We start from the raw sequence: 142,173 nt of genomic DNA on the forward strand, positions 1-142,173 counted from the left end.
AGAATCATAGATAACGACCATATCTATCAGACTGCTGAATCTGGATCAGATCATATAATTTGTATAGCCAAAAGGAACAAATCAATTTGCACTGGCTACGCAGCGCGCGACGTCACGCTCAGACTGATTTTCTGTCTCTCTCGCACGCACTCTTTGTCGTGTCGTTTAATATTAGCTGCGTCTGCCGGAGGAGAGGCATACTGACTTAGTATCGGGTATAACTGTAGAGTTGCGGGCTCCGCAGCAACTCACAACGTTCCCCCTCGTTATACCCGATACTCAAAATGAGTATTGGGGTATATTAGATTTGTGGTAAAAGTGGATGTGTGTAACGTCCAGAAGGAATCGTTTCCGACCCCATAAAGCATATATATTCTTGATCAGCATCAATAGCCGAGTCGAGTTGAGCCCTGTCTGTCTGTCCGTCTGTCCGTCCGTCCGTCCGTCCGTCCGTCCGTCCGTCCGTCCGTCCGTCCCCTTCAGCGCCTAGTGCTCAAAGACTATAAGAGCTAGAGCAACGATGTTTTGGATCCAGACTTCTGTGATATTTCACTGCTGCAAAAATATTTCAAAACTTCGCCCCGCCCACTTCCGCCCCCACAAAGAACGAAAATCTGTGGCATCCACATTTTTAAGGATACGATAAAACCAAAAACGCAGAATCGGTGAGGATGACCATATCTTCTACAGTGCAAAATCTGAACCAGATCGAATAATGATTATAGCCAGAATCAAGAAAACAATTTCATTCTTTCTCGCTCTGTCTCTCTCTAACACACAGGTTTCATGGTCGGTTTTGTCAATTGCAAAATATGAGTTCAAGGATCTCAGAACCTATAAGAGCCAGAGCAACCAAATTTGGTATCCACACTCCTGTGATATCGGACCTTGACCGTTTCGTGTCCAAATTTCGCCACACCCCCTTCCGCCCCCGCAAAGGACGAAAATCTGGGGCATCCACAAATCTCAGAGACTATTAAGGCTAGAGTAACCAAATTTGGTATCCGCACTTCTGTTAGATCTCACTATAAAACGTATATCTCAGAATTTCGCCCCACCCTTTTCCGCCCCCACAAAGGACGAAAATCTGTTGCATCCACAATATTGCACATTCGAGAAAACTAAAAACGCAGAATCATAGATAATGACCATATCTATCGGATTGCTGAATCTGGATCAGATCAGATAATTTTTATAGCCAAAAGGAACAAATCAATTTGCAGTGGCTACGCAGCCCCCGACGTCACGCGCAGACTGATTTTCTGTCTCTCTCGCACGCACTCCTTGTCGTGTCGTTTAATATTAGCGGCGTCTGCCGGAGGAGAGCCATACTGACTTAGTATCGGGTATAACTGTAGAGTTGCGGTCTCCGCAGCAACTCACAACGTTCCCCCTCGATTTTTTTTAATGTAGTTTAACTAAAGAAGACTTTATTTTGTAAAATTGAAGAGTATATTTTGTTGTTTCTGCTGTTTGCCGCTTGTTTGTGTGCTCGAGTGGTGTGTAAATGAGTTTACTTTATGCATAGTAGGTATAAGATACAATTACAATATCAATATCATACGTTTTACATGGTGTTCGTTATTATTCGTTATGTTTAGGTTCAAATACTCGTACACTTTTGCTTAGTTTCATATATTCTGTTTGTTTAAGCGATATTTAAGTATTTTTTAAGTACAATTTTAAGGGGTGTGGCAAATTCCTCTTCGTCGTCGTCGTCAAGTTGGTTCGGTCTGAATAAGTGTATTTATATATATATCGGTAGAATACTGCAATAATAACTGCTTTATGTACTTGTATAGTAGGTAGAAAACAAATGCAACGCGTTCGGAGTGCGACTGCTGTGCGGAAAAGCCTTGTGGGGCGGCTGTCGGCCCAACAATAGATATATTTCTGTATGCACTTCTATAGTAGTCTATATATTTAAAAGTATGTATGTATATTTATGGGTTACGCTATGTTTATCATTCGCGATCAGTTAAGTTTTTGTTTGTTCTCGAGATTAGCGCTTAAGTATATCGGGTGGCTGATGGCGGAAGGTGGATGGGGGGATGGAGGATTGAGAGGGGTAAATAGAAGGAGACATTCCCCTGGGTTGACTTAGAACAGACCCTTCTTTTTCTTCTCCTTCTTACCGTCCACGTTGTCGGTGCTGCTGTTGGCGCCCAGGCTGCGCCGCTTCATCTCCTCGAGCGTCACATGATTGATGTCCTCCCACTCCTTCTTCTCGCGCTCGAACTCACGCCGCTTCTCTTCCAGCTCCCTGATCTGCAGCTCGAGGGCCTTCTTGCGCTCCTCGTGGCGGCGGGCCAGCTCCAGTTCGGAGTCCTTGAGCTTCTGCATCTTCTCCTTGACCTTCATGTCGAACACCTGCTCCATTTCGGCCTCCATCTTCTTCATCTTCTGCTCGTGCTCGCGCTTCTCCTCCTCCATCTGGGTGAGGGGGTTCTTGTTCGAGAGCCGCGCCTTGCCATCGACCAGGCCCAGCTCGGACAGCTTGCGGCAGCGATAGTTCTCGTAGTGCACGTTGTTCGTCACGTCCTTGAGGTCCTGCAGATTCGTCCGGATCACCATGTTCCTCAGGGCAATGAAGTCGCAGTGTGTAAGATTATCCACCTCCACCAGGCCCCAGGGGTACCGCCGACCGCGCACCTTCTTCCCGTCCTGCTCGATAATGGTGTTGGCTCCGACAACGGCGAATGGCACACGGCTACGCAGGTTCTGCGTGGTCTTCGACTCCTCGGCCGCATCCTCGATCGTGGCGGGGAAGTCGTAGATCTTAATCTTATGCTGAGCAATCTCGTTGAGTATCTGCTTCTTGAACGGATGCACCTCGTCCGGCGTCATGGTGTCGGCCTTGGCAATGACCGGCACCAGGTTAACCTTGTCCGACAGGCTCTGCATGCAGGCAATGTCCAGTGGCAAGAGGCCGTGGCCCGATGGCGCTATGAAGTAGAGGCAGCAGTGCACCCGGTTGTCGGAAATGGTCTTGCGATACACCCGCGACTCGGCCGTCAGGTACTCCTCGTACTTGCTGTCCACGTACTCGAGAATGGGCAGCCAGCAGTTGCTGTTGTCCACGGCATCGCCGAACCCGGGTGTGTCCACTACGGTCAGCGTCAGGTTGACGCCGTTCTCCTTGAGCATCACTTTGGTGGCCTCCACGGCCACCGTTTTCTTCTTGCGCAGCGAGGGCCCCGGATACTGCTCGGCATTGTAGATGGCGGACAGAAACATGGAGTTGATGAGCGTCGACTTGCCCAATCCACTGGCGCCCACCACCATCAGGGTGAACTCAAAGCCACGCTTCACCGCCTTGCGGTACACCTGGTTGGGAAGATTGGCAAAGCCCACATAGCCGGCGATCTCCATGGGCTTCTGGCGCACTGGCAGCGGCGGCTTGGCTGGCTTCTGGACCTCCTTCTCCTGCAGATCGTGAGTCAGTTTGTTGGAATCACCATTGGAGGGCGCTCCAGCCGATGAGAATGTGGACTCGCCCAGCTTGCTGGCGACTATCGATGGCACACTCGGGGGCTGCACTGCCGGCCGACCGACGGAGGATTCACTGCTGCCATTGCTGGTAACGGAGGCAGCCTGCTTGTCGCGCAGCGCCAATTGTGCCAGGGTGCTGGGCAGGGCAGAGATAGCCCCGCCGCCGCCGACGCTGCCGCCGCCATTGAGCGCGTTTGAGCGAGGACTATTCATTTGAATGGCCGCCAAGGGCTACACTTTTTCTTGACTTTGCCTAACTGATTTTGTCTTTCTTTTGCTTTCGATTTGCGTGCCGCACTCGGGGTAACTCTTGTGTATTTTTTGTGTCAACAACAGTTCTTATTCGCAACGCTTTTTCTACCGTTGGTCACGCCTACGCTTTTAAACTTTTTTTTGCTTTTATTTTTTTTGCATTTTCTGTGTCAGTATGACCATCACTCGGCAGCCAGCAAAATATTTCTCCGCGAGCGGGCGAGAGAGCGAGAGAACAACAACAAAACGCCGCACATTTCTAGTGTGACAGTGGTAAAATACTGAATGTGGCTCTCTCGCGTCCGGAAAATACCGAAAGATGCTACTGCGCATGAGTAATGCAAAGACACCGACACACGCATACACATTTATCAATGCACATGCACACAACCATCGCTTGTTCTTATCATTTTGAATGCTTAAAAATAGGAAAAGAAATGCGTTTATACATATGGCTGTGAATGGGGGCACTTATGTGGGCCTCCCTGTCTTATATACAGCTGCAACACAGAAATTATCTGTTTTCGATGACTTTGACTTTTCGCAGCTGTGTTGTTTCGTTGCTGTTTTTTTTGCATGTTGCGCATGAGCGTATAAAAGAAAGAAAGAGAGAGAGTTGTTGTTTTTGTGCTGATTATCTCTCTGCCGTTCTCCGTCTCTCTCTCTAGCAGTGGCGATAATTCCGTTTATTTTCGGTTTTATTTAAATTTCCTCTGGGGATTGCCTGAAATTTTCGAAACTTACGCCGCTTGTGGGCGATTGTGCTGCTCCTCGTGAGCTGTATGTGTGGGAATTAAGGACATTAGCGTGCATCACAATTGGGATGGATAATAATTGCCTCCTGTCTTCCCAGATGATGGCCCGCGCCCCGCGCTCTTCATGCTCGAGTGTCCTCCGTCAGAAGTTCCCACACACGCCTCGCGTCGTCCTGTCCCCCCACCCTATCCCTATCGGACCGAACCGCTTGCAAGCCGATACACATGCACACAGCCGCAGACAAAGCCCGTTGATTGTGCACACTGCACTGAGGGCGCGTGTGTGTGCGTGTATAATTTTAATTCTCATGCACTCTATGGAATAGAAGGACAAACGGTGACAGGCACAGTCGGGCGGGCAGTAGGGAAGGGGGCCGTGCCCACCAACAACAACCACCACCAACCACCACCAAAGCCATGGGTCCTGCGTCCTACTCCGCCTCCTCCTACCGCAAGGCCTGGTGGATGATGGTGGCGTGGTATGGTGGAGGGTTCGGTTCCTTCCTTCCTTGCTTGCTTGCTCACTTCCCCCTTTTGCACGTGGATTTCCATGTGCCGTCTGTTCCGACTTCAAAGGTGATCGTGAGAACATTTTTTCTCACATTATTCGACTTCGACTCTGGTCCTAGTTTTAATTTTAGCTCCGTTCGGAGTTTTTATTCATTTATGAATTGATATGACGCCCAGTTGTTGGTCTCTGTTCGTGTGTGTCGCCTGATTTCCCCCGGGGTCTGACTGTACTTATCGTAAGGTAGGAGCAGTTACAGTGGCTTTGGCCCACGGGGAATCGAATCAGTGGCAACCGCAAATCTTTACAGCAAAATGATCGCACTTAATCCCCCGGCAACCCTTCATCCAGCAGCAGCAGCAGCAGCTGCCTCGCATCAGGCACGCTTCATCCAAAATCCATGCCGCGTCTGCCTCTAGGAATCGTCGCATCTTCTCTGCGATGATGTAAGATGTTTGGCAGCGGCAAAAGAAAAACCAAACCCCGCTTGTCCCCTAGAAAGTCAGTTTTCTTAGCGCCGTCCATTGTCCGTACTCCGGACTGTAATTCCATTGTTATCATAGACGGGTCTGAGGAGGGAGACGAGCAGCTGTGCAGCGAATATGTGGCACGAGAGCAGGAGCCACATATGCAGTGCAAATGTTGGAGATGATCGGCAAAACTGACCGTTACCATGACTTACGGAACGGAACGCCCATTAATGAGATCATTGGTCTTCAGGGATATCACAGGATCCCCAATGCTGGTTAGGTAGCTCTGTATTCTTGAGTAAAATAGAATTTATATCAAAAATCTTAAGCCCATTTAAACCAAGAGGTCAATAGGTAGTCCCCACTCCTCTGCTTTGAGAGGAGAGTATATTTCCGTATAAAAAAAGAAAACACTCCCGCATTTATTCCCCCTTTTTTCTGGCATCTGTCAGGAAAAAACTTTCCCAGTTATTAGCCCAACTCCATGCTGGCCATTTATCAAATTCATAAAAATAAAATCTACCACAAAAAATAATCAAATATTGTTGTCCCCGGGTCGCTGTCACGACGTCTAATGCCCCGCAGACCGCACACTTCACTCAGGTTTCCCCCACGAATGCAAGTCGCGACTAAGCGCCATAAAAATCAACAAGAAATTCATTTAAATCAACATATACATATCTTGGCCAGGCAGCATCGCATCCGACACCAACCCCACTTCAGATCGTCGGAGTAAAGCGGCTCGGATCAGATCAGTTCACACATTTGCTACCGTTTCATATTTTTCATGCTCATTATTTTGGGTACTGAATGGACTGGATGAGGGCGGATGATGGGGAGGCGGGGGCGTTGCATCTACGAGAGCAGCACACACCACACCCCAAGTAATAACTGCAGTTCCCACAGCACAGAAAGGTCTCTTCTCTCCCTCCCCATGTGCTCCACCTTCGGAGTTGATTAAAAAAGGGGAAGTAGATCGTCACTGATCGACAGATCGAAGCTCCGACCGGCTGTACAATAAAAATTAAAGTATTTTAATGTGTAAATAGTGCGTTGGGAACGCATCCAAACTGAGGGATGGAAGCCCCGAAAAAGAAAAAGAAACCGAAATGAAGATCAAGACGCAGACGGATATGGAGCCAAAGGCTGAGACAGAAGGAGATACAGATACAAATACACTCTGCTTGGCGATCATCAGCGATCGTGCCACACTAAATGGCATTTACATTGATCCCTTGCCAAGGAATACTCTTAAAGGAGAACGAAACAAAAAAGGAAGCCAAAGCAACTGTTTTGGGGCTGATATTGAACTTTGATTTCTACCTCTGCTCCTCCCTATAGAATTTCTGCTTTGGTGTCTGTCTGGTTTCCCAAGAAGGCAGCAGAGTGTGTGATCGGAGGGGACTCTCCGCTGCCTCCACTGCCTCCGCTGCACGTTTTGCCAGACGATTGATCCACATCACACATCCACATGTGTCTGATGAGCTTGAGGTTTCTTCATTTTTTTCCTTCAATATTTTGCCGTTCTGTTGATCATGATTTTTATTGGGTTTTCGTGGGAACTTTTTGGCCCGAAAGTAATCACTGTTATATGGAATGATCACGGGATCTGAATAGTTGAGACTGTCAACCGAAAAACCACAAAAAGTTTACGACTAAAACCAGCATTTATTCAATTCATGAAAGCTGACACTCTATATGAACGCTGGAAATGATCGTAAGTGATGTGATGTGATGGATGGATGGGCTCGGATGGCACATGGGTGATCACCCCAGTAGCCCAGTCCATGCTGGGATCTCTGCTCGAGCCAAATGCGTGGCAGCTGAGTGAGATGTTGCTTTGCATAACCAGAGTTGCCAGTCGGCGCAATACATTTACGACCTACGATCCGGCCTCCCCACCACAGTCCCAATCTAAGTCCCAATCCAGAGGTAGATTCGCCAGCTGTCAGCTGACGCATGGCCCCGTGGTTATTGTCAACTCCTTTGGCCTTAATCCTCCCAACATTGTAAAGTAATAAATTTGGCTTGAGGACGCAAATCTGCACGAACCAAGAACAGTGATCGGTCATAAAAACTGGCCAAATCAGGTAAGCTTCGGTAATGATTGACCCCGTACCCAAACCGGACCCCTAGCCCTAGCCCAGAGCAACCCCCTTGCAAGATTATATGATGCGGCTAGGAGCAGGCAGAAAGACCTTCGTCTTCCAAGGGGGTTGGGTTGTCGTTGACTCGGGGGTTGCGCGAGACAGCTGCGCCCTGTCTCCAGGAGCGCAGAAGACAACACCGAACAATTGCCCAGGAGTTCCATCCTTAATGAATTGCAAATCATTGAACGGGCATTGATTAAGTTTGCTTTATCCCCTCCAAGGGTGAGATTCGAGTGCACAAATATTTTCAAATATTTGCCAGCTGGCCGCCTCTACCTTAATGACTTGGCTTTGGTCTGAATGTTGTGTTGGACTTGGGATCGTTTATTTGGTTAAGCTAAGATCTTGGGTAATCCCCCGATCCTAGCCTCGCCATAATTTGACTCGAAAATTCTCATTTCAACTCACAGAATACCACATATACATGTACATATATATGTAAAGTCGCGGAACCAGTGCTCAACGTTTCGACTGGTTCTCCACTCAACTCAATTCAATTCTTCTCACTCACTCGCCGCTCGAGTGAAATGCCGACTGCACTGGAATTTCTGTCTGCATAACCACCCCAAAATACAGAGAACACGAGTGGGAACCGGTTCGGGTACCAGCGCTCGCACTCGCGCTCTTCTTTCGCCTCTGCTGAACGTCCGTTCAGGTAATCAGACGTCGTTCGGCTCAGGTCGGGACTCGTTTCGTATTTGTTCAGCGCCTCGATCGGTCGAGGACTATGTGGCCTTTGAGCCGAAACAAAACCGAGTACAGTGGTTGAGTGGATTTGACAGAACGGCCGCCCGAATGTATCGCACAGTACAAAACCGGCAGCCGTGATCGGTCGAGGATCATTATCCTTTTTTCGTCTCGTGTGCGCGGTTCTCTGCCGCTCGCCCTCTCCGCATGAAACAAAACGCGAAGATTTGTTAAGTTTTTGTTTTGTCGCCGACAATCGCAAAAAGTACGTGCAATAATTGTTGAAACTCAATTCGTACTTGAACCAAAGTTTTAGTGTTGTGAAAAGAAAAACGAAGCAAAAACCAAAAAAAAAAGTGTTCAGCTTTTGGATTACCACAATATCTTGGATATACCAAAAATAAATTGAAAACAAGATCAAAATGGATTACAAACACGATCTCAATTCGGACGACGACTTCGACTGCTCGAATGGATATAGCGACAGCTATGGCAGCAACGGACGTATGTCCAATCCCAATGGATTATCTAAGGCCGAGCTGAGAAAGGTGAGTGAGTGAGATGGAGTGCAATTTGAGAAGAAAAAATGATTTAAAGGACCTAAATTTCAGTTCAGTAATGCAATTTCCTTTCAACCATTTTACAGACCAACAAACCCATTATGGAGAAACGTCGCAGGGCTCGCATTAATCATTGCCTGAACGAGCTGAAATCCCTCATACTGGAGGCCATGAAGAAAGACGTAAGTATTACCCGTTAAATCGACTTGACCCAAAGAGAAATGAACAAAGGGCTGAGGCAGTGATTTAGAAACTAGGGCCCACCGATCAATATCAGTTCACTTTCCCAATAAATTATGTCCGGGCCCACATAAAAAAAACCCCCTTGAGACACACACACACTCAAGTGTCCGGCGGCGGCAAGAGCACAAAAGGATCACACAAAAAATGGGATAAAACGAACTCCTTCAAGAGGCAGAGTCAACAATCTAATTGAGTATTACATTTTATTGATGATCATTACAAGAGAGAGCCGACGGAGTAGGAGTCCGTCGGGAGACCAAAAAGTGTTAACAAGTCGAGGAATTACGCTGAAATCGATAGACGGACAGACAGACAGACCGAGACCAGTTTCTTTAGGGGATCCTGCTGTGTGAGAAGAAAAAGAAAATAAAACAAAATTCGCCGCCGCAGAATTCTGCGCAGGAGTGCGATGGAGGGAGGCCAACCGGGGCGATGACGACGAAAATGAGGTCCAAAAAATCAAATAAGAAAGACATTGAAGGGAATGGAAAAAGAGCAAAAGTAAACAAAAGATTCAGACAAGTCCAGCCAGTTGGTGGGAGCGGGAAAGGGGGCCCCCAGGGGGAGAGGAGCACGAAAGAAGCGGGCGACCTGCGTGGGAAACTTTTGCTAAAATATGCAGTCCCCAGAGCGCGAGAAAGAGACAGCCGGGCAGGCAGGCAGACAGGGAGGGCCAGCAGAGCGAAAGGGAAAGGGCCAGAGAATGGGAGAAGACCAGAGAACGAATATTGTTCTTTTACCCTTTCTAAAGGTACTCCAAAGCAGGGAAGAAATTGAATTTAATGTGTTCAGCATATATGTATTCTTGATCCAAGTCTATCCGTTTGTCCGTTTCGAAACCCTCAATATCGGGGCTCTATATTTTGTAGAATATCTATAGGCCCTCTGAGCAAGGGTATCAAATGCCTCGGCTATCGAAGCTGGCTGTTCCTTTCTTGTTGCTGTTGTATCTCACCTTGGTCGTGTGATATTTGCAGAGTGGTCCGGCCCAAAGTTGGGCGGCGGGGCCAGGGCCGGGGCAGAGATTACACACGAATAGTTGGACATATGAGGCACGAAACGTGCTCCTTAACTTCACTTTTTCCCAGGCATTGAACATGTTATAGGGACTGCAGCAGCGAATGTGGGATCTCATCTCCGGCAAAACAATTAGCCTGACGGCAGCGGCAGCGTCGGCGGCTTCTGCTTTGGCTTAGACCCACTCCACACCACCCCACCCCACTACACACCCATCCTTTTGCTTTAATTTCAACATTCAACTCATCATTATCTTGGCCTTTTTCTCCTCCCGTTTCAGCCGGCACGCCATACCAAACTGGAGAAGGCCGACATACTCGAGATGACGGTGAAGCATTTACAGTCTGTGCAGCGCCAGCAGCTGAACGTGGCCATCCAGACGGACCCCGGAGTGGTGCAGAAGTTCAAGACGGGCTTCGTCGAGTGCGCCGAGGAGGTGAATCGCTACGTCAGCCAGCTGGACGTGGACACGGGTGTGCGCCAGCGGCTGAATGCCCATCTGAACAACTGTGCCAACAGTCTGGAGCAGATTGGCTCGATGAGCAACTTCAGCAGCGGATATCGGGGACAAATGCCCGCCGGACTGTTCCCAGCCGCCGTGGGTGGCGTTGCCGCCGCCGCCGCTCCCCTGTTCCCCTCTCTGCCGCAGGACTTGAACAACAACAGTCGGACGGAGACCACTCCGCCATCCATACAAATGGGTGGCCTCCAGCTGATCCCCTCACGCTTGCCATCCGGGGAGTTTGCCCTGATCATGCCCAATACGGCGGGAGCGACGGCTCCACCAGCGGGACCATTTGTCTGGCCAGTCACAGCGGCCACGGCGGGAGGACCGGCCAGCGCCGCCTTGGCCAACATTGCGAATCCCACCCATCTCAGCGACTACGCACAGAGCTTCCGACTGAGCGCCTTCAGCAAGCCTCCCAGTGCGGGTGCACCCACTGGCCAGATCCCAAGCCACACACAGATCCCGGCTCAGACACAGCTGCCGGTGAAGAACAGCAGCAACACTCCCACCAGCAGTCCCCCCCTGAGTCCCATCTCGTCGATGTCCAGCCATGGCGACGAGTCCCGGGCCGCCTCGCCGACCGTCGATGTGCTGGAGAAGCACAGTTTCGCCGGAGTTTTCTCCACGCCGCCGCCGACCAGCGCCGAGACATCGTTCAACACGAGCGGATCGCTCAATCTGAGCGCCGGCAGCCACGACAGCAGCGGATGCTCGCGCTCCCTGGTCCACTTGCAGCAGCAGCAAGTGAGCTCCACCAGCGGACCAGCGAAGCGGGAACGGGAGGCAGAGGCGGAGGCGGAGGCGGAGCCGGAGGCCGATTCTAGTGACTGTTCGTTGGACGAACCCTCGTCTAAGAAGTTCCTGGCCGCGGCCATCGACAAGTCCAGTTCCGCCTGGAGGCCCTGGTAGATCGATCTATCGATCGTAATCGTAATCCCACATCTGAGGAGTCAGATATGGATGACCGATGATGTATGAGAAGTAGAATGATGACGACAAAGTTTTATGTTAAGTTTACCCTCAAATTGTTATTTCATCGCAATTATTCGAAAATCCAACCAACAACAACAAATACTTTAGAACCCATTAAGTTTCTATACGATACGATATCTATAAATACTATATATATGTATGGTTTTTCCATGTTCTATGTTTTGCTTTCTTTATTTTAAGTTCAGCTGTGATTTTATATATTTTTTGTGTAATTCTCATTTAAGAATTTGTATATTAAACACTTGTACTATTATGTAGTTCATTGACTAAAGATGTTTTTGTCATTTCTCTTCCTATTAAAATGATCATTTAACGGATGTTTTAGTTAAGTTATGTAGATTTCCTTGTACTATAGTGTTTCTCACGTTTCAATTATAGTATTTTATTATAAAGTTTTTTAAGCATAATTTGTAGTAGACCCGACAACGTAGATGACGGAAAATGAGTGAAAATAAATGATAAATGCTCAAAAACATGCAAAAATCGGATCACATTTCTTAAAATTATCACCATACCCATTGATATTCGATCTTTCTAGCATTATTACTGTGAGATGGGAACTTGAAATGCATTTTATTTGAACAATTCCTGACCTATGTGGATCTTGAACCCTACTAGAAAACGGAAGTTGCATTCGCACTATCTATGCTGAGGAAATAACCCTTATCAACTAGACAGATAAGCCGCCCATTACAGGGTCCCCCAAGCAATCTGTCAGTATATAAGGAGAAGGCACTCGTTCAGCGTGCTAAACGCGAAAAGTTATTGCAGACCAGAGCACGCAGTGATCCTCAGGCGTGTGTTGAAGCTATAGTAAAGTTTTTCGAATAAATATACAGATTTTCGCCATGCAGTACAGACATTTCACATGGCGAACGGTTCTAATTGTGGCTATCTTGCCGCTGGTCTGCTTGGCAAGTGATTCGGACGATCGGTGGCACACATATCGGGCCTCGCCGAGGCTGACCGGACCCGTAAGCTCCTGCACGATCCGCAGGATGCGACACTGAATTCCTTGGATGAGGCTTGGATGAGAAGATCTCAACGATCTACATGCATGCCCTGGTCGCTGGCACACACACACCCGAATTGGAGGCGCCTCTGCGAGCCCTCGAAATGGAACTGTTCGATCTGCTCGATCAGCTGTACAAGCAGCATCGCCTCAAGGACTACATGCAGTACGAGGCGGAAGTGACGCGACAAATGATTATCTACAACATGCTCAAGCGATTGTTCGGCTATACCCAGGACAATAGGGGAGCTGAAGGCCGCTGAGCAATAGAAAGAAGGGGAGAGGGGAAATGAAAGTGATTGAATAAAGTTGCCAGCTATAAACTGATTAACATTCCCATTGGCCGTTTCCCCTTTCGGATTTTATGGCCGGTCAAAGTGGATGCGTTCCCGACCCCATAATGTATGTATATATAATATCAATCATATCAGCATCAATATAATTACAAAGAAAATAAAAGTATCAATGGAATGAACAACATAATTTGTTTCGTCTCTTTTCTCACTTACCCATAAACTTGCTTCGCTTCTGATGAAGAGAGTCACCGTCTGACGAGCTACGAAGTTACGAAGTTAAATGATTTCCAATAAGAGCACAATTTTAGGCATTCATTTATTAATATGGGATGAGGCACAAGAGGGCGGAAGTTCGTGTAGCCACTCTAATCAAGAGAAAGTCAGATCAGCACTATTGGGAATGCCCCTCACCCCATTATGAACTTCACTTGGAACGAGAGCACTCATTCCCTTTTGATTCTCTTCTTCACTGCACTATTACATCATGGAGTGGGAAAGGGACAAAACTTGACGAATTTTCAAGCACGAACACACACACTGTTCGGGCCAGCCGCTGAAGAATAACCGTAACTTTAACATTATTATTGTATGAGCAGAGAGAGCCGCCTATGTTGTAAAACGTTGACGTTCTGCAGAGCTGCTACGCTCTCCCGCTAAAGGGGCTCTCTGCCGCCGCCACTTCGGCAACTACTTTGATCTGCTGCCGCCACTTCGGCAATCACTTTGATCTAACGCCGTCGTCTATAGTTTAGTTCTATGCTAACTCCTCTGCGCATTGGTTGCATATCGATCTCGCATAAGGTTTATCTGGCAATAGCAAGCAATCGGCTTCCGCTAAGCCACCAAGATTAAATGCGAATTATAAAGTTTAACCCGAAATCTCTTTTCATTTTTGAAACACATAGGTGCCAAAAAAGCTTGGCATCTCAAAAATTGGTGACCCCCCGACGTGATATAAAACCATTGCTTAATCGCGTTCCGTTAAAACACTTATTATTTATACAATATTTTGTTGTTGGGTAGTTTAACTACCAACAAATACATTTGGGTGCACGTTGAAAAACAGTTTAAAGTGCAAATTCAGTGAGAGTGCGGCTTGAATATTTATAGACAAATTCCGGTACTTTAAGCGTCGAATCTCTCATTCTCTGCGCAGCTGCAGCCGCGGTTCTTGACTTTTCGTGTCTTGCATTCTCGCTCTCGCGTCTATACATCGCCGCTTAAGTGGTATTTCATTTTCCGTTGTTGTGTCGAATTGCACAACGGTTAACATGGACAACGATCCGAATACAGGCGTGGGCGGAAATATTGTGGTGGCTGATTCCAGACTGAGTCTGTATAAGCGTAAAAGTCACTCATTATATGATCGATTGCACAGGCTTGGCGAATCCTTCGCGGGGAATAAAATCGATAAGCTGACCGCCGCGGAAGTCGAAGTGCGCCTTGATATGTTGGCAGAAATTCGAGAGGAATTTAATAAGGCCCATAATGAGTTGGAGGCTCTCGATCCAAACGAGATTGGGAGTGAGCTGCGCGAAATCTTCGATACTCTTTTCACATCGTTGAAAGCTGAGTTGCTGGCTGCTGTTGAAGCAAGCCAGTCACACGCCGCTGCCCATTCTACGACTCTGCCAAGCCATTCCGGACATAGTACCATCATCATGGCTCACAAGCAGCGACTTCCTGAGCTGAAGGTGCCTAAGTTTTCTAGTGGATACGTCGAGTTCTCGGATTTTATGGCAATGTTCAAATCGGTGATTGAAGCGGATGCGGATCTCAGTGACATCGAGAAATTCCAGAACCTTCGCTCTTGCCTCGCTGATGCGGCTTTGGATTCGGTTCGATCGTTAGAGCTCTCCAGTGCCAATTATCGTGCGGCTCTGGATATACTTAATAAACGCTTTAATAACAAAAGACTTGTTTTCCAGGCACACATAAAGAAGATTCTTGGGCTAAAGAGGGTAGACTCGCCTTCTGCTAAAAGGCTTCGGGAGTTTTCGGATGCAGTCAATTTACACATGCGAGCGTTGCAGACATTGGGAACTGCTGAGGAGATTTCAGGATTCATGGTCATCAACATGCTGCTGCAGAAGTTGGATTCGAAGACGCAAACCAAATGGGAGGAGCACACATCGTCGGATGCTATACCTACCGCAGAGGAATTCTTCGAATTCTTGCAGCAACGCTGCCAGAAAATGTAGCGGTTGGAATATGCTACAGCGACACACGCTACTAGCGATCAGGTGGGAAAAAACCATTCCTATACGCAGGTTAAGAAAACGTTTGTAGCTTCCAACTCTTCCGCCGACCCGTCTGTATGCGTCTTTTGCCACTCAGCGGGCCATGGAATATACTCGTGCAAGATATTCGGAAATCTCTCACCGTTGCTGCGCCACAAAGAAGTGAAGAAGCTTTCCCTATGCTTCAATTGCCTAAAGCCGGGGCACCGGACCCGCGCATGCAATAGTGGAAAATGTCGAGTATGCGGCGGTAGGCATCATAGTTTGTTGCACTTCGATAGTATACAGCCCACAACACAAGGCTGCCCAGGTATTACTCCTCCCGATCTGGCCGTTCAACCGGACACTCTTTCCGTTGCTCAAAATTCTGCTAGCAGCTCGTCTCTACCTTCGTCTACCTCTCTTGCTGCCCAAGGTCTTCACTCTGATGTCGTGCTTCTGGCTACAGCCGTGGTTCTCGTAAAGAATCGGTCTGGCGTTTTAGTTCCTTGTCGTGCCATCTTAGATTCAGGATCGCAGCTGCATCTCGTCACATCCAGGTTCGCCCAGCAGCTTCAGCTTAGGAGAACTCAATCGTCTGCACTTGTGTCTGGGCTGGGCGATCCCAGCGTTTCTACTGAGGGATCCACCATAAGCATTTGTATGCATTCTCGCACCTCTGCTTACACAACTACACTTACTGCTCTCATCGCCCCCACGATTACCGATTCTCAACCAAGTATGACAGTAAATGTATCCGATTGGCGTATTCCGTCTAACATTCAGCTCGCTGATCCTGCATTTTTCAATCCTCAACGGGTTGATCTTCTCATTGGTGCGAGCGTTTTTTATGATCTCCTCTGCGTAGGGCAAATAAAACTCACCGATGGACTGCCTCTTCTGCAGAAGACCCGGCTTGGGTGGATCGTATCTGGCGGTGGACAGAAGGTATCAAGCTCGGCGCTTTTGGCTACGCACAATTGTCCAGATTCGATAGCTGAGATGGAAGCAAGGTTGGATAAAACTCTTCGTATGTTTTGGGAAGTCGAGAATTGTGTGGAGGCTGGGTTGAATACCAAAGAAGAAGACGATTGTGAAGCACATTTCGTAAGCCACTTTTCAAGGTTGCCATCCGGGGAGTATGCAGTTCGTCTGCCGCTAAATAACAATACTGATCGTTTAGGAGAATCTTATGCTCAGGCTTATCGACGGTTCATCAGTCTGGAGCGAAAACTGGAGCGTAATCCTACACTCAAGGAGCGGTATTCCGCCTTTATGAGGGAGTACATTGATTTGCATCATATGCACCAAGTCAACCCTGATTCCCGTAGTCTCTGCAAATATTTCTTGCCTCATCACTGTGTCCTAAAGGAGGACAGTACGACGACAAAACTCCGTGTCGTTTTCGACGGATCCGCAGCTACATCAACTGGATATTCTCTAAATGATGTGATGATGACAGGCCCTGTTATTCAGCCTGCATTGTTTAACATATTGATTCGCTTTCGAACATATCCAGTCGCTCTCACTGGGGACATTTGTAAAATGTACCGCTGCGTACGAGTGTCTCCACCCGACAATTTGTGCATCCTATCCCTATCCTATCCTATGCAGCGCACATTCGCCTACATGCATAAATTTATACATCGTCTTAGGCATCCAGGACTCACCGTTTCTGATATTCGGCAAGGAACGCATCTTCTAATTCGACACATTCAGCTGGCAAATTTGTGGATGGACATAAAGGAGATTCGGCGCAATGGTCAAGTCATGAAATCCAGTTCTATTAGTTCGCTCAACCCGTTCATCGATCATTCTGGACTACTTAGAGTTGGAGGTCGTCTTGGCAACTCATCGCTAGGATTTGACGCTCAGCACCCGCTCATTCTGCCAAAGGGACATTCCATTACCTTTGCGCTGATAAGATATTATCATGAAAGAAACCTCCATGCCGGACCTCGCGCCTTGCTATCCAAAATTCGGCTGGAATATTGGCCCATTGGAGGTGTTAAGGCAGTGTCAAGGGTCGTCAGCAGATGTGTGAGATGCTTCAGGACTAGGCCGCGCATGGTCGAACACATCATGGGAGACCTACCTAAGGAACGTTTGGAAGGATCTCGAGCTTTTGAAGTCACTGGAGTAGATTACTGTGGACCTTTTTTCTACCGATCAGAAATCCGCACGAGGCCTCCGATCAAGTGCCACATTAGCGTATTCATCTGTTTCACTTCTAAGGCTATACACATGGAGCTCGTAAAGGATTTGACCACCGCATCGTTTCTAGGCGCACTAAAGCGTTTTACTTCCACTCGAGGAAGGCCAAGTCAAATTTGGTCGGACAATGCGACAAACTTCGTTGGGGCCAAGAACGAGCTTCTGGAGCTAAAGAAGCTTTGTCTGAGCGAACCGCATATGAAGGAGGTCCACGAGTCCTGCTTGGCTGACTCGATCGACTGGCGTTTCATCCCACCTCGCTCTCCGCATTTTGGCGGGTTGTGGGAAGCGGCCGTGAAGACCGCAAAATATCACCTGTACCGCTCAGTTGGACCATCTGTGGCTAGCTTCGACGAGCTGCGCACTCTGATCTGTCAGATCACTGCAATTGTTAACTCTCGCCCTTTGCTCTCGCTTTCAGAAAATTCTGATGATTTAGACGTTTTGACTCCTGCTCATCTGCTTTTAGGCGGCCCCCATGAGCAAATCCTCGAGCCTGACCTAACGAAGCTGAACTACAATCGTCTGGATGGCTGGCAGCGGGTCACCCAACTACAGCAAATATTTTGGAGCCGTTGGCGCGAAGAGTATCTCACTCTTTTGCAAGAGCGCGCAAAACATCTGCAAGAACGACCTCGTTCTGGTGAAGGACGAAAATCTTCCTCCAATGCGTTGGCCACTGGCTAGAGTGGTCGATGTCGTTTTGGGCAAGGACGGAGTGTGTCGCGTCGCTGACCTGAAGACATCCTCAGGAAACATCAGGAGGGCCGTCACTCGGCTATGTTTGCTGCCCCTTAAGGAATCTGTTGAGAGACTAGCTCCCAACGGGGGGAGTATGTTCGGGCCAGCCGCTGAAGAATAACCGTAACTTTAACATTATTATTGTATGAGCAGAGAGAGCCGCCTATGTTGTAAAACGTTGACGTTCTGCAGAGCTGCTGCGCTCTCCCGCTAAAGGGGCTCCCTGCCGCCGCCACTTCGGCAACTACTTTGATCTGCTGCCGCGACTTCGGCAATCACTTTGATCTAACGCCGTCGTCTATAGTTTAGTTCTATGCTAACCCCTCTGCGCATTGGTTGCATATCGATCTCGCATAAGGTTTATCTGGGAATAGCAAGCAATCGGCTTCCGCTAAGCCAGCAAGATTAAATACGAATTATAAAGTTTAACCCGAAATCTCTTTTCATTTTTGAAACACATAGGTGCCAAAAAAGCTTGGCATCTCAAACACACACAAATAGCTGGAAGTCACGTGATCACACGAAAAATCAGCGACAGCGGAACAAAACAAAACATATATCACACATTGATGCACTTTTCCTTAGACGAGCTGCGCCTCGTCCTTTCGTCGTAACTTCGGAGTCGTCGAATGTACAACATATACCGATACTCATACCAAAAGCAAAAACAATTGTGATCAGCAATATCTCTCTTAACAAATAATCCCAAATATTTAATGTTTTCATGTCTCAATGTCTCATGCAGATAAGCTGGAAGCTGTAGCTTATATTAATATTTGAATACCCGCTACACAAAGCGTATCGGGGGTGTAATGGATTTGTGGTGAAAGTGGATGTGTGGTACCAGAAGGAAGCGTTTCCAGCCCCATAAAGCATCAGCATCCATATCATAGTCTACCGGAGGAGTATAAATGTAGAGGTGCTGCCGTAGCAGCAACTCAGAAAAATTTGATTTCACTTCCGTAATAGCTTCCGCAACAGCCTGATACAATCCTGCGGCTGCCTTGCGTGTGGCTGTCGAACGTCGCATCGCCAGTTAAGCGGCGGGACGCCCCCACCTTCCCGCGATGTTCGGATTCGGATTCCGGATCCCTAGCTGCTTCACAGCCCTTCCCACACTGTCATATCCGAGCCGAGGCTCTGCTGTTACCCGATCCATGCTGTGAGAAAAACAACAACACCTACGCGCAGAGAGTGAGAGAAAGAGAGAAACGAAATTATGATAATTTTCATTTCCTTTTTACGCTATTATCCTTTTGCATTTCCAGATACCGTTGCACTTGTTTCGTGTATGTTTCCCACACATCCTTGAGATCCTTTATCTTTGCTTGTTTGCTTTGTGGTTGTTAGCAGGTCGGTCTCGTCTGCCCCCGCTCCTCCCGACCCGTCTCGTCTCGCCTGTTTGCATTCCACTTGTCTCTACGGATCCCTCGATTTCTTCTCTTTGTGTGCGCTGTGATTTGAAGCTGGGATTGGGATTGGGATGGGGGGATATCTTGGTGGGATATCCATGAATGTGCTCCTGTGTATCTGTGTGTGAGGGAGTGTCCCTGTGTGGCTATCACTCTTATTTCTACATTTGATTTCGTTCTGTTCTGTGGAACCACTGTGGGAATCTGAATTTACTTGAATTTTTGTATAAATTCGTTTAAATATCCCGAGCTCCCGAGGCGAAAACTGGTCTTCCATTATCCTCAGATAATATCTTAGCGCCTACCTTTATCCTTTGTTTCTGGTTTCCCAACAACATGTTTAATTGTCATTTACCAAATTAACTTGCGAAAAATTCTTAAACCCGGGACATTGTTGGCGAAGATTTTCCCACAGCCAAATGCCTGGGGCCACAATAGAGTTATCCTCGCAAACAACAAAGTCATGCGGTGCTTAGCTGGAACTCTCCCTCACACAAAAGCACACGCACTTTGAATACGCATAGTATCTCAGCATCATGGAATACATTCACTCGTCTGATGGGTCTCGAAGATGTGGAAAAGTATTTACTTTATTTTTCCCAGGGATCCCACAGGTAGACACACCGAAGCGGAAGTAAACCACGCGTCACTCACACTCCTCGAGCTCCTTGAAAGGGAAATGAAATCGAAATACTTTCCCAGGCTGGGAAAACTCTTTGCCTCCAAATTATTGCAATTTTCTGTTGAATATTTATTTGTTTTTACAATGGTTTTCCAGTGTGCACTTTTTTCGTGCGCATAGTAAATCGCCTCGCACTTTGCTTACGATAATACATACATATATTTAATTGTATATTTATTAAATTTTTACATTGTATAATTGTTAAAATTTGGCGTTTTTCTGAGCATTAATCTATACAGGAAATCTCGGTACGGTACGGTACGGTTCGGTTCGGTTTGCTTTCGGCTTGAGTTGGATTGATTTGATTCGATTTGAAAGATGAGTGCGATGAGACGAATTCGTTTCACAATTGTTCGTTTCGTATCGTATCGTTTTGTTTAATTTCGTTCACTAATTGGCAAGGGGGATGGGATTCAGTGAGGGCTTCTTCTTCTTCCTTCGAATTGGTTGTTAATTTGTTCTTGTTAAACGTTAACTAGGCTGCTTGTTGGGCAATTAATGTATAAAATATGTACAAAGCTCTCGACAGATCGGGAGCTTCAGATCCACAAAACGTTTCAGATACATACATACACAATACAATAAAATACAATATATAAAATTCAATTATCAAAAGGCAAAAGTTCATTGCTTGTTAGACTTGTTATCGAATGACAAGAAGTATTCAGGGTTAAGGTATAATAAGGTCATCGTTGGGGCTGCAAGGCTGCCTGAGTAAGAGCTCCTTGGATGCGGGGCCCACAGGTAAGCCCACAAATTGAAGGAATAGAATACACGAGACTCAAAATAAAAACAAGAATTACAATAAACAAAAAATACAAATTAAAAAGGAAAAAGGAAATAAATGTACACAAAATGTTTACAAAAAAATTCGTTATATGGCTACGCTATCAGTCCATGGTTCGAGTTCAAATCGGTATTGAGTGTTTGGAGTTTGGGATGTGTCTAGAATTGAGTGCGCCTAGCGCAGCTTTCGATCGGAATCATCGATGGTCAATCATCAGAGTATGTCCGGTGTGTGTGTCTCGTCGTGCGTGTGTTGCAGCAGTCCCTTGCGCTCATCCGGACCCGTACTGTGCGCTATTTCCATGCTCGCCGGCTCCGCAATGGCGTCCGCATACATCGATTCGTATACGGGATTGGCAAAGTTCCCCTGCAAAAGAGAGATTTAAGTGAATTTATAGACACACCTACTGCACAGATAGTGTACGCACCTTATCATCTTCGGTGGAGAATGTGGGTGGCTCATCGGCATCCCCGCGATACATGGCATTGGTGAGCATTATCTCCACGTTGTCCGTCAGACGAGCATGCGAGAATGGCTGCGCTATGCGATGTTTCCTGCAACAAAGAAAATGCATTAGATCACGACGCCGAGTGGGAAGGAGAGGAAAACTCACTTGAGGAAATAGATAGCACCAGCGAAGAGGGCCACCACCAGCAGAGTCACAGACAAGATGACCGCCAACATGGAGAGCACGCTGCCCGAATGCGTGAGTTCCTGGTCGCCTTTCAAGGCACCTTCCGCACTGTCCGTCAGACATGGCACCACCTTCTGGGCCCCGCAGAGGCACTCATTGATGGAGCTACCTGGACGGCAGACGTTGCACTCTCCGCCGACGTAGTGCGGCGGCAGTTCGCAGGCATTTCCCTGCCACTCGCCAATGCAGCTGCAGTGGGACGTACTCGTCCAGGTGGCAGACGCCCCCGTTGGCACAGTACCGTATGCAAGGATTGTCCTCCAGCACGAACATAGTACAGAAGTCTCCGTTCCTCTGATCCGTGCAGTTGCACATGGCCACGCCCTTGATGACGTGACAGGTGCCGGCGTTCTGGCAAATGATGCCCGTGCAGGGATTCCTGACGGGCACCTGCGATGCCTCGCAGAATCGCGGTGGATCGGAGGTCAAGCAGATATCCATCTCACAGCGCCTGCCATAGTAGCGTGAGGGGCAGATGCAGTTCAAGTAACGGCCACGCTCCGAGCAGGTTCCTCCGTTTTGGCAGTAGTCCCGACACGAGCTGGACTCACAGTGCTCGCCGTAGAAGCCACTGGGACACTTGCACTGCCGCTGGCCCTTCGACCCAATCACGCAGGAGCCTCCGTTCTTGCAGAAGTCGGCGCATTCGTTGATCTCGCACCGCTTGCCCGTGTAGCCGTAGGGACACTCGCATTGCGACGTTCCGGTCAGCGTCTCGCGGCAGACGCCTCCGTTCTCGCACGTGAGATTCAGGCAATGCTCGCACTGCTCGCCCACAAACATGTCCGGGCAGCTGCACTTCATGCCCTCCGTTTCGGAGATGAGGCAGGAGCCGCCGTTGTGGCAGCGGCTCTGGCAGGCCGGCAACGAGGTCTCGCAACGGTCGCCCGACCAGCCGGGCGTGCAGGTGCACTTCAGTGGCGGCGCATCCAGCGATCCCGGCAGCTGTGGTGCCACCGTACACAGGCCATAGTTGAGGCAGTGGCCGGAGCAGCGATAGTGCTCGCACAGTTCGCCCTCGAACTGTGGCTGGCAGAAGCATTTGGGCACGTGGTTCACGATCTGGCAGGAGCCCAGATTGCACTGCAACGGACAATAGTCGGGCACATCGGCGTGGGCCTTGCACAGTGCCTCGTCGGTCATCACATAGCCCTCGGCGCACTTGCAGCTGTAGCCCCTGGCCGATTCGGAGGAGAGAATGCAGAGGGCCTTGTAGGCCTTGCAGGGATCCTTGAGGCAGGGATTGCTTACTGGAGGAAGGACAACAGATGGCTGTGAAGAATGATCTGATAAATACTGAAGGATATCCACTCACTGTTTCGGTTCTGTTTCATGGGATGCAGGATGCCAATGTCCGAGGAGCGATAGCCCTTCAGCAGGTAGGTGCCATTGTCGTTGCCGAACTTGTTCATCTTGATGATGCTCTGGTCGTACAGCTTAATGTACAGATAGTCCTCAAACACATCGATCTTCTGCGGCTTCTCGCGAATGCCGAAGCGTCGCACAACATTGCGGTCCTTGCCATTGAGGCGGCACGTCTCGATGGTGCCCTTGCGATAGTCCGCCCAGTACAAGCGACCCGTGGGATAGTCCATCGACAGGCTGATGGGCCAACCCACATCCCGCTCCACCAGACTCTTCTTGTTGTTGCCGTCCAGGGAGGCCACCAGAATGCCATTCTCCAGCGTCGACCAGATCATAATGCGCGATTCGGGCTCCAGGACAATGTCCGTGGGATTCGTGCCGGTTGACACCAGGGAGATATACTTTTTGCCCTCAATATCGGTGGCAAGGATCTTATTGTGCCGCGAACCGATTATGTACACACGCTGGGTGATCCAGTCCACGGCCAGAGACTTGGGATCGTCCAGTTCTGGGATCTGTAAAGCAAAAAGGGTTTAAAACAAAGAACGTGCTCCATGCGTATCCGCGCTTACATTAAATGCAGTCAACTCTTTGAGATCACGAGGCACACGCACTCCGGCCGCCTCCACATGGGGCGTGGCAATCTTCATGGTGTGCACCTTGCCATGGTGCGAGTCGATCCAGAAGAGCAACATGTCCTTGGGCCTGATGAGGATGTCAAAGACATCGATCTACAGGCTGTCCGTCTGGAAGAAGCCCACCACAGTGGTGCCCTTCTGCTTGGAGGCGAGCAGCAGTATCTGATCTGGTCCGGATGCCAGGCAGGTGGCGTTCTTCTCCGCCCTCTTGTGGTACCTCTCCGCACACTTGCAGTTGAAGTGGCCCGCCTTCTTCTCGATGCAAATCTGAGAGCAGGTGCCAAAGCCACAGACCGGTGGCTGGCAATTTTTCTCGTCGGAGCCGTCGATGCAGTTGTACTGGCCGTCGCAGCGGAAGATCATCGATATGCAATCGTCGTTCTCGCACTGGAACTGATTGTGCCGGCACTTGGGCAGCGCCGCACACACCTGATCCGACTCGTCATCGTTGGTGCCGCAATCGTTGACGCCGTCGCAGAGGGCCGAGTTCCGTATGCAGATCAGGTTGTTGCACTTGAAGGCGTTCGTGTGGCAGTGGACGTGCGCACAGGTGGCATAGCTCTCGTCGCTGCCGTCCGGGCAATCGTCCCAGCCATCGCACTTCCAGCGCGACATGATGCATTTGCCGTTGCCGCAGCTAAAGTGATCCGCCGGACAGGTGCAGTTCACCTCATCGGAGCCATCGGGGCAGTCGTCATCGCCGTCGCACTGATATTGGCTGAAAGGGGATGGAAGGGGCATGAAAGGAGGATACATTTCGGAATCTAAGTGCTACCCACTTGTTGATGCACGTGTTGAAGGCCGCACACTTGAACTGATTCGACTTGCAGGTGATGTTGCAGTTGATCTCGTCGCTGCTGTCGTCGCAGTGGATCTCCCCATCGCAGCGGTAGTTGTGCTTGATGCACTTCCCGGTGCCGCAGCGGAACTCGCTCTCCGAGCAGTTCCTCATCTGGCAGTTGAGCTCATCGCTGCCGTCACCGCAATCGTTCTCGTAGTCGCAGCGCCAGCGTCCGGGAATGCACTTGGAGTTGTTGCACTTGAAGTACGTGGGATCGCAGGTGGCCTTCGAGGTGAAACAGCTGGCTGGCTCGTCCTCGCCATTCGGGCAGTCGTGCTCGTCGTCACAGCGCCAGGCCAAAGGAATACAGCGACCCGAATCGCATCTAATCAAAGGATTGAGTTCTTGCAGTCAGCAAAGGGACATTTGGGAGGCTACTGTGGAATACTCACTGGAAATCGTTGGGTCCGCAGGAGACATCGTCGCAGTTGGCTTCATCGGACTTGTCCGGACAATCGATGTCGCCATCGCACACCCACACGTAGGTCATGCAGCGATTGTTGTCGCACTGGAACTCATCCTTCTTGCAGACCAGCGGTGTGCATCCGGCCTCATCCTCGCCGCCAGGACAATTCCTGACCCCATCGCAGCGCTTCACATTGTCCACGCAGAAGGCACTGGAGTTGGCGGTGGCGCCGCACTTGAGGTGCGTGTCGAAGCAGGTGAACTTGTCGCAGTTCAGCTCGTCCGAGCTGTCGCCACACTGGTTGACACCGTCGCAGATGTGGGCCGGATGGATGCACTTCTTGTTGGCGCACTGATACTGGCCCGGCTCGCAGTGGAAGGGCGGACAGGTGTCCGGCTCGTCGCTGCCATCGCCGCAGTCGTCCTGGGTGTCGCAGCGCCAGTAGATCGGAATGCACTTGTACGTGTTGACACACTCAAAGTGGGCGGCCGTGCAGTTGGCCCGGCAGGTGCGTCCGTCGTCGGCCAGTATGAAGTTGGTGGGGCAGATGCACTTGTAGTAGGGCGCCTCCGGGGAGAGAACGCACAGCGTCGAGCAGTTGGCCGAGAGGCAGGGATTGCCACTGACCGGCTGCTGCTGGCGGTACGGATGGAAGACGCGCAGATCCATCGGCCGGTGGATGGTGGTGAGCAGCGTGGAGCAGTTCTGGCCGCTGTACATGTGGCAGTACTCGATGGACTTGGTCTCCCAGTCGGACCAGTAGATACGCTCCTCCCACACGGCAATGGCGAAGATGTGGTGCAGATTGAGGCCCGGATTGAGGCTCCTGGCCATCAGCAGGCGCGTGTGATTGCCATCCAGATCGCTCACCGAAATGGTATCCTCTCGGGCATCGCCCCAGAAGAGCTGCTGCGTCTCAAAGCTGATGGTCAGGGCATTGGGCCAGCCGAGATTCTTGCGGATGATCATCCGCGGATTGGAGCCATCCATGCCGGCCTTGCCGATGTGCGGTTTGTCGCACCAGTCCGACCAGCAGATGTGCCTCTGGTACGGGTCCAGGGCAATGCCTCGCGGCTCCCGCAGATACTCGCTGATCAGCACCTTGCGATACTTTCCATCCAACTGCGACACCTCGATGGTGTCCAGACCCTTGTCGCACCAGTAGAGATTCTTGGCCACCCAGTCGACGGCCACGCCGTCGGGATTCTTGAGCATCGTCTGATGCAGCGTCTGCGTCCTGTTCTCCGCCGGACAGTGGCGCTTGATGGTGCCCACGGTGCTGGTCACGTCCGACCAGTACAGGCACTGGCTGTCCCAGTCAAAGTCCAGCGCCACCGCATTGGACAGCTCGTTGGTCAGTATGGTGCCGTTGCCCTCCATGTTCACCTGTCGCATGTAGTAGCGATTGGAGAAGATCAGCTCCATGGACACATTGCTGGTGGCCTTGCACGTGTGATGGTCGACCAGGGCATAGCCCTTGGCGCAGATGCACTTGTAGGAGCCGTACGTGTTGACGCACGTCTGGGAGCAGGGCTGCTGCTCGTGACACTCGTCGATGTCCGTGCAGAGGTGCGGACTCTTGGGCAGCAGCTTGTACCCGGGCCGGCAGAGGCACTCGTAGCCCACCACCTTGTCGACGCACTCGTGCTCGCAGATGTCCGGTATGAGGCACTTGTTCACGTTGCACAGCTCCTCGTCCGAGAAGTCGGCGCAGTCGTTGCGCCTGTTACACAGCAGATCCGCGCTGATGCACGCCCCGTTCTTGCAGCGGAAGTCGTCGGTGCCGTTGCAGCCGCGCGTGTGCGCGCACAGGCTGGCCATCTCGTCGGACCCGTCGCCGCAGTCCATCTTCCCGTCGCACGTCTGATTCTTCAGTATGCAGTGCCCGTCCTGGCACTGATGCATCTGCGTGCCGCCCCTCACAGCCCTCGTACTCGTCATCGCCGCCCGGGCAGTCCTCGTCGCCGTCGCAAACGTACTGCGAATCGATGCAGTTACCTGCCGGATGGGAAGATCGATAAGTAAATCGGATTTCAGAAGCGGAAAAGGTTCCCGAAACGGGGCATGTACTTACCGCTGGTGCAGAGATGGGCCGGTGGTGGACAGTCGGGAATATGGGCGATTCCGCCGCACTGGGGCCCCTCATCCTCGCCCCCCTGGCCATCGCTGCCGATGGGGCAGTCGCGTTCGCCATCGCACACCCACTTTTGGGTGATGCAGCGGCCGGAGCTCTTGCACTGGAACAAATGGGGACGACACGCCCGACTGGAGCACTGCGGGCCCTCGTCGGCATTGTCCTCGCAGTCGCTCTTGCCGTCGCACTGCCAGCTGGCCGGAATGCAGCCATTGTCGCAGGCAAACTGATTGCCATCGCAGGCCCGGCGGCAGCCCAGCTCGTCGCTGCCATCGGGACAGTCCTTCTCGCCATCGCAGCGCCAGGAGCCGGCTATGCAATTGCCACTGGCACAATGGAACTGATCCTCGTCGCAGCTGGTGCGATTACTGCAGTCCAGCTCGTCGGTCCCGTCCGGGCAGTCGGAATCGCCGTCGCACCGCCAGCTGGGCATAATGCAGATCGTGCTGTTCTCGCAGTGCTCGAAGGCCATGTCCCCGCTCTCGCAAGGCCGCGGCGGGCAGGACTTCTCGTCGCTAAAGTCGCGGCAGTCCTTCATGTTGTCGCAGAGGAACTTGTTCGAGATGCACTCCACGCTGGCGCAGCGGAACTTGTCCGGCTGGCAGGAGCAGAGCATGGCGGACTCGTCGCTGCCGTCGCCGCACTGCTGGATGCCGTCGCAGGTGTGCTCGTGGGCGATGCACCGATGGTTCTGGCACATGAAGTGCATGACCGGGCACTGCCAGAAGATGCAGTAGCTCCGCAGCTCGTCCGATCCGTCCAGGCAGTGGGTCACATTGTGGCACGTCAGCTCCATGGGTATGCATTCGCCGGAGCGACAGGTGAACTGCGACTTGCCGCAGTTGGTATTGACGGGCGCAATGCAGCGACGTCCGTCGGCCGCGAGGACTCCCTGGGTGCAGTGGCAGCTGGCCAGGCCGCTCTTGTTCAGAATGCACACATCCTCGCACTGGCCGTTGAGGATCTTGCAGCGATTGGCCTCACAGTTGATGCTGCTGTTCTGCACCGCAATGATGCCCATGGGTCGGGTGACGTGCTCCCGGAGGAAGAGGACATCGGTGCCGGTGTACTTGTTGGCCCGCACCACCGCATGCAGCACCCAGTCCGTCCAGAAGAGCAGGTCCCCGTAGACGGCCATGGCGAAGGCGTGCTTGGGCGTCGAGTGGGCGAGCACCACGCGAATCCTGCCGTCGTAGTTGGTGCACTCGATCTTGTCCAGCCGCGCATCGGCCCAGTAGAGCTTCTGCTCCTCGAGGTCCAGGGTCAGGGCATTCGACATCTTGATGTCGCTGCGGATGATCTTCTCGGTGCCATAGCCAGTCAGGTAGGCCCGCTGTATGCTGGGCGACTCCTCGTTCCAGCTCGTCCAATAGATCATCCCCAGGCAGGGCTCCACGGTGATGCCGCGCGGCTTGTCCTTCGGCTGCAGACTCAGCACGGTCTTCACGTGCAGCAGATTCTGCTCCGAGTGCTGCGAGAGATGGATCAGCTCGAGGCTGCGCACTGCCGCATCATTGTTGGAGGTCCAGAAGAGCTGTTCGTTCACAATGTCGTAGGCCAGACCCTCCACGCGGCCCTGCTGGGCCACCAGCACCCGCTGGCCGCTGCCATGGAAGTGCACCTGATTGATGGTGCTCAGCTGCACGTCCGAGTAGTAGACCAACTGCTCCTCGTAGTTGTACGTAATGGCGATCACGTTGCGCATCATGCTGGTGTTCGAGATGAGCTGTACGGGCCAGTTCTTGTTCGCGTGCTCCGTCATGTGGATGCTCTCGATGTTGCTGCGGTAGCTGAAGAGCAAAAAGTTCTCGTACGGCTCGCAGCTCAGTCCGTCCGCTGCCAGGTGGCTCTGCGCACAGGCACACACCACATTGGTGCCGTTGTACAGGCACAGCTGCTCGCATCTTCCGTTGCTCTGCTCGCACGGGTTGTTCCCCTTTTGGATGCGCTTCGAGTAGATCTTCAGGTCGCGGATGGCGTCCTGCTTCGTCTGGAGGACGAGCTTCGACTGCGTAAGATTGGACAGCGGAGCCACCTTGATGGCTCCCTCGTTGTACTTGTTCTCCGCCCAATAGAGATAGTCCCCCATCTTGGCCAGGGCCACCGGATTGTTGAGCGTCTCGTTGAGCAGCTGCTGGCGCAGATTGCCATCGTAGTCGACCTTCATGAGGGCATCCGGATGCTGTTCGCACCAGTAGACCTTGGTGGGCTCAATGTCCAGGACGAGGCTGCCCACCGCCCAATTGGTGCGCGTCTGGTTGACCAGGACGAACGGCTGACTGCCGTCGAGGCCCACACGGCCGATGTGCTGCTGTGTCACATAGAAGAGCAGTCCCTGCAGCGGATCCACGGCCAGGACAGTGGGCTTCTCCACATTGGAGACCACCACATACCGATGGCTGCCATCTAGGCGCGACACCTCGATCAGATTCCACTTCGTATCGCTCCAGTAGATGTTCCCCGCCACCCAGTCGATGGCAATGCCTCCGAGCCAGTCCTGTTGCTTGTAGCCCGCCAGATTGATGGCCTCCAGAATGGTCTCCCTCTGGGTTCCGTCGCGCCTCACCCGCGAAATTCTGCCCACTTCGTTGTCGCCCCAATAGAGCATATCCGTAGCCGCATGGTAGTCGATGAAGCTCGCCGAGCTGACCCGAGAGATGGGCACCAAAGCCTACAAAAAGAACGCAAAGGATTAGCTTCTGTTTGTGTGTATCCAAAGATCGAGTCCCCTACCGATTGCGGTGGAGTGGGCTGATCCGCTGGATCGACAATTTCCACGCCTTGCAGCACATCAATCGAGTAGAAGATGAACTCTGCCCGCGGTATGCAGCGTGTGGGGTTGTGCGGCTCCACATCATAGCCGAGGGCACAGCGTCACACGTGCTCCGTGGGGGAGATGGCCAGGCACAAATGCTCACAGCCGGCACAGGTGTTGGTGCCCGTCTGGGCATCCGCATAGAACATCTTCATGCTCTGAATGCTCTCTGGAAGAAAACAGTCACGAAGTTATGGATGGAGGAGAAGTAGTACTCCTGGTGTACTCCTTACTTGTTTTGACCCTCAGGAAGGACATGTTGGAGCAGGCCTCCTTCTCGCGTAGTACAGTCGCTGCGCATCAAAGTCCATGGTGAGGCTCTGCAGGGTATGCTCGTGCTCGTAGATCAGCAGTCGTCCCGACCCATCCAGATTCGATTGCTCCAACTGCCACAGGCTGGCATCCGGTGCCGAGTGAATCCAATACATTTTGCCACTGCGCGAGAGAGGGAGAGAGAGACTCTTAGAAGGGGTGCTTCCAGGCAGGCGAGTGGTTTGCTTCACTTACTTGGCCGGATCCAGGGCTATGCTGTCCATATTATGGGCTATGCACCATATTGAGATCCTCGTGAATGTGGCTCACGTATTCACCCTTCAGGTTGCTCGCCAGAATATTGCAACGGATCTGGCCCGAGGAGAAGTACATGTGGCGGGCAATCCAATCGATGGCGAAGCCATACGGCTTCTCGATGTTCGTATTGATGATGGGCTCGATGAGGCCATTGGATATGCCAGCGCTGGATATCTCGTTCTGCTGAATGTCCGACCAGAAGATGCAGCCTTCATCCACCAGGAAATCAATGCGTTGCGGTGCCACCAACTGCGGATAGAGATAGATAGAGAGGTAGAGATATCTCGATTATTTGTGGGAGAGTACAGTACTCACCCTCGGGGATTGTCGGATGGTGGGGATCGTATGGTGATTCGGCTGATGAAGATCAATGCCACGTATCTCATCGACCATCACAAAGAGTAGCACCTGCTCGTTGGGCACACAGTTGCGCTCATCGCTTGGATCCAGCCGCATCACATGCGGACACTCGCACTTGAAGGTCCCCCGCCCGCTGAGCAGGCACAGATGCGAGCAGCCGCCGTTGTTGTCGCCGCAGGGATTCCGTTCCCAGGGCTGGCGACTGGAGTGGAGCACCTGTATGCCGAACGGCTGGGATTGGGGGCGCTGCAGCACCTGGACATCGCTGCCGTTCCACTTGTTGGCTCGAATGACAGACATCGTCCGCCAGTCCGTCCAATACACATAATTTTCGAACACCGAGATGGCAAACGGATGGGAGAGTATGTCCGCCTGGCGGAGCACCACATGGTGCTCGGAGCCATCGTACTTGATGCTGCTGATCGACTTGGACTTGGCATCCACCCAGTAGACACGTTTCTGGGTAAAGTCCAGGGTCAGGCCGTTCGGCCAGCCGGTGCTCAGCTGCCAGCTGGTGGAGATGATGCGCCGGTCCTCGCCGGCCATGGAGGCCCGCCCGATCCGCGGCGAGTTGTCATCCCAGTCGGTCCAGAAGAACAGACCCTCGCGTAGGTCCAGCGCTATGGCTCGAGGGCTCTCCATGCTGCCCGCAATGAGGGTGCGTCGGAAGCTGCCGTTCAGTTTGGCCACCTCGATCTGGTCGAGGTTCGAGTCGATCCAGTAGAGATTCTTGCCCACCCAGTCGACGGCCAGGCCCTCGGTCGTGGAGAGGCCAGAATGGATGACGGCCTCCACACTGCGCAGGCTCTCGTCCACCAGTTCTCCCCTGTAGATCTTGTCGTCGATCACATCCGTCCAGTAGACCTCCATGCTGGACTCGTTGCTGTACAGAAAGTCCAGGGCAATGATGTTCCTCAGCGACGTGTAGAACGTGCCCACCGCCATTGTCTTCAGGTTGATGCCCTTGATGTCCTGCCGATTGGTGAATATCACGTACGGTTCGTCGGGTGCGGTGCTCTTGCACGTGAATTTGTCGTAGGCGAGGTCGAATCCTGTAACGGTTGCGGTTGGACAATACCGATGCAAAATAGGTTATCGCTATGGTGCTCGGATATCGCATGCAATAACCTTGGGCCAATTATCGCTGCAGGGCATAGTATAGTTGGGGTGGGTGCAAGCAAGCTCGAGGTAGGGAACAGCTGAGCTGAGCTGCCGTAAGTGCTGTGCAGCGCATCGCAACGGAGCTTTCGAAGCCGAGCTTTAAGATCGGTAAGCTCTTATTTAAGCAGTGCAAAAGCACCAGAACGTTCTCTTTCGAAAATTTGAATCTGTGCAGCCGGTGGCTATCTCCGCGTCGGTAGCAAATATATAACTAAATCGACCACGTGTAAGCCCAAAAGAAAAGAAAAGTAACCCAAATAAGTGCCACAAAGACAAACCGAAAAGAAATAAAACGGAACGGGGAAAATCCCACACGGTGGGCGCGCCGAAAAAATCGGTCGAAAATTAATAATCGTGCGCCGAGAAAACTGGCAAGAAACTACCCTGGCGAAAAGTGCATATTTGCCTCGCCTCGCCAGCAAGTGTTGTTCTTGTTGCAAACCCGTGCGTCCCGCAGCTCTGCCAGGAGAACCCAACGCTCGTGTCTCCGTGGAAAAGTCCGAAAAACTGGTATGTTACAGTGCCCTGTAGGGAAAAGTTAGATTTTTTTCTTAGCCCTCGTGGTTTTGGTTCTGTTTCGCCCATAGGGCCCTGGCCCCGAGCGGTAGCCACCCGGCTCTCCCCAAAGTTCTGCCCCACCCACACCAAACTCCCACCCTTGACGGGAGTACTCTTCGGAGTCGACCTTGGTGTGGGGCGGAGATTTTTTGTCCCTTTTGGAGTCGTTGAAGCATCCACCTGCCCGGCGACATAACCTCCACCGGCCATCACCCTGGCGCCATATCTAACGTACGCGCATAGAGGGCATAGAGGGCATAGAGATCACCCCCCCCTATGCGCCGCTAACTCGCTGTCTGCGACGGCCTAGAAGACGCCGCCACGGATCCGGACCCAGATTTCGTAGCATAGTGTAGTTTTAATTGTAATTTTTTTTGGTTCCTTCTGAGCACTTATATGACTATGTAACTTTCCTTAACTCTGCGTCACAGTCCTACCTCGATAGGCGGGAATGTGAAAGTTCTCAAAGCGGAATTTATTTTTTCGGGTTGGGGACCGAAAAACTTAATCATAAAGTAACAGACTACAAAAAACAAAAAAAAAAACAAAAACAAAAAACCTTTTTCATACCCCCCCTATTTACCAATCCCCCTCCGCCCTGGGCACACATTAACATGGTTTCCACAGCTCCACAACGAAAGGCGCCTTTCAGCGAGGGACCACTGTATTAAAGCCGTAAGTGACCCAATTTCAATTTTCTCCTTTGCGCCTGTCTTTGTCAAAACCTAAAACGCATGAGCAGCGTCCAGCCGCTGCTGATAAGAGAGCGCAACGCTTGCGTTCCACACGCTCGAAGCTTTTCGGTCTCTTCGGTGCCATTCTGCTAAGCTTGCCTTGCTCGCATTCCCTGCATTCTTTTAATGCATGGAAACGTAGCCAAGCTATACACTAACCAACATAGAAAAAAACATCTCCTCAACCCAGAAAAAAAAAATAAAATAAATTTATAATGTTTAATTAAATTTCGTTTTGGCTCACCATTGCTGATCGCTGGTATGACCCCCGCTGCTGTTGAAAATTTTTTTTGATTTTTATTTTTTTTCCTTTATACATACCTAGTTTACTTATTTCGAATATCCTATATTATATTCCTATCTTTTCTATTTATACTCCACCGTTTATATATACCTATATCTATAAAATTTTTTTTTCTCCTTAGGGATTAAGCCTCCTATTTTTTTTTCATTTCACTCAAATTTTTCTTAGTTGCCTGCTGATTGTAGTTTAATACTTGTGTTATTTTTGGAAGTGAAACTTGGTTTGCTAGGTTTTGATTGAAGCAACATGTTTATGATGAAGTACAACGAAATATATTGAATGTTATTAGCAATGAACATGGAGTAGACTTATAATTTCCAAGGGACAGGGTGACGTAATGGGGTAGGGTAAGAATTTTAGGGATTTCCAGAACCTTCGCACCACTGGAAATCATGGAAGGGTGGGTATAGAATCGTGTGGGTCGACTTCCATCGCAAGACCTCACGCCCGCGAGAGTTTGGAACACGCCGACGAAAGCCACTAGTACTTTTCGGGTAAGCCCTATGATTGTGCCATTTAATGTCCGTTATGCTCGGAATAGGCATAGTGTTGTTTTCGGAGTTCGCTCCCGGTAGAGTCACGGGATTCTAAAAAATTTAAAGTTTATGTAGTAGGAGTCGAGACGCGGTCAAACGAACCCCCCAAGTTACCGAATGAGCACGGAACCAAAGAATCCCCCCCGGCCGTGACCTCGACATCCCCTCCAATCCATCCCCTACTCACGGATAGAAATATATCGTGGAAATGTTACAAAATTTTTTGGCGCCCAACGTGGGGCAGGTTTTTTTTTCAATGCTAGCTACTGTCTACCCCCAGTTGGCCGCGAGGGTGTAACGTTGTTACATAAATTTTTTGGCGCCCAACGTGGGCCCCTAGCCAAAGTTATAGTGACAGTAAAAAGTATTGGTAACTTTAGCAACAAAATCAGCTATTGGCTCGTCCCACCTATTGCTCGTTTGTATTCATATGCTTAATGCTGACTTTAGTTTTCTCTAAACGATCTGGTCATTGCTCCGATACAATTTCAGAATATTGCGGATTCTGCTTGGATCCTAATACTGGTTGTTCCTCTGAGTTTTAGGGGGAGGTCGTCGAGTCTACGACGAAGGGAAGCTTAAGTGATCATCCGGAATTGAGAAAGTAGTTCCCATGTTGACGCATCCTGTCGGGCTAGTCAAACTTGTTGTCTGGAATGTGTATATATGCTGCTTGCGTATTCATACCGAACAAGCGAGATTGGTTTAGGTCGCGTCCTCCAAGCTACAGTTAATTCAGCGGATATTAGTTTCAATAGATTGAATTGTGAGGTTGATTCGGATTTGGTATTGTTACTCTTTGCGCATAGCATACGGTTGCATACAATTGCAGAATATTGCATATTTGGTTTCGGCCGGATATCAGTACTGATTGTCCCTGTACGGGTGATGGAAGCACAGAGATGGCGGTCCCAGATTTGGTCTTCACTCATACCCTTACCATTGGCGGGTATTATTCCAGCGGCAGCGGTGGCTGCATATGGTTGTCTGGAACTAGCGCGTATGCTGCTTGCGTATCCTTGCCGAATCATATGTGGACACTTAAACCAGTGCACTGATACTAAGACAATGCAAATTAGAAACCATAGCCCAAACAAAATCAATTCTTTTGTCGCTGTTCCAAAGATTCGCCATTCCTATCCCTATCTTATTATGTCACCCATTAAATGTCACCCTAGGAAAAATTTGGTAGAATATAGAAAAAAAAAAAAAGAAAATAAAAAAAAAACTTAATAAAAATGCCGCTGCGACATAGTCCTCAGCAAAACAATCCGCTGAGTTCGGAAAACTTTTGCGGCATTTGTTGCTCCGAAATGTCCAATACTCAGCCGTGTTTTTGTACTCCGTGCAATCACGTTTTCCATAAAGCATGTCTGGAAGAATGGTTCCCTCATCACGATGATTGTCCGAACTGTAGCCGAGTATGTACGTTATCTCAAGCAAAACTAGTTGTTGGCAATTGTTCTCCAAACAAGCCGCAGCCGGAACCAACAGAATTACCCGGTCCCTCGGGAATTACTACTCGAAGTCTTGCCAAAGCTTTGGAGGTCGTACAGACCCCGGCAAATGGACATTGTCAGCCAGAGACGGGAAAGATATCCGAGGGAAATGGCAAGAATACCCAATTGAGCCAACTTCCAACTGTAGGTTCAGTCCCGGGAGAACGAACCAATAGGCCAACTCGTTCCAAAAGAACTCGAGCACCAGCCAAAAAGCAGGTCCCGAAGTTCCCGCCAGGTCGATCTTCCGGACCGGAAGTAGTGTGTTGGTCGGGATTGGATGCTAGCCGTAGCTCCAATCAGACTGAAGCTCCGTCAGCTAATGTCGCCACTCACTCTAGCCCTTGGGAAGCACCCAACGCACGGACAGCCCCTCTAAGCCAGGGGTTGGACTTGGATGTCCTCCAACAGATAATTGAGCGCACTGTGGCCAGAGCCATATCCACTTTGCAGATTCAGCCGCCAGCGAGTCCGCAGGAAGGGTATGCGAGGCCAAATATCCCAACACCAGTTTCATGTATAAACAGCATGACTAGCCTGCGAACGGCCAAGACGGCCAACATTATGCAAAAGTGGAATGTTCCTTTTGATGGTTCTACCGAAGGTTTAGGGGTAGAAGAATTCATTTACCGAGTCAAAACATTAACCGATGAAACCTTGGATAGCGATTTTCTCGGCCTTTGCAAACATTTGCACATCTTGCTGGTTGGCAAAGCGCGCGATTGGTATTGGAGATACCACAAGCAGGTAGATCGCATCGTTTGGACAGAATTTTGTGCAGCTCTTAGACAACAATATAAAGACTATCGTTCGGAGTTTATGAGCAAGGAATCGATTCGAGCTCGAAAGCAACACGTCGGAGAACCCTTCGTCGCTTTTCACGACGCCGTGGCTGGTCTTATAGATAAATTTGGCATTAAAATGGCGGAAGAGGAATTAATAGAAATATTAAAAGCAAATTTGCTTCCCGAAACCCGTCACAAAATCTTATATCAGTCCATTAGCTCAGTTGGTCAATTGAGAAGATTAGTACAGATGCATGAAAATCTAGTGCAGGAGTTACAGAAATCTGACAAGTCTCGGCCACCGGTCGGCCGTCGTTCGATACATAGTCTGGAGGAATCGCGCCCTGAAAGCGATCAAGAAGAGTATGAGGATATCAGCGTAGAGGCCATTCAAAGTTCGACGGCTAAGCGTTCTTGTTGGAATTGTGAGGAGCTTGGACATGTGTGGGAAAATTGTATGGCAGATAGGCGGATATTTTGTTACGGCTGTGGAGCTCCGAATGTCTATAAGCCGCAGTGCCAAACATGCATTCGTAGAGCTTCGGAAAACCGTCAGAAGGGTGCATCCAACAACAGCCGGATGCCCCCAAAAAACCACCATTAATCTTGCCCGTTGACTTAGAGCGAGACAAGAAGAGTTTGGCTTCTTGTTGTGAGAAAAGAAAGGAAACGAATACGATCGTAAAGAGAAGTTGTCGGTTTTTACCCTATCCCGAACGGATTCATAAATATTTAGAGGTTCGAAACAGAATTTTTAATGAAAAACCACATGAAGCCCCAAAACGAATCCAGCGTTTAAGAAAATATTATGATAAGGTCAAAAATAACCGTAGACTGTTAGTTTCCGCTATTATTAATAGTCCCAAGGATATGCGCAGTTATGCCGAAGTATCCTTTCTGGGTCGAACAGAACAGGGGCTGTTAGACACCGGCGCAAGTATCAGCTGTATAGGTGCTGAAGTAGCTCAGACTGATTTTTCATCCTTTTCTGAATATAAAGTAATAAAAGCCACTGCAAAAACTGCAGATGGCCAAAGTCAACAGATACTGGGGGTATTAAATGTCATCAGGCGTTATCGAACTATCGAGAAACCCATGAGGTTTTATATAAAATTCCATCCCTGACACAAAATCTAATCCTAGGTCACGATTTTTGGAGATCCTTTTCGCTGGCCCCAGACATCATTGCAGCTGTCGAGATAAGTTCGAAAGACGATGAGGCAGCCGAACCAGATCCCTTACGGTATCCTTTAACTAGGCAGCAAAACCAACAACTCGAGGTAGTTAAACAGTTATTTCCCAACGCGACGGAGGGACTAGGGCGTACGGCCTTGCTTAAGCATCATATCGATGTAGGTCAGGCCGCCCCCGTAAAACAACGCTTTTACCCGGTTAGCCCAGCGGTGGAAAAGTTGCTTTATGCTGAGGTAGATCGCATGCTCCAACTAGGCGTTATCGAACCGTCATCCAGTGCTTGGAGTTCGCCAATGCGACTGGTTCTCAAGCCCAACAAAGTCCGTCTGTGTCTCGATGCTCGAAGACTGAATGAAGTCACCCGTAAGGATGCCTACCCATTACCAAGTATCGATGGTATTTTTGCCCGGTTGCCCAAGGCAAATATCATAACCAAGCTGGACCTAAAAGATGCATATTGGCAGATCGAACTCTCTGAGGATTCCAAGTCACTAACTGCTTTTACGGTCCCGGGAAGGCCTTTATATCAGTTTAAGGTTATGCCTTTTGGCCTGTGTAACGCTCCATCCACTATGTGTCGTTTGATGGATGAGATCATTCCCCCGGATTTGCGTTACTGCGTCTTTGGATACTTGGACGATCTCTGCATCGTATCAGCAGATTTCTCTTCCCATCTAGCCGTGCTGGTACGACTTGCTGAACAGTTCAGAAAAGCCAACCTGACTCTGAATATTAAGAAGAGTCAGTTCTGTGTCACCAGCGTAAATTATCTTGGATACGTCATCAGTAATGGAGGTATTTGCACTGATCCCTCCAAAGTAGCTTGTATAGTGAACTGGCCACCGCCAAGGAATCTAAAACAGGTTCGCGGGTTTCTTGGGGTCTGTGGCTGGTACCGGAGATTCATCCAGAATTTCTCTGAGCTATCCTGTCCTATCACCGAGCTTCTTTCCAACAAAAAGAAATTTATTTGGACCCCGGAAGCACAAGTCGCAATGGACTCTTTAAAAACCGTGTTGACTTCTGCTCCAGTGCTTGAAAACCCAGACTTCGAACAGAAATTTTTCCTCCACTGTGATGCTAGTGATTTTGGTATAGGAGCCGTGCTCGTGCAATTGGTGGATCTGCAGGAAAAGCCAATAGCGTTTATGTCGAAAAAACTAAGTCGTGCGCAACGTAACTATAGCGTTACGGAGCGCGAGTGCTTGGCCGTAATTCTGGCCATCGAAAAGTTCCGTTGCTATCTGGAACTGCAGGAATTCGAAGTGGTTACTGATCATTCCAGTTTGTTGTGGCTAATGCGCCAGCAAAACGTGTCGGGGAGGTTAGCTCGATGGATTTTTAGATTGCAGCAATTTAAATTCTCGATATCGCACCGAAAAGGAAAAGATCACATTGTCCCCGATGCTCTTTCCCGATTACATGAACCTGAAGTATCCGCAGTAGTGATGAGTCCTGTGATAGATCTCGAATCCGATGCCTTTCAGGATGAGAGCTACCAACAGTTAAAAGAACAGTATCAGAAAAATTCCTCTTAACTGCCCGATCTGAAGATTATCGACCAATTTCTGTACATTCGAACCGAACACGCAGATGGAAAGGCGGAGCAAGACAGTCGAACTTGGAAGTTATGGGTTCCCGAGCGATTGAAGACCGACGTTCTTAAACAAGCTCATGACAATCCTACTTCAGCGCATGCCGGCATGCAAAAGACCATAGAAAAAGTTCGAAGAAGTCTGTTTTGGCCCGGCTTAGCTAAAGATGTTCGAGAGTATATTCGTAGTTGTGAGGTGTGCAAAGCATGCAAAGCTCCTAATTATACTCTGCGGCCACCCATGGGAAACCACATACCAACTTGTCGACCATTTCAACGATTATACATAGATCTGCTTGGACCTTATCCACGCAGCAAAAATGGACATGTTGGTTTGCTAATTGTCTTAGATCACTTCAGTAAATACCATTGGCTACACCCCCTGAAGAAATTTACTTCCGTAGTAATCCAAGAATTTCTGCTAAAGCATATCTTTCATGCATATGGGGTGCCTGAAACTATTGTTAGCGACAATGGAAAACAATTCAAAGCTACAGAATTCAACGCATTCTTGACACAGCTGGGAATTAAACATATGTACACGGCACTATACTCTCCCCAAAGTAATGCGGCGGAACGAGTAAATCGTTCATTGTTAGCTGCCGTGCGAGCATATCTTCAGCAGGATCAGACATACTTGGATCAGTATCTCTCAAGTATATCTTGTTCGCTGCGATCGTCACTACATCAGTCCTTAGGTTGTTCACCATATCGAGCCCTGTTTGGCTTAGATATGCTCACTCATGGGACGGATTATAAGCTTCTGAAGGATTTAGACTTGCTGGAAGAACCCGTTGTCCCGGTAGCTAGGTCAGACAATTTAGCTCTAATTCGAAAAGATATACAGGGCAATATTAAGAAAGCGTATGAGCGCAACGTTGCTCAATACAATTTACGAGCCAAGCCTGTGTCGTTCCGAGAAGGTCAGGAAGTATTTCACCGAAATTTTTCCTTGAGCAAATTCACGCAAAATTTTAATGCCAAATTGGCTCCTAAATTTCTGAAATGTCGCGTGCGGAAAAAACTGGGTAATTGTTTCTACCTCCTGGAAAATCTGCAGGGCCGAGAAATAGGAACCTTTCATGCGAAAGACATTCGATCCTGATTCCCGCTAATATTCCGTCTAACGGTGGCATATTATCGGGTGGTGTAACGGTTGCGGTTGGACAATACCGATGCAAAATAGGTTATCGCTATGGTGCTCGGATATCGCATGCAATAACCTTGGGCCAATTATCGCTGCAGGGCATAGTATAGTTGGGGTGGGTGCAAGCAAGCTCGAGGTAGGGAACAGCTGAGCTGAGCTGCCGTAAGTGCTGTGCAGCGCATCGCAACTGAGCTTTCAAAGCCGAGCTTTAAGATCGGTAAGCTCTTATTTAAGCAGTGCAAAAGCACCAGAACGTTCTCTTTCGAAAATTTGAATCTGTGCAGCCGGTGGCTATCTCCGCGTCGGTAGCAAATATATAACTAAATCGACCACTTGTAAGCCCAAAAGAAAAGAAAAGTAACCCAAATAAGTGCCACAAAGACAAACCGAAAAGAAATAAAACGGAACGGGGAAAATCCCACACGGTGGGCGCGCCGCAAAAATCGGTCGAAAATTAATAATCGTGCGCCGAGAAAACTGGCAAGAAACTACCCTGGCGAAAAGTGCATATTTGCCTCGCCTCGCCAGCAAGTGTTGTTCTTGTTGCAAACCCGTGCGTCCCGCAGCTCTGCCAGGAGAACCCAACGCTCGTGTCTCCGTGGAAAAGTCCGAAAAACTGGTATGTTACAGTGCCCTGTAGGGAAAAGTTAGATTTTTTTCTTAGCCCTCGTGGTTTTGGTTCTGTTTCGCCCATAGGGCCCTGGCCCCGAGCGGTAGCCACCCGGCTCTCCCCAAAGTTCTGCCCCACCCACACCAAACTCCCACCCTTGACGGGAGTACTCTTCGGAGTCGACCTTGGTGTGGGGCGGAGATTTTTTGTCCCTTTTGGAGTCGTTGAAGCATCCACCTGCCCGGCGACATAACCTCCACCGGCCATCACCCTGGCGCCATATCTAACGTACGCGCATAGAGGGCATAGAGGGCATAGAGATCACCCCCCCCTATGCGCCGCTAACTCGCTGTCTGCGACGGCCTAGAAGACGCCGCCACGGATCCGGACCCAGATTTCGTAGCATAGTGTAGTTTTAATTGTAATTTTTTTTGGTTCCTTCTGAGCACTTATATGACTATGTAACTTTCCTTAACTCTGCGTCACAGTCCTACCTCGATAGGCGGGAATGTGAAAGTTCTCAAAGCGGAATTTATTTTTTCGGGTTGGGGACCGAAAAACTTAATCATAAAGTAACAGACTACAAAAAACAAAAAAAAAAACAAAAACAAAAAACCTTTTTCATACCCCCCTATTTACCAATCCCCCTCCGCCCTGGGCACACATTAACATGGTTTCCACAGCTCCACAACGAAAGGCGCCTTTCAGCGAGGGACCACTGTATTAAAGCCGTAAGTGACCCAATTTCAATTTTCTCCTTTGCGCCTGTCTTTGTCAAAACCTAAAACGCATGAGCAGCGTCCAGCCGCTGCTGATAAGAGAGCGCAACGCTTGCGTTCCACACGCTCGAAGCTTTTCGGTCTCTTCGGTGCCATTCTGCTAAGCTTGCCTTGCTCGCATTCCCTGCATTCTTTTAATGCATGGAAACGTAGCCAAGCTATACACTAACCAACATAGAAAAAAACATCTCCTCAACCCAGAAAAAAAAAATAAAATAAATTTATAATGTTTAATTAAATTTCGTTTTGGCTCACCATTGCTGATCGCTGGTATGACCCCCGCTGCTGTTGAAAATTTTTTTTGATTTTTATTTTTTTTCCTTTATACATACCTAGTTTACTTATTTCGAATATCCTATATTATATTCCTATCTTTTCTATTTATACTCCACCGTTTATATATACCTATATCTATAAAATTTTTTTTTCTCCTTAGGGATTAAGCCTCCTATTTTTTTTTCATTTCACTCAAATTTTTCTTAGTTGCCTGCTGATTGTAGTTTAATACTTGTGTTATTTTTGGAAGTGAAACTTGGTTTGCTAGGTTTTGATTGAAGCAACATGTTTATGATGAAGTACAACGAAATATATTGAATGTTATTAGCAATGAACATGGAGTAGACTTATAATTTCCAAGGGACAGGGTGACGTAATGGGGTAGGGTAAGAATTTTAGGGATTTCCAGAACCTTCGCACCACTGGAAATCATGGAAGGGTGGGTATAGAATCGTGTGGGTCGACTTCCATCGCAAGACCTCACGCCCGCGAGAGTTTGGAACACGCCGACGAAAGCCACTAGTACTTTTCGGGTAAGCCCTATGATTGTGCCATTTAATGTCCGTTATGCTCGGAATAGGCATAGTGTTGTTTTCGGAGTTCGCTCCCGGTAGAGTCACGGGATTCTAAAAAATTTAAAGTTTATGAAGTAGGAGTCGAGACGCGGTCAAACGAACCCCCCCAAGTTACCGAATGAGCACGGAACCAAAGAATCCCCCCCCGGCCGTGACCTCGACATCCCCTCCAATCCATCCCCTACTCACGGATAGAAATATATCGTGGAAATGTTACAATCCCTCCAAACAGCGACAGTCGTAGCCCTTGCCTCTGGTCTGGCACACCTGGGAGCAGGTGTCCCAGTGGTCGCAGGCATGCTGCATGTTGCACCGCTTGCCGTTCGGCTGCATGAACAGATGATCGGGGCACGAGGAGATGTAGGTGCCTGGTAAAGCCACACAGTCGATCGGGATGCTCACAGATCACCGTTTCGTTCATGTCGAACTTTGTGGCGGTTATCACTGTGCAGTTGGTCTCGTCCGTCTTGTCGTAGCAATGCGGTATCCCATCGCAGCGCAGGAAGTCGGGTATGCACTCGAACGGATCCTGGCAGGCAAACTCAAAGGCTGCGCACTCGCCGAGCTCCTTCCAGCCGCTCACCGGATGGTTGTCGCTCTTGGCCGTCTGATTGCAGTTGGCCTCGTCGCTGAAGTCCTCGCAGTCATGGATGCCATCGCACATGTGCATCTCCCCATAGCAGCCGATGGGGCGGCAATACTTTTCGCCATGTCCGCACTCCTGATCGCAGCCAAATTCATCAATGTTGTTCCTACGGAAGGGATGATAATGAGCAATGGGCACCCGAAGGCATCGCATCGAAAACTCACCCACAATTGTCGATGCCATCGCAGACGTCGGTGAACTGACGGCACCGCCCATTGCCGCAGTCGAATTCCGGGCACTTGCTGCCAAAGAAAATCTCGGAGGACTCGTCCGAGTTGTCGGTGGGCCCTCAGTCGACGACGCCGTCGTTGACCCACGTCATCTGGATGCAGCGGCCGGTCTTGGCGCAGGTGAACTCGTTGCTGTTGCAGGTGATGTGCTCGCAGTTCGCCTGGTCCGATCCGTCCGAGCAGTAGGCAATGGAGCTGCAGAGCAGCGAGCGCTGAGAGCAGCACCCGTTGCACACAAAATGATGATCCTTGTCACAGTTCTGGGGATTGCAGAACTGCTCTCGTCGCTGCCATCGCTGCAGTCGTCGAAGCCGTCGCACAGATCCTTGTTGTCGATGCAGTCACCCGATTGCCGGCACTGGAAGGTCGACGAGCAGTTGCGACGCACCGTGGCGGCCACCGTTGCAGGCGCCAGCTGCGGTATGCAGTGGGTGCCGGTTCCGTTCAGCGTGAAGCCGTCCGGACAGCGGCATATCGCTCCCTTGGGCGTATTCAGGTACATCCCCGGACACTTGGACTGCGAGCATGCGCTGGGTGTCTGGGGCATCGGCTGCGTGGCCACATCAAAGATCCGCAGATCGGCCGACCGCCCGCTGCTCTGCAGATGAACCGTGCTCGTCTGATTGCCGTGGTGGACATGGAAGATGCTCGATTTCTTGGTGCCCACCCAGTAGATCATCGCATTGTGCTGCACCATCGAGTACGGATGGAATTGGTCCGACTTTAGGAGCACTTCCCGTCCCGTGCCATCCAGTCGCATCCGCTCAATAGAGCCACACAGCGAGTCGCACCAATAGATCCTCTTCGCCCACCTGTCCACATCGAGACTGCGTGGCCAGTGCATCGGCATCTCCGTGGTGCCCTTGGCCAGCAGCTCCTTGTGCGTGCCAACCATCCAGGCACTGTAGATGCCCGCCAAACAGGTCTGAATGGACCACTGCGTCCAGTAGAGCAGTCCCGTGGTGGGATCCAAATCAATCGACCTGCAAAACACAACCAAACAACCAAGAAAATCGAACATCGTGTGAGAGCTCTACTCACATGGCATCGCATTCGGTGGCGAATGTCAGCACTTGGCTCATGTTCCGCAGCGGCGCCACGTGCAGCTTCAGGTTGGTGGCCCAATACAAATGATCGTTGATCCAGTCGTAGGCCATGGAATGTAATCGCTCGAGGCCATGGGCCAGCGGTCGGGAGACGCTGCCGTTCAACGACTGGCACTTGATGCTGAAGCTGGGCTCCTCCAGGACCCCCAGATCGAGGTCATCGTGCACCACATAGAACACCGACTTTGCCCGGACATTCACGTCGATGGTCTGGCCAATGGACGCATTATAGATGGGCACCATCACATCGGGCAGCTCGCCGAGCTGCTCCAGCTGCTGGACCTGCTCGGTGCCCAGGGGCACGCCGGCGATGCGACTCAATCGCTTGTCGCTGTACACCAGAAACTTGTCCTGGGCGGCCAGCAGGCACGTCGTCTGATTGTGCAATTTATAGCCGGCCGTGCACAGGCACCGGGCGCTGGCGAATCTCCGCGTCCACAGCGGCACACAGATCTGATTACAGTCGCCATTGTTCTCGCGACACGGATGCGCCACCTCGGGCTGCTTCTGGCGATGGGAAATTCGAAAATTCGTCGCTCGCGTTACGTTCCTCCGCAGCAGGTGGGTCTTGTGGGTGAATCTGTCCAGCGCAACGATGACATTTCCCGTCCAGGGCGACAAATAAATTGTGTTCTCAAACACCTCGATGGCCTGCAGGCTCCGCAGCAGCACAGGGGACTGCAGTTGGGAAGGGCATTGGGTCGTTAGTGGAAGGGTAAACATCGATTGTCAATCAATTCAAGCATTACGTCGGGAAACTTCTTGAGGGTCCAACGCCGCTGTCCCTCGTAGTCGACGCGCTCGATCACATCCTCGTAGACATCCACCCAATAGACATGCTCATTGGCCAGATCCAGGGTCACGGTGTTCGGGTGGTAGATGTGCGTGGAGACCAGAGCAGTGCGATTGCTGCCGTCGAGAAGGGAGCGCGACTGGACTGCCGCAGGCCGTCGGCGCTGCTCTGCAGGGCGCAGATTGTCCGGTTGCGATGCCACACCTCGAAGGCATGCGCCTGGGGCAATGCCAGCACCGAAAGAAGTCCTCCAGCGGCAGCTTTTTCCGCACTGGCATTCGACTGGAGCTCCTGCAGGGATATGTGCAGTACGGATCCGTTCGAGAAGAGCGTCAAAGTGGCTGGCTCCGATGAGGGTACTGTAAAAATGCATTAATGCGGACGGGGGATTAGCTGGCAGCTCGCAGACGCTCGTACGCAGGGGATATACCCACCATTGATGGCCCGGCAGCGTCCACCCTTGGCCTTGTCGTAGCCGGAGACGCAGGAGCACTCGTAGGAGCCGGGCGTGTTGCGGCACAGCTGGTCGCAGGTGCCCGGCTCCTGGCACTCGTCGTGATCCACGCACCTTGTGGAGTTCAGCGACTCCGGCACCTGACCCCCGGGGCAGTAGCAGCGCGGTCCCCGCGGCGTCAATTTACAGTTGTAGCTGCAGTTCATGGCTGCACAGGCAGCGTCCTGTTTATCTGTTGGGTGGGCATTTTGACCAAAGAGAATCAGCCAATTAGATGCAGTTTTCGCTCTTCCACTTACCACATTGCAGTTCGTCGCTATCACAGTCCCAGTGGCCATCGCAGAAGGGCGACAGCTCCAGGCATTCCCCATTGTGGCACTCGCCCTCGAAGGCGCTGCACTGGAGGGCCACGGCATCGGTACCTGGTGGAGTGGCGGGCAAGTGCGTTTGAGTGCTGGACGAAGGACACTCTATCTGGGCTTTACTTACAGTTGACTTCATCGGTTAAATCACCCTCGCCGCAGTCGTACTCCCCATCGCAGCGCCATGTTTCGGGTATGCACTTGAGGCTCGGCACGCAGCGAAATTGTCCCTCGTTGCAGTAGGGCCCCAACAAAGATGCGGCCGCTGCTGCTGCTGCAATAGAGGGTGTTCAGGACAGCAGTAAACAATTTCCGCGCACGTCCCAACTCGCTCTCGCGCGCTCGGAGGGGCGCTCGGATCCACAATCCACGATCCACTCGGCGCTCACGGCAGCAAAAGCATCATAAGGCATATAGTTAGTTGGTAGACGTTTTCACCCCCGCTTCAACCTGTCGACATACCGCGCGAATACCCAATAACTACATGAACAATATATTTATATATACACAACGAAACCCATCGGCCTTTCCTTTCTGTGACGACTGCTAGGAGCTTAAACTGGAACATACACCTCGCCGTTGGATAATTGAACCTCGATCCGCCCCACTACAAACATTGGTCCTTCGAGCCGGATCTTCGCTTTCCCCATAAGGAGAAGCTCACCCCAGCCAGCATCAGCGGATCGCTCCAAGTTCAAGATAAGTACTCTTCGATTGTGCCTAACAACAGTGCAGTGATTTTGTGCGAGTTTTCCATCCCAGTCCGAGTTCCCGTGGCATATGTACATACATATGTACATATATACATATGTATTTATTTCTCGCTCTAGCTCCAAATTAAACCATACCTCGTTCTGCCAACGGTTGTGGCCTCCTACTTCTCCCAAGGTTCCGTAAAAATGCATTAATGCGGACGGGGGATTAGCTGGCAGCTCGCAGACGCTCGTACGCAGGGGATATACCCACCATTGATGGCCCGGCAGCGTCCACCCTTGGCCTTGTCGTAGCCGGAGACGCAGGAGCACTCGTAGGAGCCGGGCGTGTTGCGGCACAGCTGGTCGCAGGTGCCCGGCTCCTGGCACTCGTCGTGATCCACGCACCTTGTGGAGTTCAGCGACTCCGGCACCTGACCCCCGGGGCAGTAGCAGCGCGGTCCCCGCGGCGTCAATTTACAGTTGTAGCTGCAGTTCATGGCTGCACAGGCAGCGTCCTGTTTATCTGTTGGGTGGGCATTTTGACCAAAGAGAATCAGCCAATTAGATGCAGTTTTCGCTCTTCCACTTACCACATTGCAGTTCGTCGCTATCACAGTCCCAGTGGCCATCGCAGAAGGGCGACAGCTCCAGGCATTCCCCATTGTGGCACTCGCCCTCGAAGGCGCTGCACTGGAGGGCCACGGCATCGGTACCTGGTGGAGTGGCGGGCAAGTGCGTTTGAGTGCTGGACGAAGGACACTCTATCTGGGCTTTACTTACAGTTGACTTCATCGGTTAAATCACCCTCGCCGCAGTCGTACTCCCCATCGCAGCGCCATGTTTCGGGTATGCACTTGAGGCTCGGCACGCAGCGAAATTGTCCCTCGTTGCAGTAGGGCCCCAACAAAGATGCGGCCGCTGCTGCTGCTGCAATAGAGGGTGTTCAGGACAGCAGTAAACAATTTCCGCGCACGTCCCAACTCGCTCTCGCGCGCTCGGAGGGGCGCTCGGATCCACAATCCACGATCCACTCGGCGCTCACGGCAGCAAAAGCATCATAAGGCATATAGTTAGTTGGTAGACGTTTTCACCCCCGCTTCAACCTGTCGACATACCGCGCGAATACCCAATAACTACATGAACAATATATTTATATATACACAACGAAACCCATCGGCCTTTCCTTTCTGTGACGACTGCTAGGAGCTTAAACTGGAACATACACCTCGCCGTTGGATAATTGAACCTCGATCCGCCCCACTACAAACATTGGTCCTTCGAGCCGGATCTTCGCTTTCCCCATAAGGAGAAGCTCACCCCAGCCAGCATCAGCGGATCGCTCCAAGTTCAAGATAAGTACTCTTCGATTGTGCCTAACAACAGTGCAGTGATTTTGTGCGAGTTTTCCATCCCAGTCCGAGTTCCCGTGGCATATGTACATACATATGTACATATATACATATGTATTTATTTCTCGCTCTAGCTCCAAATTAAACCATACCTCGTTCTGCCAACGGTTGTGGCCTCCTACTTCTCCCAAGGTTTAATTTGATCCGAGCTAACTCCTGCGTTCAGCATCCGATCCAGTGTAAATAATATTCTTACCTCTCCCAGCTACCAGCTGAGCTTTCGTTGCTAACATACATACATACATACATGTATGTACACATCGCAACGCAATCCAAGCGGCTGGCAACAAACATAAAGGCATATTCTTGCAATTATTTTTATACCCGATACTCATAAAGAGTATTGGGGTATATTAGATTTGTGGTAAAAGTGGATGTGTGTAACGTCCAGAAGGAATCGTTTCCGACCCCATAAAGTATATATATTCTTGATCAGCATCAATAGCCGAGTCGATTGAGCCATGTCTGCCTGTCTGTCCGTCCGTCTGTCCGTCCCCTTCAGCGCCTAGTGCTCAAAGACAATAAGACCTAGAGCAACGATGTTTTGGATCCAGACTTCTGTGATATGTCACTGCTACAAAAATATTTCAAATCTTCGCCCCGCCCACTTCCGCCCCCACAAAGGACGAAAATCTGTGGCATCCACATTTTTAAAGATACGATAAAACCAAAAACGCAGAATCGTAGAGGATGACTATGTTCTAGAGTGTAAAATCTTAGCCAGATCGTATAATTATTATAGCCAGAATCAAGAAAACAATTTCATTCTTTCTCGCTCTGTCTCTCTCTAACACACAGGTTTCATGGTCGGTTTTGCCAAATGCAAAATATGAGTTCAAGGATCTCAGAACCTATAAGAGCCAGAGCAACCAAATTTGGTATCCACACTCCTGTGATATCGGACCTTGACCGTTTCGTGTCCAAATTTCGCCACACCCGCCGCCCCCGCAAAGGACGAAAATCTGGGGCATCCACAAATCTCAGAGACTATTAAGGCTAGAGTAACCAAATTTGGTATCCGCACTTCTGTTAGATCTCACTATAAAACGAATATCTCAGAATTTCGCCCCACACCCTTCCGCCCCCACAAAGGACGAAAATCTGTTGCATCCACAATATTGCACATTCGAGAAAACTAAAAACGCAGAATCATTGATAATGACAATATCTATCAGATTGCTGAATCTGGATCAGATTGGATCGTTTTTGTAGCCAAAAGCAAGAAATCAATTTGCAGTGGCTACGCAGCGCCCGACGTCACGCTCAGACTGATTTTCTGTCTCTCTCGCACGTACTCTTTGTCGGGTCGTTTAATATTAGCGGCGTCTGCCGGAGGAGAGCCATACTGACTTAGTATCGGGTATAACTGTATAGTTGCGGTGTCCGCAGCAACTCACAACGTTCCCCCTCGTTGTTGTTTATTCCGTGCATGCTCAACGTTCCATAGTTTGTCGGTTTTATAAGGAAATAAAATAACAAATCACTGCGCCTCCTTATTTAACTAATTATACTAACAACAAAATAACGATCCATACATACGGCACATACATATTTATTTATCTTACTTATCTATACATACGTACGCATTTTAAATTAGCATATTCTTACACATCTATATAATATACATAATGTATATAAAACGGTTATCCACCGTTTTACCCGTTGCTTGGCATCTCTTCAACCCAAGCCGCGGTACATAGCACTTACAGCCATACATACACGCATACAAGCAGCAGCAGCGGTGCATTCTTTTCGTTTTTTTTTCGCTTTCGACTCTATACATTGGTATATTGGTACCTCGTGCCGCAATATTATCGTCCATCCTCAATTTTCGTTCTTGGTTAGACATTTGTTTGTTGATCGTAGTATTTATATTTATATATTCCGGCCACGGTGTACTATTTCCATAATTTAAATACTCGCAATAAATTCCACCAAAACCACATATCCACGGTTCGCAGTTCTGAACTTCCACGTCGCCATTTCCGCTCACCTACCTTTGCGACTCTAACACGCGTTATCGCAGATCCATCAGCAAAACATGCACACTGTTGAGAAGAAATCTCGCAAGAAGTTTAAGCGGGTGAGTTCGCTGAGTTTGACCCATCCACCCAGCTCCAACGGCTCAGTCACTACGCCCACATCTTCCCGTCCGGCCCCAGCTGAGCGAGGTCCGACCACGTCCAGGGCTCACGCACCACATGCCTTCGAGGATTTGTTGCTCCCCTCGGGAGTCCCTCGCACGGCTCCTAGCACTATGGCCGCCAGTTCCGCACAGTCTAAGTTTGCCTTGACTGCAAGCAGACTGACCCGCTTCGACCAGAAGCTCAGCGCTCCAGATGCTAGCACATCGAGAACAACTCCGAAGCCTGTGGGCAAAGGTGGACGCGGAGTTCGCGGCCTGTTCGGTGACGATGGCGGAAGAGGATCCAGAGGGTATAGCTGATGTCCAAGAGATGTACGATGACTGCTACGCGGTCTACGCGCAATGCCTAGCCGAACTGAACGATCAGCTCGAGCCCCCGACTGTCCCTCACACGCCGCAACTGGCCGTTCAAGTGCCGACTTCCGGCGGCTGCCGCCTCCCTCCATGTGACACTGAAGTTTTCAGTGGGGACTAACAGCAGTGGCCCACGTTCCGAGACCTGTTCACCGCCATCTACATAGAAAACCCAAGGTTGGCTCCAGTGGAAAAACTGTTCCACCTCAACAAAAAGACCAGCGGTGAAGCCCACGACATAGTGGCACAGGCTCCACTTACGAACGAGGGTTTTGCGTCCGCATGGAACGCCCTCCGTGAGCGTTTCCAAAACAAGAGGCTGATACTCAAGGCCCAGCTGAAGATCCTTTTCAGTCTGCCCCAAATCCGTACCGAGTCAGCAGCAGCGCTAAAAGAGCTCCAGAGGGCCGTCCACAAGTGCCTCACGACACTCACCCATTCCGAGGTCTCCACAGACAGCGTTTTCGCTGACGGAGTTTTAGTGTATCTCATTTCCGCTAAGCTGCCAAAGACGACCTTAGAGCTTTGGGAGCAATCCGTCACGCACAAGTCCGAAATTCCCACCTGGCACGCCATGGACAAGTTCGTGGCGGAGCGGTACCTGTCTCTCGAAGTGACCGAGGACGACCATCCAGGCATGGAGACTCAGGCCCACTCCAGGGCGAGCACGCACTTCAGACAATTCGAGAAGCAATCCGTTTCGGTCTCAAGGAAGTCCTTATCCTAGGAGTGCACACTCGTTCGAGACCACAGTGAATCAAACGAGGAGCACGTGTGATCTCTGCTCCAAAGAGTATCATCCAATCCGGTTATGCCCTTACTTCCTTCAAATGCCCGCTGGCGCTCGCTCCGACTACATTAAGCAAAAGCAGCTTTGTTTGAACTGCTTTGCAAGGGGCCACCAGATACGAGTATGCCAAAGCGCCCACAATTGCATAATTTGTGGAGACCGGCACCATACGCTTCTACACCGTAGCAATCCAGCAAACTCCAGCGAGGCGATTTCCACAACGGCACAAAATTCCTCAGCGTGGCCCGAGCTACATCTACGAGTACCAAGCGTACAAAATCCAAGTTCGTCCGAAGCCCAGCCAAACGTTCAGTCGTATTTTGCCTCCGGCACGAGTGCTGTCCTCCTAGGCACGGCCATCGTTAATATTTGCCACCTGGGAAAAACTTTCCACGCTCGCGCTCTGATCGACTCTGGCTCAGAGGCGACGTTCATTACAGAACGTCTTGAGGACATGATCAAATTGCCATTCCAACGTATTCAGGCACAGGTCTCCGGCCTAAATAATGCCGTATCCGCTCAGTCAAAGAAGCTCTGCAGTTTTTCCATCCGTTCTCCGACTAAGCCGGGCTTACAACTAAATGCCACAGCCTACGTTATTACGGAATTGGCCGCGAATATTCCATCGCATCCGATCTCGCAAGGGTTCTTGAGAGACCTGCCAAACCTCTCATGGGCGGATCCGACCTTCTATGAGAGTTCACAAATAAATGTCCTGATTGGAGCGGATATCCTTCCGTCCATTCAGTTAAGTGGCTCACTGACCAACATCTGTGGCTCTCTCCTCGGGCAGGAGACCATTTTCGGCTGGGTACTCACAGGTCCAGTGGCTCAGGTGATGAATCAAATCTCATCGTTCTCGAGTCAAATTTCCAGACGACCTATCACACTGGTAGAAGACTCGGGGTCTTTTTACGACAGCAATTTCCTTCCAGCTCCCTCCGCAGAAGTTCTCGAACGGTCTCCTGACCGACGGAAATATTTCCAAAATATGCACTGTATGAAAGCTCTACGCTCCGGTCCGAATTCAAGCCTGAACTCGAAGGTGAATCCGTCCTTAGATCAACATAGCCTCACCAGACTATGTAACCGGGCGGCAATTTCCAATGTCTTAAATGTGCCTCTCACCCGTTCCAAGATCGTTACTAATGTGACTTCGACGCCTTTATTTCAACTTAGTTCTCCGCACCCAGATATGGCCCCACGTCCCCGCGCCAACCGCACCAGGGAGAACCGACGTGCTCGACACTGAGTCGACGTCCTTGTCAAGTCCAGAGCGTTTTTTTTTTTGGGATGAATCGGGTCCGGGGCGTACGCCCAGCCATAGGCCACCCCATTACACTTTGCAATCCTGCAAGGGTGGGGGGAGAATATTCAGGCCAGCAGTAAATAATTTCCGCGCACTGTGCCAACTCCGTGCGCCCCGGTCCCAACTCGCTCTCGCGCGCTCGGAGGGGCGCTCGGATCCACAATCCACGATCCACTCGGCGCTCACGGCAGCAAAAGCATCATAAGGCATAGAGTTAGTTGGTAGACGTTTTCACTTCGCTTCAACCTGTCGACATACCGCGCGAATACCCAATAACTACATGCACAACGAAATCCATCGGCCTTTCCTTTCTGTGACGACTGCTAGGAGTTTAAACTGGAACATACACCTCGCCGTTGGATAATTGAACCTCGATCCGCCCCACTACAAACAGAGGGAAAACAGGATTCAGCACCCGAGCAATAACAATAACCGAGAATGAAGATTTATGAACACGGAGGGGGTGGGTGTTGCCTGGGGTTACTTCTCGCATTCCGGCAAATCTCTGAAGAGCCAAAGATGCAAGATCCTTGTATGCCCCGAGGTGCACAAGAGGGGTGTTGCGTGACCTTCCATCCATGGCCACAATTATTAGTTATTGATCTGAATTATGAAGTCTAGTGTAAGTTAGGCTAGGGCAAAGCGGGAGCGCAATAAAAGCTCGCTCTCTCGCTCTTGGCGAATTCGCCCCGCTTTGCCACCGTAGGTTAGCTAGAGTAAGAGATTTGAATTGTGAAGAGAATATAGTTGTTCGCCAACCTTGAATTAGATCGAGCGTATCAAGTTTTTCGCCCCGCCAAATAAATAATTTAAATTACAGCCACCCAAAGTTTTCGGTAATTGATTAGAAAAACTCTTCTAATTTTTCATGGCGCCCCCGGGTGGACTGTAAAGTGAATTATAGGCAACAACAATAAGTGACAGTGACACAAGAAATTGCAGTATACATATGCAAACATATTCGTTGCCCGCGTCGTGTGTGTGTGCAATCGGCAATCAATTTGTAAAATATCATCGCGTCGGTCGCGCCAACAATAATTTTTGTGCAAATTCTGCTACCGCCGAGGGATGCCCTGCGATAAAGACAGGAGAGTAGCAGTTGGATTCAAAGATCCAAAAGAAGAATCAGAGGTATTTGTGCAGAAAATTGAAGGCTGAGCAAAAGACATTCAGATCTCTCTTTGAGGTGTCTTGTGCTGAAAACATTGCACATCGCCTTCAATTCTAGGCACAGACGTATGATATACATATAGTAGAGCTTGATTGCATGCATTTTATTAGTAATTGCATAAATATAACTAAAAACACATAAATACATACATATCGACACATACAGACATATGTGAGCCGCTATTTGGACGAAACAGTTATATGTACATACATACATCCCCCCTTTTATTTTGTTCTACCTTTCTTGTCGTTAGAACCTCACAAAGTTTGTTCGTTCGTTCACCCAAGCCACGGCGTATAGAAAATACCCACACATACATACAAGCAGCAGCACCGGTGCATTATTTCGTTTTCGCTTTCGCTTCTCCACTGCTGCTTGCGTTGTATTTTTTTCGTGTATTTGTGTATTTTCGTTGCCGCTTTTGAGCTTAACGGTGCGCCAAGTGACGCGCTACCCTGTATCTAACGGGTATATTGTTTTCGGCCGTCACTTGCAACGACTCTTTCCCTTGATACCTCGTGCCTCGACATTCAATTAAAATTCGTTTTCGATTATCGTTCTCGTTCAAACATATAAAAAAAAAGAAAATAATAATAATAATAAATAAATAAATAGAAATAATAGTGGTTTGTTGTGTAAAATCTTCATACACAAACATTATGGCAGAAAAAAGTAAATCCACTCTTGAAGACTTAAAGATTAAGCTCAAAAGTCGAGTAAAAAGCATTCGCCGCTTAGAGGATCGATTAGATCAAGGGTCGATTCCTTTGCAATTACCGGAATTACAATGTAGATTAGATTGTTTGAATGCTTCAATTGAAAAGGCTAACCATTTGCAGGAGCAAATCGAGGACATAACAGGTGATGATGCATATGCAGCCGAGTTGGAACAGCTGATAAATGTAACCAAAGGAAAGATAATGTCGCTTATTGCCGCCTTTGACGCAGCAAGCGAGACGAAGCCAGTTTCTTCTTCAGCTCCAACTCATGCTAGACTTCCGAAATTGGCATTACCCAAATTTAGTGGTAAACACTCGGAATTCAAAAATTTCATTAGCCTTTTTGAGAGACTAGTCCATAGCGACAACAGCATACCGGTGATCGAAAAATTTAATCATTTGATTTCGTGCCTCTCTGATGAAGCATTAGGAACAATAAAGGCGTTCCAAGTCACCGAGGCAAATTATGAAAAGGCCATGGTTGGCCTAAAACGAGTATATGACAACGATTATTTGATTTTCACGAATAATATTTCCACATTGTTCAATCTGCCGAGAATGTCGCATCAATCTGCATCATCTCTAAGAACTCTAATCGATACTGTTTCGTCGATTTACGGATCGTTACTGTCGATCGGAGATGATACAAAAATTTCGAATGCAATGCTCATTCATCTCGTTTTAAACAGAGTCGACCCAGTGACGAAACAAAAGTGGGATGAACAGCTTACTTATGAGAAGTTGCCGCTTTGGTCCGACTTTGAGAAAGTCTTGAATCGTCGATTCCAGCATCTGTCTGCTGAAGAATCGACCAAGCCAAGGCAAGACAAAGTCATGCCAAGCAAGCAACATAATCGCAGTTCATTTGCTTGTTCTTCCACTTCCACCAACAGTAGAACTCAGCAAACTTGTAGCTACTGCAATTCAGGAGACCTTCATTTTCGCGTCTCTCGGTGATGCAAAGGTTTGAGTTTGCTAAGTCGGCATCCCTATGCATTAATTGTCTGCGAAAAGGCCACGCTGTTGTAAAATGCAAAGCCAATAAATGTCGAGTGTGCAGCCGCTCACATCATACATTATTGCATCGATACACAGTGTCGGCTAATAGTCTCGCGTTGCCACCACCCCAAGAGAGTCCTTCTCCTCCATCAAATTAGAATTAACCTTCCACTTCCCATGTTTTGCATGCGACAGCGTTGGACAGGGTAATTCTGGCTACGTCGATCGTAAGCGTCCGAACTAAGAGCGGTGAACACATTCTGGCCAGAGCTCTGCTCGGCTCTGGATCACAAACAAATTTTATTACCGAGGACCTCGCTAATCGCTTACAGATCCGTAGAGAGGAGTCCTGTATTAGCTTGCTTGGAATTGGTGAATCTAATTCTCAAGTAAAGGATAAAATACACACAGTGGTGAAGTCGCGAATAAATGGTAGTGAGTTCTCTTTTGATTTTTGGATCCTGAAATCAATTTCAGGTTATCACCCTGAGGGTGGGAGGGCTATGGGAGGCAGGTGTAAAAACTGCCAAGAGCCTACTCCTACGGGCGGTAGGCAGCGCGCTCCTAACCGCCGAAGAGCTCGCCACAGTCCTCGTCGGCATCGAGGCCATAATGAATTCGAGGCCGCTGGGAGCCATCAGCCAAGATCCAAGCGACGGCGAGGCCCTAACACCCGGGCACCTGCTGACAGGCGGGTCGCTCATCGCCCCCCCAGCACTGCGGACTCCGGACCAGGAGAGTCTCAGTTGCTTGCGGCGATGGCGACTTGTCTCGTCAGTCAGGCAAGCGTTTTGGCAGCGATGGTCCCGCGAATATGTCCTGGGGCTGCAAATTCGGGGCAAATGGCACCAGCAGCAACCGAACCTCGAGGAAGGAGACCTCGTCATCGTGGCCGAGGACAATCTGCCGCCTCAGGAGTGGCTCAGGGAGGGTCATCGCCACGCACGCAGGAGAGGACGGCATGGTCAGGGTCGTCGAAATAAGGACTAGCACTGGAGCGGTTTTTCGGCGGCCCATACACAAATTAGCGCCGCTCCCAATGTGTTGAAGCCGATGCAGGCGTTCAACGGGGCCGGTGTTGCGTGACCTTCCATCCATGGCCACAATTATTAGTTATTGATCTGAATTATGAAGTCTAGTGTAAGTTAGGCTAGGGCAAAGCGGGAGCGCAATAAAAGCTCGCTCTCTCGCTCTTGGCGAATTCGCCCCGCTTTGCCACCGTAGGTTAGCTAGAGTAAGAGATTTGAATTGTGAAGAAAATATAGTTGTTCGCCAACCTTGAATTAGATCGAGCGTATCAAGTTTTTCGCCCCGCCAAATAAATAATTTAAATTACAGCCACCCAAAGTTTTCGGTAATTGATTAGAAAAACTCTTCTAATTTTTCAAGGGGAATGCATTGAAATGAACAAAGATTGGTTCGATTTTCCCCATTTCAAAGAAGAAAATGCAATACAATACGCTTTCCCATTCATTCGTTTCTGCTTTCATTAATCCAAAAAAAAGTTTCTTTTAATTAGCTCTGGGTTTTTCTTTTTTGCTTTTTTTTGTCCTCATAGAGTGTATAACTTTCCTACTCCTTTAAAAAGTGGGACCTGCAAACACGCTGTTAATTTCCCTTTTTTTTTTTTTGTTGGATTAACTTTTGTTTCCAGTTGGAGGGGCACTCCCCAGCGGCACTTGCGAATGTTTAACAATTGCCCTATAACATCATTTCGGAGCACATTTCGCGGGGCTGAGGCGGTGGGAAGGGGGGGCCTCACGAGTTGATTAAATAAATGCCTGGACTCCACTCCACTCAAGTCCAGTCCACATGGTGGCTGGTCCCCAATTTGGGGCACTGCAGCCTTGACACAATTTTTGCTTGAGTTTCACAAATGGAATAAAAAATGTCAACTTTTTCGCTGGTCCTCCGGTGTTCGCATGCCCTTGGGCTTATTATGTCCGTATCCGTGTGTCCTTTGCCCTGCCTTTCGCCTTCTGCCTCGCTGCCTCGCTGCCCCATGCAAATTGCCACGCAACTACGTCGGCGACATGCCTGCCACCGTCCAATTTCTGTCTCTGGAGTTTAACTTCTTGGCAGTTGGAATATTTTTGGCCGTTCCCATGTGTCGCCAATGTGGCTTTTATGGTTATAGTCGCGAATGCCGCAGCACCACCCCTCGGGACCCCATGGCACCCCCCCTGCAATACCCTCTCCAACATCCAATTCGTTGTCATTGTTGCCTTTGATTTGAACGCGGTGCTTGGGGTTGGTCTTGGGGTTGGGGTGGGGTACGTTATTTGAATTCTTTTTCACAAATTTTTCCTTTCTTTTGTGGCCCAAGCAAATCGTATCCTCCAGTGAAAAGGAAGATATTTTCTTCCCCGGTAGCAGGAAAATATTTGTATATTTGTTGGAGGAAATGAACTTGCGATTTCTAAGGCTAAAAAGTAACAAAAGCGGACAGAATAGACTTCTCCTAGGGGCATATTCGCTGTACAAATGTCCCATAAGCGAAGGGCTCGAGTGGCCTCTAACCCCAGTTTGTATTCATCTAATTTCGATTGCCATCACGTGCTTTCCATGTTTCCCATAAATTTGCGTTAAAATTATTTCTGATCTGAGGAAAAATCGATGGGAAAACGCTTGTCTGTCGTTTTTGCAACAACGAGGCCATTCTTAAGTGTGATATAGTATCAAGGGGCAGACACGCGTATATGACAACACTTTATAAAACTTTCCAGCGCGACAGTGTGTGTGTGTGAGTGTGGGGGGGGGGGGTGGGGAGGGGGGAGTTAGTGTTAGTTAGTTTCGAGTGTTTTCTCTGAGTGCATTCACAGTTCACTTTAATTGAAATTGCGAGCCGAGCAAAGGCATCGGCCCGGAAGGGAGAGGGGGAGATGGAGATGCCAGCAACTTTGGACTTTGGCAAATGGCGGGGATGACATCGATGTGCCAGGCGCATTTATTATAATCAGTTGCATTAATATTTGCCGACAATTTGTCGGGATGACATCGATGTGCCAGGCGCATTTATTATAATCTGTTGCATTAATATTTGCCGACAATTTGTCGTCTGGTATGTCACCCGCCATCTCCTGCTCTTTCGCACTCTCACATTCTCTCTGTCGCTGTCTCTATCTTCATCTCTGGCTCTTGCGTAGTGCCCATAAAAATTAAATTAAAAATGCCAGAGAAGAGCTGTCTGGGCCAACCAGCAGCAACAGCAGCAACAGCAACAGCAATTGTTGCAATTCGCAAAGTTCCTTGTTTTGTATTTTTTTTTTGTGGAACGACAGCAGCGACGGCAAGGAAAATCGAACTTCTAGGGAAACCGAAGCATAAGATACCCTTGCATATCCTGCGGTACTGTCGCCGAGTGGCGATCGGTTGGGCAACGATCCACAGATAACGCTATCATCTTATCTCTATAAGTTCCATAATCTGCGGTTTAATTCATCCGATATTGAGTAAAATTGTCTGTTCTTGGCCATTACGTTCCATTGGAATACTTTCACAGAAAGATTCGTCCTACGATCGATTCATTTGACAACTAAATGGTCTAGTGGTTCGATCTTCAACGATTTGGTTGCTTATATCGCCTGCAGAGTGTATTAAAGGGAGATAGGTACACATTAATTCGGTGGGGATTGAAGTGGCCGCCACAATGCCACAGCTACAGCCTGCCCCTGCCACAGGGCTAGCGAAAATCCAGGCCAAACGCCCGAATTTCCACTGACATTCAAGCCAGAGCTGCCTTTTAAAGTTCATGGGCTTTCAATTTTCGAGTATTTCGAGCCTAAAATGGTCCAGGCCACTAATTGCATTTGCCATGGTCCCTCCGGCTTCGGTCCGGCTCTGCCCCAGGCACGTGGCGGGGGCTGGCATGTATTTTGTGGGTTTATAGAGGACCATCGCCATCCGCCCTTGCACCTGTCATTAGGGCATCAGACAGGCAATGGTTCCCAAAAAAGCTGCCATGCAAACAGAGGAAAACCCATAATAAACCAATCACCTGCTGCTAATGTCCCCAGAGAGGGGGAGAGGGGAGTGGGGTTTTTGTGGCTTTCATCGGAGCCGCTCTAACATCAAATCGGTATCCTGGCAACGACCCAGGCCCAAGGATGGGAAATGCAATCACACAGATGATGGAATAATGGTCACTCACTGCTCAGAGTGATATGAGAAAACTGCAGGAATTACAGGCAGAACGAGGACACACAGAGGAGAGTGAATGAGTCGGCAATCAATCCAATGGATAAGAACCATTTAAAGGACGAATTGTGTGCATTGCATGTACTTGCGATGAGCCTCCAAATAGTGTTTTTCCCAATTTAATAATCCACTCAGCCTCTCCCCCTCGCCACCTCTGTGTCTCCACCTCTGCCCCTGGTAATATTTTGAAATTATTCCAATGTTTATGCAGTTGCTGCCACCCCGTGGTACGTGGCAGTACGTGCCCACAATTAAACATTAAACATCAGCCAGAAAGAACAACCAGAATATCAGCCAACTATCGGCCAAGTTGAAGTACGTGACTTTGGGGCATTGCATCATTAGAGCCCCCGGGAGCGTGGCACTCCTGCCGGAGGGTGGGGGTTAAACAATAAAAAACTAATTTAAATTTGCTTAGAGCATAAATAAGAAGGTGTTGGACAACTTTTTTGGAGGGGGGTTCAGAGAGCCAACAACTTTCCCAAAACAAACAGAAATCATCATCAAATGTTGACACAGCAGCAGCGGCAGCCGGTGGCAGGCGGCAGGGGGCTTCTTTTGGGCCAGAAGCATCGCATAAAAGCCATGGCCCAGTGCCAGAGAAGCCACACAACGAACTCACCAACAGCATGTCTCTCAAGTGGATCACACTGTGTGCCCTGGTGGCACTGCTCAGCATCGGCACGGGCAGCTGGGCCAAGCCAGCGGCCAGACAGAGGCACAGGACCATTCAGGCGAGGCCCAGCAAGGATCAGGCTCCCCTGAATGCACTGTACTATGCCAATGAAGCGATCGGTGAGGATGATGATCAGCATGATCAAGCTGCTGATGATATCCGCGAGCACGAAGAGGATCCCAACGAGGAACAGGAGGAGAATGATGCAGACCAGGCGCTGGCTGAGCCAGAGCAGGAGCAGGAGCAGGAGTGGGCGGAGGAGGTGGCAAATGAGCTCCAAAGCCCCGATGAAGATGCCATCGATGAGGAGGATGCCAACGAAGTGGTCGAGCAGGTCCTAGAGCTCGTGCGCCCCGAGGCACGCGACCGTCGGCGTGGAAGCCGTCGCGGAGGACGCAAGAACCGCAAACGCGCTGGCAATCGCCGTTGCGGCAGACGCGGACGTCCGAACGTCTCCAGGCGACAGGGCAACAAACGGCGAACGGGCAACAACAAGCGCCAGGGACAAAGGAAACAGTCCAACAAAAACAAAACCCAGGGCGACAAAAAAGAGTCCACCAACAACAACAACAAGCAGACTAGCGGATCCTCCAGCAGACGGCTAATAGCGATCTAAATTAGAAAACAAAACTCTTTCCCTTATAAAAAATATACCAACAAACACTTCCAACAGACTAGTCTTCATTCAATTCGGTGGGTTTTCGAATCGTGCGTATCCGCACTTCCCAGCTTTTATAGTCCGTAGAATCGTTATGGATTAAGTACGATCCGAAATATTTGATATTCACGGGATAGTGCAGGTGTATCGTCGTCTGCTTTAGTTCCACCGGACAATCCGATCTTAGGACACAGATCCTGAGATCACCGTCGATAATGTAACCCTCCTTGCACACACATGGTCCACCGCACTCGTTCGTGCAGGTTTCACTCAGAAACTCACAGGTTTCCGGACAGGGGGTGGGACATAAGGCCAATGTTCCATTCACCGTGCAATCTACCTCCGGTTCTTCAGGACTGGCAGATCCCACGATTCCAAACAGGTGGCACACCAGGCAAATATATTTCCAATGCATTTTGTGCATATTGTCAGTCGATATTGAACTTTTCTTCGATTGGGGTGAGGGAAAATATTGAACAAGTTCCTGAAATTGGCTGTGCCTGACAGCATTGCAAATTAAATTAGTTCTGTGGGAATTTATACGATAGTTCCATTCGTCACGTGTGTCCCTTCGCTTATGGGAAACTTGAAAAGCGAATTAACGACTAGGGAATCAAATGGAATCAACGCTGCTGCATCTTCTAGTTGTTTTATATCTTGTTTATGCTTATTTGTTGGTTGGCTTTTTCGCCCTTCACCGTCTATGCACATCTATCAGGCGGCTGATCTTCAAATATTTCAGTTTATATCCACTGGAATCCGCTTTATTGCAGCATACTTTTCGGGGCGAATGTTTTAGCGCCAGAGAAAGTTTTTATCGCATCCACATAACCTACATATTTCCGTGTATGCGAGAGAGAAATTCATGTGGCAGGTAGCACAACCACAAGTCATAAATTTCGCCTGCGATTTTCCTTTTGTTATAGCTTTTTTTTATGTCCTGGTCCTGGGTGTGTGTGTGTGTGTGTGTATCTGTGTGCATGCTTGCATGACCCCATAAATTATGAAATGCTGCAATTTCGTTTAGCGGCTTTTGCACTGTTCGAAATTAGTTTGACGCCTCTTTTTTATTCCCATTTAGTTTCTAGTTTTTAGTGCTTGTTCCACATGAGATTTATGAAAATAATGCCTGGCCAAGTACAGTCCTGAGCAGGGAACTGCACTTGCTCCTGTCGTGCAACCAGACTGTGACTCCGACATGGACGCTGACACGCCTTCTGCTGGCATTCACTGGTGCACTCAATTTCAGTTTGTTTTCGTTTAAGCTCATCTTTTGCAATGGCTGCCGCTACCGCTGCCTCTGCTGCTGCTGCCTTGGCCATTGAGTTCGTTTACCTGACATCCTCGTTCGTGCATCCTCCGTTTGTGTCGGGGATGTTCCGGAAAATGCGAAATTCCATAAATAATTAACGAAATACGCTTTCTCTCTACAGCCCCACCCCCAGCTGCTCCTCCTGCTTCTTGTCTCTTGGAGCTAAAAAATAGTGAAATTAAAGAGAAATCCCGGCTGAGAACATCTCGGACTCTGCTCTGCTCTGCACTGCTTTGCTCTGTTTACTCTGTCTACCTGTAGCCAATTTCGAGCTGCTCTTATCTGTCTGGTCTGCTGTTGGCATTTGGTCAGCCCTGTCTGTGGGGGCGGGGGAGCCGCGCGGGAAGACTGTTGGTGCACGGGTAGGGAAAATTGCCAAGGTGGGTGGATGGGTGGCCAGCTGCAAAGCCAGGACTTCCACTGTTCTCTGCTGCTATCCGGATGTCTGCCAGCCGCCTGCCTGCCTGCCTGCCACTGACATTTGCCAAATCAAATATAAATTTTAATTGACTCTCGTTGGAGTGTCCTCTGCCTCTCGCTACCGGTACGTGCCGTCGCTTTATTTCCCGTTTGCTCAAGGTCTGGTCTTTGCGTTCGAGTTCAGGTTCAGTTTCTGGCCCGTTCAGGGTTTTCTTAAATCTAATTTGATGGCTCTCTTGTCGCATGGAATATGTTGTTTTTCTGTTTTGTTTTTTTATACCCGATACTCAAAATGAGTATTGGGGTATATTAGATTTGTGGTAAAAGTGGATGTGTGTAACGTCCAGAAGGAATCGTTTCCGACCCCATAAAGTATGTATATTCTTGATCAGCATCAATAGCCGAGTCGATTGGGCCCTGTCTGTCTGTCTGTCTGTCCGTCTGTCCGTCTGTCCGTCCCCTTCAGCGCCTAGTGCTCAAAGACTATAAAAGATAGAGCAACGATGTTTTGGATCCAGACTTCTGTGATATGTCACTGCTACAAAAATATTTCAAAACTTCGCCCCGCCCACTTCCGCCCCACAAAGGACAAAAATCTGTGGCATCCACAATTTTAAAGATATGAGAAAACCAAAAACGTAGAATTGTAGAGAATGACCATATCTTTAAGACTGCGGAATCTGAATTGGATCGTATTATTATTATAGCCAGCATCAAGAAAACAATTTCATTTTTTCTCGCCCTGTCTCTCTCTAACACACACGTAGCATAGGCGGCTTTGCTTAGAGTAAAACATTAGCGCCTAGATCTCAGAGACTATAAAAGCTAGAGCAACCAAATTTGGTATCCATCCACACTCCTAATATATCGGACCGAGACGAGTTTGTTTCAAAATTTCGCCACACCCCCTTCCGCCCCCGCAAAGGACGAAAATCTGGGGATATTCAAAAATCTCAGAGACTATTAAGGCTAGAGTAACCAAATTTGGTATCCGCACTTTTGTTAGATCTTACTATAAAACGTGTATCTAAAAATTTCGCCCCACCCCCTTCCGCCCACACAAAGGACGAAAATCTGTTGCATCCACAATATTGCACAGTCGAGAAAACTAAAAACGCAGAATCATAGATAATGAACATATCTATCAGATTGCTGAATCTGGATCAGATCGGATCATTTTAGGCCATTTTAGCCAATAGGTACAAATCAATTTGCAGTGGCTACGCAGCGCCCGACGTCACGCTCAGACTGATTTTCTGCCTCTCTCGCACGCACTCTTTGTCGTGTCGTTCAATATTAGCGGCGTCTGCCGGAGGAGAGCCATACTGACTAAGTATCGGGTATAACCGAAGAGTTGCGGTGTCCGCAGCAACTCACAACGTTCCCCTCGTTTTTTTTTTTTTTTGTGTGACTACAGGAAAGCTTCATGCCGACTCAGCCGAAGCCGAAGTGAGGGACTCTAACCGCTCTAAAACCAACCACACCTATCCCGGATCCCGGGGGTACTGTCGCGAGATATTACTTCGCCGGGGGGAGATTCCCGTAGGGCTCTTCTCTTAATAATCTCCTTTATCCTTTATCTCCTTGCATTGCGTGCTCTTTCTTCGCGACGCAGTTTGGTAGCCATAGTTGAGGCCAGGAATCTAATCGCGGCCCAGTTTTCTTCCGACTCCAGCAGGCATTCTGCCAGGTTTGTCACCGCTGGCATTCTTCCAAGCTTGTTGCTTAGATCCTCTCGATCTTGCCGAAATCTTGGACATTCGAAGCAGTGCTCTGCGTCTTCGATGACCCCTGTGCAGACCACGCAGAAGGGGTCGTCCTCGTGCTTAAACCTATGCAGGTAGGCTTTAAAGCAACCGTGTCCTGTCAGCAGTTGTGTCAGGTGATACTCCACTTGTCCATGGCTACGGTTCAGCCAACTCTTCAGGTCTGGGATTAGCCTATGGGTCCATCGCCCTTTGCTGCTGTTATCCCACGAATCTTGCCATTGCAGGATTGTGCGCTGCCTTAAGGCACCTCTGGTGTCCTGGTCCGTAGTCCTGCGGCGACTTGGGATACCGTTCTGAATGCGCAACACACCCTCAGGGCACACAGCCTCTGGACTGCGTTGCATTCTCGGGCATATGTTTTATGCTTCATTGCATCAACCCATATTGGTGCAGCGTACATTAGCGTTGAGCCAACTACGTTCGCTAGTAGCTTTCGCCTTGGCTGTTTCGGGCCTCCGGTGTTGGCCATGATGTGGGATAGGGCCACTGCCGTCTTTCCTGCTTTGCTGCTTGCATACGCCATGTGATGCTTGCAGCTGAGTCTGTGGTCTGTGGGCTCTCATATATGAGCACTCGGTCTCTTAGGTAGTCCGCGATGATATTCTGCAGATACGGCGGTACTTGAAATTTTCTCAATTCTTCTAGTATGTGATCCCAATTGGCAGAGTTGAATGCATTTTGGACATCGAGTGTTGCCACTATGCAATACTCTTTGGTCCCGTACATCCATCAGGTGCCATCGATAGCTCGCTTTGCTATCTCACATACCTCGCCGATTGCGTCCACCGTGGACCTGCCTTTGCGAAACCCGTGCTGTCCCGGTGAGAGCTGACGCGTTACTGCCTTCTCCAGCCTGGTGTGGATTATGCGCTCGAGGATCTTACCCACTGTGTCGAGCATGCAGAGTGGTCTATAGGATGATGGCTCCTCGGTCGGCTTGTTCCCCTTGGGTAAGAGGACTAGCCGCTGTTGCTTCCATGGTCTGGGGAAGGTCCCTTCGCACGCATTGAATAAATCCACGTACATTTGTGGATTGGTCGCAGTCTCTTCATTACCAGCCTGTATGCGTAGCCCCAAGGGTTCGCATCTGCGTCATCGCAGAGCTTTTCGAAGCATTTGCGCTTGGCATCCTTGATCTGCCTCTTCAAGCAGCGTCTGCTTTCCTCATATACTCCTTGGAGCCTCTCGAATTCCGGGGAACCTCTCGAACGCTGGTATAGTCGTCTTTTCCGCTGGCATTCCTGCCTGGCGCTACCTATTGCAGCGTTCCACCAATACGTTGGCCTGCGGTTGTTCAGGCTTCTCTTTTCCTTAGCATGGAGGCATCACATGCTTCCAGCGTATGTATGGCCAGTTGGCTTGCTCTGTCTTCAGCCGTACCGTTGGTCTCGTAGTCCTCAAACATGGCCCGGACCATAGGCGGCTCTAGCGTTTCGGTCTTATAACCGATCTGCTTGCCAATGAACGGGTTAGGTGCGCCCGCTTCCTGGATTTCACATATGAGGGCTTGGTGGTCACTCCCGGTGTATAAGCCACTGACTTCCCACGTTGTCCTGCGGCTGAGGCTGCTGCTCACGAACGTAAGGTCTATTATAGACCCCGTTCCAGCTCTGCCGAACGTCTGCTGTGTGCCTGTGTTCAGCAGTACGGCATCCAACGTCGCAAAGCATTCTAAGAGCGCCTGTCCCCTTGGGTTCGTTCTCGGGCATCCCCACTCCGTCGCCCAAGCGTTGAAATCGCCGGTTATGAGCGTAGGGTGTTTCTCCCGCGCATCTTCAGCAATCCTTTCCAGTGCCTGCGTCGCCTGCTGTAGGCTGAGGCTCGGGGGCAAGTAGCAGCTATATATGTGCACTCCATTTATCCGGGCTCTGGCGAATCCGTCTCCGACGTATGTTTGCAGTAGTTGCTGTGTGGGACTCCCACAGCTCCATATCGCTGCCTTCTTGCTCGAGTCAGCAATCCACTCTCCCGAGTTGCGATTCCGGTATTGCTCGCTTATGACTGCTACATCAATACGGTGCTCCCTTATGGTCTGGTCCTGCAGCTGCTGTGCCATCTCGCAGTGGTTGAGGTTTAGTTGGATGATTTTCATCTATCCTTCATTTGCTGCATCGCCTTTTGGTACTGCGGGCACCTCGAACTCGTCGTTTGGTGCTTCGGGTCCTTCACCCGGTGGCGCTTGCAAAGAATGCAACATGGTTCGACTTTGCAATCTTTGGCCTGGTGGTCGGCACTTGTAGCTTCTTCTGGGAGTTGACTTGGGTCGTATTCTGCAATACCCCCACCCCAGGCGAATTCATCCTTTCTCCAGGAGGGGCTTGCTATAGCCGGTGGAACTTTCAGAGTCAGGGTCTGCGTGCTCCTATAGGCTGGTCTGATGGAGATGGCTGCGGCCTCGCAGATTTCCTGCCTGCGCTTTGAGTTCCGCTAGGACTTTCTCTTGGGTGGACACTTCGACACTTCGGTAAGACTCCTTACTTCAGCCGTGCTTCATAGCGCTTCCTTGACTGCTACCTGCATCTCGTGGGTTCTCGGATCCGCCGATTCTTCCAGCATCAGCAACAGCTCTCCTTTTGCTGTGCGTCGCACCCCTTGCACCGATTGCCCTAGCTTTTTAAGACTTGGCTCTGTCTTGACCTTCCTTAGAATTTCTGCATATGAGACAGTGCTGGTGGCGGCGATGACTATTGCATCGCTGCGTGGCGGTCTTGGTCGTTGCTGCTGCTTTGGCTTTGTCCTTTGCCTAGCTATGACCTTCACCCACCCCGCCTCTCTCTAATCGCCCCTTTGGGGCGTCCTCCGGTCCCTTGCGAGCAACGGCGTCCCTCATTTGGCCTTCCTGCGGCTTCTTCTCGGTTTTTTTGCCTTTTTGGGTCCATGCTTTGGTTTCTTCGGCATTGGGGACGGGGACGGGGACGGGTCGGTGGTGTTCCTGGGCTCTGGCCGTGCCCTCTTTCCCGCGCTCTCCGTCACTTCCGGCTGTGTAACCTGCTCCGCAGAGATCGCCTGCCAGCACGATTCCAACTCTCGCTGCAGATATTCGATCTCATCCACCAGATCCCTCATTGGGTTCGTGATGGACCTCTTTGGGAGCACCATCAGCTTCCTCAACTCTCTGGCCTTTTGGCCCAAGCTCGCCTAATGCGCCATGGCCCTCTACTTCGGGTCTGCTTGCTCCTCTTGGGGGCGCTGCAGCGTTGGAGGAGAGGAACTTGCGCGCTCCTCCACTGCTTCCGCCGGCTGGTTTGGCGATCGCGCCAGAGCATTTTTCCGGCGAAGGGGATTCTCCTCATCCCAGGCGAATGAGCTTGTCAGCGGAGTGCTGCAAGCCGCAGCTTGTTCCCGCTGATCGCTCATCTCCGATCTGGCCGTTGATCTGGCAACTCCGGTTACTGTGGCCGCGCCCTCTATTGGCCAGACGCTGTCGTTTCCCAGCACTTACATCCGTGCCTCCAGTCAGCTGCTCTTCAGTCGTTATCTAACACCACTTTCGGTGTGCTTGGCCAATTTTGCCCAAAAACAAAAAGAAGGCAGCAACCAACAAGTGGCGCCAATAATCACAGCGAAGAAGAATAGGAAAACAGGCACTTACCTGCTGTTCCTTCCCCCCCCCCCCCCCCTTCGGCCGCTCCCGCGGGACTGCCGCTAGGCATTACTTCGCGGTGCGGGATGTGGGGTCTTCTTTCTGGCTTAGTTTGTCCGGCTTCGCTCCAGCCTGCGCAGCTCCTTGATCACGCTTGCTGCCATGTCGGCGACCGCGTTCCATGATTGCTCATCGGCTAGCATCTGGTCGGTGAGGGTGTCCACATTCACTTCTGCAAGCGTCTCCCCTAGCCTCGTTCGTTCTTGCGAGAAGCGGGGGCATACAAAGAAGACGTGCTCTGCATCCTCATCGACTCCAGGCCCGCAGCAGCTGCAATACGGGTCGTCAGCATGCCTAAAGCGATGCAGGTACTGCGTGAAGCAGCCATGCCCCGTCAGCAGTTGGCCCAAATAATGGTCCATTTGGCCGTGCCTTCTTCGCAGCCATGGGCTAAGCTGGGGAAGGAGACGTCTGGTCCACCTCCCTTTTGCCGCTTGGTCCCAGCGCCGTTGCCACTGGGCTATGGTGCGCTCTCGCCGCTCGCTGGCTACCTCCACTCCACTCTGCCGCTCAGCTGCCAGGAGATCCAGCGGGGCCATGCCTGCCACAACAAGTGCTGCGTCTTCAGACACCGTCCGGAAGCAGCATGTAACCCTCAGGGCACAGCGTCGGTATGCGCTTCTGCAGTCTCTGCTGTATGTGGAAACCATCATTGCTGGTGCCCACACTGCTGATCCATATAAGATTATGGAGGTGACCATCCCAGCGATGAGCTGCCTGCTACGCTGCCGTGGTCCCCCTGTATTGGCCATCATCCTGCTTATGGCCGCCGTTGCTGCAGTCGCTTTTGCGCTGGCGTATTCCAGGTGGGCCTTGAACGTCAGCCTCTGATCCATCATTACCCCTAGATATTTTAGCGCAGGCTTGGTCCTGAAGATCGTGCTACCGACTCTCACGCATGCCTGTTCGACCTTTTTCCTGCTGCTCATTAGCACAGCCTCCGTCTTCTTCTCCGCCAATGCTAGCCCGTTGGCTGCGAGACAGGCCCCCTCTGCGTCTCTTACGTGTTTCGACACTGTCACCAGTGCTATGTCGTCGGCGAAGCCCACCAGGGTGCCCCCTTCCGGTAATGTAAGCCGCAGGATGTCGTCATACATCACGTTCCACAGTATCGGCCCTAGGACCGAGCCCTGTGGGACGCCTCCAGTGATTTGGTGATGTTCTGCTCCTTCTTCCGTGTCGTAGATCAGGACGCGGTCCGTAAAATAGCTTCGCAGAGTCCGTGTGATTTGATCGGATATACCCCTCCTGGTCAGGGCCTCTAGGATGCTCTTCCAGCTGGAAGAGTTGAAGGCGTTTCGTACGTCTAGTGTACATACTAGGCAGTACTTTTTTTCGCCTCCAGCCCATCGCGTTCCTGCCATGGCTTCCCTGGCAAGGTTTGTCACCATCTCGATGGCGTCGGTGGTGCTCCTCTGCTTGCGGAACCCGAATTGGAGATCGGAAAGTCCACGACGCTCAGCCAGTTCCGCCTCCAGTCGGTTACATACCATCCTCTCGAAAATCTTGCCCATGTTATCCAGCATGCACAGCGGCCGGTATGACGATGGGTCGTTGAGCTCTTTGCCTGGCTTGGGTATCAGAACAAGCCTTTGCCGTTTCCATGCTCGTGTGACTGTCCGCTCCGCTAGGCACTGGGTGTACATTGTGGCGAATGCTTACGGATGGGCTCTAATTATGCATTTTAGTGCTGCATTAGAAACTCCATCTGGGCCTGCCGCTTTCCCGATCTTCAGCTTACCCGTGGCCTCCAGTACTTCTCTGGCAGTGATGATGGTGGTGGTGTCCCTCAGGCTAGCTCCTTCTACCCTAGCTCCCTCTTGTAAGAGTGGTTGTCTAGGGAAAAGGGTGCCGACTATCTCTCTCATATGTACCGGATCCTTGGGCATAGGCTGCCTGTTTAATCTCCCCATGACTAGTTTGTATGCTCCACCAAAAGGTTCCGCATCGGCCGCATCGCAGAGCTCCTTGAAGCATTTGAGTTTGCTGCTTCTGATGGCTTCCTTCAGCTCTTTTCTTTTGGCCTTGAATGCCGCGCCATTTCTGCCAAATTGGGCGGAGCCTCTTGCTCGCTGGTAGGCACGCCGAGCTGCGCAGCACTCCCTCCTGGCCTTGGCAATGTGCTCATTCCACCACGGTACTGTCCGGTGCCTGCTTCCTCCGATCTTTCTTTTTTTCATGGCTGCATCACAGGCCGCTTTGACGGTCCTGTAAACGGCAAGCGCGGATGCTTCAGCATCCCCGGCGGCGCTTAGGTTTTCTGATGCCGAGAGGAGCGCGGCTCTGCTCAGGCTTTCCTCGTTGTACCCGGCCTGGAGCGCCCGCTGTATCCTTGCTGTGTTCCTGGGTGCAAAGGTTTCCGTCATTACAGCTAAGTGGTCGCTATGGGTGTAAGCACTCAGCACTTGCCACTTCGCGTGGCGTGCGAGCTCTGGGCTTGCAAAGGTGAGGTCTATAATAGACTCCCGCCCTGCTTTGCTGAACGTTGGTGTGGTTCCTGTGTTGAGGAGACAGACGTTCAGGCTTGCAAACTCGTCCAGGAGCGATGTCCCACGGGGTGTGTTCTTGGCGCTGCCCCAAGTCGTGGCCCAGGCGTTAAAGTCGCCCGCTATCAGGACCGGCGATTTGCCTCGTGCGTCGTTAGCGATGTTGCTGATGATCGCCTCATACTCCTGCTGCGTGAACCTTGGTGCTATGTAGCAGCTGTAGACAAAAGTCCCGCTGTGCTTAGCTCTCACATATCCCACTCTGGATGCTCTGTTGGTAAGCTGGCCTGGTTGTGGGCCACAGCTCCAGATTGCTGCTCCTCCGTCTGAGCTTTGCTGCCAGACTCCTTCGTGTTTTTTGCCGTAGGGCTCGCTGAGTAGCGCTATGTCGATCTTCTGCTCCAGGACTGTTTGCGCCAACAGATCCTGAGCAGCTCGGCAGTGGTTTAGGTTGAGCTGCAGGAGCTTAACCATCAACCAGGTTGGCTAGTGCCTTCTTATACTCAGGGCAGCTGCGGCTGAGGGCCGAGTGGGCTGCTGAGCGGACGTCTGCTGGCTTGCCAGCGCATAGTATGCACATTGGCGGGTTGTTGCACTGGTTGTGCTTGTGCCCCTCCCCACCACATTTGTAACATGCATTGCTTGACACAGGCCGCTTGGATCTGCACCTGGCTGCAGTGTGTCCATAGGCCATGCACTTGAAGCAGCGGGTTGGCGCAATCCGTTGCCGCACGCGGCAGACAACCCAGCCGATCCGAACTTTTCCGAACTTCAGGAGCTTCTTTGCGAGTGCGGGCTGAAGGTTCAGCGTAGCTACCTGCGTCGCGCCATATGCTTTCCGCATGTACGGCACTGCTCCTTGTGGTAAGTCGCCGTCGATCGCTGCAGCTATGGCCTCACATACCTCGTCGCCTGTCGTGAGCTCGTCTATGTTGAGTACCTCAACCGCGACTGTCTCCTGCATGGCCTTCACGGCTGCCTTGTCCCCCGCTGCCTGGATGGCCATCTGTAGCTCCTGGGGGGCGGGGTCTGAGGATTGTTGCATCCTTAGAAGCAGCTCGCCCGAGGCTGTCTTCCTGATGCCCTGAACCTTGTTTTTGAGGTTCTGGAGCGTTGGTGCTGCCTTCACCAGTTTGACGATGTCGGGGGGTTTCTCCCGCTACTCGATGATGTAGGGGGGTCTCTCGGCCTCTTCGGAGTATCAGTGCCCTTGCCGTCGTCCTGCGTGGCCCCACTGGCAAAGCTGTGCAACGAGCTCTGCTTCATTGGCGGTGCTAAAGCTGCTTGTGGCGGTGTTCGGGCCACCTTTGATGCTTTTTGGAAAGCCATTGCTCCTTGGCTTGTAGCGCATTTTGCTTCGTCGGCCAAGTGTGCCACCGGCGAAGCAGGATTCGGGGGAACATCTCTCAGGGCCTCCAGGATCCGTGCCCCGCCCACGGGATTCCTCCACGCGTGTGAATTTGGGATGGAACTTATGCGTAGGTGTGTGTGCGGTTTGCAAGTGATCCCGCCTAGGAGTTAGGCAGTACCTTCCCTCAGGTGCGGTCGCTGACAGAAGCTAGCTGCTGTGGGCGCAGTTATCTTCCGCAGCGGTCTCTGTCGAGGGCTGCATGCTTTGGCACCTAGTGCCCCTTCACCACACTGCAGTCGATCAGCTGGTTAGTGGCCTGCCCTATCCAGCCCTGGTACCCCAGTCGATCAGCTGCGAGGCCTGGAGTGAAGAACGGGAGAACCGGCCCAAAGGAAAGAAAGGATGAAAAAAAGTGGGAATCTCCAAGTGTTGAGTGAAAAAGCGCCGACCAAAGCACTCACGGTGGGCCCCAGCGCCCCTGCCCCCTTTGGGTGACCGTGGAAGTGCAACGCGCAGCCCGGATCAGAAGCCAGTCGGGGTAAGATTCGATCCTCCCAGGTGAGCACGCGGTGTCAGCAAGAGCTTGAGCTAATTTCGGGTATTTTTTTCCAGGTATCTTCCGCGATTTGTCTGTGTCTTGCAGAGCAGCTGTTTGGCGCGTCCGCACTCGAAAAATTCACGGTTTATACTCAAGTGTGTGTGTGTGTGTGTGTTTTTTTTTTGTTTTTTTTTATACCCGATACTCAAAATGAGTATTGGGGTATATTAGATTTGTGGTAAAAGTGGATGTGTGTAACGTCCAGAAGGAATCGTTTCCGACCCCATAAAGTATATATATTCTTGATCAGCATCAATACCCGAGTCGATTGAGCCATGTCTGTCTGTCTGTCCGTCCGTCCGTCCGTCCGTCCGTCCGTCTGTCCGTCCCCTTCATCGCCTAGGCGATGCTTAGAGTAAAACATTAGCGCCTAGATCTCAGAGACTACAAAAGCTAAAGCAACCAAATTTGGTATCCACACTCCTAATATATCGGACCGAGACGATTTTGTTTCAAAATTTCGCCACACCCCCTTCCGCCCCCGCAAAGGATGAAAATCTGGGGATATTCACAAATCTCAGAGACTATTAAGGCTAGAGTAACCAAATTTGGTATCCGCACTCCTGTTAGATCTCACTATAAAACATATATCTCAAAATTTCGCCCCACCCCCTTCCGCCCCCACAAAGAACGAAAATCTGTTGCATCCACAATATTAAAGATATGAGCAAACTAAAAACGCAGAATCATAGATAACGATCATATCTATCAGATTGCTGAGTCTGGATCAGATCAGATCATTTTTATAGCCAAAAGGAACAAATCAATTTGCACTGGCTACGCAGCCCCCGACGTCACGCTCAGACTGATTTTCTGTCTCTCTCGCACGCACTCTTTGTCGTTTCGTTTAATATTAGCGGCGTCTGCCGGAGGGGAGCCATACTGACTTAGTATCGGGTATAACTGTAGAGTTGCGGTGTCCGCAGCAACTCACAACGTTCCCCCTCGTTTTTTTTATATTCGTATACTTATTTATTTGCTCTATAATATATACTATACATTTTATTTAACGTACAAGAGTACTGTTGGGACTAGGGGCCCCGCGGACTGCAGGACTGCCGCAAAGCATTGCTTCGCAGTGGCGTGGACACCTACTCCGTCTGCTCCTTCCGCCTTCTCTCCAAGGACCTAAGCGTTCGCATCACGCTAGAGGCGAACTCCGCGGCCGCTTCCCACACCTTCGGGTCTGCCAGCATCAGCGGCACCAGAGTCTCGGTGCTGACCTTAGACCCTGCTGCTGTCTCCAATGTCTGACGCTCGAGGTCAAACCTGTGGGAGTCGAAGAGGACGTGGCGAGCGTCCTCCTCTCTGCCTGTGCCACACTCGGGGCACCAGTCCTCTGTCTCGTGGCCGAAGCGCTTGAGGTAGCCGCGGAAACAGCCATGTCCGCTCAGTGCCTGGGTAAGGTAGAAATCCACCTGGCCGTGCTTCCTTTCAACCCAGCATGCTATGCTTGGGATGAGGGTGTGGGTCCATCGGCCTTTGGGTGAGTGGTCCCATCGAGTCTGCCATCTGTCTATGCTGGTCCTTCTGGCGGCGTCCTTGTTTTCTGCTTTGGAGCGTAACTCGGCTGCACTGTCCATCATGGCATCATGGATCTCCTTCCTCTCCCTTATCAGCTCCCTGAGCGGAACTGCCCGGCAATGACTAACGCAGCTTCGTCTGAGATGGTCCGGAACGAGCACGCGATCCTAATGGCGCACAGTCTGTACGTTGCCTCCACTCCTCGCATGTAGCTCCTCACCTTCGCGGCTTCTGCTCACACAGGTGCGGCGTAGAGCATCTGCGACGTCACGACGCTCGTCAGCAGTTTCCTCGTTGCCTGCTTTGGCCCTCTGGTGTTTAGCAGCATCCTGGATAGCGCTCCCGCGGTCGCACCGGCCTTCGTGCACCTGCACTCTGGCGGTCTCGACCACTTTACGGCTGGATATCAGGACCGCCTCCGTTTTTTGGGCCGGCAGCTCCAGCCCCGCGTTGGCAAGCTCCTCCACTGCGGCAAGTTCCTTCGCTAGCGCCACTATTGCGACGTCGTCAGCGAAACCCACCAGGTTAGTGTTGGCTGGCATCGGGAGCCGTAGGACCCCGTCGTACATGGCGTTCCAGAGCAGAGGTCCCAAAACTGAGCCCTGCGGGACTCCGGCTGAGACTTCGTATGCCCTAGAGCCCTGACACGTGTCCATTGTCAGCACCCTATTGCTGAAATAGCTGCGCGCTATATTCAGTAGGCAGCCCGGGATGTTGAAGGACCTCAGTGCCTCCAGCGTCCGGGTCCAGTCGGCCGAGTTGAAGGCTTTCCTTATGTCCAGTGTCACCACCAGACAATAGGACTTTGTTCCGCCTCTCCACCTAGTCCCAGCAATGGCTTCCTCCGCCGTTTGTACGACCCTCAAGATGGCGTCCAGCGTCGACCTCCCTTTCCTGAACCCGTATTGGTTCTGGGAGAGACCGCCTGCTGCTTCGATGGAAGAGGCCACCCCTGGCGGCTTGCCCGGCTTGGTTAATAGTAGCAGCCGTTGCCTTTTCCACCTCTCGGGGAACGTCCCCTCCTGGAGGCATTTGTTGAAAAGGCCCGCAACTTCCCTCGGGAGTAGAAGAAGTGCCAGCTTCAGCGCGCTGTTGGGGATCGCATTCGGACCCGGAGCCTTCCTAGGTATCAGGTTTCTGCCTGCCTGCAACACCTCGGCTTCCGTAACCTCGCAGATGTCGCTCGGGCTATGCTCGAACCGCAGGGAGCTAGGGATCTGCCGTCCTCGAGGAAACAGTGCGCTGACTATTCCCTCCAGTGCCTCTGGATCTGTTGGGGCTTTGCTGCCCGCGTTCAGCCTCTTCACCACCATCCTGTACGCGCCTCCCCAGGGGTCCTCTTCGGCGGCATCACGCAGCTTAAGGAAGCATTCCCTCTTGCTGTTCCTTATGGCGGTCTTCAGATCCTTCCTCGCCGCTTTGTAGGTCTCGCTGCATCAGGCCAAGCGCGGTGTGCCTCTGGCTCGCTGGAGCAGCCTTCTGGCCCGGTGGCAGGTTCTACGGAGAACCGCAATCGCTTCGCTCCACCAGAAAACTGGATCCTTGTGCTTCCGGAACGTCCCTCTCGGTAGCATGCTCTGGTCGCAGGCGCCTTCAAGTGCGTCCGCCAATTTGGTCGCCATATCGTTGGCTCCGTCTGCATCGTTTGCAGAGTAGCTCTCAAGGGCGCTTGCGAAGGCTTGAGCCCTCAGCGTGTCCTGGCGGTACGGAACGGGGTACCTCTCGATCGGGCAAGGGTGCCCAGGGTCCATAGTATAGCTGGCAGTGTATACGTCGCTGATCCTCTATCGGGCGTGCCGGGCCAGCGTGCTGCTGGCATAGGTGAGATCAATGATCGACCCTACACCTGCCCTGCTGAAAGTGTGTTGGGACCCTTCGTTCAGAAGGACGACGACCCGGGGAGGCAAAAGCCTCCAACACCGTGCGGCCTCTGGCGTTTGTACGGTCCTCCCGTATCCCCCCCATTCCAGGGCCCAGGCGTTGAAGTCGCCTCCGACTACGACGTTGTTCCGTCCTCGCAGATCGCAGCTCAGCTCGTCCATAATGCGGCTGAAAGTCTCCAGTGAGAGGCTGGGTGCCAGGTAGCAGCTGTAGAACCATATGCCGCCTACATACCCTCGGACGAACCCGTCTGCCGACTTGGTGTTGCGCAATTGTGGCGCGTCGACGCCACAGAGCCACAGGTCCGCCTTGCCAGTAAGGTCCGTGGCCCACTCGCTGCTGCTGCCCACCTTATGTGGTTCGCTGAGGAGTGCCACCTCAGAGCCAAGCTCGCGGAGAGGAGCTTGAGGAGATCCTGTGCAGCCCTGCAGTGATTCAGGTTGAGTTGAATCAACTGCATGTCGTCCTGGTTTTGCCGACCCCGCTTCGCGTGGCTGGGCAGTTTTTAGTGCCTGCCTGGTGCGTGACCTCCTTCTTTCCAGCTGCTGAGCAGATGAAGCACGCAGGCTCTTTTGTGCATTCGGCAACTTTGTGCCCTTTCTCCCCGCATTTGATGCAGCAGCCACTCGTGTCCACTGTACTCTTGCAGTTCCGTGCGATATGCCCGGGTTCCAGGCATCGGTAGCACCTTGGGAGTCCATCTCTTTCCCGGATCCTACATATGGTCCAGCCGATCCTCACCTTGCCGCCTTTCAGGACCGCTTGGCCCAGGGAGAAGGGCCACCGGCAGCTGGGACTCCGCGTATCCGCGGCGCAGACTGCGGACTCTTACTCGACCCTTGTCAATGTTAAATTGGCGAGTTAGAGCGGCACAGATCTCCTGCTCCGTCGCGAGGGAGTCGATGTCCCGTAACTCCAATACGTATTTAGCTTACTTCTACCCAAAATCAAACAAAAATCGACACCATTTTATCAAAAAATCACTTTTGCACCAAACTGATTTGATGCCCAAGTCGACCACATATTTAGCTTACTTCTACCCAAAATCAAACAAAAATCGACACCATTTTATCAAAATATCACTTTTGCACCAAACTGATTTGATGACCACCTTCGAGTCTTCCGTCATTGCGCGCACAGACGCTCCATCGCCGAGGACACGTGCGATGCTGGCTTTCATGCCCTCAGCACTCTCCACGCTGTCTTTTGCCCCCTCCAGCAGAAGGTTTCCGTTTATGGCGCGGCGTACCTTGGAGACGCAGCTTCCCAGGTCGGAAAGCTGGTTGTCGTGTCGTCTGGTGACCATTGCCAGAACCTCGCTGTACGACTTCCCGGAGGCCTGAACTATGACCGCGTCTGTGTGGCCGCAACGAGGCCTTTTTAAGGGTCCTCTTGGTTGCGATAGCTCCTTTTCGCTGCCTTGGGCGCGTAGGTGGGGTTCCCGGCTCCCCCATTGGACCTTCGGCCACGGATGGCTGGCTAAGTCTACGCCACGGTTCGGTTTGCGCTGCGGCATCTTTCCTCCAGACGGTCGTTGTCTGCTGCTCCTTGTCTGCGCTCCGCGTGCTCTGTGAGCATTTCGGGCACAGGCCTTGGGCGTCGGAGCCTTCTTGCAGCGCGCTTCTACCCGCTGCAGCCTCTTGTCTCGATTCGATGATGTTCGAGTGCAGCTCCTTCATGCGCACGAACAGTGCTCTGGTGGCCATGTTGATGTGGCGCGTATTTTTGTCCATCATCCTGGTCTGAACCTCGTCAAGGATTTTTCCCAGCTCCGAGAGGTTCTCAAGGCAGGTAGCCTCCTGGTGGGCCTTGCTCTTCTTGGGCGGCGTTTGCCTCTGGGAACTTCCCGGGCTGGCTGGGTCCCGAACCCTCTTGGGGGTCTCCCTAGAGTCAAGGTCCCCACTCTACGCCGCTGCTGCTGGAGATGGCTCGGGTGCCGGCGATCGGGCGAGCATGCTACCCTTCCTGAAGGCGAGCTTTTCATCCTCCTCAATTCCTATTGTTTACTTTAGAATTTGAATTTCGAATTTAAAATCTCCCTCCGTTGGCGCGCAACTCCAGCTCTCTCCAACACTCTGGCAGCCCTGGGTCGATCGGGGCTGTCTGGCAACACCGTCCGTGTGGCAACTCTACGCGATCACCTGTCTGGCGGCGCGATCAGCTGCTGTGTGTGAAGCTCCGGACGAGAAGAAGAAGAAAGAAGAAAAGTTGAGTGAAAATTCCTTTTTTCCCTCCACCAACAATGTGGAAAGTGGAAGTGGAAGGCGCCAAAACAAGGGTTCACCCCCCCTTCCCCTGCTGCCTGGAGCGCACTGATTGTGCCCCTGCAACAGAGCGGGATGCCGGTGGGGCCGGTTTTTATACGCAGTACATACCGGCGCGACAGCAACCAGCTCTCAAAAGCTTTTCTTCCAGGAAACACGCGCAGCGCGGATGCTAAAAACGGAAAATCAGGAGCCCGTGATTCAAAACAACCGCACTTGAAAACGCTCAACTCTGAACCTCTCCTGAAAGTTCTGAAAGTTGCCAGGAGTGTACGTGCCACAGCCGTGGGGCATGCAACAAGAAGCAACAATGGCCTGTCATCATTGCTACTGCTATTGTTGTTGTTGCTGCTGCCGTTGCCATGACAGTCGTTGCATGTGCCCAATCACGCCACAGATTGCAGCCAAAGTTTGAGGTTGAAGTGGCACCCACAGTTCAGGATTGTGGGGCAGCTGCAATATGTAGGTTATTCGACTGATGAAGGGTCCGTCCGTACTACTTGACGGAAGGACATTATACCCACACCCGCACCCGGATACTAAGGATTCATTCGCCCATAGATTTGCGATGAAATTTAAGAGCTTTCATCGATTTCCTCCAAGACGGGGACAAAGGATTAAACAATAAAGTGTTGGAAAACATGAAAAGGCGTTCAGAATAATTGCCAGACAAGCCACACAATTTTGCAACAATTTTTACGATTGAGAATAATGCCTCCGTGGCACTTTCCACATCAAATTGAGTCCAGGAATGTCGTAAACATTTTCACACATCCCCCACTCCCACTCTCACTCTCTCCTCGGCTTTCACTGCTTGGTTTTTACCATAAATATACTTTAGGCCAGTTTTAATGATTCTCTGCGGAACATTCGCACTCCATTCTCTAGAGTAGAGATATTATTCACGAAATCGTAAGACATTTTTTATGGTGGAATTTTAATGAGCGCTACATTTGTACCAACCCCCCTTTGGGGCGTGTGGCCCCGCTTCTTTGCGAATCGATGCGATGAAAAAGCGTTTTACAAAGGATATGTCGTTTTCCCCTTTTAGCCAGTCCTGAATAAATTTACTGCTGAAAATTCATTTTATAATAGCGTTTTCCCGTCGCCGACACGCGAATCAAAATGAAACCCAAACTGAGGAAAAGGCATAAAAAAGGTGAGAAAGCCAGCACAGATTTCCGCTCAGCGATGGTCAACAAGCAACAGTCCATGGCCGCCAGCGAGGGGGCGGAAAGCCAGAGTTGCACCCGGTGGGGCAGCATCTGGATGTACACACAAATATGGCCGGCGTTCTGTATTATTTAATGCACTGATGTACGCATAATGAGCGTGATTGACATAAATGTACTTTAAATGCACCAGGGAATCGCAGCAGCCTGTGTGGCAAGTGTCGAGCAGATAATGTAGGGCTGCCCCAGGCGCTGCCCCCGCGTGTGGCATGTCCTCCCTGTGGCACAGGCTCTTGTCCGGCATCAACCGTTGTTTGCCCGTTTTGAACAGTGGACTTTGCTCTGCATTGCTGCTGCTGCTGCTGTTGCCGGCCACTTTGGGGCTTGTCCACTCCGCTTTTTGTTGGCCGTATGTTTCCTCGGGTTTTTATACCCGATACTCAAAATGAGTATTGGGGTATATTAGATTTGTGGTAAAGGTGGATGTGTGTAACGTCCAGAAGGAATATATATGCTTGATCAGCATCAATAGCCGAGTCGATTGAGCCCTGTCTGTCTGTCTGTCTGTCTGTCCGTCCGTCCGTCTGTCCGTCCGTCCGTCCGTCCGTCTGTCCGTCTGTCCGTCCCCTTCAGCGCCTAGTGCTCAAAGACTATAAGAGCTAGAGCAACGATGTTTTGGATCCAGACTTCTGTGATATGTCACTGCTACAAAAATATTTCAAAACTTCGCCCCGCCTACTTCCGCCCTCACAAAGGACGAAAATCTGTGGCATCCACAGTTTTAAAGATATGAGAAAACCAAAAACGTAGAATTGTAGAGAATGACCATATCTTTAAGACTGCGGAATCTGAATTGGATCGTATTATTATTATAGCCAGCATCAAGAAAACAATTTCATTTTTTCTCGCCCTGTCTCTCTCTAACACACACGTAGCATAGGCGGCTTTGCTTAGAGTAAAACATTAGCGCCTAGATTTCAGAGACTACAAAAGCTAGAGCAACCAAATTTGGTATCCACACTCCTAATATATCGGACCGGACGAGTTTGTTTCAAAATTTCGCTACACCCCCGCAAAGGACGAAAATCTGGGGATATTCAAAAATCTCAGAGACTATTAAGGCTAGAGTAACCAAATTTGGTATCCACACTCCTGTTAAATCTTACTATAAAACGTGTATCTCAAAATTTCGCCACACCCCCTTCCGCCCACACAAAAGACGAAAATCTGTTGCATTCACAATATTGCACATTCGAGAAAACTAAAAACGCAGAATCATAGATAATGACCATATCTATCAGATTGCTGAATCTGGATCAGATCAGATCATTTTTATAGCCAATAGGAACAAATCAATTTGCAGTGGCTACGCAGCGCCCGACGTCACGCTCCGACTGATTTTCTGTCTCTCTCGCACGCACTCTTTGTCGTGTCGTTTAATATTAGCGGCGTCTGCCGGAGGAGAGCCATACAGACTTAGTATCGGGTATAACCGTAGAGTTGCGGTGTCCGAAGCAACTCACAACGTTCCCCCTCGTTTTTAATCGAGTTTATTGCACACAATAAACACAAAGAAAGGGCGGCGGCGGAAGGCGTGGCTGCAACTACTAAAAGCCAAATCAAGCCAAAACAAAACAAGAACAAAAACAAAGGCATAAAGTAACAAAATGTAAGATATGAATATTAGTTTATAAGATTTGAATATTAGTTTAAGATTTACTCATCGATAGTATTATAAGAAATACCAATGTACTCAATATATCGATACTTGTCCTCGACAAAAAAAAAACTGCGATGAACAATGCAGACATAAGAGCGAAAACCAAAAGTGAACTTAGCGACATATTGCGTAGCGACATAACGTATATTTTGATCAAGATGCCAACATACACCAATTACGTACAGCAGTGAAAAAAATCATGGAAGACACGCATGAGCTAGGAAATACGGCGCCAAGCGCAGACGAGACTATGCAGGCAGACATTTTTGCAGTCCCGGTTGAGCGCGAGATAGATAGAGACAACCGTAGTGCACAACACGCAGTAAAAGCGGCGCCAGAAGAATATGGTGAAAATGTGCAGAAGGCTCGAGAAGCATTCATGCCGCGACAAGACAACGCTTGTTCGAAATTGACCATGCGATCAGATGAACACGAAGAAGAATCGCGCCGTTTGCAGCAGTTGGAACAATTGTACGTTTCTCGCAAGCGCTTAGCTGATCTCAAATTAAGCATATTGAAAACGGAGAAAGAGGCTATGGAGTTGGAAACGGCGAGAGATTGCATCGACTTGACACACATTGAGGCGTTGATGCGTCCATTTTCTGGAGATGACGACCAGGCTGTAACCAGTTGGATAAGTAACTTTGAGGACATTATGAATTTCCATGGTGTATCCGAGTCCAAATGCTGGATATTAGCGAAGCGGCTGCTAGGCGGATCGGCGAAGGCGTACATCGACCATGTGGCGCCTTTGACTTGGCAATTGATGCGAGCAGAATTGCTCAACGTCTTTGAGCAGAAAGTGACAGCGTGGGACATTGGAAAGCGACTGGAGGCACGGAAAATTGCAAATAATGAAAGCGCATTGCAATATTTCGTCGCAATGTGCAGCATAGCGTCGCAAGCAGACATGGCCACGAGCGATGTGGTCAAATTCATCGTAGAGGGACTGCAGGACAAGACGGGCATGGCAGCATCCATGCTATATTGCAGCACACTCAACGAGTTGCGTGACAAGATGGTCACCTATGATAAGGTCAGAAGAGCTCCTGGCGTCGTAGCAATTCGTAGCGAAGGTATGACAAAGGGAAAACTAAATGTGAGTATGGCAGTTGGGCAGCAGCAAGGTGGTGGCGCAATGAGTTGCTACAACTGTCGGCAATTTGGGCACGTTATGAAGGAATGCAGTCAGCCAAAGAGACCGGATGGGGCATGTTTTAACTGTTGGAGTACCAGCCACCTATATTCGCAGTGCCCGAAACGAAAGATGGCCACTAGGGTAGCTCCAGTTCAAGATGAGGAGCGACCAGGAGAAAAAAACAACGACGATTTAGCGGCTGTCCAGTTAATCACTTTATGACTTCCGTTTGGTGAACAAAGAGGCGTCAGTATTTTTAGTCTATTTGATACAGGAAGCCCTGTAAGTTTTATTCATAAGTCTTTGATACCGAAGTCGGCTATAGTTGAAGCCTATAATGAAGTTAGGAAACTAGGAGGACAACCAATTCCCATATGGGGAAAATTTAAGTGCCATATTGAATTTTGGGGTATTGTTGGGACGCGATGCCCATAAAGTTATTGAAGTAAAATTAGTTCATAAGAAAAATATCAATGCGAAGCAACACACATCATTAAGTTCGTTAAAGCAAAAAGCTATTAGTTTAACCTGCGCGTCTTTATTCACCGAACGTAAAAATAATATTAACATAAGACTATATGATAAGTTAGATGGTAATCAATCAGAAAGAAGCGAGCTAATCAAACGTTCTAATCCATTTAAAAATCAGACACAAGAAAACTCAAGGAATGACAAAATGGCCATCGAGAATATGAATCAAGGCGACGAATTCAGTAACTTTTGTGCGTCGGTAGAGATTGATGAAGAGGAACATATTAACGTAGGTTTCGAATTTGGCCTCACTCTTGCAGAAAAGTGTAGGGAAGTTATTAAGACATACTATTTACACAAAGAATTTGACTTTAAAGCACCACCATAGTATCAGATTCAGCTTCGTGTAACAGAAACAACACCATTTCATTGTACTCCGCGTCGTTTATCCTACCATGAGAGAGAGAAAGTAGCTTAAATAGTAGATGATCTGTTAGAAAAGAAAGTAATCCGTCATAGTGAGTCTCCTTATGCTTCCCCGTTGGTCCTAGTAAAAAAAAAATCAGGGGAACTTCGAATGTGTGTCGATTACCGTGGTCTGAACAAACGAATTGTTAAAGATAATTTCCCATTGCCCCTTATTGAGGACTGTCTTGAGTTTTTAGAAAACAAGTGCTGTTTTTCCATTATAGATTTGAAAAGTGGGTATCATCAAATAGGCGTAGAAGAAAAATCAGTTCCGTATACATCGTTTGTGACACCGCAAGGACAGTATGAGTACTTGAGAATGCCCTTTGGGTTAAAAAATGGATCCGCTATTTTTCAGAGATTTATTTCGGAGCTCTTGAGAGACTTTATTAGGAACAAAAGCATTGTAGTGTACATGGATGATATATTAGTAGCGACTAAAACAGTTGAAGAACACATGGATATATTAAAAAGACTATGCATTCGGTTTAGCGAGCAAAATTTAGAGATAAATCTAAAAAAGTGTAGGTTTGTCAATCGAAACATCGATTTCCTGGGGTATAAAGTTAATCAAAACGGAATAGTTCCTAGTGATTTCCATATTGAGGCCTTGAAAAAATACCCAGTCCCTCAAAATGTAAAAGCACTGCACTCATGCTTGGGATTCTTTTCGTATTTTCGACGTTTCATGTTGTCATTCGCGACGACAGCTAAGACTGTTCGGAGCAGAACCCAGCTTGCCAAATAGCACCTAATTCTTGGCCCTCAGCCGCTTATTTTGTTTGTTACTTATGTCTATGTCACTCATTTGTTTGTTAAAGCTCTGCGCTTGCTTGCCCTGCTAAACGCTCTCTGCCAGCTCGCTCTTCGCTATCTCCGCTTTGCGTCTGCCTACCGACGTCGGCCGAGCGAAGCTGCGCTTAGCGATCGGAGCGGCAATGTAAAGGGCAGGCAAGCCACACTTGCAATTTGGATGTCACGCATTAAAGAACATATCGTAATTTTATTTTTGCGCCGAGTTTTATTTAATTCGAAATAATTAGTCGGCCGATTGGGGATAAAAAACATTATCTCCACATAAAATTTGGTGACCCCGACGTGATCTCTGAGTTGCAGTGTCAATTAATAATCATTCGCGATCGACATTCGTTAGCCCTAGCAAATTTTCGGCGGTTAAGCACAATTCGGTGCTAAAACACACTTACATACACCTACATACCCGCATTGCTGGCTATTAATTTCTCTGTCGCGACAATTCGGTCAGTGCAGTGCGGTAGGCAGTGCAGCGAACTCACTACTACACACAAGCGGAGTACAAAGCGGAATCGGACAGCTCGCACAGCCGCACAGCTAAAGGCATTAGCTGTAATCCCTTTGCTTTCGGTTCCCACGTTTATACGTATACAGGGTGTCTTTTTCGGTCGTGCTGAGTGACTCTTTTAAAACCTCAACATGGCAGCACCTGAGCCTACCAATGTCGCGAACGCAGCAATGCCGAGTGATGTAGATTTCTACAAGCACAAGGCCGAGTCCATCGCGCGCCAACTAAAGGCCATGGATCGCTTTCTCACCAAGGAAGAGCTTGCCGAGTTAGATGAGGCAGAACTTCAAGCTCGCTTAGAGCAGATCGAGCGAATGAATGCGGATTTCGATGCCGCTCAAACGAGCCTTGAAAGGCTGGATTTCCTGCAGTTAGCCCATGATGCCCGGCTGGACTTTTCGAATGTTTATGTCAAGGTTAGGTCCAGGCTGTCGCGGGAGTTGATGGCTGCTCGCACGGTAAATGTTGCCAATTCAACGGCTCGGCATACTCTCGAGGGGAATTCGTCGTTGTTCGCCTATAATAGTATAGGCCGTTCTCGAATGCCCGAGTTGCAGCTTCCGCGATTCAGTGGGAGCTACATGGATTGGCCAGAATTCCACGCGATGTTTTCGACAATGGTGCACAAAGACCATCGTATACCAATCATCGAAAATATCCAATATCTTCGTGGATGTCTAGATGGTGCTGCCCTGGATACGATTCGTTCCTTGGAACTTTCTGAGGAGAATTACGACAAGGCGTTGAATTTACTAATGTTGCGATTCGATAATAAACTGTTACATTTTCAGGCACACGTCAAGGCTATTTTCGGGCTGCAAGGGGTGGAGAAGGGCTCGGCTATCGGCTTGCGCGCGCTCAGCGATAAAATCAATTCGCACTTGCGTGCACTTCAGACCTTGGCGACCCCGCAGGAGATTTCCGATGGGTTGCTGATCTTCATCATAGGCACGAAATTGGACCACAAGACCAAGGAGAAATGGGAAGAGAACTTGCCGACGTCAGGATTGCCTCGGTGGTCAAGCATGGCCTCATTCTTGGAAGCAAGATGTCGGATGCTGGAAAATTTGGGATCGGCTATGGTTACAATTCCTAGCCAGCAGGTGGGAGAAAGTAAACCTAGCACCCTAATCACCTCCATTAACGATCATAATAGCTCAACATGCAAGTATTGCAAATCCTCCGATCACTACATATCCCGATGCCAGGCATTTATAGATCTCCCTGTTTTTTCTCGATACAAGGAGGTGAAGAAGCGCCATTTATGTCTAAACTGCCTCAACAAAGGCCATTCATTGCAACGCTGCAAGTCAGGGGCATGTAGAAATTGCCAAGCCAAGCATCACACACTGCTCCACATGCAGTCGGGCGCTGACGCTGAGTTGCCGTCGCCGAGCACGGAATCGACCCAGCATGATCCTGCAAGTGCCCTAGTAGCAAGCAAATATATTAGCCCTCCCCCCTCGAGTCAAAAATCTCTGCCTAGCCAAAACGTTCTGCTAGCTACTGCAATCGTATATGTCAGGGGCCGTTTTGGATCGCTTATTCCATGTCGTGCTATTTTAGATTCCGCTTCTCAGGTTAACTTTATAACATCGAGACTCGCCAATCAGCTGCAGTTAGATCCTCACCCGTCTCACGTTAAAATCGCCGGTATTGGAGAGTCAATTCTACCATCCAGCAAGGCTGTGGACATCGTCCTGCAATCTCAAGACGAAAGCTATCGCGGTTTCCTCTCTGCAATTATCACTGCCTCAATCACAGGAATGCAGCCTAACTTCGGCCTAGACGCAAAGGATTGGCCAATGCCAAATAATCTAAAACTGGCTGATCCTAATTTCGCCAAGCCCCAGCGTGTCGATCTGTTGATAGGTGCTGGTTTGTTTTTCGAATTAATGTGCGTTGGACAGATTCGACTGTCAGACCAATTGCCAACATTGCAGAAGACGAAACTTGGCTGGATAGTGTCAAGAAGTATTAAAAACTCTGAGAAAGCCCGTGCGGCGCTAGCAGCCGTTGAAGATCCCCCTGTCATCTCCGCTTGCGAGACTAATTTGTGCGATATTGTAAGGCGGTTTTGGGAAGTCGATGGAGATTATTCGCCCTCATCAATTTCGGAGGAAGATGTTCATTGCGAACAGCATTTCGTCACAAACTGCATTCGCCTAGAGTCCGGAGCTTACTCCGTGCGTTTGCCAACCAAATTCAGTCTAGAGGAATTAGGAGAATCGTATCAGCAGGCGCTACGTAGATTTCTCAATTTGGAGAGGAAGCTAGCAAAAAATGCACAGCTTAAGGCAAAATATATGGAGTTTCTCCAGGAGTATCGTGATTTAGGACACATGTCGCCAGCTTCGCGGCAGTCAGACCTCCCGCAGTACTTCTTGCCTCACCATTGCGTCCACAAGCAGGATAGTACAACCACCAAAATACGCGTAGTGTTCGATGGATCTGCCAAAACAGCGTCTGGAGTATCACTGAATGATGCGCTAATGGCTGGACCCACCATCCAACCTAAAATTCTGATAACTCTGCTTCGTTTCCGCTTTTTTAAAGTCGCCTTGTGTGGCGATATCTGCAAAATGTACCGCTGTGTACGCGTTTCCCATCCCGATACGCACGTGCAGTGCATCCTATGGCGCAATGACCCGAAGGAGGAGATTCAGGTGTTCAAGTTGGAGACTGTTACTTACGGAACCAAACCTGCCGCTTTCTTAGCAATTCGTGCTATGCATCAATTGGCAAATGATGAAGAGTTGCGTTTTCCGCTTGGCGCTGATGTTGTTCGAAGAGATTTCTATGTCAATGATCTCATATCTGGAGGGGACAGCATTGATTCTGTCATCAAGATTCGTCAGCAGGTAAAGGAGCTACTTTCGAAAGGATGTTTTCCAATACGTAAATGGTGTTCCAATGAACCCGCTGCTTTGGAAGGCGTATCGGAGGCGGATCGCGAAAAGTTCCTTACCTTTCATGACGGGACTGAAGTAACCAAGGCGCTTGGTCTAGTTTGGGATCCCACCACGGACAATCTTCTGTTTAGCTTCGCTCACGTCGGAACCGCTGCAGGCCCAATATCGAAGCGTTCGGTCCTGTCTACACTAGCTAGGTTCTACGATCCTCTAGGGCTCATCTCTCCCATCATCACAAAAGCTAAAATATTTATGCAGTCGCTATGGAACGAAAGCCTAAAGTTGAATTGGGACGAAAGCCTGCCCCAGGATCTACATACGACTTGGATTGAGCTGACTTCGCAGTTGTCGATGGTTAAAAACTTTAAGTTTCCACGTTACGTGCTTCGGCAGCAAGCCAGATTAGAAATGCACGCGTTTTGTGATGCGAGCCAAGCAGCATATGGCGCCTGTGTATACATGCGTTCGGAAGCTCTTGGCATTGTGCAAAGTCATCTCTTATGCTCTAAATCCAGAGTCGCGCCCTTGAAAAGTATGACTATCCCCAAGCTTGAGCTGTCCGCTGCCCTCGTATTAGCCGAACTAGTGTCCACCATAGTTAAGGGATTATCAGCTCCATGCCAAATACATTGCTGGTCGGATTCGTCCATAGCCCTTGCCTGGATTCGAGAATCACCATTGAATTTTAATATATTTGTTTCTAATCGAGTTCAGCGGATTCAGGAGCTCACCGCTGGAATGACTTGGCATCACGTGCCCACAAAGTTGAATCCTGCCGACATCATATCACGTGGAGCCACGCCCGCTGAACTAATGGATAGCAGCCTTTGGATCTCTGGACCACCATTCTTGCGTCTTGAGAGCTCAGAGTGGCCTGCAGGCTTGCAATTGCCGACCGATGTACCAGAACGTCGTCATGCAGCATTGGTTGTTTCAAACGAAAGGGATGTATCGTACGATTGCAAATTTCAAAACTCATTCGGATCCATGCAGCGCGTCTTTGCTTACATATATCGATTCTACATTCTCAAGGACAAAGGCATAGCGCGGTCGAAGGGTCAACTTACCGTAATCGACATCAAAAATGGTACGCATTTGCTCATAAGGGCAATACAGCAGCAACAATTTTCGGAAGAGATAAGGGCCCTCGCCAGCAAACAGGCCCTACCCCCAAAAAGCACGATGGCCTCACTGAATCCCTTTCTGGATAGCTTTGGATTGCTGCGTGTTGGAGGCCGCCTCCAAAATGCCGAATTGGACTACGACGCGAAGCACCCGATCCTGCTTCCTAAGGGACATCCTGTCACTGTCTCTATTATTATCTTCTTTCACGAAAGGTTTCTCCACGCAGGAGCTCAAGGATTGCTCGGACTGCTTCGGCAAAAATTCTGGCCTATTGGTGGACGCAAATATGTTGCGGGAATCATTCGCAAATGTGTTAGATGCTTTCGTTTGAAGCCAGTGCTGAGGGAACATATCATGGGAAACTTGCCTGCGGATCGCGTAAGGACTAATCCAGCATTCCACACAACGGGCGTTGATTTTTGCGGACCCTTTTATCACAAGTCGGAAGTCAGAAGCAGGCCTCCTATCAAATGTTACATCGCTGTCTTCGTATGCTTTAGCACCAAAGCAACTCATTTGGAAGTCGTTCGGGATCTATCTACAGAATCCTTTCTGGCAGCATTAAGGCGTTTTATAAGTCTACGTCCCAAACCTCGAATCATCTGGTCAGACAACGCTACAAATTTTGTAGGAGCAAAAAATGAGCTTTTGGAGCTTCGGCAAATGTTCCTCAGCGATCCTCATACGTCGGCTGTGTCACATCTCTGCGTTTCTAGTGGAATCGACTGGAAATTCATCCCCCTCGCTCACCTCATTTTGGGGGTTTGTGGGAGGCGGCTGTTAAAGCAGCTAAATATCATTTTCATCGCATCGTCGGGACCTACATTTTTACTCTTGATGAAATTCAGACCTTGGCTTGTGAAATCTCTGCTTTGTTAAATTCCCGTCCGCTTTATGCAATTACAGAAAGTCCCGATGATCTAGATGTGCTCACGCCAAACCAAGCCCCGAAAGCTGCATTCGACGAGCCAGATGTGGCGCATCTCCGGGTCAACCTACTTAGTCGATGGCAGCGGCTGTGTCAAATGAAGCAGGCGTTTTGGAGAAAATGGAGCACGGCGTATCTTTCGATTCTTCAGGAGCGGAGCAAGTGGCGGTCATCGTCTCCAAACATCAAGCTAGGAGCGCTCGTCATGATCAAGGAGGAAACGCTGCCACCATTAAGGAGGCCGCTTGGCCGCATTGAGAGCGTCATCCCAGGAAAAGATGGAACCATCAGAGTAGCCGTCATCCGCACTCAAAAAGGCCTTCTCAAGAGGGCCGTTGGAAAAATAGCGGTTCTGCCCCTTCAGGATGGATCTGTTGAAAGCCTTTGCCTTCCAACGGGGGGTGAATGTTCGGAGCAGAACCCAGCCGATTAGCTGCTTGCCAAATAGCACCTAATTCTTGGCCCTCAGCCGCTTATTTTGTTTGTTACTTATGTCTATGTCACTCATTTGTTTGTTAAAGCTCTGCGCTTGCTTGCCCTGCTAAACGCTCTCTGCCAGCTCGCTCTTCGCTATCTCCGCTTTGCGTCTGCCTACCGACGTCGGCCGAGCGAAGCTGCGCTTAGCGATCGGAGCGGCAATGTAAAGGGCAGGCAAGCCACACTTGCAATTTGGATGTCACGCATTAAAGAACATATCGTAATTTTATTTTTGCGCCGAGTTTTATTTAATTCGAAATAATTAGTCGGCCGATTGGGGATAAAAAACATTATCTCCACAAAGACCTTGGTGCAGTTGTTAAAAGAAGGTGGTCCGTTTCCCATGAATAGAGAACAGGTGAAGACGTTTGAAACTCTTAAGAATGCGTTGGCAAATCCTCCGGTATTAGCCATTTTTAGCCCAAATAGAGAAACGGAATTACATACAGACGCAAGTTCATACGGTTATGGCGCAATACTGATGCAAAGACAAGATGATGGGAAGATGCACCCTGTGTCCTATTATTCCGGCAAAACAACAGAAAGAGAATCACGTTAACATAGTTTCGAACTAGAGACATTGGCTATAATTTATGCATTGAGGCGTTTTAGAGCATATTTGGAGCATAGGTCCTTCAAAATAATCACGGATTGTAATTCGTTAGTACAGACGTTATCCAGAAAGTCAATTAGTCCTAAGATAGTACGGTGGTCCCTAGAGTTAGAGAACTATGATTACTCCATTATGCACAGACCTGGGGCCAGTATGGCGCACGTTGATGCGCTGAGCAGACAAGATCAAGTGACGAATATGTTAGAGGATGGTTATAGAGTCAAATACGGTTTAGAAAAGTCTAATTTAGAAAAAGATGAGAGTAGAAAGCAATATACAAGGAATAGTGTAAGTAGAGACAACACTGGTAGTGAGCATAGAGGTACCGTAGAGAACTCTGTGATTAAGTGTAGAGAATTAAATATCAATAGTATGTAGTAGTACCGTACAGAACCCTGCGATTGAGTGTGGAGAATCAAGTGCAGTAGGAAGTAGATTGGGAAATAGGTGGAAGTCTGATGATAGAGAGAACCTTGGTGGTGATTGTAGAGATAACATAGAGAATAGTGAATATAGGGAAAAGGATGGATGGAAGATTGAAATTAAAGATTTGAGCCAATGTAGAGGAAGCGTTAACGATGTGGTGGGGGAGTAAATTACATTAGTAGTAGGAATTCAGATAAAGAGAAAAAATGTGTTGAGGATACAGTAGAGAGGGACAAGTTAGAGTTTCAGGAGGAAAGATTACTAAAATCATTGATAGTTGGGGTAGTAGGTGCAACGCCAGAAGATGTTGATTTGATATTGCAAACAGAACAGATGCGAGACAAGGAAGTAGTTAGGATTCGAAAAATGCTAGAGGATGGAATTGAAGTAGATTTTGAAATGATAGATGGTATTGTTTACAAGAGGAGTTGTGAAAACAAACTATGTTTCTATGTACCAATGTGTATGGAAGAGCAGTTGATAAGGCGGTCACACGAAAAACTAGGACATCTGGCCGCAGAGAAGTGCGTGAGTGACCTTTTGAGGACCTACTGGTTTCCGTCAATGAGAAGTAAAGTGGCAAGTTTCATCAGAAACTGTCTACCGTGTATACTACACTCGATGCCTAAAACAATCCATAACAGAACGCTCCATAGTATCCCAAAGTCGTGTGTTCCTTTTCATACCCTACATGTTGATCATTTGGGTCTGTTGCCGAGTATTAGATCTAAGCGAAAACACCTCCTTGTGGTAATAGATGCATTCACTAAGTTTGTCAAATTGTTCCCGGTTAATAGTACCAGCACGCGGGAAGCGAAGGATGCCTTAAGTAAATATTTTGATTTCTATAGTCGCCCTACTAGGATAATATCAGATCGTGGGACCTGTTTCACCTCGTTAGAGTTCTCTAGTTTTCTGCAGGAGAGAGGGATAGAGCACATTAAGGTAGCTACAGGTGCACCGCAGGCGAATGGCCAAGTGGAGCGGGTGAATCGTGTTCTTACTCCTGTGTTAGGAGAACTGTCAGAGCCCCTTGAGCAAGCCGATTGGTATAGGTTGATGAGCAAGGTAGAGCACGCCATTAATTATTCCGTTAACAGCAGTACGAAAAAGACACCTGGCACATTGTTATTTGGAATACCCCAGAAAGGACCCGTTGTAGATGAATTAACCGAATACCTAGAGGAGAAGTTAGCGTCAGAACTTAGAGAGTTGGAAACTATAAGAGAAATAGCAAGTGAGAACATACGGTTGTCGCAGAAAAGAAATGAGAAGATGTATGCCCATAAACATAGAGCCCCATTAAAGTATGAACCTGGTGACTATGTAGCAGTCCGGCATGTGGACACAACACCGGGGATCAATAAGAAGTTCGCACCAAAGTATCGAGGACCGTACAGGATCAATAGAGTATTGGATAATGATCGTTATGAGGTTGTCGACATTGAGGACTGTCAGTTGACGCAAATGCCATTCCGAAGTATATTAGAACCAGCAAGGCTTAAACCCTGGGTAGATTGCAAGGATAAAACTATGGTCTCATGTTGTTAATCGATGAAATAGTATGTTAAGTAAGAAAATACCGAATAAGAAATGTTTAACCAACTGTATGCCTTAGTGTGTAGATCGTGGGCGATCTGTAGTCAGGTTGCCCGAATGTAAGATATGAATATTAGTTTATAAGATTTGAATATTAGTTTAAGATTTACTCATCGATAGTATTATAAGAAATACCAATGTACTCGATATATCGATACTTGTCCTCGACAAGTATCGATATGCCAACACACATTCATTCGAATACGCCGATCAAGAAAGAAGAACATATAATAAAACCGTGCTATTAAAAGTTTACAAAAAAAACAAACAATGTTAAAACGGAAACACATACAAGTTTCAGGAGTACATGACCCGCCGCAAAGGTTATTTTCATCATTAAATGTTGCATGCAACAGACCTTACACGATATTGGGAAAATTTTAAATTTATTTTCCATGCTGCATTTATAAATATTATTCAATTTGCATACTAATATTTCTGCAGATTATATTCCCCTTTATATGGAAAGCTAATCCCTATGCCCTTCTCTCCTTCCATGAACCAGAAAATTGAGATATTCCCCTCCCTCCTGGGCCCTCCACCGGGCGGACGGAGCCATAAAAAGTTTCAGCATCATCAACGCCTCTCGAGGGGCGGGAAGGGTGGCCAAAAGTTTCTCTTTTTGCAGTCGAGAGAAAACTTTGTAGCAAATATTTAAAAGAGCTCTTCTTCAGCCCTCCAGCCCTCTCCCACTCTCGCTGTCTGTTTTCCTTCTGTGCAAAAAAAGGCAAAGAAAAAACCGTCTTTCATAAGCCGCATTGGGTAGCCGAGGGGAAAACGCGGAGGAGTAGCGGGTGTAGAGAGGGAAAACCAATGCTCGAAAACTGATTTTATGAAGGAGCTGCTGCGCACTTTTCCTATTTAATTTTAATAATCCTAATCAAGGAGCTGCAAACGCGGCAGCAGTGGAAATTATACGACTATTTCCGCGGCACTTCACGATTCCTGGGCTGGAAAATGCAGGGGGAGGGGGCAAAGTGCAATGCAACCAAAAGTTTTCTAAGGTCAACTGAATGTTCAACTGCTCTTCTAAATGGCTTTTTATCTGGGGTAAACCATGGAATGGAGCTCCAATACCAAATTGAAATTGAAATGAAATTCTTGAAAAATATTCAAGGGTGAAAGTGCCTCCCTTATGGAGGGTCCTCTGCTGCTGCTCTGCTTTTTAAGCATTCGAGACTTCATCAATGCTCCGCGTCATGCACATGACATGTAAGTTGTTTGCGGCATTCGCTGGTGCCGCATTGAAAGCAGTTCCTTAGTTTACCTTTACAGATTTAGGTTCCAGTATTTACTCTCTAGTGGATCCTTCCATTTCAACCATTAAACCCATAGATCAATATACATTTTTCATTTCGCATAAAGTATGCAAAACAAAACTAGAGCCAAGCTCCAGACAAATGGAACTGTGTTCATCCTACACATCCTGCACATTTTCAAGCCATCTAAAAAAGTTTTGCCTTCCTTTGGGGAGTGGGACGCCTGAAGTTTGGAGCTTCACTTGGAGTTTTGGCTAAAAGCACTTGATGTTGGCCTTCTCGGCAGCCCTTCATCATCATCGTCTGGTCTTGTCTCGCCTCGTCTCCCCTCCTTGCCCCGACGGGGTGAAATCTGCTTTATAAATGTTTATAAAATACAATTTTCTAGTTGTGGCCCGAAAGTTGTTTTATTGCTGCATTTTCCCTGGCTATCTGGCTGGCAGCAGCAAACTATGATTTATATATGTACATATATAAATAATCATCAATCTTCCTTAGCTGTTGTTGTTGTTGTTGCCGCCACAGGTTACTGCCAGGCGAATGAGCAGCCAAGGCTTTTAAATGATTTTCTTTGTAATTCTGGCTATGGTCATTGATTTCCCTAAAAATCCCAATCCTTAGGGGAAGGAAGGAGTGGCAGGACAAGGATGTGTTGCGGCATGTTGTCGTCGTGTCAGTCATTGTCATGTTTTCCGTGTCGTACAAGAGGAGGCAGCAGCACACATCAATCGATAGTTCAACAGACTCCAATTGCAGGGTAGCAAGCACAAAAAAGGGCTCGCCCAATCGCCCAGCAATGATGTCGAAAGACCCAAAACGGAACACGAATATAGTACGGATCAATCCTTGAGGGGTATCACATGCCACATCCAATGCCAATCAATTCACTCAGTCATTCCCCACTCTATCTATAACCATTCTCAAATCAAATGAAATTCGTTGCAGAAGAAAGTAATTGAATTGTTTTATTTTGTTTTGTTTTGTGGTTATTTTCATTATGTTGTTGACACGTACACATACGCAATGCATAACCACCTTAAATTACGTATACGACATGCAGTAAACAGCACAGATTGATATGTTTCTCTTTCGTTAATAAATAAAGACCTTATTGGTTGCACATTTATCCACTAGATCTCTTTCTCCTTTAGGGAGAGAGAGAGAGAGTTCTAAACCGTATTCCAATGACTTTTAAATTGGCTGACCAAGTTTTTCCTAGTTTTTCCCCCATTAAAAAAGGGGAGGGGGGTGGGGGGCACGCATATTTTATGTGGCAAAGTTTTCTCGATTCGCACGGTGAAAAACCATCCAGCAAAAGAGAGGAAATTGTTGCCGCTACCAGCCGTATTTGCCATTTGGCCATTTCTACAGGCAATCAAAAAACTACAGACAGCAGGGGACGAGGGAGGACGAGTGCAAGTCAAGTAAATAAAAAATTATTGCAAAACTTTGCCATGCAATAAACGAAGGCAAAAATGAAAAAAAAAAAAACGCAGAGACCTTCTTGAAGAAGCTCGAATTTGGCCAGACATCATCCTGGGGTGGCGAAGAATGAAGAACGCTGTAAAAAAACAAACTAGTTGCCACGACAGGCGGTGGCAGGGTGCATAAACAGGAACATCGTCATTGAGCTCTGCGGCATGTCTCCGCACAATGTTGCCTGGACCAGACTCCTTTCAGCTCTGTTCCTTTGTGCAATCAACGCAGGTGTCACCGAGTGGGGGGGGGGGGGGGGGCGAACAGTGGCATTGCAGCAGATTTTAGGCGCAGCTAAAAGGCCCCATCGGTGGTGCCACAAAGTAGCATTCTTACTCCTTACAGTGGCTCCACCAAGTCGAATAATTAGCAGATTATTTAATCAATGCCAGCTTAAGGGATTAATTATCAAAATCGAATGAAACAATCGTCGATTTGTGCGCAAATTTGGCTTCAATGGAGAGGAAAAACAGTTAAGAGAGGCTTTGGGCAATACATTAGGAAGGATCACATAGGTCGCTTGGCTCTCTGAACACCTGGCCTTGGAGCACACGCTTTTCCCTGCATTCTTTTGGGATGCAATTCCGAAACCCCATAAAAATGTGTTAATTATTTGTTAGCGATTGCAATAAACTTTCGAGAAGTGCTCTCCATTTGCCCCCCCCCCCCACCCCCCTTCCGCCCACCTCCCATCGAACTTTTCAATTAAGTTTCTCCATTTTCTCAGTGAAGTTTTCCCCCACGCATCCCACTGTCCAGTGTCCAGTGTCCATCTCCTGGCAGTTATTAGAGGAGCCGTCTTGCAGCTATCAAATTGCCATAAAAGCGGATGTTAAACGGAGTTGCCTGCCGTAAACTGCCCTTACTATACGGCCATCCACTGCTTGGTCCTTGTCGGAGACTGGCTGTCGAAATTAGCCTTTTGGTAGGGATACGGATACCCAAGCCAGAGGCTGCCTGATTAGAGAGTGGGCCATGGCCGATGGTTGGAATGGAATGGAATAATAGAGTTTGATAGTCATTATGAAGTATCCTTGGGACCTAGGAATGCTTTTGAGATTCTTATGAGCAAAGGATCTAATTCAAGTGATCTTCAAGGTCCTTCAACGTCAGGAGCTTCAAAACGGCCTCGATTGGATACTCCGATGGAACTAAGGATTATTGACTGTTCAATTTGCGGTGAAAGTTACCCTTCGTCTAGGGAAAGACGCCATATGATGTCGGATAAACATAAGAATGCAAGAGCAGCTCAACTAGAGGAAAATGAAAACGTTATTTTAATTTCAACGGAGTCGCGATTTCCTTTAAAGTCATATCGTGTTCACTCAAATAAAAGTGAACAGATTGATTTAAAAGAGTTTTTTCATGATTGCAAAAATGATATTATCAATTGATTGCGTCACTGCATGAGTGAGTACAGATCCATAAAATACAATTTAAAAGTATATGGATTATACGTTAAAAACACTGATGATGAAAGCTTAACAGAAACAATGAAGCATTTCATTACTCCATACAAACCAATATATGAAAACGAGCTGATTGATGATCATCTAAATGATACCATAGAAAATTTGATAACTCTCAGCAGTGAATTCCAGGAGAAGGATTCAGGTTGGGCAATAAAGTGTTTTAAATATTTTGAACTTACCATGATAAAACTAGAGCATATCGCTGCAAACAGGTTTATCCAAGCTCCCAAAAAAATTAAGTCACGAAATGCACTCATAAATGTTAAAAATGACGATGATTTTTGTTTCAAGTGGTGTGTTTTAGCATCATTAGCCTATGGAAAACACCTTAAAACTATATATCAAACAGCAGAATTAAAAAAAATTTCCCGAGATAAGTTAACAATACCATCATCCTATCGATGCGGAAACATACGGCAAGACATCATTTATTATGAAGGAGTAAGATTAAATTTTTCCGGAATTGAGTTTCCAATAGCCAGCAAAGGAATCAAGCGATTCGAATCAGCAAATGAGGATTTTAGCATCAATGTTTATGAAGTCGATGGAAAATGGAAAAAACGTTGTGGGACCCACAGTGAGGACTAAGAAAATTCGCACTCACCACATAAACTTGCTTGGAATTAATAGTGATAATATGCAAATGATGCATTATGCATATATAACGTGCATGAGAAAATTATGTTATTCACAACATAGTAAATCCCATAATACTGCATATTTTTGCGAGAACTGCTTGCAATTTTATAGTACAACAAATACTATACATGACACTAAAGAGTGTGGAAAAGTTGCTGCTTTGTATCCTGAAGGTAAATATTTTAACATTCCAGCAAAGGCAATAAACTCATAAACATTATGATTTCGTTATTTCAGGACCGGATTGTATCCAAAAATTTTGTCAAGCACTTAGGATGAAAACCGATGGACTTTAAGAGAAGTACTGGAAGTCCTATAAAAAACCAATCTATCAGTTTAACATTTGGGATGAGGATTATCAGGAACACGGTGATTGCTATGCCTGCGAGAAACAAATTTCTGATGATGATCGAGAAAAATTCTTTGATCAGTTTACAGGACAATATGTAGGTCCTATTCATAAGCTGTGTAAACAGACATTTATATTAAGCGATCCCTTTTTCCAGGTAGTTTTTCAAAACTTGTCTCGTTATGATATATATTTATTTGTTACGTCAATAAAAGATGAACTAAGACCCATTCCTTGCAATAAAGAGTTATATATTGCGTAAGCTCAAATTTGTAAGCTCGATGAATCTTATCTTCATCAATATAAAATTAGATATATAGATTCAAATAGATTTTTAAATTCAAGCTTAGAAAAACTCGCTAGTTATATAAACATAGCGAATTTTAAAATTTTGAAAACTAAAGGTGAAAAATTTGATATGCTACGACGAAAGGGAGTATTTCCCTATGATTATTTGGATAGTTTTGAAAAATTTGATGAATCCCCGCTTCCTTCGCGAGATAATTTTTATAATTCACTGAATGATGAGGAATGTAGTGTTGAAGACTACAACTTTGCTCAGAAGGTTTGGAGCGCATTTAATTGCAAATCTATTAGAGATTATTTAAAATTATATTTGGAAAGCGATGTTTTAATTCTTGCTGATGTATTTGAGAATTTTAGGACTCTTTGTTCCCGAGTGTACAGGTTAGACCCCATTAATTATGTTACTGCTCCTTCAGTTTCATGGGATGCAATGTTAAAATACACAAGGGTAGAATTAGAACTTGTTAGTGATCCTGACATTTATAATTTTTTTAAAACTGCTGTTCGTGGAGGGTTGACCCAATGTACTCAACGGATTGCAACAGCAAATAACAAATATTTAAATAATAAATTTAAGCCTACCGAACCCATAAATTTCCTTTCATATATTGACGCCAACAACTTATATGGATGGGCTATGAGTCAACCCCTTCAATTTTCTAATTTTAAATTTCTAAGTAACGATGAAATTTCATCTTTCAACGTTCTTAGCATATCGGCATCTAGTGATGTTGGATATATTTTAGAAGTAGATATGCGATATCCTGATGATATTCATAATAAGCATAATAGTTTACCTTTTTGCCCCGAAAATAAGATTCCACCAGGAGGAAAGCAGACAAAACTAATAGCTGACTTAAGTGATAAAAAGAACTATATAATCCATTTGAAGCAGCTACAGTTATGTATAGAGCAAGGTATGATTTTAGAAAAAATATCTAGAGTTTTATCATTTAATCAGTCCTGTTGGCTGAAACCTTATATTGATCTCAATACATCTCTTAGAAAATTAGCTAGCAATGACTTTGAGATAAACTTTCACAAATTAATGGTTAATGCCGTTTACGGTAAAACAATGGAGAATGTAGAAAAACGTCGTGAGGTTGCATTAGTTAAGCATTATGATTCAAGACAAAACTCAGCAGGGCTTAGACAACGCATAGCAAGACATAATTTCCACAATGTTGAAATCTTTGGAGATAATTTGGCTGCCATTGAATCAACTAAGTCCCGAATTTTTTATGATAAGCCCATATACATTGGAGTTAGTGTACTAGAACTTTCAAAATGGTTAATGTATGACTATTTCTATAATTTTCATTCTGTAAAATGTCCATCATCAAAAATACTCTATATGGATACAGATTCATTTATTATATCATCAGAAGAAGATTTTTATGATTTAATTAAATTCAATCCTAATCGCTTTGATACAACCAATTACCTAGCCTCAAACAGATTCGGTATCAATCTCGCTAATAACAAAGAGCTTGAATTAATGAAAGACGAAAATGCAGGAAAAATAATGACGTCGTTTGCAGGATTAAAAGCGAAAGCATACTCATATTTAATTGCTAAAGATGATAACACTGACTATAACGTAAAAAAGGTTAAAGGCGTAAAAAAGTCAGTAGTGAAACGATTAACTCATACTCATTATATTGAATGCATTAAACATAAAAAACTTATTATGGACAACAGAGAGTTATTAGAAGTAGAGGTCATAAAATTTATACTGAAATTTTAAATAAGATAAGTCTAAATTATAAGGATGACAAAAGATTTATATTACCTGATAATATTTCAACATTAGCTCATAATCACTATGAAATTAAAAATATTTTAGGTGCTAGTAATAATACACAAAATATGGTATAAGTAAATTTAACATTATATTATTATTATTTTTTAATTTGTGTATAATTAAAACTATATTTCAATGTAAAAAATAAACAAAAATAAATTAAATCTAATAAATATTTTGCGTTCTTAATTATTTTAATATACTCTTTTTATCTATCCATGAATTGTGTGTTTCATCGAAACCTAACCATTTAACAAAAACTTGTTCTTTTTTCCTTCTGAGTATTTTTTCCACTAAGAAAGCATTTTCATCTTTAACTTTTTGGAGTTCTTGATCATAAAATGAGCCTTTGATCATTTCCCCCTTATAGTCCTCCAGTTCATATGTTACAGGATTAGTTGACTTTACTTTTAAATTTTTAAAAACTTCGGTTGTCCAGTTTGGATCATAGCCCTTTGTAAAAATACCTTTATATATTTACTTATTCTAACAGGATCACCAATGGAAAACTTGTGTTTAGGAAATACCTTACAAATATTATAAGCTGTTTTCAAAATAAACTCTTCATTTTGTTTGTTTACATCTATAGGCCTCATTTTTATAGTACGGTGATATGAATTATTATAATCTTTTAGTAAGTCATGCAAGGTATAAATCCACGTATGATTACCCTGCATACTAAAGATTTTCCTCATACGATTTTTTAATGTTCTATTAAAACGTTCACAAATAGATGCCTTAAGGTGTGTATATGTATGGTAATGGTTAATGTTAATCTTTTTCATTAACTCTCCGAAGGCTACATTAAAAACTCCTTTCCTTGATCAGACTGAATATTTTTAGGTTTATGTTTAGATATTTTTAATATTTTCTTCAATGCTGATAAAACATCTAAAGCTGTTTTAGACTTAACGGGAACTGCATATGCATATGCATGTCACTAATTCCCTTTTGTCCGAATGTAGCAGGCTTATGTATTTCATTAACAACTTGTTGCTTACTCATTTTTAATATAATTTTTATTTTCTATTGTTATGTTGGGATGATTGCTTATTTAAAAGTGTTTGCTTATACTCAAGAACATCGCGTTTTATTTGATTACACATTTTTTTTGAAATTTCAAAGCATAAACGGGTTAAATCTATTTGCACATTTCTATCATAAGTACCGTCTAAATCAGCTAGTTGAACATCAAATTTTAGTAAGGCTGCACACTTAGGAATAATATTATTATAGTAGAGGTATATAATTTGTTGCTTAAGTATCGTATTCCAACATAAAAATGTGGTAAAAAAAATGCCTAATCTTAAAAACGATCTCCAGGACTCACTATCAAATTCAATTTTATTTCCAAACTGATTTATTATAAACACATACTGCTTATCTGATTTTCGAAATCTAAAATTACACTTAATTGTGGGCAATAATGAATGGTCTATAATTGTATCAGGCATCAAAAAATCATACTGATCAAGTTTCAATTGGATATACTCCTTGTATGTAACCAATTGCATCCATTCATCTTTATCTAAACCGACGAAATTGTTTTTGCTTTGCTGCATCCATATCATTGGAGTGAATTTTCTTGTAGTTGAAAAACCGCATTTAAGTTTTAAATTATGTACTACATAATATTCGAGACCGAAAATGACTTCGTGATCCTGCTTCTTTCTAGTAGACCTAATTCTTTTTGATTGAAGCGTGTCTATTTGGGTTGAATGCTTTTGTTAAACTAAGAACTCTTACTGAATTGGGCTGTACATAAAGGAGATAGGAATCAACGACTCATTCAGTTTATTACAAAATCTCAACCCAACATGAACACAATCGACAGGAATTCAAGCGTTATAGTTGATTTTCAATATCTCTTTGGAAATAAAAAACAACTTTTTATTAAGGAATTGGCGTTTATGCAAACCGGAACAGTAACACCAAACTTCTTTCATTTCAAACCACCATATCATCTGAATGAATTGGATAATGAAATGATTAAACAACAAAATATTAATCGTCAAACCATAAATGGATTGGAATGGTCAGATGGTGAAATATCATATTTAAGTTTAGGTGAAATACTTTCACCACTAAATAGATTTAGCACCGTTATTGTACGTGGTGAAATTAAAAAAAAGTTTTTATCTAAGTATTTAACAAATAATATTATTGATATCGATATAGGAAAAAGTCTCACATTTTATCCAAATTTTTTTACAAACTGTAGAATCCACAAAAAAATTCCTCTTAGATGTGCTCTAAGTAATTTATTTAAGCTATTTGTTATCTTGGAAAATTCTAACTACGCTATCTACTGTAATAGTGACTCATATGTTTAGATTTTCAGTTTATATTCAGCACTTGTAGTAACTAGTTGTTTAAAATGGATTCATTTAAGCGTTTGTTTGAAAAGGATCCTCACAAAAGCGGATACACACAAGTTGTTTATTGTAATTATTGCGGATCTGATACTCACTTAGAAAAAAACTGCCCCAAAAAGCGCGATCAGGAGACGCGTAATTAGAATATCTTAGATGTTAGAAAACATTTATAAAATATTAATAAATAAAACAACCCAAAAATGTTTAAGAAATTTATACATCCTTTTACAATGCTTATTTGCGGACCTTCAGGTTTTGGTAAGACAACGTTTTTAGAAAATTTAATAAACAAAAGGAATGATTTTCTGAGCATTTCAATTAATCGAATAATTTCGTGTTATAAAGAGAAGAATGCTAAGCCAAATTTTAATACCATCGAATACTATAAAGGAGTTCCCGAAACAATTGAAAATGAAAATCATGAGCCTATTCTTTTAATACTAGATGACTTAATGATGGGTGCATTTAATAAAAATGTCTGTGAGCTATTTACAAAAATTTAACACCACAGGAATTTATCCGTAATAGTGGTTACACAAAATATATTTCATAAATCATCACATACTCGAGATATTTCACTAAACACAAAATACATCGTTGCGTTCAAAAATCCTAGAGATAAGCTACAATTTCAATGCTTAGCAAGACAAATTTATCCTGAAAATTCTCAGGAGCTCTTCAGAATATATAAGGAGGTGACAGATGAACCACATGGTTATTTACTTATTGATCTTACTCAGGGAATAAATGATCTCCTTAGATTTCGTACACATATTTTTAATTCTGAGTATACAGTTTGCTTTTCAGATGAAAATGGTTTACATTAAGAATCTAAATCGACTGAAAGCGAACAAACATTTATTGTATGTGCTCAAAAGGGCAAATAATAAACTTCGAAATGCAATTATAAGTAATTGTGACATTGAGTTAGTCAAAGCATTAGTGGAGATAGTGTTGAATACTCTAAGAGGAAATCATAAGATATCAAAAAAGCAACTATATGCTCTAAAAAAGTATAAAAATGCATTACGTCTTATTTCATGTCCAAAACGGTCAATAAATTCTAAGAGAAAAGTTCTCATCCAAAAAGGAGGATTTTTACCTGTTTTAATAAGTTCATTGCTTTCGGGGATTTTTGGAAAAATATTGAACAATGCTTAAAAATAAGCATCAATTAACCAAAGTTATTTTAATGCATCCGAATGCATATCAAAAATTGGTAAATAATGCCCAAAAAAACGATTAAATAAATATAACGTTTTTGACTATTTTTAAATGAAACTAGTGACTTTAATAAATGGATTAAAATACGTCAAGAATTGTGTTACTATCAAAATAAAACGAGGTGGAACGTTGTGAGTTGCTGCGGACACCGCAACTCTACAGTTATACCCGATACTAAGTCAGTATGGCTCTCCTGCGGCAGACGCCGCTAATATTGAACCACACGACAAAGAGTGCGTGCGAGAGAGACAGAAAATCAGTCTGAGCGTGACGTCGGGCGCTGCGTAGCCACTGAAAATTGATTTCTTGCTTTTGGCTACAAAAATGATCCGATCTGATCCAGATTCAGCAATCTGATAGATATGGTCATTATCTATGATTCTGCGTTTTTAGTTTTCTCGAATGTGCAATATTGTGGATGCAACAGATTTTCGTCTTTTGTGGGGGCGGAAGGGGGTGGGGCGAAATTCTGAGATATACGTTTTATAGTGAGATCTAACAGAAGTGCGGATACCAAATTTGGTTACTCTAGCCTTAATAGTCTCTGAGATTTGTGGATGCCCCAGATTTTCGTCCTTTGCGGGGGCGGAAGGGGGTGTGGCGAAATTTGGACACGAAACGGTCAAGGTCCGATATCACAGGAGTGTGTATACCAAATTTGGTTGCTCTGGCGCTTATAGGTTCTGAGATCCTTGAACTCATATTTTGCAATTGACAAAACCGACCATGTGTGTTAGAGAGAGACAGAGCGAGAAAGAATGAAATTGTTTTCTTGATTCTGGCTATAATCATTATACGATCTGGTTCAGATTTTGCACTGTAGAAGATATGGTCATCCTCACCGATTCTGCGTTTTTGGTTTTATCGTATCTTTAAAAATGTGGATGCCACAGATTTTCGTCCTTTGTGGGGGCGGAAGTGGGCGGGGCGAAGTTTTGAAATATTTTTGTAGCAGTGACATATCACAGAAGTCTGGATCCAAAACATCGTTGCTCTAGCTCTTATAGTCTTTGAGCACTAGGCGCTGAAGGGGACGGACGGACGGACGGACGGACGGACGGACGGACGGACGGACAGACGGACAGACAGACAGGGCTCAATCGACTCGGCTATTGATGCTGATCAAGAATATATATACTTTATGGGGTCGGAAACGATTCCTTCTGGACGTTACACACATCCACTTTTACCACAAATCTAATATACCCCAATACTCATTTTGAGTATCGGGTATAAAAAGAAATAAGACAATGGATATACGAACTACGCAGAACAAACGACTTTCACCACCTCAAAGCACTGGAATACAAACACAAGACGAGTCAGTTTGGTTAGATGTAAAACCTAACACTTCCATTCTTGACAATACAAATAATGAGTCAAAAAAGGAACTCTCTATCACAAATGAGTTCTCTGATTTACCTAACGACATCGATGATGAAGATTTTCTGACCGAAAAATCTTTCAACTCAAAACCTAATAAGCGTAAAGTTGAGGATACTTCATTTTTAGACACTCAAGCATCAAAAAAATCAGCATTGACTAAAGTGAAGCTTACTGATAAACAGCGAAAGCTAAGAGTAAAATTTAAGAGGGATAAAAGTGAACCAAATCCATTTCAAGACTTGAAATACGTAAGTGGACGAGAAAAGTTGATGAGGGCTGTTAGAAACAGTAAGGCCGTACAAATTGGAAAAAACAAAATTAATTGGTTTTCCTATAATTAATAAACTGCAAAGAACGTAGAACTAAAAATGGTAAATGTAACAGAGTTTTTCGTGACAGTACTTAGTAATGATTCGTTAAATGTATATCATGATAACGTTAAGTGTGCATTTACAAACATTGTAAATATTCCTGAAAACATGAACGATGACTGGGAAGTAGGAATTACAGACTTATATCTAAATAAATGTATAAAAAGCAGGCCTGAGAATACCTCAATCGCATCTGAAGAAACAACAGAATTCGTTATTAGCTTAGTAAATGGAGAAACATTTCGATATGAAAATGAGTCAATAGAGTCTGAACAGTTTCAAAATGGGTTGATTTTTGTTTACACTGACATTATCAAACCAAGATGTGTTGGAAATAAAAGACCTCGATGTCTTCGAGTATTACATTATAATGGAAAAGAGCAACTTATACAATTCAACAATATTGAATATTATCCCATTGAAATATGGTCTCCAAAAGAAATTTCGATCTTAATTACCGATTCCAAAGGGTATAAAGTACCATTTGAATCTTCAGCAATTCCCTTCACTTTAAAAAACGAAAAGAAATGCTATAAATAATACTGTAAAGATGGAAATTTATTCAGAGTAGAAATAACCACCATGACGAAATCTTATCAACAATATTATTTAAATCAACGGAGGAGGGTTGAATCATATAGAAAGTCTTTATGTTTCACCCAGAGTTATCCAACAAGGTAGAGGAATTGGGAATTTTTTTAGTGGTCTTTTTAATTACATAAAACCACTATTCCTTTCGGGGATAAACGCTATTAAAAACCAAGCTTCTGAGACTGGAAAGGCAGTAATAAATGAGTTTGGTCGAAAACCTTTAAGAACTATTATCCAAGAACAAAGTAAAATTGCTTTGCAAAACCTGTCAAATAAAGCCATTAATAAGTTAACCCGATTCCAGAATGGGGCAGGTAAAAAGAATAAAAAGAGAAGGTCTAGGAAAAAACTATCTCATTTATCTAAAGAAGGAAGCAAACATACGCAGTCGAGACCCAAAAAAAAAAAATCAACAAAGAAATTAACTATAAGAGACATTTTTTCTAAATCAAAATGACCACCCATATTGAATGTATGAAAAGCGAATTGGATCTCTTTGAGCCACATCCTACACAAAGCTCTATTCTGAGAACAGAAGAAGTTTCATATAACCCCATAGCTTCGTTGGACAGTGCTTCTTCAATTGAATTCGTTTGCTTAGGAAATGGGGAAACATATCGAGACCTATCAAGTGTTTACTTAAGACTTGTTGTGCAACTAAGAAAAAGTGATAATACCAACATTGAAGGAAACGATGTTGGAGTAGTGAATAATATTTTGCATTCAATGTTTAGAAGTTCGTCCGTATATTTAAATAATATTTTGGTTTCTCAGAGTGATAATAACTATCATTATAGATCGTATTTGCAAACGATTTTAAACTATGGTAGTGATGTCAGTGAAAGTCACTTAGCCACTCAAGGTTATTATCCTAATTATGGTAAATTAATATCTGGTAGATACGTTAACACCGATGGATCCATTATGCTCAAAAATATTTTTCAAAACAGTAATAAGGTTGAACTATTCGGAAAAGTTCATGGAGATATATTTAATCAACCAAAACTGCTTATAAATAATGTAGATTTGAGGATTACTTTTAACATTGAAAACACAGCATTTTATTTAATGGAATCTGAAACTGAATCAAATCTTAAAATATTGGATATATTCATGAACCACATAACTATTAATCCGAGCATTTTATTGGCTCATCATCATGTTTTACAAACTAAAAATGCCATTTATCCATACAGCAAAGTTCAAGTAAAATCATTTACAATATATCCAGGAAATAATACATTATCAATTGACAATGCAGTTATTGGACAGCTTCCCAATTTTTTGGCTTTTTGCATGGTAAAAAACAAATCATATTCTGGAAATCGGGCATTAAACCCCTTCCATTTTGATCATTTTAAAATTCAACGCTTTAATCTATTGGTTAATGGAGTACAAGTACCATCGCAGGCACTTGAGTTTGATTTCTCGAACTCTGAAAATGCTTAAAGCTCTAGAGGATATAATATGCTATTCAGATCAAGTGGAATAAAACATTATGATCGAGGCTTACAAATTACAAAGGAAATGTTTGATAAAAATAGTTTTATATTAGCATTTGACCTAACTGCAGACCATCACAATTCAACTGTATGCTCAAATTTAATATCACAAGGAGCCATCCGAATTGAAGGACGATTTTCGGAGCCTCTTACAGAAGCAGTTACTTGTCTGGTATACTGTGAATATGACTCATGAATACATTGCAAATCGATAAGTTGCTTTCCAAGCATTCAAAAACAAAAACAATTTTTAAAGGAGTTTATCCCTCTGATCAGCTGCCTCAAGTAATTTCGAAATATCCTGCTTTAATAATAGCAAACACAGATTCTTCAAGCCATTCAGGAACTCATTGGGTTGCTTTTTACTTTGAAAACAAATATTCAGCCGAATTTTTTGATTCATATGGTCAATATCCTCAAAATAAAGAATTTTTAAAAATATTAAGGAAAAATTCCATAAAGTTTACATTTAATAAACAACCACTGCAAGGTTATTTTTCAAATACATGCGGTCATTACTGTATCCTATATGGAATATTTAAGAGCAGCAAAAAAACATTAAATTGTTTTTTAAAACAATTTAAGAAAAATGATTTTAACTATAATGATAAGTTAATAATACAAATGTTTAAGAAAATTCGTTTAAAATAAAACACAATATTATTTCAGAGACATTTAAGATGTTTATTGAATATTTGAGCTGGGATACATTCTTTTATTTAAGTTATAGTAATTTAACATTAGGTCTATAGCTTCTGCTTTCTTATTTGGTAGGGTATGGCACAGGCATGTGTCAGGTCCGTCCGTTGCATCGTCATCACTCCAGGGGCATAGCTTATAATGAAAGCCAAACTTGGAGTACTGAAGCTCCTTTTCCTCCAGATCTTCCAAAATGCTCATCAAATTTTCAAGAATTTGTACGTGCTCCTCGAAGATAATCTCCTCGAATTGCATTAAAAAAAGTTTTATTTGTTTGGCATGCATCTTGCAGCTGACTTCTTGAATCTATTACTGATAATGTTTCAAAGAGCAGGACTCTTTATATCCATGTCTTTGCTCTGTTTCCCTTATATTTTTCTTTACCCATGTATTGGAAATGATAAGTACTATATCTAGCCATCTCTTTTTTACATATGTACATATGTATATTCTTAACCTTTGTCTTTATTTTTGTCTTTACATGTATAGTTGTCTCTTCTTCTCTTACATATATATAATGGGAACTCTTTATTTACTCTTTACATATAAATTGGAAATGGGCAGTGCTATATCTATTCATCTCTTTTCCTTTATATATAAGATGTGAGATTCCATGCTCCTTCAACATCTTAAAGGGTGTTTTTGTGGAAAATTTGGTCACATAACTTTTAGGTAAAAATATCCAAAGCGGTTCGTTGTCCTTATCAGTTAAATAAAGGACTACTTTATTTCCAAATTATGTTTTTTTGATTTTACATCCATTGATCTTGTACTCAAATCCTATGCACAGGTCCTCAACCTTGGTGTATCCAACCGCCGGGTTTGTCTCGTTAAGTAATTCTAGGAAAGCCTAGGTATATATTTGATTAAGTGCTTATCATTTTCTATATAGAGATTTAAATATTCTTACATACCTGTTTGTACACGGAGCGTTTTCCGCATTAATGTTAATTCATGGATGGGGGTGTGTTAGTTTTTTCTGCAAACGAATCAAAGTCTATACAAGAAAGAGAAAAAACGATCGATCCAGTTGAGTATTAGGGAATAACTATTTATTACAAATCTTAGTGCTTGAGTACTGGGCATAAGAGAGAGAATACAGTGGTGAATTTAGTACAATTATGGTGAGTAAATACAAAAAGTGAGCGTAGGCTCTCTATTTTACGAGGGTCATTTGAATACTTGTTCCTTAAAGGAGTTTGACCGAACATCCCGGCCCCGTTGAAAGGACTGCTTTCAAACCACCGGAAGAATTGCCAACTTGTGTATTCTATGGATTCATATGGTCAATATCCTCAAAATAAAGAATTTTTAAAAATATTAAGGAAAAATTCCATAAAGTTTACATTTAATAAACAACCACTGCAAGGTTATTTTTCAAATACATGCGGTTACATTAAGAATCTAAATCGACTGAAAGCGAACAAACATTTATTGTATGTGCTCAAAAGGGCAAATAATAAACTTCGAAATGCAATTATAAGTAATTGTGACATTGAGTTAGTAAAAGCATTAGTGGAGATAGTGTTGAATACTCTAAGAGGAAATCATAAGATATCAAAAAAGCAACTATATGCTCTAAAAAAGTATAAAAATGCATTACGTCTTATTTCATGTCCAAAACGGTCAATAAATTCTAAGAGAAAAGTTCTCATCCAAAAAGGAGGATTTTTACCTGTTTTAATAAGTTCATTGCTTTCGGGGATTTTTGGAAAAATATTGAACAATGCTTAAAAATAAGCATCAATTAACCAAAGTTATTTTAATGCATCCGAATGCATATCAAAAATTGGTAAATAATGCCCAAAAAAACGATTAAATAAATATAACGTTTTTGACTATTTTTAAATGAAACTAGTGACTTTAATAAATGGATTAAAATACGTCAAGAATTGTGTTACTATCAAAATAAAACGAGGTGGAACGTTGTGAGTTGCTGCGGACACCGCAACTCTACAGTTATACCCGATACTAAGTCAGTATGGCTCTCCTGCGGCGCTAATATTGAACCACACGACAAAGAGTGCGTGCGAGAGAGACAGAAAATCAGTCTGAGCGTGACGTCGGGCGCTGCGTAGCCACTGAAAATTGATTTCTTGCTTTTGGCTACAAAAATGATCCGATCTGATCCAGATTCAGCAATCTGATAGATATGGTCATTATCTATGATTATGCGTTTTTAGTTTTCTCGAATGTGCAATATTGTGGATGCAACAGATTTTCGTCTTTTGTGGGGGCGGAAGGGGGTGGGGCGAAATTCTGAGATATACGTTTTATAGTGAGATCTAACAGAAGTGCGGATACCAAATTTGGTTACTCTAGCCTTAATAGTCTCTGAGATTTGTGGATGCCCCAGATTTTCGTCCTTTGCGGGGGCGGAAGGGGGTGTGGCGAAATTTGGACACGAAACGGTCAAGGTCCGATATCACAGGAGTGTGTATACCAAATTTGGTTGCTCTGGCTCTTATAGGTTCTGAGATCCTTGAACTCATATTTTGCAATTGACAAAACCGACCATGTGTGTTAGAGAGAGACAGAGCGAGAAAGAATGAAATTGTTTTCTTGATTCTGGCTATAATCATTATACGATCTGGTTCAGATTTTGCACTGTAGAAGATATGGTCATCCTCACCGATTCTGCGTTTTTGGTTTTATCGTATCTTTAAAAATGTGGATGCCACAGATTTTCGTCCTTTGTGGGGGCGGAAGTGGGCGGGGCGAAGTTTTGAAATATTTTTGTAGCAGTGACATATCACAGAAGTCTTGATCCAAAACATCGTTGCTCTAGCTCTTATAGTCTTTGAGCACTAGGCGCTGAAGGGGACGGACGGACGGACGGACGGACGGACGGACGGACGGACGGACGGACGGACGGACGGACGGACGGACGGACGGACGGACAGACGGACAGACAGACAGGGCTCAATCGACTCGGCTATTGATGCTGATCAAGAATATATATACTTTATGGGGTCGGAAACGATTCCTTCTGGACGTTACACACATCCACTTTTACCACAAATCTAATATACCCCAATACTCATTTTGAGTATCGGGTATAAAAAGAAATAAGACAATGGATATACGAACTACGCAGAACAAACGACTTTCACCACCTCAAAGCACTGGAATACAAACACAAGACGAGTCAGTTTGGTTAGATGTAAAACCTAACACTTCCATTCTTGACAATACAAATAATGAGTCAAAAAAGGAACTCTCTATCACAAATGAGTTCTCTGATTTACCTAACGACATCGATGATGAAGATTTTCTGACCGAAAAATCTTTCAACTCAAAACCTAATAAGCGTAAAGTTGAGGATTCTTCCTTTTTAGACACTCAAGCATCAAAAAAATCAGCATTGACTAAAGTGAAGCTTACTGATAAACAGCGAAAGCTAAGAGTAAAATTTAAGAGGTATAAAAGTGAACCAAATCCATTTCAAGACTTGAAATACGTAAGTGGACGAGAAAAGTTGATGAGGGCTGTTAGAAACAGTAAGGCCGTACAAATTGGAAAAAACAAAATTAATTGGTTTTCCTATAATTAATAAACTGCAAAGAACGTAGAACTAAAAATGGTAAATGTAACAGAGTTTTTCGTGACAGTACTTAGTAATGATTCGTTAAATGTATATCATGATAACGTTAAGTGTGCATTTACAAACATTGTAAATATTCCTGAAAACATGAACGATGACTGGGAAGTAGGAATTACAGACTTATATCTAAATAAATGTATAAAAAGCAGGCCTGAGAATACCTCAATCGCATCTGAAGAAACAACAGAATTCGTTATTAGCTTAGTAAATGGAGAAACATTTCGATATGAAAATGAGTCAATAGAGTCTGAACAGTTTCAAAATGGGTTGATTTTTGTTTACACTGACATTATCAAACCAAGATGTGTTGGAAATAAAAGACCTCGATGTCTTCGAGTATTACATTATAATGGAAAAGAGCAACTTATACAATTCAACAATATTGAATATTATCCCATTGAAATATGGTCTCCAAAAGAAATTTCGATCTTAATTACCGATTCCAAAGGGTATAAAGTACCATTTGAATCTTCAGCAATTCCCTTCACTTTAAAAAACGAAAAGAAATGCTATAAATAATACTGTAAAGATGGAAATTTATTCAGAGTAGAAATAACCACCATGACGAAATCTTATCAACAATATTATTTAAATCAACGGAGGAGGGTTGAATCATATAGAAAGTCTTTATGTTTCACCCAGAGTTATCCAACAAGGTAGAGGAATTGGGAATTTTTTTAGTGGTCTTTTTAATTACATAAAACCACTATTCCTTTCGGGGATAAACGCTATTAAAAACCAAGCTTCTGAGACTGGAAAGGCAGTAATAAATGAGTTTGGTCGAAAACCTTTAAGAACTATTATCCAAGAACAAAGTAAAATTGCTTTGCAAAACCTGTCAAATAAAGCCATTAATAAGTTAACCCGATTCCAGAATGGGGCAGGTAAAAAGAATAAAAAGAGAAGGTCTAGGAAAAAACTATCTCATTTATCATCTAAAGAAGGAAGCAAACATACGCAGTCGAGACCCAAAAAAAAAAAATCAACAAAGAAATTAACTATAAGAGACATTTTTTCTAAATCAAAATGACCACCCATATTGAATGTATGAAAAGCGAATTGGATCTCTTTGAGCCACATCCTACACAAAGCTCTATTCTGAGAACAGAAGAAGTTTCATATAACCCCATAGCTTCGTTGGACAGTGCTTCTTCAATTGAATTCGTTTGCTTAGGAAATGGGGAAACATATCGAGACCTATCAAGTGTTTACTTAAGACTTGTTGTGCAACTAAGAAAAAGTGATAATACCAACATTGAAGGAAACGATGTTGGAGTAGTGAATAATATTTTGCATTCAATGTTTAGAAGTTCGTCCGTATATTTAAATAATATTTTGGTTTCTCAGAGTGATAATAACTATCATTATAGATCGTATTTGCAAACGATTTTAAACTATGGTAGTGATGTCAGTGAAAGTCACTTAGCCACTCAAGGTTATTATCCTAATTATGGTAAATTAATATCTGGTAGATACGTTAACACCGATGGATCCATTATGCTCAAAAATATTTTTCAAAACAGTAATAAGGTTGAACTATTCGGAAAAGTTCATGGAGATATATTTAATCAACCAAAACTGCTTATAAATAATGTAGATTTGAGGATTACTTTTAACATTGAAAACACAGCATTTTATTTAATGGAATCTGAAACTGAATCAAATCTTAAAATATTGGATATATTCATGAACCACATAACTATTAATCCGAGCATTTTATTGGCTCATCATCATGTTTTACAAACTAAAAATGCCATTTATCCATACAGCAAAGTTCAAGTAAAATCATTTACAATATATCCAGGAAATAATACATTATCAATTGACAATGCAGTTATTGGACAGCTTCCCAATTTTTTGGCTTTTTGCATGGTAAAAAACAAATCATATTCTGGAAATCGGGCATTAAACCCCTTCCATTTTGATCATTTTAAAATTCAACGCTTTAATCTATTGGTTAATGGAGTACAAGTACCATCGCAGGCACTTGAGTTTGATTTCTCGAACTCTGAAAATGCTTAAAGCTCTAGAGGATATAATATGCTATTCAGATCAAGTGGAATAAAACATTATGATCGAGGCTTACAAATTACAAAGGAAATGTTTGATAAAAATAGTTTTATATTAGCATTTGACCTAACTGCAGACCATCACAATTCAACTGTATGCTCAAATTTAATATCACAAGGAGCCATCCGAATTGAAGGACGATTTTCGGAGCCTCTTACAAAAGCAGTTACTTGTCTGGTATACTGTGAATATGACTCATGAATACATTGCAAATCGATAAGTTGCTTTCCAAGCATTCAAAAACAAAAACAATTTTTAAAGGAGTTTATCCCTCTGATCAGCTGCCTCAAGTAATTTCGAAATATCCTGCTTTAATAATAGCAAACACAGATTCTTCAAGCCATTCAGGAACTCATTGGGTTGCTTTTTACTTTGAAAACAAATATTCAGCCGAATTTTTTGATTCATATGGTCAATATCCTCAAAATAAAGAATTTTTAAAAATATTAAGGAAAAATTCCATAAAGTTTACATTTAATAAACAACCACTGCAAGGTTATTTTTCAAATACATGCGGTCATTAGTGTATCCTATATGGAATATTTAAGAGCAGCAAAAAAACATTAAATTGTTTTTTAAAACAATTTAAGAAAAATGATTTTAACTATAATGATAAGTTAATAATACAAATGTTTAAGAAAATTCGTTTAAAATAAAACACAATATTATTTCAGAGACATTTAAGATGTTTATTGAATATTTGAGCTGGGATACATTCTTTTATTTAAGTTATAGTAATTTAACATTAGGTCTATAGCTTCTGCTTTCTTATTTGGTAGGGTATGGCACAGGCATGTGTCAGGTCCGTCCGTTGCATCGTCATCACTCCAGGGGCATAGCTTATAATGAAAGCCAAACTTGGAGTACTGAAGCTCCTTTTCCTCCAGATCTTCCAAAATGCTCATCAAATTTTCAAGAATTTGTACGTGCTCCTCGAAGATCATCTCCTCGAATTGCATTAAAAAAAGTTTTATTTGTTTGGCATGCATCTTGCAGCTGACTTCTTGAATCTATTACTGATAATGTTTCAAAGAGCAGGACTCTTTATATCCATGTCTTTGCTCTGTTTCCCTTATATTTTTCTTTACCCATGTATTGGAAATGATAAGTACTATATCTAGCCATCTCTTTTTTACATATGTACATATGTATATTCTTAACCTTTGTCTTTATTTTTGTCTTTACATGTATAGTTGTCTCTTCTTCTCTTACATATATATAATGGGAACTCTTTATTTACTCTTTACATATAAATTGGAAATGGGCAGTGCTATATCTATTCATCTCTTTTCCTTTATATATAAGATGTGAGATTCCATGCTCCTTCAACATCTTAAAGGGTGTTTTTGTGGAAAATTTGGTCACATAACTTTTAGGTAAAAATATCCAAAGCGGTTCGTTGTCCTTATCAGTTAAATAAAGGACTACTTTATTTCCAAATTATGTTTTTTTGATTTTACATCCATTGATCTTGTACTCAAATCCTATGCACAGGTCCTCAACCTTGGTGTATCCAACCGCCGGGTTTGTCTCGTTAAGTAATTCTAGGAAAGCCTAGGTATATATTTGATTAAGTGCTTATCATTTTCTATATAGAGATTTAAATATTCTTACATACCTGTTTGTACACGGAGCGTTTTCCGCATTAATGTTAATTCACGGATGGGGGTGTGTTAGTTTTTTCTGCAAACGAATCAAAGTCTATACAAGAAAGAGAAAAGTCGATCGATCCAGTTGAGTATTAGGGAATAACTATTTATTACAAATCTTAGTGCTTGAGTACTGGGCATAAGAGAGAGAATACAGTGGTGAATTTAGTACAATTATGGTGAGTAAATACAAAAAGTGAGCGTAGGCTCTCTATTTTACGAGGGTCATTTGAATACTTGTTCCTTAAAGGAGTTTGACCGAACATCCCGGCCCCGTTGAAAGGACTGCTTTCAAACCACCGGAAGAATTGCCAACTTGTGTATTGGCCTGCAACATGTTCCATTTGCAGTGCGGAGGTGCACCGCCCGTACAAGTCCATCCTTCCCAAGCACAGTAGACTGCACTCGGCCTAGTTTCCAGCGTAGCGGTGGCAGGTTGTCCTCATGGATGATGACCAACGTGCCCTCGGTGAGGTTCGTTGAGGGTGCTGTCCACTTCGTGCGCGATCGCAATTCGTTGACATAGTCAGCAGACCATTGCTTCCAAAACCGTTGCTTGACGGCCGTAATCGCATCGTAGCGGTCCATACTTGACAGCTTGATATTCTCGAGGGACCTTTCAGGTAGTGATCGCAATGATTCGCCAACCAAGAGATGACCAGCCGTGAGAGTGCTATAGTCATTTGGGCCTGACGAAAGCGGCGATAGCGGGCGCGAGTTGAGGATCGATTCTATCTCGACGACGACAGTGCTCAACTCTTCGAAGGTGAACCTGGTGTTGGTTAGCGTACGATTTAACAGCCCCTTTGCACTCTTGACTGCCGCTTCCCAAAGGCCTCCGAAATGAGGTGCCCTGGGGGGAATAAAATGGAAATTAATAAAGTCAGATGCGCAAAATTTATAGATTTCATCTTGGGTCTGCTTTAAAAACATAAACTTTTTTAGTTCCTGCAGTTGATTCGATGCCCCTACAAAGTTAGTGGCATTATCGCAGAAGATCGTCTTCGTATTCTCGGGGCCGCTTTCCTCACGGACATTTCGGACCTGTCCGTAATCAAACCAGGGACCTTGTCCAAATACATCCAAGCCACCGGATGGGACTGCCCTTAACCTGCAGTAGTATGCTCTCACGGTTCGGGCAACGCGAAGGGGCACATGCCCATGCGGCAACACAACGGACCTTTTATAGGTCCAAGTGAGCTTGGTGGCGGGAGGCTCTTATCCCCCCCCTCCCGGCTACCGCCTTAACCTAACCTAACCTATCGCAGAAGATGTCTGTCGGCAGCTTGCGACGACCTCCCATCCGTTTCAATGCGTTTAAGAACGCCTTTGTTGACAAATCAGAGACTACTTCGATGTGAACGGCCTTGGTGAGAAGGCAAACGAACACGGCTATGTATGCTTTTGTAGGTCCCTTTCCTCGAATGCGTACACAAAAGTCAACTCCACAGCGTTCAAAGGGTCGAGCCGGAGCGAGTCGCGTAGGCGGTAATGAGCCCATGAGTTGTTGTAGCAGCTTCGGTCTGTAGCGAACGCAGTGTACACAGGAGCGAACAATTCTACGTGCCAAGTCTCTGGCGTTAACGATCCAATACTCCAAACGAATGAGAGCGACTAGGGCTTTAGGTCCAGCGTGATAGTTCCGAAGATGCAAATGGCGAATATAGTTCCATACAAATTTGGACTGACTAGGCAGCAGCAACGGATGTTTTTGACCGTCTTGTAGGTCTGAGTATTCCAAACGTCCACCAACCTTGATAAGTTCGAATCCGTTCACGACTTCTAAAAAGGGAGTAAGAAACTTTAAGCTGCTTTTTAATGGTTTTTGCTTCTGAAGTAAACGGATGTCCTCTACAAAATGAGTTTGTTGAATGTTCCAAATAAGGCAATGTGAAGCAAAACGAAGTTCATCTGGCGTCGGTGAGGTTGTGGTAAACGTCGATTGCTTCCGACATCTCGTTATGAACCTAATCATCCAAGCAATGAGACGCAGACTGTGAGTGTACGAGCTGATATTATCGACGATGTTGAGGATATTATTTGTCTCGTGTACGGCAGCAAACAAACTTTTCCGATTCTCCGAGTTAACCACGTCCATGTCAATATCAAGTTTTCCACCAGTGGCGGGCCAGTTTAGTGAATCTTCGACTAGAAACGTAGGACCCGAAAACCATGGAGACTTAATCAACTCGCTCACGTTACAGCCTCGCGACAGAATATCAGCAGGGTTTTGATGTGTTGGCACATAGCGCCATTTTCCATCAGACGTTATATCCTGAATATCGGACACTCGATTTCCAACAAAGGTCGATAAGGTGACTGAGTGTTGTTGCAACCAATGCAATACGAGCTGTGAGTCGCTCCAAAAATAAGATGTGATAGTGTGTTTACTGAATATGGCCTTGACTTTGTTATACAACTGAGAAAGTAGATGCGCGCCGCATAGTTCAAGCTTCGGAAGAGACTGTTTCTTCACTGGTGCTACTCTAGACTTAGAAGTGAACAATTTCACTGTGACCTGTCCAAGCGAATTCTCCGTGCGCACATAAACACAGCAGCCGTATGCCCGAATCGATGCGTCGCAAAATCCATGTATTTGAATGCTCCTAGTATCAGGCTGCAAACAAATACGAGGTACCGCTAGTGACGACAGTGAATTCAGCGATTCCAAACACTTACTCCATGCGTGGCTTAAATTCTGGGGGACAGACTCGTCCCAGTCGAGTTTCAAAAGCCACAACTCCTGAAGAATGATCTTAGAGACAATGACTAACGGTGATAGCAGACCGATTGGATCGAATAGCGACGACGCAGTAGACAAAATTGTTCGTTTTGTGGTAGTGGGATAGACTTCCTTTGGATTAAATGTGAAACTAAATGCATCACTTCGTTGATGCCAAGTTACGCCAAGTGTGCTGCTGACTGAGTTTTCTGAAATGTTTAATTCCTTGGTAGATTCGTTTTCCATCCCGCCTGGATGATTTGAATGCCACTTGCATAATGGAAACTGACCACGAGCGAGAGTTGATGTGATTTCAGTTTTTAGTTTGAAGAGTGTATCTATATCATCAGCCCCACACAAAAGGTCATCAACATAAAATGCAGTTTTAACAGCAGCAGCCCCTAATGGCCATGCATCCTTACAATCCTCAGCCAAGTAATGCAAACTACGAGTTGCGAGAAATGGGGCAGACGCAGTCCCATATGTCACTGTATTGAGTTGGTAGGTTTGAAGATCCGTATTTGGAGATGCTCGCCACAAAATGTACTGGAATTTTCTATCCTTCTCACTCACAAGTACCTGCCTGTACATTTTTGTGACGTCGGCTGTGATGCCGAACCTATGCATGCGGAACCGCAGCAATTGCAAGTACAACTCATCCTAAATGGTAGGGCCGACTAAAAGTAGATCGTTAAGTGACCTTTGAGATGTTGTACGGCAAGAGGCGTCAAAGACAACTCTGAGCTTCGTCGAGGTACTGCTTGGTTTCAGAACGAAATGGTGGGGTATATAATAATGCGGTTCTTCCAAGTTAGGATTCAGTACGAGGGACATATGGCCGAGGCTTTCATATTCCTGCATGAACGAGATATACTGTGAGCGAATTTCCGGTCGACGAGCGAGACGTCTCTCAATGGCAAAAAATCGAGTTCCAGCTGTATCGAAGGAACTTCCAAGACAACTTGGATCTTCTTGAAATGGCAAGCGAACGACAATCCGCCCACTGGCATCCTGATGTGTTGTGTCCCTGAAATGGTCCTCACAGCGACGATGATTTGGAAGCATTCTAGCGCTTGGATCGACAAGTGAGTCCACTTTCCATAATTGCTGCAAATTCTTGTCGATCGACTCTTCTACAGTCGCCAAGCACAATGGTGGCTGTCTGTTATATTGCCGCTGGTACCTCCCAGCAACAACCCAACCAAAAAGAGTCTTCTGCAAAGTGGGAAGATTTGGACCAATGCGAATCTGGCCAACAGCTAGAGCTCCATAGAAGGCTTCGGTCCCCAGTAACAAATCAATACGTTTAGTCCTATAGAACGATTCGTCAGCCAATGGAGTGTTAGCTGGTAGGTTCCAATTCGATATGTCGATCTCACTATCTGGCTGGTAGGCAATATGGGATGTGATTCCAAACTGGAGAGTGAGCTGATAGCCGGAAGTACGTGACTTAATAGAGGTAGTCGTACGAGCCTTCAAACTAGTAAGGAAGTCTCCTATACTGCGAATTCCAATGTGGTGTTTTTCACGACGAAGGCGAAGCTTTTGTGCAAAGGTTTCGGTTACAAAATTAACCTCAGAGCATGAATCAAGCAACGCTCTACCGAGTTTGTATTCACCTGTGGCATCCTTTACCAAAACCATAGCTGTTGCCAACAAAATTTGATCATCTGCTGCGATCTCCATATGAGAATGTGAAGCAGCTTGATGAGCCGTTTGCCAGGAGGGTTGCGCTGGTTGGAGTACCGGTTCAGTAGTTGAAGATTGTCCTGCTGATGATTGGGGTGGCTGTTGCGGCTGAGAGTGATGCAAAGATGAATGATGATTCCGAATACAGGATCGGCAACGATGAGTCGATGAACATTGCGCCACTCTATGACCATTTCCAAGACAATTGATGCAGAGACCGAGGCGTTTTGCATTGTCGTACCGTTGGTTGCTGTTCATAGCCTTGAACTGAGCGCAATTAGAGATCTTATGGCCAGAACTAGAACAAAGTGTACAAGACGGATTAGTGATAGCAAACGACGAGTTTATTTGGTGATTAAAATGACGATTTGACTTATTGGATTCAGCCTTTCGGTGTGACGAAGTAGCAGCCGAGTTTCCAGACGAATGGAGAAACTGACAGTGGCGTTCCAAAAGCTGTGTGCATGCTAGCCAGGTTGGCAGAGTTTTGTAGTCCTGCGATTCCTTCCACTTGTTCCGAGTTTGCTGATCACACTTTTCCATTATAATATATGTAGTAGTTTAAGTTACTTGATGGCAACGAGTAACATTTATTTAATAAGTATGTTGGACTTAAAATTATAACAGCTCCAAGTTTTACAAGTATGTTTGTGACTAATTATATGCGTGTACGTCTGATGCGTGGCTGAACTGACAACTGACTATCTCTCTCTCTTGCTATCGGCTCTCTCAGAGCCGATTACTGCTCTATCCCGACGACACGACGAAAACACGACCGCTTCGTGTCTCTCTCTTTCCTTCGTTTCCTACATTCGGCTGTCCTGACGGACCATTCGCCTCGGATGGGTCTAGCCAAGGTTTCATATATTCTGAAACTGTAGAGGTCTTATAGGGACCCTCAGTATCCCCAATCTTCTCGACTTCGTACCTTCCATGTGTAGGCCGTCTAACCCGGGAATTGTAGTGACCAATATCGGTGCGTGAGTGAACTGTATAGGTATAAAAACACAAACCCGGTGATTTAATGTAACTCTTTTTTATTAGCTGCGCGTCCGTCTCTCACAATCGCCATTTACAAAGTGCACTCACTCTCTTCTCGATGTTTCTTATCCGATATCTCCCTATTGGTATTTCCCACCGAGTGTATCGATGGTGCGGTAAATACCAATGCGCGCTGTATGCTATTTTAAATACTAGTTGAATGCCTCACTAATTATTACCTTGCTACAATTCGGCCATCCTGACCGGAGTGCTCCTGAACTCCTTACATTTAATTTAGTTTCTAGATAGGTTGATTTATTACAGTTGGGTGTGGTTTACTCTTAATATTCTAAGTTTACGTGTTACAATCATTTTCTTCATTTTGATTCCCTGTGACATTTGCATTATTACCATTTTCAATCCACGGCTTCATATTTGCCACCGCCCAAACTCCTTTATACGGGATCCTTGATTGTTGAACCCCCTCTACATCTTCTAGCAAATACCTATCATTTTTTAACACCTTTGATATCTTATAAGGTCCTTTGAACTTCGGGATAAGCTTTTTAGACACCCCTGTATGAGTGTCGAAATTTCTCACCATAACTAGATCATTATCTACGTACACGTGTGGCTCCCTTCGCTTTGAATTTGTTGCTTGTTTGTTATAAGACTGTATTTTTTCCTGATGAGTGCCTGCTACTGCTCTAATCTTTTCTATATCCCTTGTTGCCCGCTGTTCGGTTAGTTCGTCTAGATGATCTTTTAGTAAATCTGAAACCTTTCCTTTTTGTACGACCCCAAACAACATTCTGCTCGGGTGTTCATTAATTGTTCTTTGAATTGTGTTGTTCATCGCGTGTTCTACTGTTTCCACTACCATATCCCAATGTAATCCTTTTTCCGGGTCAACAAGCTTTGCAATCATGGGTCCCAAACTTCTGTTCACCCTTTCTACCTGCCCGTTGGCCTGTGGCGACCCTGTTGCTATCTTTACGTGTTTAACATTGCTCTGTTCTAAGAATTCTTCAAACTCTTTTGACGTGAAACAGCTTCCTCTGTCTGACACAATGCATCTGGGTCTACTGTAAGCTCGGAAATAATCTTTCATTGCAATTACTGCTTCCTTTGTGCTAGTGGTTTTGGTCGTATAAAGTCTTACGAATTTGGTGAACGCGTCTATTACTACTAAAACATGTTTGTTGGCCCTGCCTTTGTCGACTGGCCCGAAATGGTCGATATGTACTACCTCGAATGGTCCTGACCCTTTTGGTATGTTGTGTAAAAACCCTTCCTCTTTTCCGTGTTTTGCTGAGTACGCTATGCATTTTAGACAGTTTTCAATGTGTCGCTTGGCTTTATACCTTACGTTTGAGATCCAGTAGCTTTTCGATATAGCGTCGGTCATCTTGTCTATACCGACGTGCCCTAGTTCATCGTGGTACTTATAGAGTACGTGGCCTTCCATTTCCTCGGGTACGCAGAATAGGATAGTATTGTTATCTTTTTTCCTGTATATTATTCCGTTTCTCATCTCATAATGTTTGTGTTCTGATTTCTGTAACGTTTCTCTCAGCTCCATCAGTTTGTTATCTCTGTTTTGGCATATAATTAAATTTTCTTCAAAGGTGTTTGTGTCTACCGTGAGTATCTGAACGGCTCTGCTTAGCGCATCTACGTGTTGCATTCTACTTCCTGACCTGTGTTCTAACTTGTAGTCATAATTTTGTAACTCTAACGCCCAGCGGGCAATGCGTGGATTGAGTTCTTTTTTGTTTAGAGTCATAGTTAGCGCGTTGCAGTCTGTCACTATTTTGAAGGGTATGCCTTGCACGTATACTCTAAACCGTTGTAGTGCATAAATTATCGCTAGTGTCTCCAGTTCAAAGCTGTGGTATTTTGCTTCGGTAATTGTTGTCCGCTTGGAGAAATAAAACACCGGGTGCATTCTGCCATCACCCTTCTTCTGCATTAGAATTGACCCGAAACCTAACGAACTTGCATCGCAATGTAATTCTGTCGGATCTCTGGGATTGTAAAGTGCCAAGATCGGTGCTTCCAACAAATTACTTTTGAGTTGTTCGAAACATTCTAGTTCTACGATACCGAATTCAAACTTCCTGTCTTTTTTGACCAAATCATAAAGGGGCTTAGCTTTCGTAGAAAAATCTTTTACGAACCGTCTAAAGTAAGAACATAACCCTAAGAAACTCTGCACTTCGTTCGTTTTCGTGGGGACTGGGAACCCTTTTACTGCCTGTAATCCCTTCGTATCTGGTTTAATTCCGTTACCCGATATGGAATAGCCCAGGTACTTAACTTCTGACTGTAAGAATTCGCATTTATCAATCCTTAATTCAAGTTTATTCTCTACCAATCGTCTCATCACTTCTTGTAAAATTTCCATGTGACTATCACTATCTTTTGTTGCTACCATAATATCGTCCATGTATATTATAACTTTGTCTTCCTTTACCATATCTGCAAAAATGTTGTTTGTGAATCTTTGAAACACCGCCGATGCATTTCGTAACCCGAACGGCATCCTCAACCATTCGTATTGTCCCATGGGGGTCGTGAACGATGTGTATTTAACTGAATCTTTATGCATAAATACGTGGAAGTATCCATTCTTCAGGTCTAACTTGGTGAAAAGTCTTTTCCCTGACAGTTTATCTAGTAGGTCGTCTATCAGAGGTGTTGGGTAATTGTCCTTTATCATACCTTTATTAAGTGTGCGATAATCGACGCACAGTCTCAACTCTCCCGAATTCTTTTTTACCAGTACTATAGGCGAAACGTATTCTGACTCACTGGTTCTGATGTAACCTTTTTCTGTGTATTCGTCTATCATTTTCTGTACTTGGGCTTTTTCGCTATACGACAGTCTTCTAGGTGGGCAATGAAACGGTTTTTCGTGTTCGAAATTCAACTTCATTTCCCACTTGGTTTGTGGTAAGTTTGGTCTTTCTGCGTTTACATACGCTGTCCTAAACATGTATTTAAGTCGTCCTGCGAGTTCTTGGCTACAATCTGTCCCTACTTTCAACTCCCAGTCGTTTTCTTTGTCTGGATACTGGCTTGGTAGTTCGTTGAAATTGGTTTTTACGCTCTCGCAGGTATCGCTGTCTTCCAGACACTCAACCATTGCAGAACACTCATTTTCTACCTTGCCTCCACTTTCTACTTCATGCTTATTCTCTTTATCACCCTCATCTTTAACTTCACATTCATATTCTCCTAAACACTCATTTTCTATTTTCCACTCATTTTTTTCTAAACACTCATTTTCTCCTAAACACTCATTTTCTTCTAAACACTCATTTTCTCCTAAACACTCATTTTCTTCTAAACACTCATTTTTTTCTAAACACTCATTTTCTCCTAAACACTCATTTTTTTCTAAACACTCATTTTTTGTTTCACACTCGTTTTTTGTCTCACTCTCCTTCTCCTTGCAAATGTCACTTACAATTTTAAATTTGCATAAATTCATAAAATCCCTACCTAACACAGCCTCATAGCCCATCGACTCGTCTGCCACTACTAGTAATTCAAAGTTGATTCGATTTTTGTTAATAATTACAAAACTGGGTATTTTACCAAAGATGTTAAGTTTGCTATTATTTAGTCCAACATAAGCGTAATCCGCATTTTTATTCAAAATAAATTCAATTTCTCTGTTTTTCTTGTCTTTGTTAAACTTATATAAACTTAAATCATCTTCTTTGATTTCGTTCGAACTTAATCGTGAGCGCTCTTCCACTTTATTTAGGTTATTTTCCGACTGGTGCTCTAGACACGATAACTTCATAAAACTTATTGGGCTCCCTGAGTCGATGAGGCAATTTAAGGACAAGCATTTGTTATTGTAATTGCTAATGTATATATTAAATTTGTATATATAATCGTTATGTACCTTGTACTTCTTTTCGTCACAGTGTGACACCTGGTGACTCATGCTGCCGCATCCGTAGCACGCTCCTCTTTCGCGCTTGGGCTTGCGGCACTCCCCTGCCACGTGGCCCAAAGAGTTGCAGTTGTAGCAGCGAATGGGTGTTGGCGAGGCTCCAGTGTTTGCCCCTTCAGTTGAACCGTACTTCTTTGGCAGCATGATCTTCTCGAACGCCTTGAGTAGTTGATATGGAGCGCCAAAGCACTGCATGTGGGCTTGCCTACGCAGGCCTACATCTGGGATACCTTCGATGACTCCGTCAATAAACTCCTCGTCGTCAATGACTATGCGGGATGCCAGCGACACTTTGGCGTTGAAGTACATCGAGAACTCCTCGCCACGTGCCCATGAACGGGACTCGAACTTGCGACGGAGCAACAGTTTGCTTTCCTTGTGATGGCAAGTGTCTTCCATGACGTTCAACAATTGATCGATTGGCAGCGACATGTGCTCCGGACTCGAATGCAGCCACACCAATGCTTTGTCCTTAAGCTTCGACATTAGCAGCATTAGTAGCTTCTCATCCTTCAGTTTGTTCACTTTTGCGACGGCCTTAAACTGCGCGATCCAAGTTGTGACGTCATCGTTGTTTCCAGAAATGTTGCCATGATATGTTGGCAACATGTCTTTGGCGGCATTTAGCAACATGACGCCAGCGTCATTGCTGGCGGCTGGTGTTGTGTTCTCTCCTCTCCCTTCCTTCTCCCTCTCGCTCTGCAGCTTCAGCAGCTCGATTTGCAGTTTTAACATTTCAACCTCTGCTCGATATTCGCCATGGTTGTTGTTGTGCCCAGGCGCTTGCGGTGCTTTTTCGTTCTTCTCTTTGCGTTCGCTCTTCGTCGAGTCTTGATCTGCGGCCGCCTCATCTTCCCTCTCGTTCTCGCATGTTTCGGCTGCCGGTGGTCCCTGTCCCCGCAGCTCTACTGGTATTTCGTTAAGTCTCGCTGCCATGGCAGCTTTGCTTCCACCTTTTGGTAGATTGAGGGACTCCAGCCATTCGCGCAGCTGGGCGGCCGAGAACTCCTCCGTGCCGACCAAGTCCGACATGTTTTTTTTCAGCGATGGCGTCTTCGACGGACGAGATAATAAAAATTTTCGCTATTTTTCACTGGCGGCGATTGATCGTATCCCACTTCTGAAATTGTAGGCCGTCTAACCCGGGAATTGTAGTGACCAATATCGGTGCGTGAGTGAACTGTATAGGTATAAAAACACAAACCCGGTGATTTAATGTAACTCTTTTTTATTAGCTGCGCGTCCGTCTCTCACAATCGCCATTTACAAAGTGCACTCACTCTCTTCTCGATGTTTCTTATCCGATATCTCCCTATTGGTATTTCCCACCGAGTGTATCGATGGTGCGGTAAATACCAATGCGCGCTGTATGCTATTTTAAATACTAGTTGAATGCCTCACTAATTATTACCTTGCTACACATGATTCTTTACCCTAACCACCTTATACGGCCCTAGATACTTTCCTTTTAGCTTTAATCCAGTACCATACTGAGTACGCTTGATAGCTACTAGCTCATTAACCTCATACTGTCTATCTAGTTTCCTTTTTAAGTCAAAACTCTTCTGTTTTCCTGCTGTAACCGTGCAATGTTTTCAACTACTTCCTTTCTAATTTTTTCGCGGTCCTTGTTCAACTCTTCGATAAGTGATTCTTCCAATATTTCTTTTATTTTTGGATCCATTCCTATACGCATGTCTAGCCCAGTCAATATCTTGAAAGGTGTTACCTTGGTACTTCGCGGCTCAACACTGTTGATCATTTGCTGTACTTTTCCTAGATGCTTATACCAACTACCGGAATTACCCTGACACAATTTCGACAACATAGGCACCACTATCTTGTGCATCCTTTCGACTTGACCATTCCCACGTGGAACGCCTGTGGCAATCATTAAATGCTGTATTTTCTCTCTCTCACAATATTCACGAAACAAATTGGACATAAACGCTGCACCCCTATCCGTCACTATTCTGTTCGGATTACCAAAACTAGTCCCCTGAATTTCCAAACACTTAACGACCTCTTCAACACCTGTACTACGTGTAGAATATAACCAAACAAACTTAGAAAATCCATCAACGACAACCAGTATATAATTGTACTGTTTTTTAGTCATTTCCATTGGTCCAACGTGATCAATGTGATACGTTTGTAACGGCCTATCACCCTTGTCTATTGGTTGCAAATAACCCTCACGTTTTCCTGTCTTTTCATTGACAATGATACACTCGACACAACTATTTATTACGCGCCATACTTTGTCTTTTAACTTCGGAATATAATACGACTTTTCAATGATATCTTGTGTCTTTTTAACTGAAAAATGTCCTTGCTTATGTGCTATTGATATAATCTCATTTTCCAACTGAGCTGGTACTACGATGAGCTCCTTATCCGGATCCTTAAACAAAATCTGATTCTGAATATAATAATCCTCATATTCCTTGTCCTCCACAATACTTTTAACGGCCTTAACCCAATCGTCGGTTAGCTGAGCTTCTTTCAAACGATGAGCTATACTTTCGGTCACCATAAAACAAGATACACGACTCAACGCGTCAACGTGCCTCATCTTCGTTCCTGAGCGATGTTCTATAACATAATTAAAATCTTGTAGGTACATGGCCCAACGTGCTACTCTCAAAGGAACGTCTTTCTTTTTGATCGTCATTGTAAATGCATTACAATCTGTGACAATTTTGAACTTTATACCCAAAACGTATACACGCCATTTCGCTAAAGCTTCGATAATTGCCAGAACCTCAAGGTCATAAGCAGGATATTTCTCTTCACATGGCTTAGTCCTACGGCTCATATATTGAACTGGATGGAATTGGCTGTCTTCCAAACTCTTTTGCAGTAACACGGCTCCATACCCCCATTTTGATGCATCAGTATGGATTTCTGTCTCCAACTTCGGGTTGTACATTTCTAAAACAGGTCCACTAATCAATGCTACCTTTAGTTGTTCAAACGCAACCTGATGTATCTCCTTAAATTCAAATTTAACATCCTTCCGCAGCAGATCTGTCAATGGTTTTGCAATAACAGCATAACCCTCAATAAACTTTCGGAAATAAGAAGTCAATCCTATGAAACGCTGCACTGTTTTTTTATCAACTGGCACTGGAAACTTTTCGACTGCCCTCGTCTTCTCATCACTTGGTCTTATCGTGTTCTTTTCTATTATATACCCCAGAAAATTAACCTTTTGTCGTAACAGCTGACACTTTCTCCAATTTATACGTAGCCCATTCATTTCCGCTATCTTCAGTACTTTTCTCAACTTTAACAAACCCTCTTCTATATCTTGACTACAAATAATAACGTCATCCATATAGACTGCTGCTTCATTATTCTTTACCAAATCTCTCAACACAGCCATTATAAATCTGGCAAACACCGCTGGAGAATTTGAAATTCCAAATGGTACATATAAAAATTCGAACTGACCATTCTGAGTCACAAAAGACGTATATTTTTGAGACTCGACTTCTACAGGCACATGGAAAAAACCATTCGTTAAATCCAACGTGGTGAAATACTTTGCACCCTGCAGTTTCTCCAACACTGTATCCATATGTGACATTGGAAAGTTATCGCGAACTATTTTCTCATTCAGCTTTCGGTAATCACAACATAGTCTCTTGCTACCGTTCTTTTTCGGTACCAACACTACTGGTGATGCATACTCCGATGTACTTGGCTTTATAATCTTCTGAGCCAGCCACTCTTCCACTTGCTTGTCCACGATTTCCTGTTCACACAACGGTAATCGTCTCGGATGCTGGAAAACTGGTATCTCATCCACTAATACAATTTTCATTTTTATCGGCGCATCTACATTTCTCTGAGGTTGGTACTTTCCTACCATACCCCTAACCTCTCTAGCATGTGCTTCACTGAGATGACCAACATCAATTGAAAACTCCTTCTCAACTTCGTCAATACTTGACATGCAAATGCCTTTATATTCATTAAACAATTCCACGCATGAGGACGATGCTACCTGATCAAGTTTCTTATCTTTATCCTCGCCACAAACTCTACTAACAAATCTTGTTCCTGTCTTAGAAACTTGCATGTCCACACGATCCAGAATAGTCCTTCCCAAAATGGCTTGAAAACCAATATCCTCGTCTGGAATGACATGAAATTCTACCTCCATTTCAATCTCATCGATTTTCACTGGTATCGAAAAGCTACCAAAAGTTACAACTTGACTATCTCCAATACCTGTTAAACATTTCTCCTGGCCGATCAGTTCAAGATTTCCAAATTTCAAAAATACCCTCCTGCGAATTAAACACAAATCTGCTCCAGTATCAATCAAACCTTGGAATACCAAATTCGCGTACTTAATATCCTTTAATTCCAAACCTGATGGAGTGAAAATACCTGACGGCTTATTGACAACTTCCTTATCTCGAATAATGTTCGTATTCGATCTCTTTTCTTGTCTGGTTTCGACCTTGACATTACAGCTTGCAGCACGGTGTCCTGGTTGGCCACATTTGAAACAACAAAAATCATTTTTGGGACAATCTTTCCTCAAATGCGATTTGTCTCCACACTTAAAACATTTCCTAAAATTCTCTGCCATCGACCCTTTCACCGAACTCTCACTTTTATTACTCAGCGGCCAATTCTTACTCATCGGCTTGGATCCGCCTCTAGCTTTCTGGTAAACATCGATCTGAAATTTAAGCTCCTTTAAGTTTCTAGCTTGGTACAGCATTGCCTTACTTGCCCTAGCGTCTGGTATACCATCCACAAAATATTCGATTAAACTCTCATCATCTAGTTTAATTGGCTTGGCTATCTCCATTAACGCATACAAAAACTCATGCAACGACTCTCCTTTTTTCTGCTGGCGCTTTTGCAACATTCTATGTACTTCTACGGACGACAGTTTAACACTAAACTCATCCAACAGAGCTGCCTTCAACGAATTCCAGTTACGAATATCACGCAAACTACGAACGAAAGATTTTGCTGCACCAACTAACAACTGCTTGGCATAAATGAATAATTGTAATTGACTCCATTGAACAGTAGCTGCGCATTCTTCTAATTCCTCTATCCATTGATTGATGTCGGGGTTATTAGAACCAGAAAATTGTGACACACTACCTTCCACGTCTTTTAGCGTAAACCAAGATTTATACTCTGCCTGTCGCGTACCTGGTTGAACTGCTACGGTATCATCCTCTGCTGTTACTACGGACTCATCCTCTGACTCTTCTTCATCCTCAACTGGAAAGCCGTGATGTATTAATAGTCTATCTTGCAAATCGCGCTTTCGTCCCGTCGTCTGCAACGCAAGCTCTCTTAACTTCTCTCGCAAATCTGCGACTCTCAGTGTCATTATCTCTTCAACTTGCATCGTGACGATTTAAATACAAAATAATTGATATTAGCTTATATCTAAGAAAATGTAATTAAATCAACTTAAACAACCTTATTACTGCTGGCCTGTTAACAATTTTCCAGTTAACATCGATTTCGAAAACGCCTTTAAAGTCGTCACTGTTAACGATCGCTTCTCTGTTAACGCTCACCTTACTATGGGTTTACCCTTGTTAACTCTCGCTTCTGCGCAGAACTTTCCAGACTCCAAATTTGACGCACACACACCACCACATCCAGATCTCGCTTGCCTGTCGATGTCGCTGTTGCCGTCCTCTTTTTGTTGCCTTGCCTTGCTCTCGCCGTTCGCCGATAACTCGTTGTCGCTTCCCGAATCGTCGCTGCTTCTGCTGTTACAAAATGAACTGCTGCTTGTCTTTTCTTGTAGTTGTAGTCTCCGTCCGACGCAGTGCAACACAACAACAATCAATGTTCTTTGATTCTTGCTGTTTGCTGCCGTCGTTTTGTCGCTTCTGCTTCCTTTGGAACGAACGCACTCAGATTGTCGTCTCTGTGCCGCTTGTCTCCTTGTAGCTCTAGCCTCTCAGACGCAATGCACAACAACAACAACGAAGGTTTTGATTCTTGCTGTGTTTGCTGCCGTCTGCCGTCGTTTTGTCGCTTCTGCTCTCTTTGGAACGAACGCGCTCAGATTGTCGTCTCTGTGCCGCTTGTCTCCTTGTAGCTCTAGCCTCTCAGACGCAATGCACAACAACAACAACGAAGGTTTTGATTCTTGCTGTGTTTGCTGCCGTCTGCCGTCGTTTTGTCGCTTCTGCTCTCTTTGGAACGAACGCGCTCAGATTGTCGTCTCTGTGCCGCTTGTCTCCTTGTAGCTCTAGCCTCTCAGACGCAATGCACAACAACAACAACGAAGGTTTTGATTCTTGCTGTGTTTGCTGCCGTCTGCCGTCGTTTTGTCGCTTCTGCTCTCTTTGGAACGAACGCGCTCAGATTGTCGTCTCTGTGCCGCTTGTCTCCTTGTAGCTCTAGCCTCGTGTTCGCCAAAATTTCCAAATACACGCACAAATCTCACTTGCAAATGTTGTTGTCTTGGGCTTATTTTCGGACGAGCCCCCAATTTGTAGTAGTTTAAGTTGCTTGATGGCAACGAGTAACATTTATTTAATAAGTATGTTGGACTTAAAATTATAACAGCTCCAAGTTTTACAAGTATGTTTGTGACTAATTATATGCGTGTACGTCTGATGCGTGGCTGAACTGACAACTGACTATCTCTCTCTCTTGCTATCGGCTCTCTCAGAGCCGATTACTGCTCTATCCCGACGACACGACGAAAACACGACCGCTTCGTGTCTCTCTCTTTCCTTCGTTTCCTACATATATATAACCATAGCGTGAACAATGTTCTCAGGTTTGCCGATGGACTCCAGCGAGCTTAATATAGCGGATGCCTTATCCACTAGGCTGTGAAGCTGCTGACTGTTTGACCTTTCCACAGCTTGTAGTGCAAACAATGCCTCAATACCTTCTAAAAATATAAGAGTAGGATTATCAAAACGGCCTTTGAGTTTTGCTAGGGCCTTCGGATAGTTTTCGCTTGTAACCTGGAATGCCTGAATTGTATCTAATGCCGGCCCCGTGAGGCAGGTCAGCAAATAATTAAACTTTTCTATATTAGACAATCCAGACTCACGCACAACAATTTGCTCGAACGAGTGAATGAAATTCTTATAGTTTGCATATGTTCCGTCGAAAGTGGGTAGCGACAACCTTGGTAACGATGACTTCACTGGCGGTGGGTGGTAGTCCGGCGCAACAATGCTGGCGTTCAGATCTCCTCCCATTTTTTCCCTTATAGCTAGCTTGATTGCTATGTATGTATCCTCCAAATCTGCCCGTCCTTCATCATTCGGACTAAGGTCTTCAATATTAGCTTGGACATTTAAAACATTCTTGAAATACGTTTCTAAGATGTTCAACCGATAGCGAAGCTCATCATTGCATATCGGGGTTTCCGATTTAGCATCTACCACAGGTTTGATCCGAGTTATATTTCGTTTTATATTGCTCCGTTGGCGTTTTAAGTCTTCGAGCGTCGTCATTTTGTTGTGTAGTGTAATTACGCTGACACAGAACTAGAGCTTCCAAAAATAACAACAACAAAAAAACGCAGCAAGCAGCAGCAGCTAGAGCACAAAACCAACGGTGAAAGCAAAAGCAAAAGTTCCAGCAGCGGCAACGAAAGCAAAACGAAAGTGAAGCGGTGGAATTCCAATAGAAAGAATGCGTTGATCGATGGACCAAAGCAGGTAGCTGCAAAGCGAACGAACCGAGAATGCAAGCGCCGTTGAATGCGTTGTGGGTGACAAGCGAATGATAAAATTAAGCGAGAACGGCGAGAGCAAGGCGAGGACAACGATCCCGCGATCTAGACGAACAATTCTGATACGATTTTCGGAACTTTCGATTGCAGCTGCGAGACGAGCGAATGTTGTAATTGTTGCCTTTGTAGATTGCGATTAGTTTAATTGTTCACAGAAGAATTAACATAACACACATGCCCCACGTTGGGCGCCAAAATTTTTGTACACGGAGCGTTTTCCGCATTAATGTTAATTCACGGATGAGGGTGTGTTAGTTTTTTCTGCAAACGAATCAAAGTCTATACAAGAAAGAGAAAAGTCGATCGATCCAGTTGAGTATTAGGGAATAACTATTTATTACAAATCTTAGTGCTTGAGTACTGGGCATAAGAGAGAGAATACAGTGGTGAATTTAGTACAATTATGGTGAGTAAATACAAAAAGTGAGCGTAGGCTCTCTATTTTACGAGGGTCATTTGAATACTTGTTCCTTAAAGGAGTTTGACCGAACAATACCATTATAGTAATAGAAACTATTCAACCTACTAACGATTTTATACTAAATTATTTAAAAGATTGCATGATCTTTTATACTCTCATTAATTCAATTTTATACAAATGTGATCTGAGCAGATTGGTAGTTGAGTGATAATAAGTAAATGGTTTTAAAGCTGTAATGGCCAGATGTCTTAAGTCTGATTGGTGGTTGAGTAATAAGGGATGAACTATGGATACACTGCTGTATATTGGTTCAAATATTATATTTACATTTTTGGTCTTATATAACAGTCAACATGAAAAAATTATAAAACAGAACAAAATGCATAGAATTTTTGTTTATATGCTGATCACTTCCTATATAAGAACTGTAAGTTACTGAGATAGGTTAGTTCACTTTTACTTCGAAATGAGGACATTTCATTGCGAGTTGTGCTATTTAAAAAAATCTTTTAGTTCCCGCAATGAACTGAAAAAACACACATTAAAAATCCACAACTTTAGTTATTCAAAATCAAAATCATCATTTTATCGATGTTACTTATGTCCAGGAACTGAACTGTTTTGGTTGAGAATTGACTTCAATATGCATATTTTATTTAAGCATAACATGGAATTAAAGCGAAAAATATAAAATAAATATTCAAAAATGAAATAATCTGTGCGTTTTTAAATATAAATACCTTTACATAAATTTACCAACTAAGTATAATATGATGTAAAAATGACTCAATAAATTCATTCAAAAGCATCAGTATTCTACCTGAAATCCACTTATTCTTTTTGTGTAATCCTCACTTGGAAGAAACCTGTTTCAAACGAATCCTATGATTCTCTTGTAATAAGAGGAAGTGAAATTCAACCAATCAAAAGTAAAACAGCAAACATTTAAAATAAATAGTGGTTAAATGTGTTATATATATTATATACATATTATTTTTAGAAAAATACATAAAATATTCTTATTATATAAATATGTATTCGTATTATTAAAATTTCGCCTCAGCTAATTTTACCGCAGCAATTAAGTCATCATCATCTTCATTCCGAAGTAGTTCCTGGAGCTGAGATCTTTTATCATCATCCTGATTATCTACTAAATCGAAAATGTTGTCATCATCCGGGAAAATGTATGATGGATTATCATTATTAGGCGTTGCATTCCTTGGGTCATCGTCGTCATCATCCCATTTAATGTCACTTAACCAGGTCAAGTTGCTCTCGAGATAGGTTTGGGTCTTAATCCCAAAAATCAAGGACAGGTCTACGGAGCTCGGCTGAGAGTCCAGATTTATGGTTGATTCCGGTTGGGAATCGATAAAAATGATTTCGAGGTCATCCATCGTTGTTGAAAGATTACTAGTTTATGTACTAGCTGTTAGCTGTGAGTAGTTATTATATAGGCACTTTGCTATGGGACAGTGTTAGGTACACAAAGGAGGAATATAAATTATAGAGAAAGTAGAAAGGTTCAAGGGCATCGAATCCGTTTTTCAGGAAACACTTAAAAAATACCTCTAAACTATCACATTAGATTCATTGCAAAGGGATGACCTACCTGTTTGAGGGTTGTTTGAATCGCAACACGGGACCAATCGTAAAAACAGGTTTATTGACAGTAAGAGGGAGGAGAGAGAATATAAATGAGTGAAGTATCGATTTGAGAGGATTTTACATGGTTGAGAAGGAGGATTAAGATCGAAGTTAGTTCACATTATCACCGATAGGTGGCGCCACCAAGTAGTAAGGATAAGGGACGGCCGTATATTTACTATAAGAAGCTGTAATTAATTTTTATGTCTTCATATTATAATTTTATTCTTTGTGTGCTCCTATATATATCTCCATTAATTTGTGTTCTCTTACCATTCAACCCTCTATACGGACATCTAGAAACCCAGTTTTCCAACCTATGTTTTCTATAGGATGTAAATTTCAGAAACTACACACATTTGTTTTCCCAATTCAATGTTTATAAAATATCCTATAAGTATTTATTTAGCTTGACCAGTTAATAACATAGCAGAAATTGTTTCCCAATTCAATGTTAATAAAATATCTTATAGGTATTTATTTAACATGATCACGTAATAACATAGCAGTATGATGCACACTTACATTCAGCATGTTGCCAAGCTGCACATGCTTAATCACATGTTGCTGCAACATGTTGCGAATTTGGTAATTCAGTATAAAATGCGAGCGTCCCTTATCATTACTACTTGGTGGCGCCACCTATCGGTGATAATGTTAACTAACTTCGATCTCAATCCTCCTTCTCAACCATGTAAAATCCTCTCAAATCGATACTTCACTCATTTATATTCTCTCTCCTCCCTCTTACTGTCAATGAACCTGTTTTTACGATTGGTCCCGTGTTGCGATTCAAACAACCCTCAAACAGGTAGGTCATCCCTTTGCAATGAATCTAATGTGATAGTTTAGAGGTATTTTTTAAGTGTTTCCTGAAAAACGGTTTCGATGCCCTTGAACCTTTTTACTTTCTCTATAATTTATATTCCTCCTTTGTGTACCTAACACTGTCCCATAGCAAAGTGCCTATATAATAACTACTGTCGGACCTCGCTCAGCTGGGGCCGGACGGGAAGATGTGGGCGTAGTGGCTGAGCCGTTGGAGCTGGGTGGATGGGTCAAACTCAGCGAACTCACCCGCTTAAACTTCTTGCGAGATTTCTTCTCAACAGTGGGCATGTTTTGCTGATGGATCTGCGCAAAGGTAGGTGAGCGGAAATGGCGACGTGGAATTTCAGAACTACGAACCGTGGATATGTGGTTTTGGTGGAATTTATTGCGAGTATTTAAATTATGGAAATAGTACCCCGTGGCCGGAATATATAGATATAAATACTACGATTGAACTACGTTGAAAACAATATACTCTCGAAATGCAGGGTAGCGCGTCACTTGGCGTTCCGTTACAGTCAAACGCGGCACCGAAAAATATTCTTCCAACAACTACAACGCAGGCAAACGGTGAAGAAGCGAAAAGAAAATCGAAAAGAATGCACCGCTGCTGCTGCTTGTATGTGTGTATGTATGGCTGTAAGTGCTATGTACCGCGGCTTGGGTTGAAGAGATGTCAAACACCGGGTCAAACGGTGGATAACCGTTTTATATACAATATGTATATTATATAGATGTGCAAGAATATGCTCATTTAAAATGCGTACGTATAGATATGTAAGATAAATACATACATACATATGTATGTGCAGTATGTATGGATCGCTATTTTGTTGGTTAGGTTAGGTTAGGTTGACCCGGACGGCCCTCAGAGGGGGCCCCACATAGGCCAGTAGGCCAGGGGGGGGGGGGGGGTATGAACCGTCGCGGCAGTGTTTAGTGGGTTTTGAAGTCCTCGAGGATCGAGGTATTTTTCGCATAGGCCAGTAGTTGCTGTGACGTCCTCTTGGAGGCATCTTCCAGTGATGCCAGCACTGGGGCGCCCAGGTACTTCCTCCTTGCCCTTAAGAGAGCAGGACAGTTGCAGATGAGATGTTCCAGGGTTTCGGTTGCCCCAGGTTCGTCACATTTCCTACAACTGTCTCTGTTTGTGATGCCTAGCTTTGTTGCATGCGCCGCAGCCAGGCAATGGCCCTTTAATATTCCCACTAATAATCTGCAGTCCTTCCGTGGTAGGTGCAGCAGGTAGTGGCTGAGTTTGTCATTGCGTTCCTTGCACATGATTTTCGAGGTTCTGCAGGCGGTGGTACTCCTCCACCTACATTCGGTTTGTGATCCGGCCTGCTTTTCTAGATCGCTTTGCAGCGTTCTGAGGGAGACAGGCACGTTCTCGGTTCTCGTATTCGCCAGCCCGACGCCTTCCTTAGCTAGTACGTCCGCCGTCTCGTTCCCTTCGATGCCCTGGTGGCTGGGAATCCAGTAGATCCGCACTGACTTTGTCGTGCTTAGGGTATCTAGTGCCTCCCTGCTCGCCAAGACATTTCTGGAACTGACTGCGGACGACTGCATGGATCTTATCGCCGCTTGGCTGTCGACGATTAGGTTGACCGCATCGTGTGCTCTTTCAGTGAGAAGAGCGACTTCCGCTGCTTTCCTGATGGCAAAAACCTCTGCCTGGAATATGCTACAATGCTCCGGTAGCTTATATGACAGCCTTATCTCAGGGTCTGTACAGTATAGGCCCGCTCCTACTCCTCCGTCCATCTTGGAGCCGTCCGTATATATATTGAGGTGCTCCGTTTGGTCTCTTCCGATTTTCCAGTCTTCAGGTCCCAAGGATGCAGTTGTTTTTACGTCGAGGCATGTTTGGGGGGTCATGTAATCAGTTGATCTGTTCATTTCCCTTCCAATTGAACTATGCCCGTATTCTTGTGGCGACATATTTCCTGAAGCGATGAGGCGTTGTGCTGCCTTTCCTGCAGTCAGACGGGCGTGGATGTCTAGGGGTTCGATTCCAAGTAGGGTTTCGAGTGCTTTTGTTGGGGTTGACCTCAGCGCCCCTGTAATATAGAGCAAAGCCTGTCGCTGAGTCCTTTCCATAAGCTTATGATACGTTTTCTTTCCAGTAGCTTGCCACCACACTAAGACTCCATACAGCAGAGTTGGTCGCACCACCGAGATGTAAATTCAATGCATCAGAGCCGGAGATAGGCCCCATGTGCTGCTGAGCATCTTCTTGGATGCATAAAGCGCAATGGTGGCCTTCTTCACCCTTTCCAATACATTGGGTTTCCATGCCAGTTTACTATCCAGTACTGTGCCCAGGTATTTGACTTGTGATTTTGGGGTTAGCCTAGTTTGATTGATCTTCGGGGGGGTCCATATCGGTACCTTGTACCTCTTGGTAAAGAGGATGAGGTCCGTCTTGTCCGCGTTGATACTGAGTCCTACTTATTCCGCCCACTCGCGTATCTCCCTGAGTGTTCGTTGCATTAGTGAGCTGAGGGTCGATGGGCAAACACCCGTAATAAGTATGCTTATGTCGTCCGCATAAGCTGTTATTATTGGGGCCTTCCTTTCGTATCTCTTGATGAGGTCGTCGACCACCAGATTCCACAGGAGGGGCGACAGGACTCCACCCTGGGGTGTGCCTCTGTGTGCCTCTTTCACCATGGAAGCGGTGCCCCACTCGGATTGCACCCGTCTGCAACCTAGGAGGTTCCTTATCCACAGGTTGATTGCTGGGTGTGTATTAGTTAGGTTAGGCTAAGGCGGTAGCCGGGAGGGGGTGGGATAAGAGCCTCCCGCCCCCAAGCTCACTTGGTCCGTTGTGTTGCCGCACGGGCATGTGCCCCTTCGCGTTGCCCGAACCGTGAGAGCATACTACTGCAGGTTAAGGGCAGTCCCATCCGGTGGCTTGGATGTATTTGGACAAGGTCCCTGGTTTGATTACGGACAGGTCCGAAATGTCCGTGAGGAAAGCGGCCCCGAGAATACGAAGACGACGATTTCCAAGGGCTGGGCAGTGGCAGAAGAAGTGGGGACCGATTCCTCCTCCTCCTCGTCGCGACATCTCCTGCAGAAGTCGTTATGAGGGATTGACAGTCTAGAGGCGTGAGTGCCGATCTGCCAGTGTCCCGTAATGGCTCTAGTAACTGCAGAGCACTGTGCTCTGCTGAGTTTATACAGCTCTGCTGAGCGCTTCTTCGATCGATATGGCCATATCAATCTTGAGACTTTACAGGAAACGGTTTGCTGCCATCTCCTATTGGCATTTTGCTCGAACAATTCGTGCGTTAGGAGCCTGCACGTAGCCAAGGGCATCGCTACTTGCTCCCTCTCCGGTAGGAGAGGAATCGTAGTACCCTGCCTGGCTAGCTCGTCGGCGGCGTCATTCCCCTCGATGTCCCTGTGGCCGGGGACCCATATAAGGAAGAGATCTAACTGCTCTGCGATCTCGTGCAGATACCTGCGGCAGTCATTTACAGTCGCTGAGTTCGACGATATTGAGCCTAGAGCTTTGATAGCTGCTTGGCTGTCCGAGAAGACGCACACTAAGTGCGTATCTAGAAGTAATTTGGAGACGATCGAAATGGCCTCCTTGATGGCTTCAACCTCCGCTTGGAACACACTACAGTGATCCGGGAGCCTGAAGCAAAGACTGATGTACAGCTCGCTGCAGGAGACTCCGACTCCCAAGCGGCCGTCTAGCTTTGAGCCATCAGTGTAGAAGTGGACCGCATTTGCAGGTCCTGGTTCGCCCATCTCCCAGTCCTCCCTAGATGGGATTGACACCTGGAAGGGCGTCGAGAGGTGATCACTGGGGATACAGTAATCTGTCCTCTCTGGTAATTGCGGGAGTCTCATCAGGATTCCCGAGTGCCCAACCGCGGATGCTTTCCACAGTCTGGCTTCTCTCATTCTGAGGGCGGAAAGTGTTGCCACCTTCTTTCCCATGAGATCCACAGGGAGGAGGTCCAGCACAGTATCCAGGGCTTCCCCTGGAGTAGTGCGTAGCCCGCCAGTTATGCATAGCTCTGCCATGCGTTGAACTCTGCTGAGTTTATTGAGGCATGTCCTTCTGTCCAAGGCTGGCCACCATACCACCACTCCATAGAGCATGATTGGTCGTATGATGGCGGTGTAGAGCCACCGAACTATGGGGTCATTCCCCATTTTAGTCCGATGGCTTTCCTGCAAGTATAGAGGGCCACTGTGGCCTTCTTTACTCTATCCTCTATGCTCAATTTCCAATCGAGCTTTCTATCGAGGATTAGGCCAAGATACTTTGCGTTGTTGCTGAAGACTAGCGTTTTCCCACATAGTCTTGGGCGAATCAGTACCGGAACTTTGTACTTCCTAGTGAAAAGCACCAGTTCCGTTTTAGACGGGTTGACGCCTAACCCGCATTTGTCTGCCCATTTCGACATTTTCGTGAGAGTACTTGTCATGCACTCACACAATGTCTGCGGAAATTTTCCGGAGAATGCTATGGCAACATCGTCCGCGTACGCCACCACACGGCAGCCACCCCCCTCTATCTCCCGCAGCAGTGTGTTCACTGCCACGTTCCATAGGAGGGGCGAGAGGACTCCGCCCTGCGGTGTGCCTCTGCTGACAAATCTGGTACACGTTGACGTCCCCAGTGATGCCTCAACCGTCCTGCATTGTAGCATCTGATCGATCAGGCTCACCGTCCTGGAGTCAACGCCCAGATCCGTCAGTGCGCCCGTGATGGCGGTCGGAAGGATGTTGTTAAAGGCGCCTTCTATGTCGAGGAAGGCTACTAGGGTGTACTCCTTAAAATTAAGGGATGCTTCGATGATCGATGTGATCGAGTGTAGGGCCGTTTCGGTGGATCTTCCCTTCCGATAGGCATGCTGGGAGTCTGAGATCAGACTGGACGGAATGCACGCCGTTAGATGCAGCCCCAGGAGCCGCTCCATCGCCTTTAGAAGAAAAGACGATAGACTTATGGGTCTGAAATCTTTTGGGGCAGTGTGCGAGGGCTTGCCTGCCTTGGGTATGAATACGACTTTGGTCTGAAGCCAGGTGTCAGGAATGCACCCGTGGGAGAAGATTCCCTCGTAAATTATTTTGAGCCAGTTAATGGCTTTATGTCCCGCGTGAATCAGTTGGGCAGGGAAAATGCCGTCTGGCCCCGCGGACTTGTAGGGTTTAAAGCTTCTGATCGCCCAGGAAATGCTCTCCTGGCTTAGCAGTCCCAAGATGGCATTTGAGGCGACAGAAGGAGGCGCGAGGTAGTTGGGTCTGTTTTCATCGCAGCCAGGGAAGTGGGTATTTAGGAGAAGATTTAGCGACTCCTCGCTGGACGTAGTCCACGACTGGTCGGTGTTCTTCAAGTAGCCCAGGGTGGGTGTTGTCTTCGAGAGAACTCTGCGCAAGCGTGAGGCTTCTGAGTTACTCTCGATTTCGCTGCAGAACTTACGCCAGGAGGCGCGTTTGGCTTTTCTAAGTTCTTTGTTGTAGGTTGACAGACTGGCCTTGTATTCGGCCCAGTTTTGCTCAACGTTTTCAGCCTTAGCTTTATTGAAGAGTCTCCGGGAGGCTTTCCGGAGTTCACCCAGTTTCGGATTCCACCATTCAGGTTTCTTCCGGCCTCTGTTCTTGCCAGAGGGGCATGCTTTGTCGAGCGCCTTATTGCAGGCGTCGGTAAAGATCTTAAGAAGACGAGTCGTGGCCTCCGTGGAGAACTCCTCCTCAGATGGGGGCTCAGGGAGAACACGACAGAGGTAATCAGAGTACCGAGTCCAGTTTGTCCGCCTGATGTTTCGGAATCGGACTGGCTTCGGTACTGAGAAGGAGAAGACAGTTTCCACGTACCTGTGGTCCGAGAAGGAGTGCTCTTCCAGGACCCTCCAGGATACAATGTTACGCTGTATCTCATGAGAGGCAAGCGTGAGGTCCAGGACCTCCTTGCGGTTTTTAATGATAAAGTTGGGATCACTACCCCGGTTTAGTAAGACCATCTGAGTGGTCAGTAAGTAACTGAAAAGGTACTCACCCCTTTCGTTTGTGTCAGTGCTTCCCCACTGACAGTGATGTGCATTGGCATCGCACCCCACAATTAGGCCGATGTCCTTGGCCGAGCAGTCTGCGATTAGAGCCCGGAGAGGCGCGTGTGGAGGGGGGTCTGGTTGTTCATGCCCCATGTATGCGGAGCAGATCCTCAGTGAGCGCTCCTGGCCTTCGAGGCTCACTGCGGTGTGGTCTTCATTGCTGAAATTTGGGAGCAAAAATAGGTGCAACTCTCTTTTTGCAAGAATGCAGGTACGAATTTTACCTGCGGTTTCAGCTACATATAGCTTGTAGTCAGAAGTCCTCAGACCGGAGACCCTGTTTCCGAGGATCCAGGGCTCCTGAATGAGGACTATGTCGGCTCCACCCTTGGCCAGGTGGAGCAGTAGAGCAGCGCATGCTGCCTTACAATGGTGGAGGTTCATCTGCA

General features: G+C 46.3%; 9 protein-coding genes, 2 long non-coding RNA genes and 1 pseudogene across 11 annotated transcripts; 4 read left to right on the forward strand and 8 right to left on the reverse strand.

The window, feature by feature from the left end:
- Positions 1-1,407: 1,407 nt before the first annotated feature.
- Positions 1,408-3,934, reverse strand: LOC117190735 (protein peanut-like). Its single transcript, XM_033395799.1, has one exon. The coding sequence runs from the start codon at positions 3,703-3,705 to the stop codon at positions 2,101-2,103; it is 1,605 nt and encodes a 534-aa protein (XP_033251690.1). The 5' UTR covers positions 3,706-3,934; the 3' UTR covers positions 1,408-2,100.
- Positions 3,935-8,426: 4,492 nt separating this feature from the next.
- LOC117191114 (protein deadpan-like) lies at positions 8,427-12,118 on the forward strand. Its single transcript, XM_033396076.1, has 3 exons — positions 8,427-8,862; positions 8,961-9,056; positions 10,415-12,118. Exons 1-3 carry the CDS (start codon positions 8,737-8,739, stop codon positions 11,549-11,551), a joined length of 1,359 nt encoding a protein of 452 aa, XP_033251967.1. The 5' UTR covers positions 8,427-8,736; the 3' UTR covers positions 11,552-12,118.
- A 273-nt stretch (positions 12,119-12,391) lies between these two features.
- On the forward strand, positions 12,392-12,992 carry LOC117191380 (annotated as a pseudogene).
- An 8,717-nt stretch (positions 12,993-21,709) lies between these two features.
- LOC117191607 (low-density lipoprotein receptor-related protein 1-like) lies at positions 21,710-23,752 on the reverse strand. The gene is made up of 3 exons (XM_033396425.1): positions 23,630-23,752; positions 23,008-23,572; positions 21,710-22,942 (listed from the first exon to the last, which is right to left on the reverse strand). The coding sequence occupies exons 1-3, from the start codon at positions 23,750-23,752 to the stop codon at positions 21,798-21,800; spliced, it is 1,833 nt and encodes a 610-aa protein (XP_033252316.1). The 3' UTR covers positions 21,710-21,797.
- A 36-nt stretch (positions 23,753-23,788) lies between these two features.
- On the reverse strand, positions 23,789-26,883 carry LOC117191608 (prolow-density lipoprotein receptor-related protein 1-like). The gene is made up of 3 exons (XM_033396426.1): positions 24,929-26,883; positions 24,475-24,861; positions 23,789-24,413 (listed from the first exon to the last, which is right to left on the reverse strand). Exons 1-3 carry the CDS (start codon positions 26,881-26,883, stop codon positions 23,789-23,791), a joined length of 2,967 nt encoding a protein of 988 aa, XP_033252317.1.
- Positions 26,884-30,175: 3,292 nt separating this feature from the next.
- LOC117191609 (prolow-density lipoprotein receptor-related protein 1-like) lies at positions 30,176-42,994 on the reverse strand. The gene is made up of 5 exons (XM_033396427.1): positions 42,976-42,994; positions 42,795-42,941; positions 30,777-31,873; positions 30,399-30,710; positions 30,176-30,326 (listed from the first exon to the last, which is right to left on the reverse strand). The coding sequence occupies exons 1-4, from the start codon at positions 42,992-42,994 to the stop codon at positions 30,429-30,431; spliced, it is 1,545 nt and encodes a 514-aa protein (XP_033252318.1). The 3' UTR covers positions 30,176-30,326; positions 30,399-30,428.
- LOC117189870 lies at positions 32,200-33,083 on the forward strand. Its single transcript, XR_004473590.1, has 2 exons — positions 32,200-32,492; positions 32,570-33,083. It is a non-coding gene; the product is annotated as an uncharacterized LOC117189870 (long non-coding RNA).
- Positions 39,841-41,543, forward strand: LOC117189869. The gene is made up of 2 exons (XR_004473589.1): positions 39,841-40,952; positions 41,030-41,543. It is a non-coding gene; the product is annotated as an uncharacterized LOC117189869 (long non-coding RNA).
- Positions 42,995-43,790: 796 nt separating the features above from the next.
- On the reverse strand, positions 43,791-60,768 carry LOC117191610 (low-density lipoprotein receptor-related protein 2-like). Its single transcript, XM_033396428.1, has 12 exons — positions 60,576-60,768; positions 47,640-47,786; positions 47,450-47,572; positions 47,131-47,382; positions 46,292-46,438; positions 46,102-46,224; positions 45,783-46,034; positions 45,551-45,707; positions 45,305-45,464; positions 44,491-45,233; positions 43,915-44,432; positions 43,791-43,864 (listed from the first exon to the last, which is right to left on the reverse strand). The coding sequence occupies exons 1-12, from the start codon at positions 60,766-60,768 to the stop codon at positions 43,791-43,793; spliced, it is 2,889 nt and encodes a 962-aa protein (XP_033252319.1).
- Positions 60,769-61,049: 281 nt separating this feature from the next.
- Positions 61,050-61,702, reverse strand: LOC117191611 (accessory gland protein Acp62F-like). Its single transcript, XM_033396429.1, has one exon. The coding sequence runs from the start codon at positions 61,700-61,702 to the stop codon at positions 61,304-61,306; it is 399 nt and encodes a 132-aa protein (XP_033252320.1). The 3' UTR covers positions 61,050-61,303.
- A 55,339-nt stretch (positions 61,703-117,041) lies between these two features.
- LOC117190063 lies at positions 117,042-132,994 on the reverse strand. Its single transcript, XM_033395143.1, has 3 exons — positions 131,803-132,994; positions 118,361-120,645; positions 117,042-118,298 (listed from the first exon to the last, which is right to left on the reverse strand). Exons 1-2 carry the CDS (start codon positions 132,519-132,521, stop codon positions 119,064-119,066), a joined length of 2,301 nt encoding a protein of 766 aa, XP_033251034.1. The 5' UTR covers positions 132,522-132,994; the 3' UTR covers positions 117,042-118,298; positions 118,361-119,063.
- Positions 124,494-126,305, reverse strand: LOC117190064. The gene is made up of 2 exons (XM_033395145.1): positions 124,993-126,305; positions 124,494-124,922 (listed from the first exon to the last, which is right to left on the reverse strand). The coding sequence occupies exons 1-2, from the start codon at positions 126,073-126,075 to the stop codon at positions 124,893-124,895; spliced, it is 1,113 nt and encodes a 370-aa protein (XP_033251036.1). The 5' UTR covers positions 126,076-126,305; the 3' UTR covers positions 124,494-124,892.
- Positions 132,995-142,173: the final 9,179 nt, after the last annotated feature.

The sequence above is a fragment of the Drosophila miranda genome (assembly GCF_003369915.1).
Source record: "Drosophila miranda strain MSH22 chromosome Y unlocalized genomic scaffold, D.miranda_PacBio2.1 Contig_Y1_pilon, whole genome shotgun sequence".
Classification (NCBI taxonomy): domain Eukaryota; kingdom Metazoa; phylum Arthropoda; class Insecta; order Diptera; family Drosophilidae; genus Drosophila; species Drosophila miranda.

What these genes read in the sequence shown, in the direction of transcription:
- LOC117191608 (XM_033396426.1), bottom strand. Translation starts at nt 26,883, where the DNA reads ATGACGAGTACGAGGGCTGTGAGGGGCGGCACGCAGATGCATCAGTGC. An exon ending in TGCGGACCCAACGATTTCCA is followed by an intron (nt 24,862 to 24,928) that starts GTGAGTATTCCA and finishes TCCTTTGATTAG; the next exon opens with ATGCGATTCGGGTCGCTGTA. An exon ending in TTCAACACGTGCATCAACAA is followed by an intron (nt 24,414 to 24,474) that starts GTGGGTAGCACT and finishes ATCCCCTTTCAG; the next exon opens with CCAATATCAGTGCGACGGCG.
- LOC117191114 (XM_033396076.1), top strand. Translation starts at nt 8,737, where the DNA reads ATGGATTACAAACACGATCTCAATTCGGACGACGACTTCGACTGCTCG. An exon ending in CTAAGGCCGAGCTGAGAAAG is followed by an intron (nt 8,863 to 8,960) that starts GTGAGTGAGTGA and finishes ACCATTTTACAG; the next exon opens with ACCAACAAACCCATTATGGA. An exon ending in TGGAGGCCATGAAGAAAGAC is followed by an intron (nt 9,057 to 10,414) that starts GTAAGTATTACC and finishes CTCCCGTTTCAG; the next exon opens with CCGGCACGCCATACCAAACT.
- LOC117191611 (XM_033396429.1), bottom strand. Translation starts at nt 61,702, where the DNA reads ATGCATTGGAAATATATTTGCCTGGTGTGCCACCTGTTTGGAATCGTG.
- LOC117190735 (XM_033395799.1), bottom strand. Translation starts at nt 3,705, where the DNA reads ATGAATAGTCCTCGCTCAAACGCGCTCAATGGCGGCGGCAGCGTCGGC.
- LOC117191610 (XM_033396428.1), bottom strand. Translation starts at nt 60,768, where the DNA reads ATGCTGATCATCATCCTCACCGATCGCTTCATTGGCATAGTACAGTGC. An exon ending in ACGCTGCCGGGCCATCAATG is followed by an intron (nt 46,439 to 47,130) that starts GTGGGTATATCC and finishes CCTCTATTGCAG; the next exon opens with CAGCAGCAGCGGCCGCATCT. An exon ending in ACGCTGCCGGGCCATCAATG is followed by an intron (nt 45,708 to 45,782) that starts GTGGGTATATCC and finishes GCATTTTTACAG; the next exon opens with TACCCTCATCGGAGCCAGCC.
- LOC117191607 (XM_033396425.1), bottom strand. Translation starts at nt 23,752, where the DNA reads ATGTTGCTCTTCTGGATCGACTCGCACCATGGCAAGGTGCACACCATG. An exon ending in AAGAGTTGACTGCATTTAAT is followed by an intron (nt 23,573 to 23,629) that starts GTAAGCGCGGAT and finishes TTTGCTTTACAG; the next exon opens with ATCCCAGAACTGGACGATCC. An exon ending in CATGAAACAGAACCGAAACA is followed by an intron (nt 22,943 to 23,007) that starts GTGAGTGGATAT and finishes TCCTTCCTCCAG; the next exon opens with TAAGCAATCCCTGCCTCAAG.
- LOC117190063 (XM_033395143.1), bottom strand. Translation starts at nt 132,521, where the DNA reads ATGACGACGCTCGAAGACTTAAAACGCCAACGGAGCAATATAAAACGA. An exon ending in ATTGTTCACGCTATGGTTAT is followed by an intron (nt 120,646 to 131,802) that starts ATATATGTAGGA and finishes TTAAACTACTAC; the next exon opens with ATATATTATAATGGAAAAGT.
- LOC117191609 (XM_033396427.1), bottom strand. An exon ending in CGACTGTCGCTGTTTGGAGG is followed by an intron (nt 31,874 to 42,794) that starts GATTGTAACATT and finishes CAACCGTTACAG; the next exon opens with GATTCGACCTCGCCTACGAC. An exon ending in CCATCCGACAATCCCCGAGG is followed by an intron (nt 30,711 to 30,776) that starts GTGAGTACTGTA and finishes CTCTATCCGCAG; the next exon opens with TTGGTGGCACCGCAACGCAT.
- LOC117190064 (XM_033395145.1), bottom strand. Translation starts at nt 126,075, where the DNA reads ATGTCGGACTTGGTCGGCACGGAGGAGTTCTCGGCCGCCCAGCTGCGC. An exon ending in GTGACGAAAAGAAGTACAAG is followed by an intron (nt 124,923 to 124,992) that starts GTACATAACGAT and finishes GCTTGTCCTTAA; the next exon opens with ATTGCCTCATCGACTCAGGG.